Source organism: Bufo bufo, chromosome 5 (genome assembly GCF_905171765.1).
Source record: "Bufo bufo chromosome 5, aBufBuf1.1, whole genome shotgun sequence".
NCBI lineage: Eukaryota > Metazoa > Chordata > Amphibia > Anura > Bufonidae > Bufo > Bufo bufo.
This window is the reverse complement of record NC_053393.1, coordinates 527,465,783-527,609,961: the sequence shown is the minus strand read 5'-3', so window position 1 is coordinate 527,609,961 and position 144,179 is coordinate 527,465,783. Positions and strand designations below refer to the sequence as shown.

General features: G+C 46.7%; 6 protein-coding genes across 11 annotated transcripts; 2 read left to right on the top strand and 4 right to left on the bottom strand.

The window, feature by feature from the left end:
- Window positions 1-13,792: 13,792 nt before the first annotated feature.
- LOC121000626 (E3 ubiquitin-protein ligase UHRF1-like) lies at window positions 13,793-16,863 on the bottom strand. The gene has a single exon (XM_040431190.1). It carries the CDS (start codon window positions 16,794-16,796, stop codon window positions 14,541-14,543), a length of 2,256 nt encoding a protein of 751 aa, XP_040287124.1. The 5' UTR covers window positions 16,797-16,863; the 3' UTR covers window positions 13,793-14,540.
- Window positions 16,864-29,899: 13,036 nt separating this feature from the next.
- On the bottom strand, window positions 29,900-83,883 carry PEX1 (peroxisomal biogenesis factor 1). Of its 4 annotated transcripts, none has more exons than XM_040431180.1 (24): window positions 83,697-83,883; window positions 80,639-80,779; window positions 67,134-67,217; window positions 65,785-65,899; window positions 63,742-64,439; window positions 61,746-61,865; window positions 61,203-61,326; window positions 59,808-59,911; window positions 58,821-58,909; window positions 58,049-58,181; window positions 56,442-56,538; window positions 55,723-55,893; window positions 55,201-55,355; window positions 48,317-48,506; window positions 46,678-46,844; window positions 46,384-46,518; window positions 44,253-44,317; window positions 42,355-42,497; window positions 42,155-42,258; window positions 41,272-41,448; window positions 40,626-40,865; window positions 34,521-34,697; window positions 33,320-33,447; window positions 29,900-30,064 (listed from the first exon to the last, which is right to left on the bottom strand). In XM_040431180.1, exons 1-24 carry the CDS (start codon window positions 83,817-83,819, stop codon window positions 29,989-29,991), a joined length of 3,756 nt encoding a protein of 1,251 aa, XP_040287114.1. In that variant the 5' UTR covers window positions 83,820-83,883; the 3' UTR covers window positions 29,900-29,988. The 4 variants fall into 4 exon arrangements, with proteins under 4 accessions (XP_040287114.1, XP_040287115.1, XP_040287116.1 ...); XM_040431181.1 differs by having other exon boundaries at window positions 40,638-40,865; XM_040431182.1 differs by lacking the exon at window positions 34,521-34,697.
- Window positions 71,995-75,213, top strand: LOC121000623 (E3 ubiquitin-protein ligase UHRF1-like). Its single transcript, XM_040431185.1, has one exon. The coding sequence runs from the start codon at window positions 72,186-72,188 to the stop codon at window positions 74,457-74,459; it is 2,274 nt and encodes a 757-aa protein (XP_040287119.1). The 5' UTR covers window positions 71,995-72,185; the 3' UTR covers window positions 74,460-75,213.
- Window positions 83,884-83,985: 102 nt separating the features above from the next.
- Window positions 83,986-101,748, top strand: RBM48 (RNA binding motif protein 48). Of its 2 annotated transcripts, XM_040431186.1 has the most exons (6): window positions 83,986-84,448; window positions 85,333-85,523; window positions 85,695-85,840; window positions 89,361-89,848; window positions 93,805-93,940; window positions 101,610-101,748. In XM_040431186.1, the coding sequence occupies exons 1-5, from the start codon at window positions 84,344-84,346 to the stop codon at window positions 93,892-93,894; spliced, it is 1,020 nt and encodes a 339-aa protein (XP_040287120.1). In that variant the 5' UTR covers window positions 83,986-84,343; the 3' UTR covers window positions 93,895-93,940; window positions 101,610-101,748. The 2 variants fall into 2 exon arrangements, with proteins under 2 accessions (XP_040287120.1, XP_040287121.1); XM_040431187.1 differs by lacking the exon at window positions 101,610-101,748 and having other exon boundaries at window positions 93,805-93,986.
- EFCAB1 (EF-hand calcium binding domain 1) lies at window positions 94,014-107,317 on the bottom strand. 2 transcript variants are annotated; one of them, XM_040431189.1, is made up of 6 exons: window positions 107,151-107,317; window positions 101,774-101,929; window positions 101,591-101,695; window positions 100,173-100,324; window positions 95,929-96,033; window positions 94,014-94,350 (listed from the first exon to the last, which is right to left on the bottom strand). In XM_040431189.1, exons 1-6 carry the CDS (start codon window positions 107,227-107,229, stop codon window positions 94,300-94,302), a joined length of 648 nt encoding a protein of 215 aa, XP_040287123.1. In that variant the 5' UTR covers window positions 107,230-107,317; the 3' UTR covers window positions 94,014-94,299. The 2 variants fall into 2 exon arrangements, with proteins under 2 accessions (XP_040287123.1, XP_040287122.1); XM_040431188.1 differs by having other exon boundaries at window positions 101,591-101,929.
- A 5,816-nt stretch (window positions 107,318-113,133) lies between these two features.
- On the bottom strand, window positions 113,134-143,874 carry FAM133B (family with sequence similarity 133 member B). The gene is made up of 11 exons (XM_040431179.1): window positions 143,769-143,874; window positions 142,409-142,506; window positions 140,691-140,769; window positions 138,583-138,657; window positions 138,296-138,328; window positions 136,836-136,907; window positions 135,862-135,945; window positions 121,144-121,185; window positions 119,453-119,551; window positions 117,678-117,716; window positions 113,134-113,646 (listed from the first exon to the last, which is right to left on the bottom strand). Exons 1-11 carry the CDS (start codon window positions 143,790-143,792, stop codon window positions 113,560-113,562), a joined length of 732 nt encoding a protein of 243 aa, XP_040287113.1. The 5' UTR covers window positions 143,793-143,874; the 3' UTR covers window positions 113,134-113,559.
- Window positions 143,875-144,179: the final 305 nt, after the last annotated feature.

Sequence of the window (144,179 nt, the reverse complement as noted above, 5' to 3'; positions counted from 1 at the left end):
AGCCACTTGTGTGGGTTGTAGACTCTGTCTCATGCTACCACTAGAGTGAAAGCACCGCCAGCATTCAAAAATGACCAAAACATCAGCCAGGAAGCATAGGAACTGAGAAGTGTCTGTGGTCACCACCTGCAGAACCAATCCTTTATTGGGGGTGTCTTGCTAATTGCCTATAATTTCCACCTGTTGTCTATCCCATTTGCACAACAGCATGTGAAATTGATTGTCACTCAGTGTTGCTTCCTAAGTGGACAGTTTGATTTCACAGAAGTGTGATTGACTTGGAGTTACATTGTGTTGTTTAAGTGTTCCCTTTATTTTTTTTGAGCAGTGTATGTATAAGGCTTCGTTCACATCACAGTTCAGCCTTTCCGTTCTTCTGCTCCGTTCTTCAGCCTTCACTGTACACAATGTTCCCACGTCACAAAAGGGGACAAGATTTACCATCCACTAACTGGCAAAGGGCTCACTGTACGGGTTTTTTTCACGTGTGACTCTTCCAACGTCGTGTATATAATCAAATGTCCCTGTGGTTTAGCGTACGTTGGTGAAACCACACAGACCATTAGAGACAGGATATGCCAACACAAATCCAATATCCGTTGTCAAAACAACCATCTACCTATCCCCGCACACTTTGCAGCTAAGCGACATACCATTGCTCAATTACGTTTCCAGGTGGTGGAACAAGTATCAGTCCCTAGAAAAGGCGGGGATTTATCCCGCATACTCATGAACAGGGAAGCGCTCTGGATCCACCGCCTACAAACCTTGGAACCAAAGGGGCTCAACCGAGAATATGAAGTTGGCAGTTTTCTCTGATTCCAATATAAGCTTACTCTATTGCATGTGACAAACTCTCTATCAATATGGAACGCTATCTTAAAAACTATCTGTTATAGATTACATGCTCATACTGATACTAGATGTGATTTGTAAGCATCTATTTCATAAGAATTATCTATACATTAGGAATTATAACTAACCATGTCCCTATCTTCATTCATTTCAGACCAGATATTGAATATCCCCCCCTGGCTGGAGCCGCATTCTCTATATCCTTTGGTATAAGTATCTACTATCTTTGCACTTTCAATGTTTTATTCTAATTCTCACGCTGTCATCTCCATGCACTCCATTAACTCTCAGGTATTGTGCGCATGCTCCGTGCCTACACAGCAGCTATCTTCTATCATCTTACTGTCCACCCCTACTGCACATGACGACTCCAATCTACGTCATCTGACACCGCCTTCTATGAAGTTACTCTTGCACATGCGCTGCTATCTAGCGCATGCCCACTGCACGCCAGTCACGATCCTATCTCTTGGGTTTTCTTGCGCATGCGCCGTTAAAACATACGCATGCGCCGTATCTACATTCAGTAGCGCCCGCCATCTTTGTTTATCCCATTGCATATGCCTATGACATACCAACCGGGACTACGTCAGCTAGACCCCGCCCCCCAACTTCCTCTTCAGCGTGATCTCTATTTAATGGCGAGATACACCACCACCGATTTGGCGCCCTTTCTTTTAGGCCACTGCCTTATTCTAGCCCACGCCAACCAGGGCCACAGAGCCCCATACTACTGAAGCAAACTGCAACCCACTGTGGGCACTTCAACTCTACGCTTTTTCTTCCATCCATGCGGCTCAACCAGATAAGATTGCTATGTACCTCCCATCTATAGGATGTAGTCTTCACAATATCGTATTTTAGTACGATTATATAGCTTACTGTATATTATACGTATGTATTGTATTATGTATATGAATCTGGGAGCTGATGTATACTACATGATTTCCCATATCATTTGCCCTCCTTAACATCTTTCACCCCATCCTGAGCTTCCACATTACTGCGATTTATGATGCCGACCTCAGGCCTATCATCCCTGCGGATCAACATACCATCCGTGTCCTTCCTTGCAAACCAAACCAAAGTGGGCTTGTCACTGGACCATTAAAGTGTAGGGCAGTTCTGTATTGACTAGACACACCTGCCCACACTGTAACAAGACCACCACCACCGAAGGCTCGTCTGATGACAACAGTGGCTGATACATAGCGCTTGACGTCTCCAGCATTGTTGGCAGCCATCATTTCTGCCCAGTGTGAATAGACTTTCATCAGTAAACAGCACTGAGGCTCAGTGGTGCCTCGTCCAGCGTAGATGCTCCCTGGCCTATGCAAAACAATGATGCCTGTGCCTGGTGGTGTGGTCAGGTACCCTAGCAGGTTATCTAGCATGCAGACCACGCTGATGGAAACGGTTTCGAATGGTCTGACATGACACTTGGGTGCCTCTCACCTCCCTTAAATGTGCCTGGAGTTGTGTGGCATTCATCATCTGATTCCGCAGGGCATTGTTCACAATGAAGCGGTCATCAGTGTGAGATGTGGCCAAAGGAAGTCCACTTCTCCGCCTTTCTGTGACTCTTCCAGTCTCTCTGATACAACTGCGGATGACACTCTGACACTCTAAGCTCAGTGGTCACTTCCGTCTGAGAACATCCTGCTTGAAGCCTCACAATGGCGAGGTACTGCTGATCAATTGTTAGGTGTCGTCTTGGTCTCATGATGTCAAAATGTGAACAGCATGATGAGGAGGACTGTTTAAATACCAATTCTAATTGAACCAGGAATTTATTGGGCGTTTCGTGGATCAAACACCTGTTGTGAATTGTGCCGTTGAGCTGTTTGTCAGAGTTGGACATGTGCATTTAGAAGTTTAGAGAAGGTCACATTATGTTCACCTGTAAAGGTAAGAGAGCATTTTAGGTTCATCCTGAAATTTCACCCACAAGCCAAATAACCCTAACTTTTTGTGAGTTATGTACAGCCATGTCCATAAATATTGGGACATTGACACAATTCTAAGATTTTTGACTCTGTACACCACCGCAATAAATTTGAAATGAAACAAACTAGATATGCTCTAACTGCAGACTGCCAGCTTTAATTTGAGGGTATTTACATCCAAATCAGGTGAACGATGTAGGAATTACAACAGTTTGCATATGTGCCTCCCACTTAAGGGACCAAAAGTAATGGGACAATTGGCTTCTCAGCTGTTCCATGGCCAGGTGTGTGTTATTCCCTCATTATCCCAATTTCAATGAGCAGATAAAAGGTCCAGAGTTCATTTCAAGTGTGCTATTTGCATTTGGAATCTATTGCTGTCAACTCTCAAGATGAGATCCAAAGAGCTGTCACTATCAGTGAAGCAAGCCATCATTAGGCTGAAAATAACAAAATAAACCCATCAGAGAGATAGCAAAAACATTAGGCCTGGCCAAAACAACTGTTTGGAAAATTCTCAAAAAAAAGGAACGCACCGGTGAGCTCAGCAACACCAAAAGACCCGGAAGACCACGGAAAACAACTGTGGTGGATGACCGAAGAATTATTTCCCTGGTGAACAAAACACCCTTCACAACAGTTGGCCAGATCAAGAACACTCTCCAGGAGGTAGGTGTATGTGTGTCAGAGTCAACAATCAAGAAAAGACTTCACCAGAGTGAATACAGAGGGTTCAACACAAGATGTAAACCATTGGTGAGCCTCAAAAACAGGAAGGCCAGATTAGAGTTTGCCAAACGACATCTAAAAAAGCCTTCACAGTTCTGGAACAACATCCTATGGACAGATGAGACCAAGATCAACTTGTACCAGAGTGATGGGAAGAGAAGAGTATGGAGAAGGAAAGGAACTGCTCATGATCCTAAGCATACCACCTCATCAGTGAAGCATGGTGGTGGTAGTGTCATGGCGTGGGCATGTATGGCTGCCAATGGAACTGGTTCTCTTGTATTTATTGATGGTGTGACTGCTGACAAAAGCAGCAGGATGAATTCTGAAGTGCTTCGGGCAATATTATCTGCTCATATTCAGCCAAATGCTTCAGAACTCATTGGACAATGACCCAAAGCATACTGCAAAAGCAACCAAAGAGTTTTTTAAGTGAAAGAAGTGGAATGTTATGCAATGGCCAAGTCAATCACCGGACCTGAATCCGATTGAGCATGCATTCCACTTGCTGAAGACAAAACTGAAGGGAAAATGCCCCAAGAACAAGCAGGAACTGAAGGCAGTTGCAGTAGAGGCCTGGCAGAGCATCACTAGGGATGAAACCCAGTGTCTGGTGATGTCTATGCGTTCCAGACTTCAGGCTGTAATTGACTGCAAAGGATTTGCAACCAAGTATTAAAAAGTGAAAAAGTTTGATTTATGATTATTCTGTCCCATTACTTTTGGTCCCTTAACAAGTGGGAGGCACATATGCAAACTGTGGTAATTCCTACAACGTTCACCTGATTTGGATGTAAATATCCTCAAATTAAAGCTGACAGTCTGCAGTTTAAGCACATCTTGTTCGTTTCATTTCAAATCCATTGTGGTGGTGTATAAAGCCAAAAATGTTAGAATTGTGTTGATGTCCCAATATTTATGGACCTGGCTGTATGTTTAGGTGTGTGGAATGTGTGCGTGTATATATATGGTCATATATGTGGTGACTGTGTGTATAGGCATGTCCATGTTTGTGGTGAGCACATGTTTTAGTGTGTCCATGTATGTGATGAGTGCGTGTATACAGGGAGTGCAGAATTATTAGGCAAGTTGTATTTTTGAGGATTAATTTTATTATTGAATAACAACCATGTTCTCAATGAACCCAAAAAACTCATTAATATCAAAGCTGAATATTTTTGGAAGTAGTTTTTAGTTTGTTTTTAGTTTTAGCTATTTTAGGGGGATATCTGTGTGTGCAGGTGACTATTACTGTGCATAATTATTAGGCAACTTAACAAAAAACAAATATATACCCATTTCAATTATTTATTTTTACCAGTGAAACCAATATAACATCTCAACATTCACAAATATACATTTCTGACATTCAAAAACAAAACAAAAACAAATCAGTGACCAATATAGCCACCTTTCTTTGCAAGGACACTCAAAAGCCTGCCATCCATGGATTCTGTCAGTGTTTTGATCTGTTCACCATCAACATTGCGTGCAGCAGCAACCACAGCCTCCCAGACACTGTTCAGAGAGGTGTACTGTTTTCCCTCCTTGTAAATCTCACATTTGATGATGGACCACAGGTTCTCAATGGGGTTCAGATCAGGTGAACAAGGAGGCCATGTCATTAGATTTTCTTCTTTTATACCCTTTCTTGCCAGCCACGCTGTGGAGTACTTGGACGCGTGTGATGGAGCATTGTCCTGCATGAAAATCATGTTTTTCTTGAAGGATGCAGACTTCTTCCTGTACCACTGCTTGAAGAAGGTGTCTTCCAGAAACTGGCAGTAGGACTGGGAGTTGAGCTTGACTCCATCCTCAACCCGAAAAGGCCCCACAAGCTCATCTTTGATGATACCAGCCCAAACTAGTACTCCACCTCCACCTTGCTGGCATCTGAGTCGGACTGGAGCTCTCTGCCCTTTACCAATCCAGCCACGGGCCCATCCATCTGGCCCATCAAGACTCACTCTCATTTCATCAGTCCATAAAACCTTAGAAAAATCAGTCTTGAGATATTTCTTGGCCCCAGTCTTGACGTTTCAGCTTGTGTGTCTTGTTCAGTGGTGGTCGTCTTTCAGCCTTTCTTACCTTGGCCATGTCTCTGAGTATTGCACACCTTGTGCTTTTGGGCACTCCAGTGATGTTGCAGCTCTGAAATATGGCCAAACTGGTGGCAAGTGGCATCTTGGCAGCTGCACGCTTGACTTTTCTCAGTTCATGGGCAGTTATTTTGCGCCTTGGTTTTTCCACACGCTTCTTGCGACCCTGTTGACTATTTTGAATGAAATGTTTGATTGTTCGATGATCACGCTTCAGAAGCTTTGCAATTTTAAGAGTGCTGCATCCCTCTGCAAGATATCTAACTATTTTTGACTTTTCTGAGCCTGTCAAGTCCTTCTCTTGACCCATTTTGCCAAAGGAAAGGAAGTTGCCTAATAATTATGCACACCTAATATAGGGTGTTGATGTCATTAGACCACACCCCTTCTCATTACAGAGATGCACATCACCTAATATGCTTAATTGGTAGTAGGCTTTCGAGCCTATACAGCTTGGAGTAAGACAACATGCATAAAGAGGATGATGTGGTCAAAATACTCATTTGCCTAATAATTCTGCACGCAGTGTAAGTGCAATTTCCTGAAGTAAAATGATGGCCCTGGCCCCACGGCAGTGAAAAAACGCCACGTGGCAAAATTTTGATGCACAGCCGTAAAAAAAAAGAGAATTTTTTTTTTTTATGTCAAACTGCCAATAGTAAATGCCCCGCAATCACTTTACTGTCTGGGTCAGTATGATTTACAGTGATACCAAATATATATAGACTTTACTATTTTTACACAATAAACCCCCTTGCCCCACCCCAGGGGAAAATTGCCCCACCCCAGGATACTTAACTTTTTTTTTTTTATTTCTACGGAGCGGTGTGAAGGCTTGATTTTTGCGAGATGACTTGTAGTTTTCACTGGTATTATTTTGGAGTACGAACAAGGGGACTTCCATGATACTGTACTGTTAATGTGCTGCACGGAATTATGCTTTCAGTAAGATACTGACAGACAACTTATTAGGCTGTGCCTCTGACACGGCCAAAAAGGCACTTATTAGGCCCCCGATTACTGTGTACAGACATCAGCACCCTACAATCTCATTTGTGAGGGGGTGCCGATAGTTTACAGAGGTATGTCCCCTCCTTCTGAAATCACTTAGATGACGCGGTCTCTAATGACTGCAGCATCTAAGCTGTTAAACTCTTGGGATCTGCGATTCTGCCAATTTGGGCCGTTAGAGCAGAAATCAGGCTGTCACGAGAGAGGTGAGCTCCTGCTCTTTGTTGCATGGGAGTCTTGTGTAGCGCTTAGACTAGGCTGCCGTCACTGCGCTCCATGGTGCTGGATCATGTGATGGACCATGTGATGAGCGCAGTGACGTCACCACATGTCCTTTTCCTCACAGATGAAGACAGAAGAGAAGCCGGGCTGCGCGAACAAGTGGATTAAGGCAAGTTAAATTATTATTTTTTAACCCCTCCAGCCCTATTGTACTAAGCATTCTGTACTAAGAATGCTATTTTCCCTTATAACCATGTTATAAGGGAAAAATAATACAGTCTACACAACACCTAACCCAAACCCGAACTTCTGTGAAGAAGTTCGGGTACCAAACATGCCGATTTTTCTCACGCGCGTGCAAAACGCATTAAAATGTTTTGCACTCGCGTGGAAAAAAAAATCGCACATATTCCTGCGACACACCCACATCTTATCCGGGCTACAAACATGACGCCTGTGTGAAAGAGGCCTTAGATAAAAGTCTCCAGGCCTTCCATCTAATCAGTTCTATTAAGCACTCTGAATAATTTTACTATGCATTCTGTATTCAGAATGCTATTATTTTCCCTTATAACCATGTTATCAGGGAAAATAATACAATCTACACAACCCCGATTCCAAACCCGAACTTCTGTGAAGAAGTTCGAGTTTGGGTACCAAGCATGCCAATTTTTCTCACGCGCGTGCAAAACGCATTATAATGTTTTGCACTCGCGCTGAAAAATCGCGCATGTTCCCGCAACGCACCCTTTCCCTCAACGCCCCTGTGAACCCAGCCTTATGGAGTTTCTACTCTAGGGGTGCATCAGGGGGGCTTCAAATGGGACATGGTGTCAAAAAAACCAGTCTAGCAAAATCTGCCTTCCAAAAACCGTATGGCGTTTCTTTCCTTCTGCGCCCTGCCGTGTGCCCGTACAGCAGTTTACGACCACATATGGGGTGTTTCTGTAACTACAGAATCAGAGCCATAAATAATGAGTTTTGTTTGGCTGTTAACCCTTGCTTTGTAACTGGAAAAAATTTATTAAAATGGAAAATCTGCCAAAAAAGTGAAATTTTGAAATGGTCTCTATTTTCCATTCATTCTTGTGGAACACCTAAAGGGTTAACAAAGTTTGTAAAAATCAGTTTTGAATACCTTGAGGGGTGTAGTTTATAGAATTGGGTCATTTTTGGGTGGTTTCTATTATGTAAGCCTCGCAAAGTGACTTCAGACCTGAACTGGTCCCTAAAAATTGGGTTTTTGAAAATTTCTGAAAAATTTCAAGATTTGCTTCTAAACTTCTAAGCCTTGTAACAGCCCCAAAAAATAAAATATCATTCCCAAAATTATCCAAACATGAAGTAGACATATGGGGAATGTAAAGTAATAACTATTTTTGGAGGTATTACTATGTTTTATAGAAGTAGAGAAATTGAAACTTGGAAATTTGAAATTTTTACACATTTTTGGTAAATTTGGTATTTTTTTTATAAATAAAAATGAATTTTTCTGACTTCATTTTACCAGTGTCATGAAGTACAATATGTGACAAAAAAAACGATCTCAGAATGGCCTGGATAAGTCAAAGTGTTTTAAAGTTATCAGCACTTAAAGTGACACTGGTCAGATTTGCAAAAAACGGCCAAGTCCTTAAAGGGAACCTGTCATTAGTTTTATGGTGTCCTAACTAAGAGCAACATAAATAAGTGACTGATTCTCTTAGCACAATGCTGGGTCACTTTCTTTAATTGACCCAGTCAATCTGCCAACATCTCGTATTGAAAAGCTCCAGCTGATAATGATGAGTCATGAATATTTATGAGCTCATCTGATCCATGTAAATACCTCCTCACCCACCCCTAGGGGAATCCTATTATAGTCACTTACATGAATCCCGAGTGCTTCTGAAACACAGGATGTGTTGATGACTAGCAGAGAACCGGAGATCCTCCAGTACTAGCTTAGATTAGAGAATTTCATATTTTGAAATTCGTTAATGCTTCGTTTGGTGGTAAAAGCAGAACTGCGTTATGCATTCTGTTACCACGGACCATAACGCAATTCTATGACTGAATGCATAACGGAATGCCTTTAGAGGCATTGCGTTATTCATTCCATCATAATAGAAGTCTATTGGCTGCAAAACGTATCCGTCCCCGTTATGCAGGAGAGGACTCCCCTGCCTAACGGAACAGATACGTTTTTCAGCCAATAGACTTCTATTATGACGGAATGAATAACAGAATGCCTCTTAGGGTACTTTCACACTTGCGTTGTTTGATTCCGGCAGGCAGTTCCGTTGCCTGAACTGCCTGCCTGATCAGGCAAACTGTATGCAAATGTATGTCATTTTTTCTGACTAATCAGGCATTTTTTTAGACTGATCAGGATCCTGAGGCATAAAAATGCATTGCAATACCAGATCCGTTTTTTCGGTGTCATCAAGTATTTATTTTACAAATTTTTAGAGGTCTGCGCATGCGCAGACCGGATCCGGCATTCATACATTTTGAATGCCGGATCCGGCACTAATACATTCCTATGGAAAAAAAATGCCGGCATTCAGGCAAGTCTTCAGTTTTTTTCACCGATTTTCTCTTTTGCCTGATCAGTCAAAATGACTGAACTGAAGACATCCTGAACGGATTAGGCCTCTTTCACACTTGCGTTGTCCGGATCCGGCGTGCACTCCACTTGCCGGAATTACACGCTGGATCCGGAAAAACGCAAGTGTACTGAAAGCATTTGAAGACAGAGCAGTCTTCAAAATGCTTTCAGTGTTACTATGGCACCCAGGACGCTATTAAAGTCCTGGTTGCCATAGTAGGAGCGGTATACTTCCAGTCCGTGCGGCTCCCGGGGCGCTCCAGAATGACGTCAGAGCGCCCCATGCGCATGGATGACGTGCCATGCGATCACGTGATCCATGCGCTTGGGGCGCCCTGACGTCACTCTGGAGCGCCCCGGGAGCCGCACGGACGGTAAGTATGCTGCTCCCCCGCTACACTTTACCATGGCTGCCAGGACTTTAGCGTCCCGGCAGCCATGGTAACCATTCAGAAAAAGCTAAACGTCGGATCCGGCAAAGCACCGAAACGACGTTTAGCTTAAGGCCGGATACGGATTAATGCCTTTCAATGGGCATTAATTACGGATCCGGCCTTGCGGCAAGTCTTCAGGATTTTTGGCCGGAGCAAAAAGCGCAGCATGCTGCGGTACTTTCTCCGGCCAAAAACGTTCCGTTCCGGAACTGAAGACATCCTGATGCATCCTGAACGGATTTCTCTCCATTCAGAATGCATTAGGATAAAACTGATCAGGATTCTTCCGGCATAGAGCCCCGACGACGGAACTCTATGCCGGAAGAAAAGAACGCAAGTGTGAAAGAGCCCTTACTCTCCATTCAGAATGCATGGGAATATGCCTGATCAGTTCTTTTCTGGTATAGAGCCCCTAGGACGGATCTCTATGCCGGAAAAGAAAAACGCTAATGTGAAAGTAGCCTAAAGGCATTCCGTTATGCATTCAGTCATAGAATTGCGTTATGGTCCGTGGTAACAGAATGCATAACGCAGTTCTGCTTTTACCACCAAACGAAGTGTGAACAAATTTCAAAATATGAAATTCGCTCATCTCCACTAGTGATTTTGAGGTCATGATTAGGGATGAGTGAATAGACTTCGGATGAAACATACAAAGTCAATTCGCATAAAACTTCGTTCCAATACTGTACAGGGCAGGAGCTCCGTACAGTATTAGAATGTATTGGCTCCGATGAGCCAAAGTTATTGCCTCGCGAAGTCTCGCAAGACTTCGGGTAACAGCTTCATAAATGAATTTGTACTGTAAAAACATATTTCCCGAACTCTGGTTTATTTCTAAGGTACCACTTGGAACCGAACCAGAGTTTGGTAAACGTTTTTTTACAGTACAAATTTATGAAGTTATTACCCGAAGTCGAAGCAGCAACTTCAGCTCATCAGAGCCAATACATTCTAATACTGTGCGGAGCTCCTGTCCTGTACAGTATTGGAACAAAGTTTTATGTGAATCGACTTCAGATGTTTCGTTCGAAGTGTATTCGCTCACCCCTAGTCATCAATATAACAGAATAGACATTAATTTATTAATTTTATAGGAGGTTCTCCATGAGTTTGATATTGAGGTTCGGATAGGTCATCACTATAGATCGGCAGAATTGCCAGGAGTCGGACCCCTGCCAATCAGCTGTTTTAGAGACCACATCAGCCTCTTCCTAGGCCAGTAACGTCACGTTCATCTGTCACATGGCCAAGTGCAACAGCAATAGGCAGTGTCCCTTATCAGCGAATTGGAGGAAGTGCCGGACCTCCACCAACTGGATACTGATGGCCTATCCAGAGGATAAATCATCAATATTAAACATCCCGGAAAACCCCTTTAATCGTGCATGTCAGCATACTTTCCAGCTAGATGTAATGTTAGTGGGAAGACTGCTAAAATTTATTGTACTTTTAAAATCTGCAAGTGAAAGACTTCACAAAGGGTTTTAAAAAAAATTTTTATTGCTTCAATCAGAATTTACAAAAGTGTAAAAGTTATATTAAAAAAAAAACAAAACACACCATTCTATAGAACTTCTGCACATCTCCAATGTGACGTAAAATGATAAAAACTAAATACCTGGGACAGAAATCATGAAACCAAATTTGATAAAACTCAGCCGACATCTCACACACAAGGCAGACAATACAGAAACAAAACCCTTGGAAGACTAAATAAGGGAAACCTTTACTAGTCAGTCTAAGCTACTATTATTGAGCCTTTATGAAACTACAACCCCCAAGCATGTCCTAACAGCTGCAGCCTGTAGTCTTACAACAGTTGAAGAACCACAAGTTCAAGGCCACTAATTTAATAATTTGCTTATCATACATGCCACTAACAGTTTTCCAGTTGCTGTGAGGCCACCTCTCCCATCACGCAGTTATGGCCTTCTGAGGAGTTCTAGTTGAAGATCTAGAACCAGATCAGAACAAGTGAACAGTTAGGCCCCATTCAGATGGTCGTATGGCTGCTGTGTTGCAGACCACAAACACCCAGTCTGCAAAACACAGGCACTGACTTGAAAGGGTCCGGAATTCACGACATAAAGCAGAAGAAAGGACAAGTCCTATCTTTTGCGGTGCGGAGGCATGGACCTGGAAGTCCACAGAAGAGCTTAGTGCTTCCGCACAGCAAAACATATGCCGTATGTTGCATTGGTCAATTCAGCACGGAGTTCACACGGCCGATGCCCGGGTTCTGCAGTCCCACCATATGGTCGTCTCAATCGGGCCTTAGTCTGTGGGATGCAGTTTGCTCTAAGATTGCGGGGGGAACAAACTTGTCATTTTTACCTCTTCCCAATAAGACGGGACCACTTTATAACATGACACTTCCTAGCAATGCAGCCAAATTTGTAACAGATATAAAACAAAAACAGAAGATCACACGGGGACATCAAATTCATCACTTCCCAAAACTGTCACCAATACCTCTGAACCTTCAGTCACACCGGCCTTGAACGATCATCTGCAGCACAAAAGCCAAGACTCTTGTCTTCATTAAAAATCTGCACGCTCTTATATACAGTTCTGGCTCCTATCGGGCCCTAGATGAAAAATATTATAATATAGTTGTCTCGTGAGGCGGACCTTGTCTGATTGAGGTAGATCACATTTCTGCCAAAGTTAAACAAATGACCTAAAGGCTTGAAGGACTGCAAACAAAGGGGTTATCAAAAAAGGCTGATCCCTTGGACTGTGGCAAGGTAATTTAAAGGGGCTTTGGGAGGTTTGAAGACTGGATCTGCTATGTTTTATTCTAGAAACTGCACCACCATTGTCAATGGGTTATGACAGGCATTACAGCTCTAGCACATTTAGTGGCAATTCCAGGCACAACCGGAGCAACAGAGACGCTCTTCAATCCCCTTTGTTTAAACTGATGAAATATCAGAATCTGATCGGCGGGGGTCCGACACCTGGGACCCCCGCTGATCAGCTGTTTGAGAAGTCAGCAGCGCCTCAGCCTTCTCACTGTTTACCACCGGCCCAGTGACGTCACGACTTGTATCAACTTGCCTGGGCGCGGCTAAGCTCTGTTCACTTGAACGGAGCTTAGCCCCATCCAGGCTAGTTGATACTAGTCGTGACGTCACTGGGCCAGCTGTAAACAGTGAGAAAGCTGCGGCGCTACTGCCAGCGCTGCCGACTTCTCAAACAGCTGATCGGCGAGGGTCCCAGGTGTTGGACCCCCGCCGATCAGATGCTGATGATCTATCCAGAGGATAGATCATCAGTTTAAACAAAGTGCAGAACCCCTTTAAGTTAGCCCTGATATAAAAACTGAATGCAGCAGTAATTCTCTTCAGCCTATGGCTCTGTAGCTGTTGTGACACTACAACTCTCAGCAAGACTGAATGGAGCTGTAGTTTTGCAATAGTATAAAAGCCACAAGCTAGGAACAATGCTTTCTGCAGCTGTTACAAAATTACAAATCCCACGATGCCCTTTGCTGTAGAGCTGCAAATCCACTGCGATGAGATTCCCAGAACCACAGCCACTTACCAGCATTACCACGTTCTAGCACTATGCACATAAGTAACCCCTTTAAAGGGAATCCATCACCACCATGGTAAACATTAGGGATGAGCGAATCGACTTTGGATAAAACATTCGCATAATACTTTGTTTAAATACTGTATGGAGCGAGCGCTCCGTACAGTATTAGAATGTATTGGCTCTGATGAGCGGACGTTATTACTCGCGAGACTTCATAAATAAATTTGTACTTTAAAAAAAAAAAAAAAAAACATTTCCCCAAAGTACAAATTTATTATTATTTATGAAGTTATTATGCGAAGTCTCGCGAGTAATAACGTCCGCTCATCAGAGCCAATACATTCTAATACTGTACGGAGCTCCTGCTCCGTACAGCATTTAAACATAGTATTATGCGAATAGACTTTGGATGTTTCATCCGTAGTCGATTCGCTCATCCCTAGTGGACAGCACATAAGGAATCCGTATCACCATTTATTTTTTTCCCATTGCCCCACTGTCAGTCAAAGCTGCGCTGAAATAATATACTGGACTGATGCGCTAATATAGTGGGGAGGACTCACAAATGCATGCACAGCAGTCCTGACACCTTCAGTGCAGCCTAAGGGGTATTCCGGTTATTTAAAGTTATCCCCTATCCTATAAAACTTAAGTCGGTGGGGATCCTACCACTGGGAACCCCACAGCCGCTGCAAACCCCACCTGAAATGAATAGAGCAGCAGGTTGGGCATGCATGCAGACACTCTATTCGTTACTATGGGAGATAACCGAATTTAGCGCTCCGTTATCAGTGCAGCTGTAAGTGATGAACAAAATGCCCCGCAAGGTAAAAGTCATAAAAACAATATAGGATGCATAGATTCTCACTAGGCACTAAAAGAACACTTAAGAGTGCTATGGTGGGAGAGGATACACAGAGGTAGAATACACAGAGCAAGTCTGGAGAGACAGGACAAAAGGCAGTGAACGAGGGATAGGGGGGGGGGGGGGGGTTTGCAGACACAAAAGGATGACGTACTACATTGATAATTTAACCCCGGAACAGATAATGGAATACTAGGAAGAGCATGATTGGCTATACATCCTGGGCAGCATTGTCATTGGGAAGCTCTACCGTCCCCTCTCGTAGCCGGGGAAGAGCTGGCTGAGAAGGGTCTGCAGGGGCTTGTTCACATGCATGTTGTGGTTCTTGCCCAGGTCGTGCCTGCAGGCCGGACAGTTGTACACGGAGGCTTTGAAGGAGCGGTCGAGGCAGCTCTTGCAGATGTTGTGCAGACACTCGGTGGTGATGGGCTCGTACACCACCTCCTGGCAGCAGATACACAGGAAGGTCTCCTCCACTTTGCTGATGAACTTTGGCCCCTCCTTCAGGTAGGACTTCACTTCATTCCACAGTTTTGTGTTCGGCTCATCCTTTTTGATCAGCTCTTTTTGCTCTGGGGTCAGTTTGTAGAGTTCTACTTTAGTTTTCTTCGGGGTCCCAGTTGAGGGAGTCAGAGCTTTGGCATTCTCAGAGTTCCTCTTTCTCTTGCCTTTGCTTGGCGTCTCCTCCATGCCATTACCACCAGCGTTTTCCTTCTCTCTCTCCTTGTTGGCGATGGATTCTAAGTAACCCGCAGGGTACTGCATGCTGAGGCCTAGTTTCTTCATGCGCTCTTTGCCCTCCCTGGTCCATGGTGCTGGCTCGTCGTCATCTCTCTTAAGTAGGTAGCGCCAAACAAGGAAGCCGGATTTGCCCTTTTCAGGCCAGTACTTCACCACCTTGTAGATGCCGTCGTACCGGTTGCCGTCCTCTGGGGCGTATTTGCTGTGTTTCCGCCCCTTGGCATTGCGCACAACACGCACGGGTTTACCCGCTTTCCAGTCCTTGGAGACTGCCCCTTGCTTGTCATTGATGGGGGCATTACAGTTGAGGGCCAGGGCCCGATTCGTGTTGGTGAGCTTCTGGTCACATGACTGCTCTGCAGTCCGCTTGTTCCCCGAGAGGTCACGACCTCCGCTCCCGGTGTAGGTAAACTCAGTCCCATTATCAGCATCATCCTCATAACCTCCCGCCAGCACCAGAGAATAGGAGCCATCGTGGCTTCTTCCGTGGATGCCGGCCACATGAGGCCGGTGCACCCCCGCCTCACTGACCTGCACCCTGAACTTCCACATGGTGCCAACGGGTACGCCGGGTATCGGGCCATAGTGATTGGATGGAACAATTGTGCATTCTCTGGAGCGCCCGACACATGCCATGCCTTTACCCCAGTCTCTCTGAGAGGATGAACTGGCAGACGCCATCTTGGCTTTCTTTTTGCTCTCCTTCAGCTTCTCACCGGCCAGCACCACCTCGCTGGTATCGTTCCTACACTCAGGGCAGTACCAGTCTTCATCGTCTTGGGGCAGAGAAGTAAGAGGAGGGTCAAGACAGTACATATGGAAGGCCATGTCGCACTCGTCACACAGCAGCTGCTTTCCGGGATCCTGTTTGCCCCCGCAGGCGTGGCAGGCGCACATACGGCACTTTACCCTGGGGTTATCCTTGCAGTGCTTACATTCGGGACCATTCTGACGTTTCGGGGGAGGCTCTGAAGACTGGGCGTTGCTGCCGGGCTCCTCAATCTTATAAATTTCATCCACAAATCTGATCCTGCAGTCATCCAGCGAGTCGCCCACCTGCCCCAGTAAGACTTTAGCGTACAGTTCTTTGATGGTCCTGGTGTCCCTCTTGCGGAGGATCTCAGCATCGTACCAGTAGCCCTTCTCCTTGGGGTCATCCGGGTTGTAGTTGACCATGACCACTAGTCCAGCACGCAGGTCCTCCCAGGATAACTTGGTCCTGGCCCGGGGTCTGACATCTTTGCCCGTCAGCTGCACCACCCCCTGATCAGGATAGTCCTCGTACGTTATGTTGTAGATGACGTCATCGGCGGGGGTTCCCTGGGTCACACTGACCACCTCAGCCTCGAACCAGGCGCCCATGTGCAGGTCCCGGGCGTCCACCAGCTCCTTCACCCGGTACAGGCCGCGGGCGGGGGGCTCGGCGGGCGGCTGCTCCTCCTCCTTCGGCCGCAGCTCTTCGGGATCAGTCTCGGACATGTGGGTGTCGTCGGTGTCCTCCGCGGTGACCGGAGCAGGCCCCGGGGGAGGCGGGAGCTGGCGGACCAGCAGCTGCACGATGTCATTGAGGCCAAGGCTGTAATCAAAGAGCGTGTGTCCGTCCTCCATCTGCTTCCCCCGGTAGAAGAGCCGCTGGCGGTCCTGCTCCACCCCGAACACCTCATGGATGCGCTCCCGCAGCTCCTCCACCTTGGTCAGCTTAGACAGGGAGTCAATGCGGTGAGTCTCCCGGCCGTCCATGGTGCGCACCTGGATCCACATGATCGGAGGTGTAGTGATAGCGCGGTGTCGGGTGTCTGTTCAGGCTGCTAGGCTGTGGCCCGGGTTCTCTCGGACTGCTCCCCAACGTGACAGGGCGCTACACAGGCGAAGTGCGTACAGAACTCCCGCGCTCTTTAGTTGGCGCGGTTTATAGTTTGGCGGGAAACTGACCCGTTCGCCGATGATTGGCTGTAGGAGAGACAGCGGGGCGGGGTTATGGGAGATAGCCCGCCCTGTCACAGCTTCCATTCACACACCTTAGCTCCATTTCCGCCTTGCGTTCTGTGAAATTCCTGAATTCTTAACCCCTTAAGGACCAAAGCACTTGTTGTTACGCCGATGTTGCTGTATTTTATGAGGGATAAGGTTTTTTTTGGCAGCGTTTTGAGGAACATGTATTTAACGCAGATAAAAAAAAAACTCGGACACTTGCGTCTTCTGAAGTAAACTGAACTTCTTATACAGCGGAGGCATCCTGGTGTACACAGCATAATGCTTATCAGGCCCCAGTCATCGAAACTGTTGCCCATGGCAACCAACCAGATCTCTGCTCTCACAGAAGCCATCCAGAGCTCAGCTTTCACAGCAGCCAATCAGAGCTCAGCTTCCACAGAAACCAATCAGATCAGAGCTCAGCTTTCACAGCAGCCAACCAGAGCTCAGCGCAGACAACCAGAGCTCAGCTTTCACAGAAACCAATCACAGCTCAGCTTTCACAGCAGCCAATCAGAGCTCAGCTTTCACTTTACCTCAGCAGTGTAAAAAGTAAATGATGCCTATGGTCTCCTTCCCTGCCTGTGGAGTGGTTCTGGTTATGGAAAGCATTAGTGTTGTGTGTGGGTCTGGCGTCGGGCAGGGTCCAGAAGAGAAGAAAAATAAATTTGGAGCCAATAACTTGTCATCTAAACTGTTGCCCATAGCACCCAACCACATCTCTACTTTCACAGCAGCCAATCAGAGCTCAGCTTTCATAGCAACCAACCAGAGCTCAGCTAAAATAGCAGCCAATCAGAGCTCAGCTTTCATTTTACCTCAGCAGTATAAGAAATGAATGAGGCCTATAGTCTCCTACCCTGGCAGTGGAGTGTTTCTTGTTCTGGAGGACAGTATTGTTGTGTGTGTGTCTGGCTTCGGGCTGACCCACCCGAGGATCCTCCAGTGGGGCCAGGCTCTGATGCCATTGTAGGCCCCAAAGGTCCAGAAAAAAAGAAAAACATTTGGAGCCAATAACTTGCCACTAATAATGCTTATAAGGCCTCAGTCATCTAAACTGTTGCCCATAGCAACCAACCAGATCTCTGCTCTCACAGAAGCCAATCAGAGCTCAGCTAAAACTGCAGCCAACTAGAGCTAAGCTTTCACAGCACCCAACCATAGCTCAGCTTTCACAGCAGCCAATCAGAGCTCAGCTTTCATTTTACCTCAGCAGTGTAACAAGTGAATGAGGCCTATGGTCTCCTTCCCTGCCAGTGCAGTGGTTCTCGTTTTGGAGGGCAGTAGTGTTGTGTGTGGCTCTGGCGTCGGACTGACCCACCTGATGATCCTTCAGTGGGGCCAGGGTCTTGTACCATAGTGGACCCCCAAAGGTCAAGAAGAAAAAAAATCATTTGGAGCCACACTTTTTCTTTGAATCAAAATCTTCTTTGAATTAGGGCTCATGCACACGAACGTATTTTCTTTCCGTGTCTGTTCCAATTCTTTTGCGTATATGGAACTATTCATTTCAATAGGTCCGCAAAAAAAGCAGAAGTTACTGTGTGCATTCAGTTTCCGTATTTCCGTTCCTCAAAAAAATAGAACATGGCCTATTATTGTCCGCATTACGGACAAGGATAGCACTGTTTTATTAGGGGCCAGCTGTTCCGTTCCGCAAAATACGGAATGCACACGAACGCCATCCGTATTTTTTGCGGAATGCAAAATGCATACGGTCGTGTGCATGAGGCCTTAGACTGTTGATGATATGGGGTTTGGGCCCCTAAAATTATTTCCTTTGATGGCCCAGGGAACCCCAGTATGATATTTTGTGCGTGTCCATATTGTGAGAGTGGACACCCATTCCCAAGAACACACGATTGGTCAGTTTCCAGATCTAATTGTTCTAATAAAAACGTTATATACTGTTTGGTGTGCAAGAGGCGTAATACAGGAACCAAGTGTTCGGACATCCAGAAGAAGACTGAGGATGAGAGAAGCCGAAAGTAGTCGACACAAATTGATCCTAGCAGGTGCACGTATTGTTGAGTGCTGAAATCACTTCACCTGAAGCCATACGAAGTGTCAGGAGTCTGCTGCGTATTGCTACTGCATACTTACCAACGTTTCGATTGGTAAAATCGGGGCATATAAACCCCACCCCCCAGGAACACCCAGATTTCTGCAGAGAACACCCACTTATGGGCCGAGTTTATGCTAACCCCGCCCATTTTTTGGGCCTAGGACAGTCCCACCAAATTCGGAATAGTTGGCAAGTATGCTACTGTATGTGATTGTGGACGGACATTTAGACCCAACATGACCTATCATGTCCGATGAAGCGCGTTTCCATCTAGCTGCATTGTGTAAATTCACAGAATTAGTCTGGGCACACAGAAAATTGACACAAGTTGCAGCAACAGCCTCTGCACGATCCAAAAAACTGTGTTTCGCGCGCGGCTATGGGTACACAGTAAAAAGACGTCTTCCAGCATTTCGATGCACAATTATCAGATAATGAGCGTGAGTATTGCATATATCACCAAGACGGGACGACTTGCTATATATCGCATGTGTCCCTGTGCCGAGTCTATGCAGCATTCACAGGGGAACTGTCACGAGGGTGTCAAGAACCACGCCTGACTCCGTTATACCCGGGGTCAGGAAGTCGCAGCGGTTGGCTGCGCGCTCTATGTAAGATAGGGCTGTTTCCTTATGGTAGCTTTCTGGGTTTGCTTTGCAACCCTTTTTGGCTCACTCAGGGATCCGTAGCTCCTTCTCCTCAGCTGTTCCTTGTCCAGCACTCCCAACCTCCTTATATTCCCCTCTCACACTTCTCTGGTTGCCAGATATAGAGTTTCCTGCCTGGACTTCTATTCTGACCCTCTGGAGCTGTGTTGCTGCGTTCTCTGGTTGTTGGTCCAGAACGTTACCCTCCGGATCCCTGTTGGACCTTTGTGGTCTGCTGTGGTCGCCCACCTGGGTGTATGTGTTTGTCTGTATTGTCTGTCCTCTCCCTGGTGTTTCCCTCTTAGTGTCAGTGGTGCGGACTAGCGATCCCACCGGCCCGTTCACTATCTAGGGCTCATTTTAGGGAAAGCCAGGGTTTAGGCACGTGATCGCCGCACGGGTGAGGAACCCGTCTAGGGACGTCAGGGCAGTCAGGTGCCAGCCGCAAGGTGAGTCAGGGGTCACCACCTTTCCCTCTCCCTTGGGCAGGGCTTTCCCTTTTCCCTCCCTGTGCGTGACGCCGGTCATTACAGGAACGTGTGGTGAATAAAAGGGTTGTGGCCTCCACGGTCACTAACCCTAAGGGTATGCAACTGTTATCTGTGGGGTGACCTGAAATTTAGGGTTTGTGAAACTAATACCCAGAAAGTCTGTGAAGGTTCTCATTCATCCAGGTAATACGTCAGAGTAACTGGACTTGTATTTTTTCTCCATACCCAGATTCAGACTGGTGGGCCCCAAAGTCCCAGAAGAAAAATCACATGTGGAGCCTCTTTGAAGCTAATCACTTGCCCCAATAGTCTGTTGTTTTTTTTTTTTGTTCTTTTTTTATTCAAAACGTATTCAAGTTTATCAATGATATGGGGGTTGGGCCCTAGAAATAATTTCCATCTGGTGGGCCCAAGTAACCCTAGTCCGACACTGTCCATTACCCACCAGAGAAAGAAGATCTCAACTTACATAGAGGCTAAGACAAAGGAATTCAAACACCTGAGAGGGGCCCTTAAAACTTGTGGGTATTCAGACGGGGCCTTTGTTAAAAGAGGAAAAAATTACAAGATTGACGTGAAGGTAAAGGTGCGGATCAGGGCAGATGGAAGAACTTGCTGTGTTTGAAAAACATTACATCCCTGTCTGCTTGAAACCCGGCAACAAATGGTTCACCCAAAAGACCCAACACAAGAAAAGCAATATTGTGTATGTAGTCCAGTGCGGTGAGGAGTGCCAAGAATTGTACATTGGGGAAACCACACCTACACCAACACTTGGCCTAGCATAGAAGAGCCAACACCTGTGGTCAGGTCTCAGCCATATGGTTAAAAATTGTATATAGTGGCTCACCAAACGGCACTACCTACAGGTATGGTGCTCACTCACAGGGCTACCCCCTCAGCCCCAAAAATACTAGAGCAAGAACAGGAGAAGAAAATGGAGGGCACACAAAATATCTAGATGACATAGGGAATATTCAGATGGCAATATAAAAGATTTTTAATCCTAAAACAACTGGTATATAAAAAACATGTATAAAAACCTATATAAAAAGCTTACAGATAATTAATACAAATAGTCGCATCAATATACGTAGCACTATGCACTCAATGTATATAAAATCTACATCACCTTAAAGCATGGGAAGTATGTGGATTAATCAATAATGCATTCCAAATATTTAAAATGTTCAAAATATTTAACTGAATGGTGTGGATTTCCCCCCCCCCCCCCCCTTCAATTTAGCATAATTATATATACAGTACAGACCAAAAGTTTGGACACATCTTCTCATTCAAAGAGTTTTCTTTATTTTCATGACTATGAAGGCATCAAAACTATGAATTAACACATGTGGAATTATATACATAACAAACAAGTGTGAAACAACTGAAAATATGTCATATTCTAGGTTCTTCAAAGTAGCCACCTTTTGCTTTGATTACTGCTTTGCACACTCTTGGCATTCTCTTGATGAGCTTCAAGAGGTAGTCCCCTGAAATGGTCTTCCAACAGTCTTGAAGGAGTTCCCAGAGATGCTTAGCACTTGTTGGCCCTTTTGCCTTCACTCTGCGGTCCAGCTCACCCCAAACCATCTCGATTGGGTTCAGGTCCGGTGACTGTGGAGGCCAGGTCATCTGGCGCAGCACCCCATCACTCTCCTTCATGGTCAAATAGCCCTTTACTTTCAAAGTTTTCGGCTGACTGACTGACCTTCATTTCTTAAAGTACTGATGGCCACTCGTTTTTCTTTACTTAGCTGCTTTTTTCTTGCCATAATACAAATTCTAACAGTATATTCAGTAGGACTTTCAGCTGTGTATCCACCTGACTTCTCCTCAACGCAACTAATGGTCCCAACCCCATTTATAAGGCAAGAAATCCCACTTATTAAACCTGACAGGGCACACCTGTGAAGTGAAAACCATTTCAGGGGACTACCTCTTGAAGCTCATCAAGAGAATGCCAAGAGTGTGCAAAGCAGTAATTAAAGAAAAAGGTGGCTACTTTAAAGAACCTAGAATATGACATATTTTCAGTTGTTTCACACTTGTTTGCTATGTACAGTCGTGGCCAAAAGTTTTGAGAATTACATTAATATTGGAAATTGGAAAAGTTGCTGCTTAAGTTTTTATAATAGCAATTTGCATATACTCCAGAATGTTATGAAGAGTGATCAGATGAATTGCATAGTCCTTCTTTGCCATGAAAATTAACTTAATCCCCAAAAAACCTTTCCACTGCATTTCATTGCTGTCATTAAAGGACCTGCTGAGATAATTTCAGTAATCGTCTTGTTAACTCAGTGTCAGGCTGATTGGGTTAAAATGGCAGACTTGACATGTTAAAAGGACGGTGATGCTTAAAATCATTGTTCTTCCATTGTTAACCATGGTGCCCTGCAAAGAAACGCTTGCAGCCATCATTGCGTTGCATAAAAATGGCTTCACAGGCAAGGATATTGTGGCTACTAAGATTGCACCTCAATCAACAATTTATAGGATCATCAAGAACTTCAAGGAAAGAGGTTCAATTCTTGTTAAGAAGGCTTCAGGGCATCCAAGAAAGTCCAGCAAGCGCCAGGATCGTCTCCTAAAGAGGATTCAGCTGCAGGATCGGAGTGCCACCAGTGCAGAGCTTGCTCAGGAATGGCAGCAGGCAGGTGTGAGCGCATCTGCACGCACAATGAGGCAAAGACTTTTGGAAGATGGCCTGGTGTCAAGAAGGGCAGCAAAGAAGCCACTTCTCTCCAAAAAACATCAGGGACAGATTAATCTTCTGCAGAAAGTATGGTGAATGAACTACTGAGGACTGGGGCAAAGTCATATTCTCCGATGAAGCCTCTTTCCGATTGTTTGGGGCATCTGGAAAAAGGCTTGTCCGGAGAAGAAAAGGTGAGCGCTACCATCAGTCCTGTGCCATGCCAACAGTAAAGCATCCTGAGACCATTCATGTGTGGGGTTGCTTCTCATCCAAGGGAGTGGGCTCACTCACAATTTTGCCCAAAAACACAGCCATGAAAACAGTTTGGTGAAGAACAATGAGTTTTCCAGCACGATGGAGCACCGTGCCATAAGGCAAAAGTGATAACTAAGTGGCTCAGGGACCAAAACGTTAACATTTTGTGTCCATGGGATGGAAATTCCACAGATCTTAATCCCATTGAGACCTTGTGGTCAATCCTCAAGAGGGGGGTGGACAAACAAAAACCCACTCATTCTGACAAACTCCAAGAAGTGAATATGGAAGAATGGGTTGCTATTAGTCAGGAATTGGCCCAGAAGTTGATTGAGAGCATGCCCAGTCGGATTGCAGAGGTCCTGAAAAAGAAGGGCCAACACTGCAAATACTGACTCTTTGCATAAATGTCATGTAATTGTCGATAAAAGCCTTTGAAACGTATGAAGTGCGTGTAATTATATTTCACTACATCACAGAAACAACTGAAACAAAGATCTAAAAGCAGTTTAGCAGCAAACTTTGTGAAAACTAATATTTGTGTCATTCTCAAAACTTTTGGCCACGACTGTATATAATTCCACATGTGTTAATTCATAGTTTTGATGCCTTCAGTGTGAATCTACAATTTTCATAGTCATGAAAATAAAGAAAACTCTTTGAATGAGAAGGTGTGTCCAAACTTTTGGTCTGTACTGTATATATATCACGCTCCTTGTTTGTTCACAGATATATCAATGCTGAACCCACAATTTGCCCTTAAAGTATAACTGTCATATATATTTTTTTTTTTGGAGTATTGGATTGTGGTGATTAATATCACCTTGGTGGCCCTATTTCAACTTTTCACTGTGTATTCAATTACCCCTTAATTCCACATTTTTGTTCCCTGTACTGCCTACTTTTACCTGTGCTTAAAATAGGGTTGCCAGGCATGGTCCATCTATCTGTTGAAGGACAGAGGACGCAGAAGCACACAGCGTGCAAGGTCAGATTACTGACAGCCAGGGACTGTAAGTAAAGGATTAAAGCCAGGTCCTCCCCAGCAGCTGATAACAGTGCCTGGGCTGTGTGCACTTCTCCCTGTCCCTGCGCTTGGCAGACGCTCCCTCACTCAGCAGAGCTGGAGAAGGCAGAGTTGAACCAGCGCACAACAGGGAAGGGAGATCTGCCATCTGCTCAGTGTATAAATGAAAGCAACATGTGGTAAGAGGACCCCTTTGTGCTGCAGGAGATTAACCCTTTAGGGGGAGGGCTCTGGTTACTGACACTTTTGGGGGGCTATTGTTACTGGCTAGTGAGGGGAGACAGGATTAGCCTCAGGGTGAGGGCAGTGGCGGCCATCTTAACTGAATAGTGAGATTGCAGTTTTATGCAGACTGGGGTAAGTCAGTCTAATAGTAACTGATTCTGGAATATCATGTTATTAGTAACTACATATATGAAAATTGAAATTAGGGTCTAAATGTGACAGTTATCCTTTAAATGGCCGCAAATCCTAAACCCAATATTGGTCTGCAAGTAAGTTTCTATTTACGCTGCTTCTCCATCCAAAGCCGCGGTCTTTCGATAGTTGCGCTAAGCCGGCGTCCCACGTGGTTATGTGTTCTTCGGTATATCCTGCGCTTGGAGGTAATCAGCTGTTAATGATAGCGCTCCCGTTGCTCAATACAATAATTTCATCGGAACTTGTCCGGGTACACTGACCCCAATATGCAGTCCTTATGTTTTGTCACCAAACGCGTTTCAGGGCTTACTGCTCCTTCATCAGTGGTGGACTGTATATTGCACCTTCGCTCCCTATATAGGAAGGTGTCACTTAAGGGAGGTACGGGTTCGGTGAAAAGTAATATATGGTCAGGATCAGATGTTTTAAATCTCTATCCTTATCTATATATATACCGTATATATAAGGAGCGAAGGTGCAATATACAGTCCACCACTGATGGAGCAGTAAGCCCCGAAACGCGTTTGGTGACAAAACATAAGGACTGCATATTGGGGTCAGTGTACCCTTAAATAACCCCAAGGACAAGTTCCGATGAAATTATTGTATTGAGCAACGGGAGCGCTATCATTAACAGCTCATTACCTCCAAGCGCAGGATATACCGGAGAACACATAACCACGCGGGATGCCACGTGGAACGCCGCCTTAGCGCAACTATCGAAAGACCGCGGCTAGTTATCCATCTGTCACGGCTACCTGCATCGCTGATACAGCGCATCTGAGGACAGCGGTAATACATCTACCCGCATAATTTGGCCAAAACGTACCATCATAGCATTAATATACAAAGACAGCCACGATACATCTATATACCTTCTACGGTATTCGGGGTCAACGGATGGGTAAGGTAACCTACAATCCATGCACTTTCTAACATAAATGGAGAAGCGGCGTAAATAGAAACTTACCTGCAGACCAATATTGGGTTTAGGATTTACGGCCATTTAAGGGCAAATTGTGGGTTCAGCATTGATATACCTGTGAACAAACAAGGAGCGTGATATATACACTGAACAAAAATATAACCGCAACACTTTCGGTTTTGCTCCCATTTTGCATGAGCTGAACTCAAAGATCTGAAACATTTTCTACATACACAAAAGACCCATTACTCTCAAATATTGTTCACAAATCTGTCTAAATCTGTGTTAGTGAGCGCTTCTCCTTTGCCGAGATAATCCATCCCACCTCACAGGTGTGGCATATCAAGGTGCTGATTAGACAGCATGAATATTGCAGAGGTGTGCCTTAGACTGCCCACAATGAAAGTCCACTCTGAAATAAGCAGTTTGATCACACAGCACAACGACACAGATGTCGCAGCGTGCAATTGGCATGCTGACTGCAGGAATGTCTACCAGAGCTGTTGCCGATGCAATAAATGTTCATTTCTCTACCATAAGCCGTCTCCAAAGGCTTTTCAGAGAATTTGGCAGTACATCCAACCGGCCTCACAACCGCAGACCATGTGTAACCACAACAGCCCAGGACCTCCACATCCAGCATGTTTACCTCCATGATCGTCTGAGACCAGCCACCCGGACAGCTGCAGCAACAATCGGTTTGCATAACCAAAGAATTTCTGCACAAACTGTCAGAAACCGTCTCAGGGAAGCTCATCTGCATGCTCGTCGTCCTCATCGGGGTCTGGACCTGACTGCAGTTCGTCGTCGTAACCGACCTGAGTGGGCAAATGCTCACATTCAATGGCGTCTGGCACGTTGGAGAGGCGTTCTGTTCACGGATGAGTCCCGGTTTTCATGGTTCAGGGCAGATGGCAGACAGCGTGTGTGGCGTTGTGTGGGTGAGCAGTTTGCAGACGTCAACGTTGTGGATAGAGTGGCCCATGGTGGCGGTGGAGTTATGGTATGGGCAGGCGTATGTTATGGACAACGAACACAGGTGCATTATATTGATGGCATTTTGAATGCACAGAGATACCGTGACGAGATCCTGAGGCCCATTGTGCCATTCAACGACCATCACCTCATGTTGCAGCATGATAATGCACGGCCCCATATTGCAAGGATCTGTACACAATTCCTGGAAGCTGAAGACATCCCAGTTCTTGCATGTCCAGCATACTCACCGGACATGTCACCCATTGAGTATGTTTGGGATGCTCTGGATCGGCGTATACGACAGCGTGTTCCAGTTCCTGCCAATATTCTGCAACTTTGCACAGATATTGTAGAGGAGTGGAGTGGCCTTTTATTGTGGGCAGTCTAAGCCACACCTGTGCAATATTCATGCTGTCTAATCAGCACCTTGATATGCCACACCTGTGAGGTGGGATGGATTATCTCGGCAAAGGAGAAGTGCTCACTAACACAGATTTAGACAGATTTGTGAACAATATTTGAGAGTAATGGGTCTTTTGTGTCTGTAGTAAATGTTTCAGATCTTTGAGTTCAGCTCATGCAAAATGGGAGCAAAACCAAAAGTGTTGCGGTTATATCTTTGTTCAGTCTATATAATTATGCAAAATTGAAGGGGGAAAAAAACCCTCCACACCATTCAGTTAAATATTTGGAATATTTGGAAAGCATTATTGATTAATCCACATACTCCCCATGCTTTAAGGTGATGTAGATTTTATATAAATTAAGTGCATAGTGCTACGTATATTGATGCAACTATTTGTATTAATTATCTGTAAGTTTTTATACTTTTTTTTATATACCAGTTGTTTTAGGATTAAAAATCTTTTATATTGCCATCTGAATATTCCCTGTGTCATCCAGATATTTTGTGTGTCCTCCATTTTCTTCCCCAGGTCTCAGCCATATACCTACATCTTAAGGACAAAGGACATTCGTTGGATGACAGCGAGGTTTGTGCAGCGTACTCAAGTTGTGTGTAGAAATGTGTTCCTGGGTGTAGTAGTGCAATAGACACTAACCTGAGACGGCTGACTCTCTGCATAGGCAGGTGATGGTAGGAAAATGTTCGTGACGCCAGTGCCAATTAAACGGTGGCACGCCGTTTGCTGATAGCAGGAATAACTGAGGAACCACGTGATGTTAAAACAAAACTCCAACTTTAGTAGTTTCCATATAGAGACATTAATGGAAGCACAGTTCCTTTGCATACAGTTGATTTTTCAATACGGTCGATGCAGGCAATACAGATTAAGCAAGGTGACTTCAGAGTGTGAAACACACAGGACTTGCAGTACAGGAGCTTGCACTCTATTCCTGACTGATCCTGGGACATAGAAAATCTTCTCCAAGGCCCAATACCTTAACTCTGGCGTATATCCTTGGTTCTCTCTTTATAAAGTACCTCCTCTGTTATCTTGAGTACCTCTTGCTTTCCATGACATGCCTCTGTCTCTCCCTCAGCTTCCTCAGCCTCTAGAAACTTCAGCACACTCTAGAAACTTCTGAACTCTAGACTAGACTGACTTTTTCTTCCCTGACTGGGCCTTATATAAACTAGGGCTCTCTAGCTCCCTCTAGTGACTAGAAGCTGGAATGACACCCCTAGCAGGCCTGTACATGCAAGTGTCACAGTAACAGGGAAATACATAACATTACATTACACGACAATTTATAAAGATGACATATACCAACTTCCCCATAAATAAGGGGGGACGACAGCACACCAAGTGACACTTTTGTAGTGACGGGCATTACAGTCCCCGTACACTACATTTGCATCTTCAGACACAGAGGAAGACTGGTTCAAAAGAGGTGTGAAATAAGCTATTTATGTGAAATTGGAGAAACCAAGCTTGAATAGGGGTGGAGGGGTGCAACATCATTTATCTGCCACTTACAGTGCTACTCTAACACCTCATTGCAATAACCATCTTATTCCTGTGAGATTCTTGACCCCATGTTGATTATGATAAACAGATTATGCTGACTGAAGCATGAGCCACCAGTATTTAATGCCAGAGATTTCTTGTATAAGTCATTCTAATTGACAAAGCCAGTTGAATGACCAGCGAAATGCTTTAAAAAAATAAAAATAAATACAAGGTCCAGTGACTCTGACTTATTACTACTAATAATACCCAGAAAGTGCGCGGACTGAACCAATAAATTGAATTTTATATTCATGGAATATGGAACGTGTGCGGAAGGTGTTGCTGAATGTGATAAGGTGAGCAGATCTTGGCATAGCCGCTGGTGGAAACCACCAGCACCTTCTGAAGGGGTTAAGTACATGATTCTTCCATTATCCTGTACAACCCACCTTCACCAGGGGGAAACTGGTTTCTGTTTTTTTATGGGCCACCCGATCCTCTGTTCTCAATTAAATAAGTTGCTGCCACTGGGGTCTCCCTATTAAAAACACATGGTCACTTGGCCAAGTGTAGCATGCATGTAAAGGAGGACTAGCTGTCAACTGAGCAAGTGGGTTATTCCCCTCTCCCCAACGAGAACACATGCGCACTCGCTGAGCTCCGGACACAGGTATTGAGGAGGGAGGGGGAATGGCCGTTAATCAAGGACTCATTTGATAGTCATTTACATACTACCTTTAGAATGACCCTTCTGTGTTCTGGTGTTCCTATCCCGCTTCATTGTTTTAGGTTTAGTTAAAACTCTGGAAGGTGGAGCTGGTTTGCAGAGGGGTGAAGAACCTGCGGGTTTTCATCCAGTGATTGTTGGGTCTCCTATAAGGTGCACCATTAAGCCCCATGGTACGCTCAGCATTTACAAACTACCACCGTGTGTAGATCCATTCTGCACAAGGGGCTTTCAAATGCTAAAAGGGCGAAGAAGGAGCGACCTCATGTCTCACGAACTACTCCACTTTAAGGGTCCATTCACATGTCCGCATGTATGGATCCACATTTTTTTCGCAATTTTGCGGAACGGGTGTGGACCCGTTTATTTCAATGTGGCTTCAAAAGATGTCCGCATCCGTAGTTCCATTCGGCGGCCCCACAAAAAAGATAGAGCATGTCCTATTCTTATCTGCAGCCTCGGACAAGAATAGGCATCTCTATCACAGGGCCGGCCATGTGCAGTCCGCAAAATGCGGAACGCACATGGCCGCCATCCGTGTTTTGCGGATCCGCAATTTACAGACCACAAAACACTTGCGGATGTGTGAATGGACCATAATACGAAGCCTTATTAACCTGTTCACATGTTTTTGAAAGGTAGGAGAAGACACAACCCCAGTGCACCAGGACGACCACTGAGCCTCTGGTTTTATTCATATCAAATTCCCTTTATACGTAAAATAAGAATTGACTCATGAAAAATAAAACACATTTATTAATTCCAATTATACACATGACGTGGCTTATTACAGCGGTCTGCGTTATAAATTATTAGTATTGCATTAATTAGGCTAATGTCACTTTCTGTCCTCTTCCGTGCGTCTGTCCACTTGAGCTCTTCGGATTTTGGAATTTTTCATAGCTGGAAATACAAGTTTGAGTGAACTGTTATAAAACTGTCTGAATCGTTGCATGTTTATTAGGTACAAAACTGCTGACAGCTGCCCTTTAAACCCTGTAATCTCCAGCTGCAACCTGCAAATGCTACTTCTGCACTCCCTTGTAGCTGGCGGAACAACACCTCAGATCTACAAGATCATGATAGCACTCACAGCCGTCCAATAACTTAAAGGGGTATTTCCATATTCTAAAGTGAAGGCATCACTATGATCGTAGGGGGCGTGACACTTGTGACCCCCACCAATCTAGAGAATAAATCAGCGCTATGGCCTAGACACAGTTTTAGGGTCCATTCACACGTCCGCAACTGTTTTGCGGTCCGCAAATCACGGACACCGGCCATGTGTGTTCCGCATTTTGCGGACCGTACGTGGCCGGCACTATGATAGAAATGCCTATTCTTGTCTGTGGCTGCGGACAAGAATAGGACATGTTCTATTTTTTTGCGGGGCCGCGGAACGGAAGTGCGGATGCGGACGCCCCTGGCCACCCAACTGTGCAGGGAACAGTGAATGGAGCTGTGCTTCAAATCCCCTGCACTGTGGGTAGCCAGATCTAACAGGCTCCTTCATTCTTCAATCTTGGGGCCCCCAAAGGTCGCACCCCCACAATCATAACAAGTGACATAAAGGTATGGCATATTCTAGCATTATCTCAACAATTTAAAAGGCAGGTGTACCTCTCTAAAGGGGATGTCCCATTATAGCAACTTATCCCCTATCCACAGGGTAAGGAATAAGTGTCTGATTGACGGGGGTCCGATTGCTGGGGCCCCTGCTGATCACGAGAAGTAGTGGCCCGTGTTCCCTCGTCCTAATGGCGCAGCAGGCGTGCGTATGCACCGACGCTCCATTCAGCTCTATGAGCCCTTTGTATTCAGCTATATCCATCAGTCCCATAGACTTGAATTGAACTGCAGACATACATGCATGTCTATCACTCCATTCAAACAGGTGAACACGAGCCCCCAGCAGTTGGACACCCACCCATCATACACTCCTGTGCATAAGGTATACGTTATAATGGGACAAACATTATAAAAAAGACACTCCAGTGCAAATGTTTTTCACAGTGAAGGTGGATTTACACTGCATGAATATCGGGCAGATTATCAGGAATGAACGTTTCTGCGAATGTTCGTCGACAATCTGCCTGAGTAAATGTGCTGCCGATCGAACGAGCAATGTGGTGGTCACCTCACCAGAGAAGAAGAAGTGCACCCTTGTGCCTACAGAATGTTTAACGCACAGATAACACTGCCTTCCTGTGTGTTTGGGGGGGGGGGGGGGGGGGGGGTCAGGTTGCAACCGGCCATTCATTCACAAAGGACTAAATACAGCTAAACAATGAAAGCAAAAACTTCCCCGGTAGAAATAACATGGCTGCTGGGCTAAGAAAGCAAAAGTGAAATAGTTCAGGATGTAACTGTTAAAGGCTCTTTCCATCTTGCAGACGTGGCACATCCTCAGGATATGCTGTAAATGCCTGATATGTTGGGATCCCACCAATGTGACCCTCAATTAGCTGCAATACCGGGACCCTGTGATCCCCCATTCACCGCGGCAAGTTTTACCCTTCTAAATCAATAAAGAGGTGTCTCAGGCGTATTCTGTGGCTCTGCCATAAATGTGTATGGGCCGAGACACTGGGAAAAGACTGGGAACAGACCATTCATTCCTGATCATTGCCCACTTGTTTACATGCAGCAATCATACCCTCTGTATGGGGGGGGATGAATGATTTCTACTGTGATCGTTCATCCCCATACAGATTCATGGTTTGTTGGCAGCATATCCATGTTCACACAGTGAGATGTGCTGCTGACAACTGACGAATGAGCGATCGATGGCGCATTTACACAGGCCAATTATCGGGAATAAGCATTCATAGGATAACTGCCCTGATCCTCGGCCCATGTGAATACCTATTTAGCTAGCAGAATTATAGGTGAGTGCTGAAGTGTTTCTTTAAAAGGGTTATCCAAGTTTATATTGAAAGTCCCAAAATGCTATTAAACGCTATCTTAAAATAACTGTATTTTTCAGACTATAAGACACTCAAAAGTGAGGGAAAAGTGGCAGTGCATCTTATAGTACGAATGCCAATGGCCGCTTCCATTATTAAAACAGTCATCGCTTTGCGGGAGCAGTGAGGGAAGCGCTGTGCTGGCTCTACTCACCATCCCTGGTCTTATTCTGGACTCTTACAGCATCAGGATGTAGTGCATGTAAATGCACACTATCACCTGACGCTGTGCGACGTCAGGTCACAGTGCAGCGCGGGTCGGAAAAAAGCCATGGAGGGCGAGTGGATCTGCAGAGTGACAGCGCTGTCCGGAGCAGGAGAGGTAAGTTTATTTATTTTTATGTCTGATCTGAGGTCAGATAGGGGTTTGAGCAGAGGCCGATGGGGGTCTGAGCCGAGGCCGGTGGGGGTCTGAGCCGAGGCCGGTGGGGGTCTGAGCCGAGGCCGGTGGGGGTCTGAGCCGAGGCCGGTGGGGGTCTGAGCCGAGGCCGGTGGGGGTCTGGGCCGAGGCCGGTGGGGGTCTGAGCCGAGGCCGGTGGGGGTCTGAGCCGAGGCCGGTGGGGGTCTGAGCCGAGGCCGGTGGGGGTCTGAGCCGAGGCCGGTGGGGGTCTGAGCCGAGGCCGGTGGGGGTCTGAGCCGAGGCCGGTGGGGGTCTGAGCCGAGGATGATGTAGGTTGGGGAGGTCTGATCTGAGGCTCATGGAGCTTAGGGTTCTGATCTGAGGTCTAATGAAGAATGGGGGACTAATTTGGGAGTCTCATCTGATGTCTGATCTATGGTATAATATAAAAATATATTTTCCTTATTTTCCTCCTCTAAATCCTGGGTGCGTCTCATAGTCCAGTGTGTCTTATAGTCTGAAAAATATGGTACTTTGCACTGTTTCCAGCAAAGTATCTTTTTTATCTCTTTCTTTTTGTCCCCCCCCCCCATGCACCACTGCTAATCTGTGTTATTATAGGCAGCCTGCTGGGCAGCGTCACATAACCCATTTCTCTGTTTTCTGCCTGCAACTCTCAAAGCCTCTTGCATGCACTCTATATGTCTATTACATCCCCTGCTCCACCAGTAAGTCTCCTTCCCCCTCTGGTAGCTGTAAGTATAGTTCCTCATTCAGTCTCTTTCCCACTCTAGCAATCTGATTTGGACTGAAAGCATTATATATATATATATTATATTAGTTATTCCTTACAGATGGTTGAAGAACCTCCAGTCTTCTGCACTTATAGACGGTCTGGTAGTGGCAAGTGCTGCCAGAAGGTGCTTTTGGCCAACGCACATTTTCTTCTTTGATTCCATCTGGCAGTGAGGCGGCTCCTCCTGATTGATCAAATATAAACAGATATTTTTTTATAAAAAAAAAAAATAATCTAAAATAACATACATTTTTGGAGTTATTATTAAGTAAACTATGAGATGCTTGTAGATGATGTACTATGGACAACTCAGAAGAGGTTAGTAGTTTATTCATAATTACTGCCATATACTAGGTAACGCTGTGTATGGGCACATTGTATAGATCAGGGGTGCACAACCTTTCACCCGACGCTGATCTGCTGGGCAGCCAATTATCAGGACAAGGACAGGCTTGCAATGTAGTAGTCTGCAAAGCTACAGGTTGAATGCAGCCTTTTTTAGTGGTGACCAAAATGATCTTTTTGATCAGCCTGGACTAATGCTACCACCACTGATCTCCTTGGGAAGGAGCCCAGCAAAATGTGACCCAACTCCTGTAGTCTATTTAGTCTCCCTAAAAGACATTAGCGTGCCTATTGAAGTCTTTAGTCCTTATTACCACACCTAAGATGCCTTTAATCATCAATGTATCGGCCCCTCTGAGCTTAAAGGGGGTGTCTGGTTTAGTTATGCTGTATTACAGGCACAGACTTCACTTCTGGGGTCCTCTGTTCAGGTAGCTTATGCAATAATGAAGCAAGAGCTGAGACAACTCATGTCCATATGGCCTGTAAGGGCACAGAGATGTCATAGAGGGTGATCCTACCCACCCAAGATCCCCCTCTATTACCATTGAGAGCGGCACCCGCTCTGGCAGACTCGAGCAGCCCCCACATTACATGGAAATAATCTCAATGGCCTCCATGGGATACCACGTTTGACCTGCAGCAGCCATGGCCGAGGAAATGCCTGGTTGCCCATGTCTTCTGCCAGCAAAATCAGTGGTTGTCGGAGGGTTATTTGTGGTGTCTGCATTTTAAAAGGGGTTGTCTCTTCTGAGACAATCCCTTTACCAAGTTGTACCAATGCTCTGTCAGCTATAAATGTTGCTTGCACTATGGGTGGTATATCTCAAAACCTTCTGCGTCCACTACATCGTCTAATTGAGCTGCATCTATAGATGAAGGGCTAGATAGCTATTGGTGAGGTGGTTATACCAAGTTCTTGTAGTTGGTAAGAGCGGTCTCGGCACGGGCATTCTGGCAGTGCTCCTGGAGATCTTCTTGTGCGGAGGAAGTTAGGAACACTAGAGGTTGGGAAGACACCAATTCTCCTACAGACAAGCCAGTGAAATCATATGTAATGGAATTGCTTCCAGATAAGCTGTGGCAGGTCTGTAAAGACAATTGAAGGAAGACATGTTACCTGTGATGGCCGCAATATCGCTGTGATTATGCACCGACGCCTGCAGTTAAAGGAGTTCTTTGGCGTTTTGTTCATACGTCACAGATTACTGCATTAATTTCCTAGCATGGTCTGTGTTCTAAGTCGGTCGCATCACTGAAGCCGGGATTGTCCGTTCACATTCGGCAAACCTCTTTTTGTATTGTAATGACTTTTCCGATGACACACATTTACATGTTGGTGTATTAAGGGGTTAACAGTCCCTAGGATAAGGAGTTGTGCAGCAAATTTTAAAAAGGGTTTTTCCAGGATTTTCACTTCAATGGGACTGAGCTGCACCTAGGCCATATGATGAATAATCAGGGGCAGATTGGCCATAGACCCTTCAGGGACATTTCCTGATGTGCCAATGCCTAGGAGGTCCACCCAAGCTGCCAGACAGATTCATCATGATCCGATTCTCTCTTATGCACCTGGTCAGCAGCCACAGGTGCCCTCCTGAATTCAACTATATCAGTGTCCTCAGGACAGCGATACAGTTGAATCCTCTGGCGCTGGTTTCAGTATTTTCTGCTGCATTGTGATATTTGGTTCAGTTGGGGCGGTATATTGCCCTGCACTAATGTATTGCTGGCCCTGCCTACATATGTTGGCCCTGCCTACTTCTGTCCTGCCTTCTGCCAATTTGGACCCTCCTACAACATGGGGCCACTTCTACCTTTTTTTCCAGGGCCGCTTTTAGTCCCCTGTCCGACCCTGCCAATAATCGTGACGTCACTGGCCTAAGAGCTTGCGGCTCCTCCGAACAGCTGATCCCCGCCGACCTCATACTGATGACCTATCCGGAGGATATGCCAACAATATGAAATTCTCAGAAAATGCCTTTAAGTGCAAAGTGTCCCATGAAGATGGTGTGGTGATCAATCGATCACTGAAGGTTCAGCTTCTCCACTTCTCAATGACATGTTATTGGGTGTGTGTGGGGGGAGCCGAGGATACCCGTACGCATTAGTATATGTTAACCATTTAAATATTTAAATGTTTTGGACGGGCTGGGTCTGTCAGAGCAGCAATCTGTTCTGGCACATAGAAGTGGATCCTGGGCGCAGTACCCTCCATGATGGTGCTCATAAGCCCTAATGATGCAAGTGGACAGGGGCCGACATGGTGAGAAATGCATTGGCTGCACTAGATATGGAATACTTGGAAGTTCAAAGGAACACTCCAGGCAACATTTCTACATGGTTTGAGCCTGAAGGAGCGATGCATGACAGTGTCAAGTCCTAACCACTTCAGGCCTTGCACAAGGCATAACACAGAGCTTTGCCTGATGATGTCCTACTAGCTAGATGTCCTACTAAACTGGTGCCCATGGGTGCACCCACTCGACAGCTCCCCCTAAGGTGTGCACTGTATGCTAATCAATGCACCTATCTTTGCCGACTGCCGTGCAGTTATCATACTGACTCTTTTCATGTACAGGTTCTTCTCAAAAAATTTGCATATTGTGATAAAGTTCATTATTTTCTGTAATGTACTGATAAACATTAGACTTTCATATATTTTAGATTCATTACACACAACTGAAGTAGTTCAAGCCTTTTCTTGTTTTAATATTGATGATTTTGGCATACAGCTCATGAAAACCCAAAATTCCTATCTCAAAAAATTAGCATATTTCATCCGACCAATAAAAGAAAAGTGTTTTTAATACAAAAAAAGTCAACCTTCAAATAATTAAGTTCAGTTATGCACTCAATACTTGGTCGGGAATCCTTGTGCAGAAATGACTGCTTCAATGCGGCGTGGCATGGAGGCAATCAGCCTGTGGCACTGCTGAGGTGTTATGGAGGCCCAGGATGCTTCGATAGCGGCCTTAAGCTCAGTGTTGGGTCTTGCGTCTCTCAACTTTCTCTTCCCAATATCCCACAGATTCTCTATGGGGTTCAGGTCAGGAGAGTTGGCAGGCCAATTGAGCACAGTAATACCATGGTCAGTAAACCATTTACCAGTGGTTTTGGCACTGTGAGCAGGTGCCAGGTCGTGCTGAAAAATGAAATCTTCATCTCCATAAAGCTTTTCAGCAGATGGAAGCATGAAGTGCTCCAAAATCTCCTGATAGCTAGCTGCATTGACCCTGCCCTTGATAAAACACAGTGGACCAACACCAGCAGCTGACATGGCACCCCAGACCATCACTGACTGTGGGTACTTGACACTGGACTTCAGGCATTTTGGCATTTCCCTCTCCCCAGTCTTCCTCCAGACTCTGGCACCTTGATTTCCGAATGACATGCAAAATTTGCTTTCATCCGAAAAAAGTACTTTGGACCACTGAGCAACAGTCCAGTGCTGCTTCTCTGTAGCCCAGGTCAGGCGCTTCTGCCGCTGTTTCTGGTTCAAAAGTGGCTTGACCTGGGGAATGCGGCACCTGTAGCCCATTTCCTGCACACGCCTGTACACGGTGGCTCTGGATGTTTCTACTCCAGACTCAGTCCACTGCTTCCGCAGGTCCCCCAAGGTCTGGAATCGGTCCTTCTCCACAATCTTCCTCAGGGTCAGGTCACCTCTTCTCATTGTGCAGCGTTTTCTGCCACACTTTTTCCTTCCCACAGACTTCCCACTGAGGTGCCTTGATACAGCACTCTGGGAACAGCCTATTCGTTCAGAAATTTCTTTCTGTGTCTTACCCTCTTGCTTGAGGGTGTCAATGATGGCCTTCTGGACAGCAGTCAGGTCGGCAGTCTTACCCATGATTGCGGTTTTGAGTAATGAACCAGGCTGGGAGTTTTTAAAAGCCTCAGGAATCTTTTGCAGGTGTTTAGAGTTAATTAGTTGATTCAGATGATTAGGTTAATAGCTCGTTTAGAGAACCTTTTCATGATATGCTAATTTTTTTAGATAGGAATTTGGGGTTTTCATCAATATTAAAACAAGAAAAGGCTTGAACTACTTCAGTTGTGTGTAATGAATCTAAAATATATGAACGTCTAATGTTTATCAGTACATTACAGAAAATAATGAACTTTATCACAATATGCAAATTTTTGGAGAAGAACCTGTATATGTCTTGGGGTGTTAGGAACATGGTTCTTCTAGGACAGTCAGCTTGGGAGGAAGGGGGGAAGGTTGTGGTTTTTTATACTGTGCGAGGATAATGAGGGGACTGCAATGCTGGAAGGAAGGTAGATATCAGAATTTCTGAAAGGTTTGTTTCTAGATCTGAAAGGATCTAGATATATATGCTAGCTGGTGCCCCGATATTCACCGGAACAGATGTGCTGTGGATATGACAATTATTTGATGAATGGATTAGTGGTCAATGACGCAAACAGCAATAGGTAAGAGTAATACAAAGAACCACAGCATACAGCGATGATCTTATGGACGCCAGATTGAAGGAAGAACGTAACCGCTCGTTACAGAATCCATGAATATTACACATGTACACTGATAAGCCATAACATTAAAATGGGTGATGTGAATAATATCTTGTGACAATGACCCCGGAAATCAGGATGGGCAATATTAGGCAACATGTCAGTTCTTGTAGTTGATGTATTGGAAGCAGGAAAAATGGGCAAGCGTAAGGATCTCAGCAACTCCGAAAAGTGCCAAATTGTGATGGCTAGAAGATTGGGTCACAACATATCCGAAACGACAGGTCCTGCAGGGAGTTCCTGGTAGGTAGTGGTTAGTACCTACCAAAAGTGGTCCAAGCTTGGAGAGTCAGTGACTGGTGACAGGGTCATGAGCGACCACGGCTCATAGGTGCATGAGGGGAGTGAAGGCTGATCCATATGGTCCGATTTCACAGAGAAGCTACTGGAGCAAAAACTGCTGAAAATATTCCTGCTGTCAATGATAGAAAGGAGTCAGGACATGGCAGCTTGCTGTGTATGAGGCTGTGGACCTGCAGAGCAGTCAGAGTGCCCCTGCTGAACCCTGTCCGCAGCTGAAAACGCCTACAGTGAGCATCAAAACTGGACCACGGAGCAATGGAAGAAGGTGGCTTGGTCTGATGAACCATTATATCATGTGAAAGGCTAGATGCATGTGTGGGAAAGACAGGGCACCAGCTAATGGAAGAAGACAAGCTGGAGGAGACTGTATGATGCTCTGGACAATGTTCTCCTGAGAAACCTTAGGCCCTGGCATAAAGTGGATGTGTACAGGGCAGTCTTTAACGCGGGGCAAAAGGGGCAGCTGCCCCGGGCCCAGTTGCTCCTGGGGGGCCCAAGCAGCACTCCAGATGGCGACCAACAGGACTTTTTAGCCTTGTCGTCATTTGTGACAGGGCTGCCGCACTGTAGCCGAATATTGCGGCGGGGCATGGGAGCTGCGCACTGCGCGTCCCAGCGGCCGCCCCCCATCCGGCGCTTTCCCTCAATATGATTGCAGAAGCGCGACCGAAAGTCACGTGACTGTTGAGGCTTCAGGTGTGCGGAGCAACGGCTCTCAGCTACAAGAGAAGGAAGATGGTGTCAGCGGTGGCCAAGCAGATAGCGGCGGAGCAGGTGCCTCATCCCGTGTACATATAGATATATATACTGTATGGAGACCAACCCCACCGCCCGCTCATGTCCCGGGGCTCCGCCCTCTAGACAGTTTGTGTGTGTCAGGCACATGTCTAATGTCTCACCCTGCATTTATAATCTCCTGTGTCATACAAAAGAACGAACTGTAATCTGTAACGTCATATAGGGGGGTGACGTCAGTGCTGTAATTAGCCTCTTATATGTGGAGAGCGGTGATGTCACTGATGTAATATATCACTTATAAGGAATATACTACATCAGTGACATCACCGCTGTCCACATATAAGTAATATATTACATCAGTGACATCACCGCTCTCCACATATGTGGACAGCGATGATGACACTGATGTAATATATTACTTATATGTGGACAGCGGTGATGTCACTGATGTAACATATCACTTATATGTGGAGAGCGGTGATGTCACTGATGTAACATATCACTTATATGTGGAGAGCGGTGATGTCACTGATGTAATATATCACTTATATGTGGAGAGCGGTGATGTCACTGATGTAACATATCACTTATATGTGGAGAGCGGTGATGTCACTGATGTAATATATCACTTATATGTGGAGAGCGGTGATGTCACTGATGTAACATATAATTATATGTGGAGAGTGGTCGCCACTGCGCCTTAAAATTTGCAGATGGCGACAAGACTTGTCATAGGCTACAGGCCTGAGGTCTATTTGGTAGTGAAATCCCAGCGCAGGCAGGCGTGATGATGTCATCATGCCCGCCTGTGCCAGGACGCACAGCAGTGAGGTGTGCGCATCTGCGTTGCACCATCCCGGGCCGTTCCAGCAGCTAGTGAGCGCCAGCGAAAGGACACAGATGAGTATAAGATTTTAGCTTTTTTTTTAGGGTGTGGGAAGGCAGGATCCAGGGGGCCCAAGTAAATTCTTGCCCAGGGTCCAATCAATGTTAAAGACGGCCCTGGATGTGTACCATGTACCACCTACCTAAACATTGTGCCCTTCATGGCAGTGGTGACCCTGAATGGTAGTGGCCTCCTTCAGCAGGATAATGCCCGAACCACACTGAAAAAATTGCTCAGGAATGGGGAACATGACAAAGGGTGCAAGGTGATGACTTGTCTCCAAATTCATGAGATCTCATTCCAATTGTCATCTGTGCTGGAAAAACACTGAACCGGAACTCCCAAATTGTACCTTACAGGACAATACTACCCAAGCAGTTTTAATGTCATGGCTAAAATATACAGTATATATATATATATATATATATATATATATATATATATATATATAATATATTTGTTTTTTTTATTGGAGATGAAGAAATGTGATAAATGGACCATAAACACTTTCACCTGCATGTGTGGACATGCAATAGTGCTCCCAATCTTACCAAGGCTAGTACCTGATCTGAACTGCCATTCCCCAAGTCAGAGTCATTGGAGCTGCCAAAATAAAGCCGCCATATATTGGACTTTGAATCATCCGGAGGAATTTTCACCATATCCAGGGAGGTAAAGGACTGTTCCAGGGCACTGTCTGGTTCTCCTGAAGATTCATCTGATGCACTGCTGTGGTTCAGGAAAATCATTGAAGATAAGCTGGCGTCACTGTCGGATCCAGACCCGCTGTCCTAAAACAGGTAAGTTAATGTCTCATTGGCAAACACACACAAAAGAGGAAGCAGTCGATGTAATGCATGGATGGGCCGCATCCGACACAGCATTCCCGCTCATAAAGGGGGCCCTGAGTGGGGGATTTGTTCTGTGACATTCATATGCCATTACACAGCATACAGACAAGGACTGTTCTCATGAGAAAACTCCTTTAAAGGGGTTGTCCCATGTTGACATTTATAGCATATCACTAGGATATACCATAATTGTCTGATAGTTGTGGGTGCCACCTCTGGGACACGCTCCTATCTGGAGAACAAGGCCCCGCAGCAAATGCAGAGAGCACCACGCACAGCATCCTCTCCATTCACTGGTATGGGATTTTCTAAAAGAGCGAGATAGTGAAATGGGGGGTGCTCATACCTGGGGTGCACTGGGTGCTAGGCTTGAATGGATGGCCTCCAGCTGAGCATTATATAACAAGGCCTTCAGATCCGCTCCTGTAAAGTTTTCTGTCCGACTAGCAATGTACTGAAAATCCACATCGCGGTCTAACATCATGGAGCAGCTGAGACCTTTCAGGATTTCATACCGAGACACCTGTATAAAAAATAAACAGCAAGTAGAGATGCAGTATAAATCATGAGGGACACAGCAGCAGCCTGAGCCAAGGAGATAACAGGAGATGGGAGTGCTGAGAAGTCTGAAAGCCATTAGGTAGTGATGTGGAGGTGATGTGTGGCAAGGTTTATTTTAGTGGTTCTGAAGTAAATGTACTGCTATAAACTTTCTAGGCATGTAAGAAAGAGTTCCATTGAGGACATCATCAGGGTAAGATGTGTCTTGCTATTACTACCTCTCTTTGTATCATACGGACATCAGCCAGATCCCATGTTGGGAACTGGTTGAGGGGGAGCTTCACTCATTTCTTCACAGCTTTGGTGACTGTTACTTAGTTTTCTCTGGATGTTATTTTTTGTATGTATATTTATTATTAGTTTAGTAAACTTTTTATGCACCTAAGCATTGTTGAGCCTATCTTATTCCCAGATCTGAGAATTCATGATAAAACAGGTGAGTAGGTCAGTACAACCCAGAAACACAGGGGTAAAGTATATGCAATACTATTAATGATCTAATAGTGGGCCCTTTGCATGGACGTGGCAGCGGAGTCTGAGACACCTCGCTCAAAAGTATTCTGTTTTGACGTGCATCGAGTCAGAATGAGTCCATAGATGTGTTCAGCTTATAGAACAGAACCACGATATGCACATAGCCGAACATACTCCAAACATGGCTGACTGACCTGGTCTGGAGGCGGACAGTACAAACATTCATCCAGGCGGCCAGGTCGAAGTAGGGCAGGATCAATCAAATCTGGGCGACTGGTGGCTGCCAGAACATAAACTCCTAACAGAATAATCAAAGGCAGAATGGGTTAGACCATTTATAAAAAGTCCAGCCGCTCCATACAGTTTAGGTGGCCCTTTATGATAAAGATTTTACCTTGTAACCCCTCCACCCCATCCAGTTCCGTCAGCATCTGATTGACCACTCTGTCAGTGACTCCTGTATTATCGTGTCCTCTTTGTGGCGCAATGGAGTCAAACTCGTCAAAGAACAAGATGCAGGGCCTGGCAGCCTGGGCTCTGTAAGCACACGACATCCATAGATGAAGGCTAAACTGGGGAACTGCTATCTACGCAATCACTAACAGACTACATTGCTTTAGTTCAAACTGCTAAGGCAGGGCACACCGAAGAAACATGGGCACTGCTCGTGTTATATGGTGGCCTCTGTCCTATGCAGTCACATAAGCATGGTCGCTTGGACTGTGCTGAAGGCAAGTGAACCCCTATGAGTTATTACTACCTGAATCAGGGCTGCTTTAGTCATAGAGCAAAAGTGATCGGGCAAAGGGGGCAAGGTTACTGGGTGAAGCCTAAAAGGGGGCACTATGAATTTGGGTTCATGTAATACAAGGGCAGAATGAGGCACTCCTCTGTGTTACGTTTATATGCCCTAACCGGACAACCCCTATAACCCGCTTTGTCCAAATACCCTCCCTTAGACCACCCCTTTAATCCCACCCTTTCCCTTTATCCTGTTTTGTTTCATATTACTATTAAAAATATGTCCCAAGAGGTCAGCCACCCCCTGCTCCTCCTCACTGTCCTGTATGTGGCTGCAGCAGGAGCCTCCCCCCCACAATGACGACTAAGCACCACCACTTGGCTAAGACCTGTCCCTCAGCCGCTCACCAGCGAAAAATGGAAGATTATGAGGGAGATTTATCAAAACTGGTGTAAAGGAAAACTGGCTTAGTCGTCCATAGCAACCAATCGGATTCCACCTTTCAATTCTGATAAATGAAAGGTGGAATCTGATTGGTTGCAATGGGCTACTAAGCCAGTTTTCCTTTACACCAGTTTTGTTAAATCTCCCCCTATGTGTTTTAGGCTACATTCACACGACCGTATGATTTTTGCGGAACGTGTACGGACCAAATCATTTCAATGGGGCTGCAAAAGATGCGGACAGCACACCGTGCGTGGTCTGCATCCGTAGTTCCGTGGCCCCGCAAAAGAAATAGAGCATGTCCTATTCTGGTCTGCAATTGCAGACAAGAATAAGCATTATCTATGGTAGCGGTGGCCTTGTACGGTCTGCAAATTGCGGAAAGCACACGAGCCGGTATCTGTGTTTTGCGGATATGTAAAACACTATGGTCATGTGAATGTGGCCTTAGGAACATGCAGAAAATCTTGGAAACACACAAACAGTGCGGGCGAGATTATCTCCTGTTTACAAATTTTGGTCATTTCTAGGCTTAGTGTCCCTTTAAGGGCTCGTTCACACGAACGGGCACCTTCCGTGGGACAGGCGCATGGGGATCGCAGACCCGTTCACTTGAGTGTGTCCGCGATCCCTCCGTTCCGCAAAAAGATAGAGCATGTTCTATGTTTTTGCGGTGCGGAGGCACGGAACGGAACCCCAGAAAGCACTCCGTAGTTTTCCGTTCCGCATTTCCGGACCCATTAAAATGAATGGGTCCGCATCCGTGATGTGGAATGACAATGGAACGGTGCCCGTGTGTTGCGGATCCGCAAATGCAGTCCGCAATACGGGAACGGGACACCGACGTTCGTGTGAACGAGCCCTAAGATGGGTCCTCATGGATAAGCTGATCACAGAGGCCTTGATGCTGGGACCCCCTTTCCCCCCAGGAGTCATCTGTAATATAGGAGAGGATCTACTAGTATAAAGGGGCTGCAGTGCTTGCCATAACTCTCTGACTCCCATCAGCCTCTCTTGCCTTCACTCATGGAATACGATGACAGGCATTAGACTGTATTATAGTCTATGGGCTATCTTCATCTCTTACCAGTGAAGCTAAGTGTTACCTGGTAAAGACATCCCGCACGGCCTGCTCACTGGCTCCAATATATTTGCTGAGAAGCTCAGGACCCTAGAGGACACAGATAAACAAACCATTGTTTTCAATGACCCAAACAGGTTGTCTAACATTTTTTTTTAGTATATCGTTTTTCCTGTTTCTTTCTCACATTCTGACATACTTTGTGTATCAGTTTCTGACCATAAGATCTCTGCTTGCTGAAGCAGCTGGAAACATTTTTGATGATTCAAAGGCTGTAAGTTTGTATAGACCTCTTCAGCTGTGGACTGATATGAGCCATTGCAGCATTTGCTGTGTTAGGTGGGCAGCATGTCGACCAGGATAGATCATCGATTTCAGATCATGGGGGTCCGATACCTGGCACCCCCAACGATCAGCTGTTTATCTGCAGCTTCTGGCACTGGAAATAACACAGTGGACGGAGCTGGAAGCAAAATGCTCAGTCCTCTGTGTAATGGCCGTGCCGGTGTACTGCAGCTCAGCTCCCATTCAACTGAATGGCTGCTTAGAATTGCTGACTGTGGGGATGTCTGGTATCGGACCCCCATTGTTTTGATACTGATGACCTATCCTGAGGGTAGGGCATCGGTATCTAGAGCCCAGATAACCAAGCACTGGACCGCACAGGGGGTATCAGCCTTGTAGTTCTCAGTTCAATCAATAAAACCTACAGATCATCCCGCAAACAAAAAAAATTAGCCCTCACACAGCTCCATAGACGTAAATATAAAAAAAGTTAAGGGGGTCAGAATATGGCGATGCAAACAAAAATTATTATTTTTTTTGTTATTTTTTTTTATGCATTAAAACACAAGAAAAATTATATAAAATGTGGCATCGCTGTAATCATGCTGACCCGGAAAATAATCCGTTTTACTAAATAAGGAACACCGTAAAATCGCAGAATTTCATTTTTCCAATTCCACACTAGTTAGATTTTTTTTCCAGCTTCCCACTACATCATATGTAATATTAATTAGTGCTATTAGAAAGCACAACTTGTCCTGTAAAAAACAAGCCCCATATGGCTACGTCAACAGAAAAGTAAAAAAAATTATAGCTCCGAGAAGGCAGAGGGTAAAAAATGGAAAATGCAGAAATGGAAAATTGTTTCCTCTTTAAAGGGGTTGTCCAGGAATTTTATATTGATGACCTATCCTCAGGAAAGGTCATCAATATCAGATCGGTAGGGCTCCGACACCCCCGCTGATCAGCTGGTTGTGTGAGCGCATTCCTTCACCTCATTGTTTACCTGGTCGCCGTGAACATCGCAGCGGCGAGCAGTGTAATTACAAGAAGCCGTCCCATTCACTTCTATAGGACGGCTCTGTAGTATACGCTTGAAATAAGAAGAAGCGCGGTCTTCTCTTCAAACAACTGATCGGCGGAGGTGCCGGGTGTCGGACCACCGCTGATCTGATATTGATGACCTATTCTGAGGATAGGTCATCAATATTAAAATCCTGGAAAACCAAACCCCTTTAAGAGGTAAAGGGGTTGAACCACGAAAAATATTCCACAGTTTTCAAACCAGCACCTGGATCTGAATACTTTTGTAATTGCATGTAATAAAAAAATTTGCATAGCCACTGAGTTATTGAGTAAAATGTATGTTTATAGTGCCACTTCATTTCTTATTTCTTTGTCCTGCTCACTGAGAAGGCCGCACATGCTCAGTTTCATCCTTCAACTGCCTCCTGAGCTGTGATAGGTAAAGCATGGACACGCCCCCTGAGCTGTGATAGGTAAAGCATGGACACGCCCCCTGAGCTGCAGCAGAGAAGACCCTCCCCTGAGCTGCCAGCTTGATATAAATCTAGCAGAGCAATGAATGGGGAGATCTCTGGATCCATGTGAGGTACAGGGCTGGTATTTATCGTTTAAATCTACGTCTTTGCAGAAAAAAAACTGATATGAAAAAGATATAATAAGAAATTAAACATCAAAGATTTTTTTTTACCTTTTTATATAAGAGAAAACAGTGTTAAAAAGGTGGACATTTACTTTATGCCCCTCATGTAATTCTGATTGGTGTAAAATCCCTTCATGATATGTGACATTATTAGTACTGAATGCACATGGTGTTTGCATGCGTTACCAAAAAACACGGTTATCACCTTAATACTGATGAAATTCATCCCGCTTTCATGAGCAATAACACCAGCCAACAAAGTCTTCCCGGTGCCCGGGGCCCCATACAGCAGCACACCAGATCTGTGCCGGATTGGGAGGTTTGCAAATAACTCTGGATACTAAAAAATAATAATAAAAAAAAAAAAACATGAACCATCTTCATTTAAATATTTAATTTTCTCTCTATATAGTTTTCTTCTTCACATCATATATATGAGAAATAAATAACAGCCATGATGTAATGTAAGAAAAGACATGTTAGATTTCTGAGACTGCACCTTGGCCGGTAACTCAATGGTGTCCTTCAGAACCTGCCGTACAGAGTGCAGTCCTCCCACCACAGTCCAGCCCTGGTCCTTCGGCTTGTGTAAATTGGCGTTCTTCAGGGACATGGGGGTGAAACCTTTAAGGGCTTTCTGTAAGTCTGATGTCGACAAAACTAAATCTAAAAAATAAAATAAAAACGAATGCGAAAAAATTTACAAATATGGGAGGTGTGTAAGTTCCCTTTAGGTTATATAAGAAATATCTTAATCAGGGCCAAGTGGATGAAGGAGGAAGAAATAAGTGAGCGGAAAAAAATCCTAGTAACCCCTGGTTGAAGGGTTGAAGGCAATGGACACCTTCAGGGGACTGCATTTTACTAATTTTGGGCTAAAAAATATTTTTTTTTCAATTGGTCTTTATTAAAACCGTTCAGCCATTTCTGAGATACAAGGGTTAAAAATCAGTCTGTTTGCAAGCTGTCACAGTCTTTGAATTTCGTCCGTCTGACCGCCCACGTGTGGTTCTTATCTCTGTTCTCCTGAAATAGTGTTGAGCGAAGCAACAAATCGAATTTCCTTGCGCTGCATGGCAACAAATCCGTTTTTCCTAAAATGGTGGCTGCACGTGTTACAAAATGAAAGTAAGAAGCCCCGAAACGCGAGATCGCCCGTAATGCCGTTCAGCCAGTCTGGTTTCCGTTATGTAGGACAGAAAACAAAACCCTCTCGACATAACGGAAACCATGTTATAACGGAAAACAATAACGGAATTCATAACTGAAAATGCAAATGTGATCGCACACTACATCCAGCACTCTGCCCTCCATGCTGGACGAGACATTGGTTTATATTTTGGCCAAAGCATAGTAAGCCACTCACCGCGTCAAGGTTGTCTCATGAGTGGTCCCTTGTATAGAACCTACCATTAGCCATCTGGCTCCAGGAGAAGTATATGGTGGGTTCAGCATGCATGTTGGTACTTGCATCCCTGGATCCGATGAAAGCTGTAATGGCACCGGACGGGGTTACAAGCAAAGTGTACTTGGCTTGCATGCTGACCTGCATTCCCTGGATTTTATGTGGCTGTCATGGCCCATGAACAGGTAGGAACAAGAGTTAGGGACCACTCATGAGACAACCTTGACGCGTGCTGGATGTAGTGTGCGATCACATTTGCATTTTCCGTTTGTATATGTATTCCGCCATAGTGATGTGCACCTGCAGGCAGGTTGTGCTGACCCAACCCCTTATTTTTTTCTTTGGAATTCATAACTGTTATGTGAACATGCCCTAAGGGCTCATGCACATGACTATTTCGTATCCGTGTCCGATCCGCATTTTTTGCACATTAATTTCTATGGATCCGCAAAAAACGGACATGTCAATGGATGTCATCCGTGTGCTGTCTGCATCCATGTGTCTGTTACGCGAATTACAGAACATGTCCTGTTCTTGTCCATATTACAGACAAGAATAGTAATTTCTAGTAATGAGAAAAATGTGCACTGCATACGGAAGGTGTTCATGTTTTGCGGACCGCAATATGGACACGGTCGTGTGCATGAGGCCTAAGGAAACCGTCCATCATGAAGAGACTTTCTCCTGCAGGGCGCCCCTACACACCAACCCAGAAGACTTGAGAACACATTACCTCGCTTACTGTAGATCTTCCTTGTAGCCACACTGGACTCTATGGCTCGTTCCGCAAGCATGACAAAATCTTTGGCTACAAAACCTTCCGTTTCCTTTGCCAGCTGAGGGAGATCAAGGTCGCCAAATCGAGCAATGTCACATGAAAGTCTGTTTTCTACAATGCAGCGTAACAGCTCTGATCGCTCTTTCTGCGGAATAGACACAACATTTGAGGATTGAAGGATTTAAAATTTTTTTTGCATAAATTAGAAGGTGTATAATACTAAATCCGATACAATGTACCCAGCCAACTCAATACTGGTACCTAGTCTGTCAATTAAATCATTTTGCTTAGCTGCTCCCAGTAGGCACTGTATAATATCTTTTGGCTCTTTCGCTACCAGCGCCATACATGTATGGTGCTGGAGCGATGTGTAAACATGGCGCCTGCTCGTGTGTGCAGTGGCCGCCATGGCCGGCGGGTCTCTGCTGTTTCAAATAGCACAGGCCCGCGGCTAATCACCGCGACCGGCAATAATGCTGATCGCGGTCATTACACCCTTTAGATGCCGTGATGATCAAGTGTGATCACAGCATCTAAAGAGTGAAAAACCCGGAAGCGCGCACTTCCAGGTAATACTGGCATCCCTGCGAGGATGCTGGTAATGCACTCTAAGGCTACTTTCACACTAGAGTTTCTATTTTCCGGTATTGAGATCCGTCATAGGGTCTCAATACCAGAAAAAAACCGCTTCCATTTTGTCCCCATTCACTGTCAATGGGGACAAAACGTAACTGAACAGAACGGAGTGCTCCAAAATGCATTCCGTTCCGTTCTCATACCGGAGAGCAAACTGCAGCTGTTTTCTTTCAGTCATGGGATGCGGAGAAAACGGATCCGTCATGACCCACAATGCAAGTCAATGGGGACGGATCAGTTTTCTCTGACACAATAGAAAACTGATCCGTCTTGGGTATGACTTTCAATGGAGTTAATGACGGATCCGTCTTGGCCATGTTAAAGATAATACAGCCGGATCCATTCATAACGGATGCAGACGGTTGTATTATCAGTAACGGAAGCGTTTTTGCTGAGCCCTGCCGGATCCAGCAAAAACGCTAATGTGAAAATAGCCTAACAGCCTGGATCTCTCTAAAGCAGTGGTTCTCAACCTAGGGGTCGCGACCCCTTTGGGGGTCAATCGGCCCTTTCCGGGGGGTCGCCTAAGGCTTCCTATTGTGGGTCGCCCGCACAACGGCAGCGGCCCCTTATCCTCGCGCACAGGAAGTGATGTCCTATCACTGCCTGTGCTTGAAGGAGCCTGACGTCTGGACGGGTAAGTCGGGCCGCCTGTCTGCTGAGGTCCGAGTTTTTTCGTTAATGACACCGCCGCTGAGCACCACTGCCACCAATGATTTAATTGAGCCTGGCTGAGCCTGGCTAATTTTATTTTAATTATTTGGCTGAGCAAGGCTTAATTTATTTGGGGGGACATGAAGCACCGCTGATTTATTTGGGGGACCCTGAGCACTTCTGATTTATTTATTTGGGGGACCCTGAGCACCATTGATTTATTTATTTGGGGGAAACCTGATGCACCACTGATTTATTTATTTGGGGGTACCCTGAGCACCGCTGATTTTTTTGGGGGAGACCTGAAGCCCCGCTGATTTATTTATTTGGGGGACCCTGAGCACTTCTGATTTATTTATTTGGGGGACCCTGAGCACTTCTGATTTATTTATTTGGGGGGGGGACTTGAAGCACCACTGATTTATACACCATGCTTCAATACAAAATTTCATTTATTTGTAATTAGAAATAAATTTTTGACAATATATAACATTTTGTCTTTGTGATTAATTACTCTGCTTTAATTATGTTCAATTTGTAGCAATAAAAATACATGCTGCGTATCAGATATTTACATTACAATTCATAACAGTAGCAAAATTAGTTATGATGTAGCAAGGAAAAAAATGTAAAGGTTGGGGGTCACCACAACATGAGGAACTGTATTAAGGGGTCACGGCTTTAGAAAGGTTGAGAACCACTGCTCTAAAGAGACCCAGAGTATTGGAGCTGCAATTCCTATGTTGGCCAGCAGATGGCAGGCCAACATAAGAAATCAGCAATTCACATATTACTATGCTCCAATTTTAGTACGGTAATATTGAATAAAAAAAAAAGTTGTGAACTTGGCTACAAAAACATAGTTAAAAGTACAAAAAGTAAAAAAAAAAAAAAAGTATATAATTTTTTTTTTTTTTTTAAATTACTAATTTTAAATCACCCCCTTTCCTTCGATTAAAAATATAAATACATAAATAATAAAAAATAAGTATATAAAAAAATATATATACATAAAAATATTTTTCTAATACGGTGAATGGCGTAACGGAAAAAGTATCAAAATAATCAAAAAGTCTCAATAAAAACTACAGAAGGTCCTGCAAAAAATGAGCCCCCCCCCCCCCCAAGCTCAGTAGAGTTATGGGTCAGAATATGGTGATGTAAAAAAAAATTTTTTTTCAAAGTTTTAATTTATTTGTACAGTATTTAAACATATAAAACCTATACATATGTGGTATCTTTGTAATTTTACTGACCCAGAGAATGAAGGGCACAGGTCATTTTTGTCGCAAAGAGAACGCTGTAGAGACAAAACCCGTAAAACTGGAAGAACTGCGTTTTTTTTTCAATTCCACCCCATTTGAAATTTTTTTCCTGCTTCCCACTACATAGTATGCCATATTAAATGGTGGCATTAGAAAGTACAACTTGTCACATATATGGATATGTGAATAGAAAAATAAAAAAGTTATGGCTCCAGGAAGCCAGGAAAGAAAAATGAAAACGCAAAAATGAAAAAACCTCCTGTATCCAAAGGGTTAAAGGGGCTGCCCAGTTTATTAAACCCACTGAATGAATAGATGAGGGTCCTCATCTCCTGGCCAGAGTGGAGATTGGTTACAAAGAGGGTCTCTCGCTCTGCAGCACCCGTCTTGTCCTGCAATACACAGGCATCCCCTTGATGTGAATGGACACTGTGCAATGCCTTATTTCGCCTGTGGAGGTGCTGCAGAGAAACTGAACACTTACTCCCAGGTTTACAGCTGATTGGTGAGGATTCCAACAGCGGGACAAGTAATCAGCATATTGTTAAGGGACCTGTCAGGCTTCAGTGTGGGAGGGAAACTCCACACCGAGCATAGAAGAGAAGGAGGGAACAGGGAATCAGGCCTGAGAACTAGGGAAGGAAGATGGACACCTCCTAGTAAAACCCTAACCAAAATCCTGACTGACTACCAGTATGAACAGACCCCAGAGGTAGGCGAGTTCATACGCAGGAATACCTAGAGTCCTATCTAGCCCTATAGCAGTGGCGTCGCCAGGGGGGGGGGCCAGAGGGGGCCACGGCCCCCCCCTACATCATGCTGTGCCCCCCCAACTAAAATGCCCCCCCCCCCCCACCTAAGTGAAGTGAGCCGCCAGCGTCTTCACACAGCGTCCGGCTGCAGAGCAGAGTGAGGAGGGGAGAGGGGGCGGGGCATGCACAGCAGTTCCCGATAGGCTCCGCCCACCTTCCAGGCAGGAAAGGCAGTGAGTGCAGAGCCAGTAGCCGGAGCATGAATGAAGATGCAGAACTGAAGTCCAGACTCCAGGCAGAGAGTGATTCAAGCGACCCAGAGTGAGTGACAGTCCCTGAGTGCAGAGTCCCACCCTGTGTAATTAGGTGAGAGGAGGGGAGAGGCGGCCATTATATTAATAACAAAGAGGGGGACTTAATAATAAATAGGGGGCCAATACATTAGTATTAATGTAATGGCCCCCTCTTTATTATTAATGTAATGGCCCCCTCTTTATTATTAATATAATGGCCCCCTCTTTATTATTAATATAATGGCCCCCTCTTTATTATTAATATAATGGCCGCCTCTTTAATAACAAAGAGGGGGACATTATATTAATAATAAAGCGGGGCCATTACATTAATAATAAAGCGGGGCCATTACATTAATAATAAAGAGGGGGCCATTACATTAATAATAAAGAGGGGGCCATTACATTAATAACAAAGAGGGGGCTATTATATTAATAATAAAGAGGGGGCTATTGTATTATTAACAAAGAGGGGGACATTACAATATACAGGGGAAATAATATTATGAGGAAAGGGGGACTATCTGTCTGGCTCTAGCCCAGTATTGGGGGGCAGCAGGAGGAGTTGTTGAGACACCAGGAAGGAGAGGATGAGAGTAAAGTGAGGAACCTAAAAAAAATTCTGTGAAACTCTGCAGAGACGAGAAGCGGCTGAAAGAAAGTATCATGGCGGTCTTATCTCTGAATGAAGACGTCGAGGAGAGTCTACATCACAGGAGACGTCACTGGATGTAACAGGTATGGGGCGGCATTATACTGTAATAATAATGTCCATGCACATATCTGTTTCACAGTAGGGTTGGGGGAGGAGATTGAGAATATGGCCCACCCTGCCGCATTCGGCCCCAGACTTCAGGTCACACTGTGCGTGTTCTGAATTCTGGGGCCTCACACCCATCTACTACATTATCTGTACTCAGAGTTATCACTGTGTTATCTGTGGTGTTACATAGGACTGCAGGTGATCTACTACAGTATCTGTTAAAAGGGGCGTGCCTGGGGTAAGGGGGGGGGGGGGGGGGGCAATTTTTGGCTTGCCCCGGGTGCTGGCAACCCACGCTACGCCACTGGGGGAGGGAGAGGCGTGTCCCTTCCCCTTCCTCTGATAGGCTGCCGGCCTAGTGTCTGCAGCCTATCAGAGGCCGGCGCAGGCGGCGCGATGACGTCATCGCGCCGCCTGAGCCTTACAGCTCGGGACACAGAAAGAGTCTGCATCGCATCGCTGACACTGAGGTAAGTATAAGTGGTTTTTTTTTGTTTGTTTTTTTACAATAGTGTTACTGGCACATTATGGGGGCTTATTACAATGGGGGGGGGGGACTTAATACTGGCACATGATGGGGGGGCTTATTACTGGCACATTGGGGGGCTTATTACTGGCACGTGATGGGGGGCTCATTACTGGCACGTGATGGGGGGCTCATTACTGGCACGTGATGGGGGGCTTATTACTGGCACGTGATGGGGGGCTTATTACTGGCACGTGATGGGGGGCTTATTACTGGCACGTGATGGGGGGCTTATTACTGGCACGTGATGGGGCTCTTGTTACTGGCACGTGATGGGGGCTTATTACTGGCAGTGGCACGTTATTGGTGGGCACTATAGCGGCATCTACTGAGGCCACAAAGAAGGGGTGTTTTATATGGGGGGCTCTGTACAGTAGCATTTTATACTGGGACACATTATGGTGGGTACTATGGGGAAGGGGAGACAGGAGTACTATGGAGTCATCTACGGGGGGCACTAAGAAGGGGTATTTTATACTTGTAAATTATGGGGGACACTGAGGGCATCTACTGGGGCACGATATATGGGGCATTTTATACTGGTACATTATGGGGGGCACTAGCAGGAAGGGGGGAGAGGAGCACTATGGAGGCATTTACTGGGGCACTATATAGTTTTTTTTTATACTGGCACATTATGGGGGACATTAGCTCAACTGGGGGCATTACAAGGGGGTATGTTTTGCACATTATAAGGAGAATTATTTCTACTGGGGGGGCATTATGGTGGGTTTTATTACTCCCCCATGGTATGACCCCCTAGTAGCAGCACCAGCCTCTCCCTGCTCTGCTATCCCTCTGCCCCTTCTCCAAATCCTTATTATGAAATCTTTCTCATTAGGATAAAACACAACATCAGCTCCGCCGAGCCCCCGGCCAAAGTGTTGAAGTGGTGTCCGAGATCCCCAAGGGCCAAGCCAAGTAACTGTAAGTGTTCATGTGAAATATGTTTATGTTATATATGTACACTCCTGTGAGAGGCGGGAAGGGAGATCTGTGGATGACACTGTTATGGAGGGGGAAATGGGGATGACACTGTCATGGGGTGGATCTGTGGATGACACATATAGCATAAGATGCTATATACGGTACGTGGCATCCACAGATCCCCCCCATAGCAGTGTCATCCACAGATCCCCCTCTCTATTAAAGTGTCATCCACAGACAGCTGGACTTTTCTTCCCTGTTGCGGTTTTAGGTATTGGGTAAAGTATTGCAGCATTTCTAAGCATACTTGTGTAAATGTATCGTTGTTATAGCTGCCCCCCCCCTACTTTTGTCCTGGCCCCCAGTGTGCCCCCCCAAAATTTGAAAGCTAGAGACGCCACTGCCCTATAGGACCCTGGTACTAATGGCAGGGACAAGACTACCTGTTCCTCCAAAAGGAAGGACGAACAGGAGTCTTCTTCAGGCCTAATACAAACAATAGGGAAATGCAACACACAGAGCCCAAACAAAATACAAAAGGGAAAGGGAAAACTTAAAGAGGACCTTTCACCTGGATATCCTTAATCTAATTATTATCCTACCTTATAGTGCGGCCCCCACTGATGTCTTGGCACTTTTTTTTTCTCTAAAGAACCTCCCATTCGTCCGCTGTGGTCCCCGTGTCTTTTGGCGCCTCATATGCTAATGCGGCGACTCGTTTATACTAGGCGTGGCCTTGTATTTCTCCTGGGTGCGGTTATCTTCTCCCTGGCTGCGAGCGCATCCATTAAGAGCGCTCCGCTCTTAGCCAGGGAGAAGGAGCTGCGATTCTCGCGAGAACTTAATTATCGGCATCACATGATCAAGCATCTTTCATTCTAAATGAAGATGCAAATCAGCCGAAAAATGTGACCCCCGCCTGCGAAAACAACAAGACGGATCTCCGTGTCTCCTGAGGATGCAAGAAGGGCCCCAATGGCAACAAGAATCAGGCTTAGGTTCCTCACTGACAGACTTGGTTACCTGTGCTGGAGGGTGGATGGCTTTAAGGCACTGGAAGAGATGAACTCCTTGTGATGAAATAAGGATGGGATTCAAGGAATGCTCGGACTGGCTGGTGGCGATGACCGCGATCTGGGTCTCCATCCTAATTATTTCCTTCATTAAATCTTTCAGAACTGAAATACACAAATCATCAACCACGTTGTCAGCTCCTACCATTCAGCATAACCTCATCAGAAGGCTGGTGGCACTGATTGTACACACATCATTCCCTGTATTCCTGTAACACGCACAAGGGCCAGAGACATTTAAAGGGCAAGTCTGGCGGGACTCATCTCAGGTTAGTTTGCATATGTATCACATGGTTTTTATACACAATAAAAGCACACAGAGCTATGGGGACTGGGTATTGCGGATGTGCTAGCGGCCATCTAGCAACCCATGTCCTCAGCTCTGTACACAAAATCCTGATGACAGGTTCCCTTTAAGCCAAGCAGATATATTTAGTGACTAAATGACTTGTGTTTTTAGTATAGGACTTACCATGTGAAACTTGCTTGCTGTGCATGGCCTCCGGGCTCTGCTCTTGTTCTGGTGTCGCCGGCACTCCAGCAATCTGATCCAGGTCATCCAGTAAAAGGACGGCCGGCTGCCTCCACGCTGCCTCAGCAAATCCTTCTTCCAGAGTCTGGCATAAGCTTTCTAGAGTCTTTCCTGAAAAATCACCATATTCAAGAGTTCGCAGGAGTTCATTGTTTTCCAGGCACGGCACCGCACACTTTGTAGGTAATATCAGACAGAGCCTCCACTAAAAGTACAGCCCCCCCCCTCCCCCCCACACCATTTCAGCCGGAACAGCTGTCTAATGTGTATGGGGGTCTCCACCCGCCAGCAGATGTCAGAAGAATGATCTGACATGTTGAATTTAACATCCCTGATCCTTTGCTCAGGCCACAGGCCCTCACATGTATGCTCCGTTGAGCTGAGATGACAGAGGTTAGGAGGAATAGAATGAAGAAATTCAGCACCTCCCCGATTAAGAATATTGTAAAAAATAAAAAAAAGCATTAAAAAAAATGTATCCTGCTGCTTTCTCGAAAAAAAACAAGCATAAAAAAAAAAAAAAATGTAAAACATATGACAGGTGTGTAGTAGAAAATGCACTGGTTCCTTTAGTGATGAGATGGAGGAGGGCGGCAGGGCCCCCTGAGATGTTCATGCTGGCGCACAGCTACAGATATAGGTAACTCATCATCCAATACCTTTTAACAATTTACAGTTGATTTCTTCCACGTAAGCCTCCATGCCGTCAAACGCCTCCGTACATAACGCCTTCGCTACAGCAGACTTTCCACAGCCCTGTGAAAACGAGCAGTGAATGGACACCGATCACTATGACTGAGCGCTGCTCACACGGATAAGGCCACTTTCACACTTGCGTTTGTTGTTTTCCGGTGGATCCGGCGGAGGATCTCAATACGTTTCCGTTTAGTCCTCATGCATTCCGAATGGAAAAAGATCCGTTCAGGATGGATGCATCAGGACGTCTTCCGTTCCGTCAGTATTGCGCTTTGTGATTGGACACAAAACCGCTGCAAGCTGCAGTTTTGTGTCCGGTCATAAAAAACGGGGAAAAAAAAAAAAAAAACAGATCCGTCACTAAAAACAATGTAAGTCAAGGAGCCTAAAAAAAATCTTTTTTTTTTTTCGTTTTTTAATTTCATACAACCGTATCCTAACGGAACAGATGCATCCTGATGTGCAAAATTTAAACGGATCCGTTTAATTCCGGTAATGAGATCCTCTGCCGGATCTCAGTACCGGAATTAACAACGCAAGTGGGAAACAGGCCTAACTTAGGAATATCACCGCACAATATCTGTCAGTGCCTTGACACGATGGCTGATTCTGCAATCACATCCAAAGTTACATGCAATACCCGTGTAAGGCCCCATTCACATGTAGTGTATGTGCTGAGAAACTGCAGAGTTAGGGCTCATTCAGACAACTGTAGTGTTTTGCGGATATGCAAAACTCAGATGCCGGCCCGTGTGTGGACCGCACGTGGCCGGCACTATCGTAGAAACGGTGTGCTGATCGCATCTTTTGCGGCCCCATTAAAATGAATGGGTCCGCACCCGTCCTGCAAAACTGTGGAAAGGGTGTGGAGCCGTTCATACGGCCGTGTGACTGGGCCCTTACCAAAAGTCAAACCCCCACTGACCAGACACTGACAGCATTTTTATATCAATGTGCAATCTGTTCATGGTAGGAACCCCACCCCCACCCTTTCACCGGTCCTGACATTACAATATAAGTACCTGGCAGTGTAGGGCATGTTCAGGAGATGTCCTCACAATTTTTTTTCCCTATGGGTTGCTACGTTCCCCCCGCTGTGCCCCCCGTTCTGGTTTCCCACCCTGTATTGTAATCCATACCATCGGCACAGGGAGGAGGCGACGGACATCTTTCTCAGGGGGCGTCCCCTTCTCCCTGGCTGTGAGCTGTCCAATCGCAGCAGAGCGTGTCACTGCCAGAGAGAAGGAGACGCCCCCTGAGAAACATGTCCGTCTCCTCCTCCCTGTACCGATGGTATGGATTAGAATACAGGGAGGGAAACCAGAACAGGGGGCACAGTGGGGGTAATGGAGCAGCCCATTGGAAAGAAAAAAAAAAGATCGAAGACATCTCCTGAACATGCCCTACAGTGCCAGGTACTTATATTGTAATGTCAGGACCGGTGAAAGGTTCTCTTTAAATTGTTAAATGCGATAAACGTTAATCATTCACCTTAGTAGGTGACGTCTATTGCATTCCTTATGTAAGAGTTTCACTTTAATAGAAGCCAGTGGCAAACCGGCAATAATACCTTTGGTCCAGAAAGGAGGACGGCTCCGCTGCGGAGTCCAGAGGCTGTGGAGACAAACTGTCTGGACAATGGACGTCCCATTAGACAGTGAACAATGTGCTCGTAGCAGGCTGTCAGTAAGCCATCCACACCACTGTAATAGAAAATACATGATTTTGTACTGGGGTGCACACAGTTGCAGGAACGCCTTAGTAAATTTGTATGCAAGGAGCTCCCTCTAGTGGCTGCTGCAGACAGAAAAAAAATGTACCATTAAGGCTACTTTCACACTCACGTTTGGTGCGGATCAGTCATGGATCTTCAAAAACGCTTCCGTTACAATAATACAACCGCATGCATCCGTCATGAACGGATCCGGTTGTATTATGTTTCTATAGCCATGACGGATCCGTCTTGAACATCATTGAAAGTCAATGGGGGCTGGATCCGTTTTCTATTGTGCCAGGTTGTGTCATAGAAAACGGATCCGTCCCCATTGACTTACATTGTGTGCCAGGACGGATCCGTGGACTGATCGGAGGCAAACTGATGCATTCTGAGCGGATCCTTTTCCATTCAGAATGCATTAGGGCAAAACTGATCAGTTTTGGACCGCTTGTGAGAACCCGGAACGGATCTCACAAACGGAAAGCCAAAATGCGAGTGTGAAAGTAGCCTTACCTCTACAGAGTGAAACCTTGCTGCATCTGCAATGTATGTCATTACATTCATGGGTCAGAATATTCTGAATAAATTCCAAAAATAATAAAAGGAAAGGGACTTTTTTGCATACCCCAATCTGTTCATCTGCAGGTAAGTGAGGTTTTGGTCAGGCTGAGGAAGAGTTGGAGCATTTTCAGGGGGAGTAAATTCTAAATTCACCTGCACAAGATAAAAGAGTCTTTAGCGGTACATATAACAGAGACCTTTAAAATATATTACCGTATATACCGGTAGATCTTAGAAGTAATTTCTAACATGGCCGCCCCTTTCTGATTCACCCGAATCTGTAAACTTAGCCAACGAAACTCATACAGCCTAAAGTTACTCAGGGCACACTTTCTTAAAGGGGTTGGTCTATCTCACACATTGATGGCATATTGCTAGGACATGCCATCAATGTCAGATAGGTGCGGGTCTCATCTCTAGGACCCAGCTCCGATCTCCAGAATGGCGCCCCCTGCAATGAAAAAAGGGCACACCGGTGTGCTTGCCATTCACTGCTATGGGAGTTCCAAAAATGGCAGCACGAGCACCGTGGCCATAAGTGGGGCCCGGCATGTATCTGACATGACATAAATGACTGACATGGGAATACCCCTTTAATGATTGGAACAGATATGTTTTTAAAGGGGTTGTCCCACCATAACACAGGATAGGTGATAGGTATGTGATCAGTAGGAGTCTGACCACTGAGAACCCCATTGATCGGGGTGAATTCATCGAAGGTCATGCATGCACACTGCCGAACCATTGAACTGGGACTGCCGAAGAGAAGCCGAATACAGTGTCCTACAGAGATGGATGGAGTGGCAGCGTGCATACAGGACCACCACTGCATTTACTAGGGGACCTCAGTTCTTGGGATAGGTGGGGTTCCCAGCAGTCGGACCCCCCACTGATCAGATGCCTGCGAATAGGTGAGAAGTTGTTATGGTCGGACGACCTCTTTACAGCTGATCTAATCTGGCGGATGACGCCCCTCATGCTATCCAGCGGCCCCCCACTGACAGCACAGGGTGGAACTTTGCGCTAATAAATGATCTTACTTGATATTTACATGAATTTTAGTCTTCTGCAGAGAGTCCTGACATAACAGGAAGATTTCGTCCTGGTTTGTCGGTTCGGAAGAATCATCTAGACTTAATGTGAATTCTGCAATTTCTGTAAAAAGACAACATATTCCTTCAGTGGCGCAACTCAGGGGAGGAATGAAGCGGGAGTCAAAAGAAGCTACCCTGGGGTCTCAACCATGAGCACTGTGCCAAAACATGGCTCTTAAAGGGTTGTTTCACTAAGTCAGGGCAGGGGTCCTGCAGTGGCTGCAGCTGGTTTCAGTAGTCAGATCCAATGGTGCGACGCGACAACCACTTTGAAGCAGAGCACTTGGGGGGGGGGGGGGGGGTTCTCAAGTAGTTTGCACAGTGGGGAATAGGATTTTAATAGAGAATGGGATTCGTTTTTTGAACTCCTTCCTGCCGGTGCTGAGCACCTAACAAACCCGTCACTTTTATAACACAACTGTATGGCACAGCTATTTGGACACTGTATGGCGGCATTATTTAGGCACTCTGATGGCATGATTTGGATAGTGTATACTGGTATTAGTATTATTTGGACATTTTATATAGGTATTATTTAAACATTGTATGGTGGTGTTATGTGGACACCGTATGTCGGCATTATTTGAGCACTGTATGCAATATTATTTGGACACTGTATGGAGGTAATATTTAGGCAAACTGTGGTAATTGTATTTGGATACTCTATACTGCTATTATTTGGACACTGTATGGAGGCATTATTTAGGCAGTATATGCAGTATTATTTGGGCACTGTGGGTTTTAGTTGAGCATTTTATGATGGTATTATTTGGGCACTGTACTGCAGTATTATTTGACCAATGTATGGTGGCATTATTTGGGCACTGTATGTTGTATTATTTAGGCACACTCCAACGATATTTTGCGCACTGTATGGCAGTATTATTGGAACATTGTAATCCTGTCATAATTGTGCACTGCTTAGCAGTATTATCTGGGAATTGTGTGAAGGTATTAACCCCTTAGTGACCACACACATTTTTTTTTAAAAAAAATTGCATTCCAAGAGCTATAACTTTTTTGTTTATTCGTCAATGTCCTTGTATGAGGTCTTATTTTTTGCAGGACAACTTATAGTTTTTAGTACATGTAATGATTGATTAAAGCAAGCTGTTTAGCTAAAACCCCCCTTTGTTTATGTCAGCAAAAAGGCGTATTAGTGGTCACTAAGGGGTTAAATGGCACCGCATGCCCTGGAGAAAGGGGCCCCCAAAAATGTTTTGCAGAGGAGCCTTCTCTGACCCTTACATGGGCCCAAGAAATGACAATAATCAATTATCAAAGGTCTCATGACACCGAACAGAAAGTTACAAGTATTTATGTCAGTAGAGACACGTCCTCCCATCACTTACCTTCACCCAGAGAAAGTTGTGCGGTATCCGTTTTCCCTGAAATCCAAGGCGAGGAGGAGGTACTGTGCGACTGCAGCCACGCTCCGAACGCAGCCTTTACATCCTCCGCTGCAACGTCCTTGTCCTTCAGAGAAAAGCAAGAGCGGATTTCAGTCTGTGTAATGAAGCGTTATACAATTTTCCAATTTACTTTCAGAATCGATTCCTCGCAGTACTCAAGATCTCTGCTTGCCGTTATTCCATAGCAACCTGTAGTGCTCGCTTCTAGCGGATAAAAATCTGTCCAGGTCATGTGATAACTGCGCTGTAACAAGCCATGTAACCGCGCGTCCATCACATGACCCGGAAGAGAACAATAAAAGGTTCTCATTGAATGACAGCAACCAGAGATCTTGAAAACAATGAGGAAGTGATACAAAGAGTATATTTTAAAATTCCATAATTGTTTTTTTATCATATCAATAATAACCTGACTTTGGCCCATCAAAAACGGTGAGAAGCGTGCACTTCATTTCTATGTACAGATATGCTCCAGTCACTCACCAAGCGCTGCTTCGGTTGCAGCACGATCGATGACGGGATTTTGGGCTGTGCTTCTAATGACTGTATCCTGACAGCTGAAGAAATGTTAATATTCAAGCTCTTTCTTAACCTCTCTGGAATCTGCATAAAGATAATATTCAGGAAAATGATATAATGATCAAGCAGACAGTGGTGACATAATATGACAGGAGAGCGGACACAAGACCGATAATCGATCACTCAGTCTGAAATCCACATCTGTTCTCATCCCCGCTGCTCTCTCCTTCCCCCATACTGTACCCTGCAGCTCTGCTTGCTTATGTTAGTATGTTAGCTTTTGAGAAAATCCACCAAGAGGGTCTCTCTAAAAATGCATGTAGGGTCTAGACATCTCTTTGTCAGCAGATTTGTACCTATGAAACCTGTTACATGTGCACTTGGCAGCTGAAGGCATCTGTGTGGGTCCCATGTTCATATGTGGCCGTATTACTGACAAGAAATTATGTTTTTAAGAAATGCAAATGAGTCTCTAGGAGCAACTGAGGCGTGGCCATTACACCTAGAGGCTCAGCTCTCTCTGCAACTGCTGCGCCGTCTGCACTTTGATTGACAGGGCAGGTGTGATGACGTTTTGCAATGCCTGACTGTCAATAAAAATGCAGACGGCGCAGCAGTTGCAGAGAGAGCTGAGCCTCTAGGTGTAACAGTAACGCCCCTGTTGCTCCTAGAGGCTCATTTGCATATATTATAACATCATGCGGGCACATATGAACATGGCACCAACACAGATGCCTTCAGCTGCCAAGCAAACATGCAACAGGTCAGCCAGTGTCATAGGTGCAAAACCCCCCTTAAACCCTTCACTGCCAGCACCGTACATGTACGGCGCTGGAGCAATAGGCAAACATGGCGCCCGCTCGCATGTGCAGCGGGCATCATGGCTGGCAGGTCTCTGCTGCTTCAAACAGCAGAGACCCACGGCTAATTATCGCAACCGGCAATAATGCCGATTGCGGTAATTAAAGCCTTTAGATGCCGTGAGATCAAGGCATCTAAAGGGTCAAAAACTCACAATTCCAGGCTTGTTACCGGCATCCTCTGTGACCAATGAGGATGCTTGAAAATGACTTAAATGCGCTCAGCCTCGCTGAAGAGGCCGAGGGCATTCAAGCTGCAATTCTTATTTTGGCCACCACGTGGCAGGCCAACATAGGAGATGAGCAATAGTCAGTAATAAATGAATTTTAAAAATCCATGATTGTTCAAAATTAAAAATTTAAAAATAGATTTTGTACTCTCAAATACGAGCTTCAAAATCATTACAAAAAAAATAAAAAATGTTCAATATATAAAAAATATAAACATTTAAAATCACCTCCCTTTCTGTATAATAAAAAAATAATTACCTAAATAACAAAAAATAAACATCATGGGTATCACCGTGATCGAAAAAAACACCTGTACTTTTAAAATATAAAAATATTTTTTCAATTCGGCGAATGATGTAGGTCAAATATGAAAACACCTCCGGTATCCTAAGGGTTAGATGAGTTATCTGATATCTAAAATATCCCCAGTAATGCCCGGGCCCCTTGTATGGATTATACTTACCTGCTCCCCAACACCCGTGTCGCTTCGGTTCCCTGCACGGCTGCATCTCCCTGTCGCTCGGATCAAAACATCCGGCGATGGGGGGGGAGCAGCCAACAGCAGGCCGAGACGGTAACCAGCTTCGAGGGGACTCGTCCCGGTTGTAGCCTGCTATTGGCTGCTCCCCCAGATTGCGAGATGTTTTGATCTGAGCAACGGCGACATACAGCGGCAGCCATGCAGCAATTGGAAGCGACGAGAGTGGCGGGGAGCAGGTAAGCAAAATGTATACAAGGGGCCCAGGCATTGCTGGGGATATTTTAGATATTGGATAACCTCTAATTCTATAGGGAATTGCCAAGTAAGCAGCCAATCAATCAGCTACACAATTATATACGATTATCGGACAATCGATATACTCACTGACCCAAACTTTTGCAATATGAGTGTTCCCGTTTCTGGTGTCGTACTCAATGACATCTTTGATATCTTCAAACCCGTGCCACACAATCTTCACCACGGCTTCGTGTATCCCAGCGGCCGCATCAGCTGATTCCTTCTTCCCCTCCGATCCTTCTGCGCTCGCCTTGCTATTCTTTTTCCGTCTCTTCGGTGAAGGGATTTCTACAATTGTTCCATAGGACACGACTACGTCTGGAATTAAACCTGGGGGCTCGGGGTACCACAGAAACACCTGGACCGTGTTATCATTTGTATGGTCTAGGAAGGCTTGGCTATTACTTATAATAGGGGGAACGCGGCGGGACACTCGAAAAATCGCTTCGAGACTGACGCTTTTCAGCAAAGTCCTTCCAAACACGTCCCTATCGCTGGCACCGGGAGTCTGTGAGGGGTTCTTCCCTAGAGCCCATGAAAAGAGATCTACTATTGAGTCCCATACACTGGAGGCCTGGGGAGTGTGAATTTCGGAGATGTCTCTGAGCGACGAGGTATCGCTGCTACTTGTGGTTCCCTGAGTCGTTCTTCTGGACCCAAGGTCACAGTCTGCACTTTTGAAAGGGGGCAAATGTGACGGCACGTTCTCGGACGTTCTGCTCTTCGGAGTCACAATTAACTCTGTCAGGGGCTCCAGTCGGCCATAACTTGCAGCTGGTGTCAGTGCTCCTGAACATAAAAAAAATAAGAATTTTCACATTGCTAGGATGTCAGATAGCAGTGGGTCCCAGAGGCGAGAGCCGCACCTATATCTAGAACAGGCATGCATGACCGCCCTCCGTTCGCTGCTATGGGAGTCCAGAAATAGCCAAGCACTGGCTCTCCTATTTCTGCAGCCCCATAGGGTGAATGGAAAGGTGGCCGTGGATGCGAAGTGTTCTCTCCTTCACTTCAGGGGTCCCCATTCTGAAGATAGGAACAGGTCCCTGAGGACCCACACCTATCTGACATCCTAGCGATATGCCATGAGGAATACCCCTTTAAGGCTACTTTCACATCTGCGGTTTCCCTTTCCGCTATTGAGATCCGTCATGGGATCTCAATACCGGCGGATAAAGCTTCAGTTTTGTCCCAATTCATTGTCAATGGTGACAAAACTAAACGGAACGAAACAGAGTGCACCAGAATGCATTCCGCTCCCTTTAGGGTCCATGTACACGTCCGTATGCGTTTTGTGGATCCGCAAATTGCGGATCTGCAAAACACGGACACCGGCAATGTGCGTTCCGCATTTTGCAGACCGCACATCGCCGGCACTCTCATAGAAAATGCCTTTTCTTGTCCGCAATTGCGGACAAGAATAGGATATGTTCTATTTTTTGCGGAACGGAAGTGCGAATCTGCAAATCACATTCCGGCCCTATTGAAAATGAATGGGTCCGCAACTGTTCCGCAAAACTGCGGATGCGGACGTGTGAATAGACCCTTAGTTGTGTTCCCATGCAGGACAGATCCGTTTTCTCGGACACAAAAGAAAACAGATCCGGCGCCCATTGACTTACAATGGTTTTGGTGCCGGATCCGTCCTGGCTATTTTAGAAATAATACAACCGGATCCGTTCATAACGGATGCAGCCGCTTGTATTATCCTATCAGAAGCGTTTTTTGCTGATCCATGACGGATCCAGCAAAAACGTAGATGTGAAAGTAGCCTAAGAAAGTAGCGCTCTTCATCTATTCACTCTACAGCACGTACTTGCCCATACACCAAATGTACATGCCAAACGTGTCCATAGGATATAAAAGACCCCAAAGTGGGTCACGTTTTGGAATACGACTGGCTGGCACATTGGTGTACTTTTCTTGCCCTCTCTAGAAAAGCACAGTTGACCCGCAAAGAACCGTATACAGGGCGAGAGTCTATGAGCAATGTACGCCATGTACGCATAGATTCTGCATCCATGCAGCCGTATATATTAGGCTTGTACATTGGGCGCATAGGACTCTTCAGTTGCATTAGAGATAAATCCGTGGAGACCCTCACAGTGAACCTACCGTTACCAGAAGTACTCACCTATCTGAATGTATATACAGGTGTGCAGGTCCACCCACACGGGGAACACCGCTTTCGGGTAAACTATTCGGATCTGGTCCAGGAGATGCATTTCAAGGGCAGCGGCGTGCAGCTCCTGGGAATACACAGAAGGTTGTCACCAGCCTATGGGGATATAATACATCTGACCTGACTCAATGACTTTGCACTTGCGGTTGTCAGAGTGATGGGGAGGCTATTAATCTCCTGCGTCACCGAGATAAATATAGGCGCCGGCAGGAACTCGGCGGCCGCACTCACCGGTGATAGAGCCAGAGAGCTGCCGCAGTCTGTATTTATTCTTCCTGCATGTTATATTTAAAGGGGGGCTGGACTGGAAATTAAGACTGGGAGCGAGTTTGGAATGGACACTCAAAACTAAAACCTGCCTCATCGCAAGCTGAGGATCTGTCCCATCTCCTGACATGTTTGAGTAACCACTTGCATTCCCAGGTAGTAACAATTCAGGAGCTTCTGTTCTTATGACTCTTTGCTGTGCCATGCCTCTATTATTCCTGCTAGAAGTTTACAAACAAATTGCCAGCAGTCTGCAGTAAAGGTACTGCTGGGTGTTACCACTAGCTGGTGAGTCTGACTCTGTGCAATCACTGCTGCGGGTGTCAGACTGTACAAGGACACACCCCCAACTGGGAACACCCATCTGTACCTTTACTGCAGACTGCTGACAATTCATTCATAACTAGAAATAACAGGAACGGCACAACAAGTAGTAATAAGAGTAGATGCTCCAGGATTATTATTATTACATGGAGGATGCAAGTAGTTACTACAGCAGACAGTGTGACAGGTCCTCTTTAAAAGGGCTTTCCAAGATTTTAATACTGATGACCTATCCTCTGGATCAGTACCTGATCGGTGGGGGCCCTACACTCGGGACCCCCACTGATCAGCTGTTTGAGAAAGCACCCGGGCTCCTGTGAGCGCCACGGCCTTTTAGCAGCCTACAAAGCACAGCGCCGTACATCATATAGTGGCTGTGCTTGGTATTGCGCTCAGAACCAATGGGGCTGAGCTGCGCCTAGCCATGTGACAGATGAACGTGACTTCACTTGGCCTAGGGAAATCTGTGAGAAGGCCGCAGTACTGCGAGCACCGCTGCCTTCTCAAACAGCTGATCGGCAGGGGTCCTGGGTGTCAGACCCCCACTGTTCAGACAATGGTGACCTAGATATATAAATATATATAAAATCCCAGCACAGCTGACTATGTATTTATTTTCCTCCCATTGACCTCAATAGGATCTTTATAAAAATGTAGGCAGTGAGCTCCCCCTAGTGGCAGATGCTGTAAAAATAAAACCAGCATTTTACCAGTATTTCCCAGTCATCAGCAGACAGCGGTTCAACTGTCACTTCCTTACAAGATGGGACCATGCTGCACGGCTTGAGGATAACCTGGAGAGAAGAAAAACCAAATGTGATATGTTAGTACAGCAATCACACCTATAACTACATCTGGGACTCCCCTTGATACTTAGAGGGACTGTTCCCAGTTCTAGGTGGAAAAATGACCACCCATCCGTGGTCTATCTCCATTACAATATATAGGAATTACAGAAACCCCTAAAGTCAGTTGTCTCTAACCTGTGACTCCTGAAGGCTACTTTAACACTAGCGTTTTTTGAGGATCCGTCATGGATCTGAAAAAAAACGCTTCCGTTAGAATAATACAACCGCATGCATCCGTCATGAACGGATCCAGTTGTATTAGGTCTTCTATAGCCATGACGGATCCGTCTTGAACACCATTGAAAGTCAATGGGGGACGGATCCGTTTTCTCTTGTGTCAGAGAACAGCAAAACGCTGTAGACAGCATTTTGTTGTCCGCCTCCAGAGCGGAATGGTGACTGAACGGAGGCAAACTGGTGCATTCTGAATGGAAAAGGATCCGTCCGCTCAGAATGCATTAGGGCTAAACTGATCCGTTTTGGACCGCTTGTGAGAGCCCTGAACGGATCTCAGAAACGGAAAGCCAAAACGCCAGTGTGAAAGAAGCCTTAGCTGTTGCAAAACTACAACTCCTAGCATGCCTTGACTGTTGTAGGAGTAGTTTTGCAACAGGTGGACAGCCATAAACTATGGTCCACCGGAAGCCTCTGACCGCTCTGCTATTCACGTGCCCTATGGTGTCCTACATTGGCTTATTTTTGCAAAAATTCCACTTTAAGCACCACTCTCGACATATGCAAATGAGCTGTTTGGAGTCAAGGAGGTGGAGACGTTGAGAACTGAAGTCAAGCTCGCTGGCCTTAGAAATCCTGCTCCATCACTTCTGATTGACGTCCCTAAGGACACTCGCGATACCTATTCTTGGCACATGCGCAGAGAAGCCGGGTTTAGGCTACTTTCACGCTGGCGTTTTGGTTTCCCTTTTGTGAGATCTCACAAGCGGTCCAAAACGGATCAGTTTTGCCCTAATGCATTCTGAATGGATGAGGATCCGCTCAGAATGCATCAGTTTGCCTCCGTTCAGTCACCATTCTGCTCTGGAGGCGGACACCAAAACGCCGCTTGTAAGTCAATGGGGACGGATCCGTTTTCTCTGACACAATATGGCACAATAGAAAACGGATCCGTTGCCCATTGACTTTCAATGGTGTTCAAGACGGATCCGTTTTGGCAATGTTACAGATAATACAAACGGATCCGTTCTGAACGCATGCATGCGGTTGTATTATCTGAACGGATGCGTTTGTGCAGATCCATGACGGATCCGCACCAAACGTGAGTGTGAAAGTAGCCTTACTTGCCTGCGCATGTGCAATACGCCCCTCTTCACTGCAGATAGGACACAATGACACATGTCTGAGATCTGGGGGATGATGTTCTCGGTCCTCAGGGATGGTAATCAAAACTGATGTGGCGGGATTTGGGACCTCTCCCATCAGTATCAGACCTGGTGATGGAGGTTTTTTTTGGGTGCAGGTTTCAGTGCGGACTCGGTGGCAGAAAACCTGTCTGAATCTGCGCTGAAACTGCCTCCCATTGTTTTCCATGGAAGACTGTGCCGCAGCTCATGCAGAGATTTCCAGACCGCGCCAGTGGACATCTCGCAGGTCAGCAGCCTGTCTGCGGTTTAGCTCCACGCAGCGGATTTTAGGGCACCTTCACACTCCTCCGATTTTGTTGTAAAAAATGTCTGCGACTGAAAATCTGTTCCATTCACCTGAATGATGCTTAGAGAAATCCATGTGCTTTCCCTCAAATTAACCCGATTCAGAGGAATGGGACTGAGTGTTAAAGGGAACCCGTCATCACCTTTATGGTGCCCATACTAACGGCAGCATAAAGTAGAGACAGGTGAGTAGATTTCAGAGGTCTGTCATTTATAAGTTAAAAGTAAGTGGTTGCCGAGAGCCAACATCACAATCATTGCAGACTGGGCCTGGAAAAGAGTCACGGCCACCTGAGAAGAGTCCTGGTTATTCAGGAATTCCTGCTCTCCTGCTGATGACTGACCGTCTAATACCTCGTTTTCTCCCTTTCTCTCTAGCAGAGAACTGCCAACCATCAGCAGACGGGCGAGAGTGCAGGAGATTAGGAATAACCAGGACTCTTCTCAGGTAGATTTGACTCTTCTCAAGGCCTGGGCTGCAATGATTATGATGCTGGTTCTCGGGAACTACTGACTTTTAGCTCAGGAATGACACAGCGCTGAGATCTGCATTTCTGTCACTATTTTATGCTGCTCTCAGTGAGGTCACCATAAAGTTGATGACGGGTTCCCTTTAAGTCATAGAAAATCTGCCGCGTTTAAAGGTGACCTTACTGTGATTGCTCACCTCAAGGTGGACATTTACTCCTGGTGTGAGGTCAGAAACGTTAAAGGGGTTCTCCGGGCTTTCAATATTGATGACCTTTTCTCAATGGGCAATTTGTGGTTTAGGCCTCAATGTAAAGCAATGAGGGAGATTTATCAAATCTGGTGTAAAGTAGAAAACTGGCTTATAGCAACCAAATCAGATTCCGCCTTTCATTTTCCAAAGGAGTTCTGAAAAATAAAAGGTGATCTAGCCCCTGGGGTGGACCATGCGTCCTATTTTTTGGACCTAAAAAAAAAAAAAAAAAAAGATTCAGATTCCAGATAGGCACGAATACTAATAAGCCCTTCCATTGTGGAGCACTCATTAGTACAGCCTTTACCCCCCTCCGATTCTGCTAGGCGGGGAGTGAGTGACCGAAAGCAGCAGGACCTGCAAAATGTCATCATGCTGGAGCGCAGGTCCTGTCCTGTGCATCCAGTCATCAGCGCCATCAAATAGAGGAGGCACAAGCAGAATGGGAAGGAAGGGGGGCATTATTAATACTGGAGGCCGCTAATGGGGGCATTATTAATACTGGAGGCCGCTAATGGGGGCATTATTAATACTGGAGGCCGCTAATGGGGGCATTATTAATACTGGAGGCCGCTAATGGGGGCATTATTAATACTGGAGGCCGCTAATGGGGGCATTATTAATACTGGAGGCCGCTAATGGGGGCATTATTAATACTGGAGGCCGCTAATGGGGGCATTATTAATACTGGAGGCTGCTAATGGTGGCATTGTTAATACTGGGGGCCACTACCTGAGCCAGAGTAATACTAGGGGACACTAATGGAGGCAGAATAATACTGGGGGGGGGGCGCCCGTGACGCCACGGAGGCTGGTCACCGTCAGGGCCTGCTATTGGCTGCTCGCCCCATCGCCGAATGCTTTGATCCAGCAGCAGCTGTGCAGGGATCCTGAGGGACGCAGGCGCTGGGGAGCAGATAGGTATGCTCTAGAGGAAGGGCGTTGGGGTGCCATTTCAATTTTTTCCTCAGGCAGAAGGAAGGCTATGTGCTCCCCGGCCACAAACCACTGAGAAAAGGGGACCCAAGGTGAACTCTTGCACCAGGACCCATGAGCCTTTAGCTACGCCCTTGTAATATTGAGACCGTATAATATCCGTGTATTCCTTTATTATGAATATGTCATGAGGATAACACAAGCGGCGAATGTACCGGGACGCGGCCCGTGGATTATACTGAGAGGTACATGTACTGACGATGCTGAAGTTGGTCTCTTATTCACATCATTTGTATTTTTAGTATTTTTTTTTAGAATTTAGAGAAAACCTTATCAACAGTAACAGAAAAAGTTGCAGTGTCCGTGCTTAACGTACATCAGTTGACATTAAAATACAAAAGATGGGCAAAAAAAAAAGTGTGATTTAAGGAATTAAGGCTAGTTTCACACTAGCGGCGGAATTGCCGGATCCGTGCACGCGTGCCGCTGGAGGTGCGCTCCGGCCCCATTACTACATGTCGTAGTTTTATTCCTGCCACCTTCGGCATGCTTGCCGGGCTGCCCCCCAGAACTCCAGCCCTCCCCATTATAGTCAATGGGGCCGGAGCGGACCTCTGGCGGCACGCGTGCCCTAGCGGCAGCACGGATCCAGCAGGCTGTTCACCCGCCGGAACAGCCCACTGCTAGTGTGAAAGTAACCTAAATGAATTCAGTCCAGTGATCTCGCACTGCCAACATACAGAGGGTGATGCCCCACATCATATACAATGGAGTTCAGCCTGGCATGAACAGGTTCTGGGCATGAAAACTGGCAAAGTGGGCAGACCAGTTTTTATGCCCAGAACCTGTTTGGGCCAGGCTGAACTCCACTATATCTGATGCGGGGCATCACCCTGTGTATGTTGGCAGTGCGAGATCAGTGGCCCGAAATCATTTAACCCCTTAAAAACATCACTTATTCAAATCAGTGAAAATTGCATGTTTGCCCACTTTGATGCCAGTTTTCAGGACCTGTTTAGGCCAGGCTGACCTCAATTGTATGTGATGTGAGGCGTCACAAACTGTATGTTGGCAGTGCGAGATCACTGGCCCGAATTCATTTAATTCCTTAAATCACACTTTTTTTTTTCTTGCCCACTTTGTGCCCATCTTTTGTATTTTAATGTAGCTTTCAACTGATGTACGTTTAGCACAGACACTGCAACTTTTTCTGTTACTGTTGATAAGGTTTCCTCAAAATTATTTAAAAGAAAATTAAAATTAAAATACAAATGATGTGAATTAAAAACCAACTTCAGCCTCGTCATGTTTCTGACAGAGACCTGGCGCTGCCATATTTATACTGAGCAACGTACCCATGGCAACAGTGACAGAGGGCGGGAAGCGCGCGACAGTGAGAAGGGGGCGGAGTTGCGTATAGTAAGGCCCTCCCCGCTGTCTGTTCTCTAACCAATCGGCTCTAGGCGGGTCAAACTCCCGCCAATGTATAAACCGCGCAGTCTGAGGAGAGCGGGAGTTCGGTGCACGCTTCCACCGTCAAGGCGCGTTTGTCACACAGAAAAACCGGAACCGCCACAGAACAGCCGCCATCATGTGGATCCAGGTGCGCACCATGGACGGCCGGGAGACTCACCGCATTGACTCCCTGTCTAAGCTGACCAAGGTGGAGGAGCTGCGGGAGCGCATCCATGAGGTGTTCGGGGTGGAGCAGGACCGCCAGCGGCTCTTCTACCGGGGGAAGCAGATGGAGGACGGACACACGCTCTTTGATTACAGCCTTGGCCTCAATGACATCGTGCAGCTGCTGGTCCGCCAGCTCCCGCCTCCCCCGGGGCCTGCTCCGGTCACCGCGGAGGACACCGACGACACCCACATGTCCGAGACTGATCCCGAAGAGCTGCGGCCGGAGGAGGAGCAGCCGCCCGCCGAGCCCCCCGCCCGCGGCCTGTACCGGGTGAAGGAGCTGGTGGACGCCCGGGACCTGCACATGGGCGCCTGGTTCGAGGCTGAGGTGGTCAGTGTGACCCAGGGAACCCCCGCCGATGACGTCATCTACCACATAACGTACGAGGACTATCCTGATCAGGGGGTGGTGCAGCTGACGGGCAAAGATGTCAGACCCCGGGCCAGGACCAAGTTATCCTGGGAGGACCTGCGTGCTGGACTAGTGGTCATGGTCAACTACAACCCGGATGACCACAAGGAGAGGGGCTACTGGTACGACGCCGAGATCCTCCGAAAAGAAGAGGGCAAAGCCTGCAAAGAGCTGTACGCCAAGCTGTTACTGGAGGGCACAGGGGGCGCCACAGATGAATGCAAAATCCTGTTCGTGGATGAGGTGTTTAAAATCGAGTTGCCCGGTACCCCAGTCCCTGCTGAGACCCTGCCCCCGAAGGAGTCTCCCCAAAAGCCCAAGACTGGTCCACAGTGCAAGCTCTGCAAGGATGACCCCAAAACAAAGTGCCGCATGTGCGCCTGCCACGTCTGCGGGGGCAAACAGGACCCTGAGAAGCAGCTGCTGTGTGACGAGTGCAACATGGCCTTCCACATCTACTGTCTTCACCCTCCACTGTCCGCCCTGCCCGATGTTGATGACTGGTACTGCTCGAACTGTAGGAACGATACCAGCGAGGTGGTGCTGGCCGGTGAGAAGCTGAAGGAGAGCAAGAAGAAAGCCAAGATGGCATCTGCCAGTTCATCCTCTCAGAGAGACTGGGGTAAAGGCATGGCATGTGTCGGGCGCTCCAGAGAATGCACAATTGTTCCGTCCAATCACTATGGCCCGATACCCGGCGTACCCGTTGGCACCATGTGGAAGTTCAGGGTGCAGGTCAGCGAGGCGGGGGTGCACCGGCCTCATGTGGCCGGCATCCACGGAAGAAGCAATGATGGCTCCTATTCTTTGGTGCTGGCGGGAGGTTATGAGGATGATGCCGACGATGGGACTGAGTTTACCTACACTGGGAGCGGAGGTCGTGACCTCTCGGGGAACAAGCGGACGGCGGAGCAGTCATGTGACCAGAAGCTCACCAACACGAATCGGGCCCTGGCCCTCAACTGCAGTGCCCCCATCAATGACAAGCAAGGGGCTGAAGCTAAAGACTGGAAAGCGGGTAAACCCGTGCGTGTTGTGCGCAATGCCAAGGGGCGGAAACACAGCAAATACGCCCCAGAGGACGGCAACCGGTACGACGGCATCTACAAGGTGGTGAAGTACTGGCCTGAGCAGGGCAAATCCGGCTTCCTCATTTGGCGCTACCTGCTGAGGAGAGATGATGAAGAGCCGGCACCATGGACCAAGGAGGGTAAAGAGCGCACAAAGAAACTAGGCCTCACCATGAAGTACCCTGCGGGTTACTTAGAATCCGTTGCCAACAAGGAGAGAGAGAAGGAAAACATAGATTCGGATGAACTGGAAACTCCGGTCAAAGGAAAGAGAAAAAGGAAATCGGTCATTGAGGATGATGATGATGATAAAGAGGACGACGAGGGAACGCCTAAGAAGACTAAAACCGAACTGGAGTACGACCTGACCCCGGAGCAGAAGGAGCTGATTGAAAAAGACGAGATGAATGTCAAGTTGTGGAATGAAGTGATGACGCACCTCCAGGAGGGTGCAATATTCATCAATAAGGTGGAGGAGACCTTCCTGTGTATCTGCTGCCAGGAGGTGGTGTACGAGCCCATCACCACCGAGTGTCTGCACAACATCTGCAAGAGCTGCCTCGACCGCTCCTTCAAAGCCTCCGTGTACAACTGTCCGGCCTGCAGGCACGACCTGGGCAAAAACCACAACATGCATGTGAACAAGCCCCTGCAGACCCTTCTCAGCCAGCTCTTCCCCGGCTACGAGAGGGGACGGTAATTCCTGCTCAGTCACTGTGTCTTACTTTCCCTTCTTTGAGCAGATAACGCTCTGTCCTTTTACGACCCTATAAGAGATCAGAGGCCACAATGGACGCTCCATTCATCTCAGGAACTCTGAAATGACAACCTACTAGCATGCCCCTGTGTCTACCTGTATGTGGGTGTGAGGCTACGCTCTCCATGTGCGGTTCTCTAATCCTGGGATAGACATCAAATCTGCATCTTGAAGACATGGACATCTGAGACCAAGTCCCATATTACAGGGGTATTCCTATCTCATATTGCTGGGATATGCCATCACGATGGGGGGTGACCTCTGGGACTTCCAATCATCTTGAAAACAAAGACAGCAGAGCTGGTTTAATGCTACGTCCCAGTCTGTTGTACCCCCGCCATCCGGGGACCTGCAGCCAGCTTAGATGCCACACTGCTACAGGGCTCTGCACAGGAGCACTGCTGTCCACGGGAGCAATTAAAGGTGTAGAGCTCCTGCCCCTTCATTTTCAGTCAGTGGGTTCCTAGAGGTTGACATGTTAATATTCCAGTTAGAATCAGGGGGGTGAATACTTCCAGTGCTGCTGTTAAAAGAGAACCTGTGTCTGATAGAGGAGCGACGTAGAAATACAGGTTTGTGTGAAAAGATTCATTATAACTAGAGATGAGCGAATGTCATATTTTGACATTTGTTCACGCTTTGTTTGTTGAAGGTGAATTGCGTTATGGATTCCGTCACCACTGACCATAACGCAATTCTATGACAATGCCTTTAGAGGCCTTCAGTCATAATAGAAGTCTATGGGATGCAAAACGTATCCTTCTGTTATGCAGGGGAGTCCTCTGCATAACGGGACGGATCCATTTTGCAGCCCATAGGCTTCTATTATGACTGAAGGCCTCTAAAGGCATTCAGTCATAGAATTGCGTTATGGTCTGTGGTGACTGAATCCATAACGCATTCACCTTCAACAAACGAAGTGTGAACTAATTTCATAAGCAGAAATTTGCTCATCTTTAGTCATAGCTTGAAGTCCCTGTCCGTTTTTTTTTTGGGGGGGGGGGGGGGGTCCAGTTGGTCGTACTTACTGACTGGCGGCAATGTCCTGGGGTACGAGGTTGTGACGCAGTCAGCTCTATTTAACTAATGATGACTTAGCTTTAGTATTTAGTCATTCTGCATTACTAATGGTGGCGCGGCCCCCTTGAACACCACACAGGCATTAACAACGCAGACTGACTAAACGGTGCCGTCTTCATTGGTGAATAAGAGCCATCTCCGGCCGTGTCACAACCGTGCTGTATGGACGTAGCCTCAGGGAAAGCTAGTGGTCGCTGAATGAGACTAAGCCCAGAATGAACACTGATGAATAAAACGTGCTGCAGATCAGACGGCATTTTCACTGACCGTTTTGCTTACATGATATCTATATTGCTGGGAGAAAACATGTATTACTGTTTGTGCTGCCCTCTGCTGGGTTTGCAGACCTTTCCTGTCTCCGTTGTATTTATGCAAGGTTGTGCTATTTAGGCCTTTATGGGTCTGCAGAAGTGTTAAATGCATTGAAATCAGATCCTCCAGAGGTAATTGTACAATGGCAGATTATTATTTTTTATTATTATTAAGGGTACAGCCACATGGTCAGGTTGCCGATATAGTTTCTAAAACCAGGACGGAGTCCAGAAACTGTAGTATCAGTCCTTTATACCTTCTCTCCTTTTATTATCCAGTCATGGTCTTCCAAAACTGCATCAGGAAATCTGACCAAACCCTAAAAGTTGTGTACCTAAGCATTCTCATAAGACCACATGTTATGTGCAAGTATTACAGGCTGCTAAGCACCAGGTACAATTACATCATCTGCTAGTAATGGTGCCCTGAGGACTGCACTATAGGTCCAAACTAGATGGCAGAACCCATCACTGTGTACACCTTGTGCTTCATGTGCTGCAATCTACAATGTGCAAGTCTTCAGTCTTAAAGGGGTTTTCCAAGACTTTTATACTGTCCATTCTGGACATGGTCACACAGAATACCATGGTATGATTATCATCCTAGTGCCAGCCATCACTGATCTCTCAAACCTATCCCCAGGATAGGTCATCAGTATCTGATCGGCGGGGTTCCGACACTCGGCTGTTTGAGAAGGCATCGGGGCTCCGTGACCTTCCCTCAGCTCACCAATCACAGCGCCGTACATTGCATAGTGACCGTGCTTGGTATTGCGCTCAACCCCATTCACTTCAATGAGGCTGAGCCGTGCCTAGGTCATGTGACCGATGAACGTGATGTCACATGACCTACGGAAAGCTGAGAGAAGGCTGTGGCGCTACTGCTAGAGCCAATGCCTTCTCAAATAGCTGATCAGCAGGGGGTCCCCGGGTCTCGGACCCCCACCAATCAGATACTGATGACCGATCCAGAGGATAGGTCATTGATATGAAAGTTTCAGAAAACCCCCTTTAAATAAACATTCAGGATAAGCTATTCTAGTATGGGGGCAGCTAGGCTAAATAACTGCTGGTACATTGAGTCCCGCAGCCAGCTTACACTTGGGGCTCTTTCACACAAGCGGATCCGCTGCGTGAAAGACAGCCAAGCCCCGCTCCGGACAGCATAGACACGGAGCATTAACATGATTGATAATGCTCCGTGCCGCTCTGTGACCTTTTTACTACAAAATCACAGTGAGATAAAGTTGTCACTGCGATTTTGTAGCAAAAAGATCGAGAGGCACGGAGCATTATCAATCATGTTACTGCTCCGTGTCTCTGCTGTCCGGAGCGGGGCTTGGCTCTCATTCACGCAGCGGATTACACGCACGGCATCCGCTCGTGTGAAAGAGCCCTTACTCCTGACACTGCAGTCCTTCTCCTTGCCTTCCTCTCATATCCAATGTTTTGTAAGTTATATAAACTGTAATGACCATTTCCAGTTATGATTTAATCATTGGCAGTTTCGGGCACGGTTCTCCTGTTTCTGCCACACTAAATACAATGGTATAATTATAATCCCGGTGCCAGTCGTCACTGATCTCTCAATCAGGTTGGACACTTATTTCTTAGTTTTGTTGATTCTTTAGCTCTGTCTGTACACTTCTATATATTTTGGTTCTTTTGCGATAAATACACTCTCTTGCATTCATGACGTTGTAATTTATCTTCCTTTTATGCGAGATACAAAACAGTTCATGTTCTCTATGGAAGTGTGAAGGATTACTACTGTGTGGTGGGGCGTCTGTGGGTGACTACACATTTCTGTCTTCATACAGTAGTGGTGGGAGTCTAAGGGCTCATTCACACCACCGTATAAATGGGTCCACAATTTTGCAGAACGGGTGCGGACCCATTCATTTCAATAGGGCCAAAAAAGATGCGGAAAGCACACAGTGTACTGTCCGCACCTGTAGTTCCGTTCTGCAGCCCCGCAAGATCGATAGAGCATGTCCTATTCTTGTCCACAATTGCAAACAAGAGTAGGCATTTTCTATGATGGCAAATTGCAGAACGCACACGGGGCGTTATCGGTGCAAAACACTGGTCGTGTGAATGTAGCCTAATGGCGCATCTACATGCGCTGGAGAAGGAGATGGGAGTTGCACTTACAATCACCTCCACTACATTGGGATGAGCGATGGCTGCTGCTGATGCTTCTGGGCAACAGATCTCTGTTCACACAGCACAATCTGTTATTTCACCTGATGAATGAGTGTTTACGCTTTCAGTGGGTGACTGGTAGCACCTTTATATGGGCCAATGATGGGGAATGTGTACCATTAGTGCTCAGACTTAAGCTGCTTTATCAGTGTGGGACCCAGGCACAAAGGGACGACTACCGTATATATATATATATATATTTTTTTTTTCTAACAATTATGGGGGTCTCCACACTCCAATAACTATCATTTGCCATGCCCTCTTATGAGACCTAAGGCTGCCTGCACACAGTGCAGATTACTCACAGCTTTTCCATTTGGATTCTCATGTGAAAAAACCTGCAGCGTAATACAGTATCTGCAAAGTTTGAGATTAGATAAATCTCATGTAGGCTTTTTTTTTTTTTTTTTTCATCCGTGTAAATGTTGCAATCTGCAGCATATGAATTTTTGGTGTGGATTTCAGCCTTTTCATCTGCAGCAAAATTGCATCAAATCCACAAGTAACACATGCAGATTTTTGTTTGGAATTTCTGCAAGTCTAACCGTGCCTCTGTGCAGGTAGCCTAAGGCCCCTTTCAGAAGAGCGAGTGTCACGCTGCAGAGTCGCCCCAACATCCAGCACTGCCGGAGTCACATAGCATTATTATATCAGTGTTATCCAGTACTGTAGGGGTTACAGGGGTGCTACGTTGCGAGTCCAAAGCGTGACACTCGCTCGTCTAAAAGGGGCCTTAAAGTATAACTGTTTTTTTTTTTTTGGGGGATTATTGGATTGTGGTGATTAATATCACCTTGGTAACTCTTCAAACTTTTCACTGTGTATTCAATTACCCCTTAATTCCACATTTTTGTTCCCTGTACTGCCTACTTTTACCTGTGCTTAAAATAGGGTTTCTAGGCATGGTCCGTCTATCTGTTGAAGGACGCAGAAGCACTCAGCGTGCAAGGTCAGATTACTGACAGCCAGGGACTGTAAGTAAATGATTAAAGCCAGGTCCTCCCCAGCAGCTGATAACAGTGCCTGGGCTGTGTGCACTTCTCCCTGTCCCTGCGCTTGGCAGACGCTCCCTTACTCAGCAGAGCTGGAGAAGGCAGAGTTGGAGCAGAGCAGGGAAGGGAGATCTGCCATCTGCTCAGTGTATATTTGAAAGCAACATGTAGTAAGAGGACCCCTTTGTGCTGCAGGAGATTAACCCTTTCGGGGGGGGGGGCGGCTCTGGTTACTGACACTTTTGGGGGGCTATTGTTACTGGCTAGTGAGGGCAGGTGGGATTAGCCTCAGGGTGAGGGCAGTGGCAGCCATCTTAACTGAATAGTGAAATTGCAGTTTTATGCAGACTGGTTGCTAAGGGCTGAATCTTATTAAAGAGGACCTTTCACCGATCCTGACATTGTGAACTAAGTATACAGACATATACAGCGGCGCCCGGAGATCTCACTGCACTTACTATTATCCCCGGGCGCCGCTCCGTTCTCCCGCTATGCCCTCCGGTATCTTCGGTCACTAAGTTATGGTAGGTGGAGATTCCAGTCCCTAAGTTATGGTAGGCGGAGTCTGCCCTTGTTCTGCTGTAGCGCTGGCCAATCGCAGCGCAGAGCTCACAGCCTGGGAGAAAAGAACCTCCCAGGCTGTGAGCTCTGCGCTGCGATTGGCCAGCGCTACAGCAGAACAAGGGCAGACTCCGCCTACCATAACTTAGTGACCGGAGGGCACAGCGGGAGAACGGAGCGGCGCCCGGGGATAATAGTAAGTGCAGTGAGATCCCCGGGCGCCGCTCTCCATGTCTGTATACTTAGTTCACAATGTCAGGATCGGTGAAAGGTCCTCCTTAAATATGGGGTAAGTCAGTCTAATAGTAACTGATTCCGGAATATCATGTTATTAGTAACTACATATATGAAAATTGAAATTAGGGTCTAAATGTGACAGTTATCCTTTAAAGGGAGTCTGTCACCAGCATTTCACTTTTTTAACCCTTCCCACAGCTCCCTAGCATGCTTACAGTTAATAAAAACATTACCTCTGGCATCAATCCTGGACCTATAGAACCCTCAAAAACGATCTTTATAAGTCCAGGATTGATGCCAGAGGTAACGTTTTTATTAACTGTAAGCATGCTAGGGAGCTGTGGGAAGGGTTAAAAAAGTGAAATGCTGGGAACGGTTATCCTTTATGGTGTTTTGGATGTAGTTGTATTCCAATGTGCAGGGGATTCCTGCTGGAGGAAACGGATGGTCAGGGGTCAGTTCTTTTTGGCTTGTTTGCAGCATAAACATTTTAAATGCGCCAAATTACACCAGAATTCAGTAGCAGCCACGATAAATTTGGGCCATAGAGTATTGTAACGACGAACATACACCCCCCCCCCCCAGAGCACTAGTTCACAACCTGTGGCTCTCCATGTGTTGTAAAAACTATAACTCCCAGCATGCCCTCATACACCGTGCATGCTGAGGGTTGTAGTTACGACAACACGTGAAGAGCCACAGGTTGGAGACCAGCTCTGGACTACACGGCGACTACCTGCTGTCCGTCCACAAGGCCCAGTTTCTCTGCCATTTGTCTGCTGAGTTCCACCGCCGTGTAGTCTGCATTTCTGCTGCGGCTCTCCATCCAGCCGAGGTAAACCGGCTGCTCGTCCCATGTCACTTCCACCGCGCAGCCCTGGAAGAGAGATTACAATGAATAGAGATGGCTAGCAAAATGTGACCTGCTGTGGTGGAAGCAGGGGTGCAAACCTGAAAATCCCTGGGAAGCCCAAAAACCTGCGCCGATTTATTTCTAGTTTTAAAAACGTAATTCACCTCCTCTGAACTTTACTGGAGTTGTCTGCCGTAAAGGCAGGGTACTGCCGAGAGGTGGGTACAATGGAAGCCAGGTCAGACAATCCTCAGTCCGGGCACATGAAGACTGAAATCTACAGCAAGTACAAGGAATGCTGCAGGCGATCAGACTGGAACAGTTTCAATGGAGTCCAGGAGAAATGGGACTACTTAAGAGTGGCACTATTGAAGGCAACAGATAATTACATTACGCTTGTCAGTAGCAAAAAAAAGGAAGAGACCACTATGGTACTCAGAAGTGGCCAAAATCATTAAAAACGAAAAGATAGCATTTAGTAATTATAAAAACAAAACGAGGATGACAGGCAAATTTATAAGATTAGGCAGAGAGGCCAAGCAAGTTATAAGAGCTTCTAAAGCACAGGCAGAAGAGAAATTGGCTCAGTCAGGGAAAAAAGGCGATGAGACATTCTTCAGATACATAAATGAAAAAAGGAAACTAAAACAAGGAATTACCAAATTAAAAACAAAAGACAGAAGGTATATGGAAGAAGATAAAGAACTAGCTGACTGCCTCAGGCGCTGCTTTAAAAGCTGCAGAATATTTTGCGTGGGACAACCCCTTTAAGCTCATCCGTCGGCACAGCACACACCCGTCTCGATATCACCTACCCCTTATAAACCGAGGGGTGGGCCCTAATCCCTCTGCCTTCTCAGCTTTCCTCTCACTGCACTGATTTGCATGAAGAAGAATAAAAAAAAAAGAAATATTCTCGGGAGAGTCGCAACTGCGCCATGTTGCCGATGAACGTAATGTGACTGGCGTAGGAAGAGACCTTGGTGCTCACGGAGCTCCGCAGCCTCTTCATAGAGCTGATCGGCCGGTGCGCCCCCCACTGATAGGATATTGATGACCTAGCCTGAGGATAAGCCATCAGTATGAAAATCGGGGTAAACCCCCTTAAGGGCTTATGCACACTGCCATAGCCGGTTTTGCTGTCTGCAAATTGCGGATCCGCAAAACATGGTACTGGCCATGTGCATTCCGCATTTTACAAAACGTCCTTCCCTCTATAGAACTGTCTTATCCTTGTCCATAAAAGAGACACAAATAGGACATATTGAACGGACGCACAGATGCGGACATCCCCCAGATCACAGCGACATACACCGTATCAGCTTTGGTTTCCCTAGGGGTATAGGTGCAGGACCCTCCCCCAGTCTGGACGCCTCTGAACGCCATTACTCATTAACATCACTGTGTTCTCCAGGAGCAAAGGTTCTATTATCGTGTGGAGTTACACCACGGAGCTCACGTACCGGGGGGGGGGGGGGGGGCATCGCTGCTGCAATGAAATGGAGACAAAAACATTTTGACCCAGCTTTATCGCTCACACACAAGGTGGCGGAGAACACTGCAGATTCAGACTGAAAGGGGAAACGCAATAAAAAAAAAGGCTCTGTGCACAGTCACTGCAGAAAGTTCTCCGATAACCCAGAAGCAGTGAGCAGTGCCTCGGATCATTATGGCTGGATTTCCCCTTTGGTTGTACAAAGACCCACACTCATCACCGATACTATCCACCAATGGGACTCGTGCGTGTGTGCCCCGTGCCCGTATTGCGGACCACAAACAGCGGGTCTGCAATATACAGGCACCGGCACATATCTTGTGGTATTCAAGTCAATGTGTACACATCCGTGATACGGAACGCACAATGGCCATTATTGATTCCGCTACCACGGACCACAACGGAATTCGGAATCCATATCGGGATCCTCCGCTAACCGGAAGCCGAACTTTAGACGCCGAACTTAAAACAGAAGTTCGCTCATCTCTACACACGACCGGTGCCTGTATGTTGCAGACCGGCTGTTTGTGTGCACGTCCCACCTCAGCGGCCACCGCCGCTTCCGTTCACTTCTATGGGGCTCAGTGATCGGCTATTTTCGGCACTCTGAGGAATGAATGGAGGGTGGCCGCGCATGCGCACCTATCAGACATTGTGGGCACATGCCAATGTCCAAGATGGGGAACACCACCTCGTGTGTTTCCGTCAGTCCCATAGACAAAGCACGAATGAACAACTACGGCTTCATTCATACACAAGACCCCTGTTATCAGGATCGATGAGGGCCCCCATGGTTGGACAGGGGAAAAAGCATTGATCTTGGGTAGTGTTGAGCGAACTTGTGTTTTAAGTTCGGCGTCTAAAGTTCGGGTTATCGAACAATCGCGTTATGGATTCCGCTACCACGGACCATAACGCGATTCTTCGATAACCCGAACTTTAGATGCCAAACTTAAAACACAAGTTCGCTCAACACTAATCTTGGGTTAACCCCTTTGATGGGTATTCCAACTGTTTTAAATGATCCCCTATCTGCAGCACAGGGGATAACTATTAGACTGGTGGGGGTCCTACCGCTGAGAACCCCACCAGTCAGACATGCGTGCTGCCAATCCATTCCTTTCTATGGGAGTTCCAGAGATAGCGGAGCGCTGTTCCGCTCATTTTGGGGGGGCTCCACGGGATACGGAGGACCCAGCGGCAGGATTCCCACCCAAAAAAATAACCGATGACTTCAAACAACCGGAACACCCCTTTAAGTGCTCATTTGCAGTCATTTTATCAATTAGTCACAAACCCTAGATCTACAGCTATTGCAAAACTACAACCCCCAGCAGGTCCTGACAGCAGGATGCTGGGTGTTGTCATACTGCAACAGTTGGAAACCAGAAACACCTGGATATAAAGATGTACGTGTGGCCCCTCCATACACGGCGGATGTCTCACCTGTTCCAGGCGCAGCTGTGCCCTGAGCTCGGGGGCCAGGCGCAGAAACGCATCCTTAGCGCCGGTTAAGGTCAGGGTGACAGCAGCAGCAGCGGCAGCCCCCGTGATCCCCCCTCCCAGCATTCCCCGCAGCGGCTCCGGATCACAACATCATTCCAAGTGTGCAGGGGAACACACCGCTACTGGGACACCGCATTCTATCGAGAAGGGGGGGGGGGGATAGCAGCTTACAGGTGTCAGTCACGGGTTCTAACAGCAAATCCCGGCTGACGTCAGCCTCAATTCACTTTATTTTTAATAAGGGAATGAGACAAAATATCGCCTTGTCGTGAAATACTACTTTATTTAAATCAGTTACAACGAAAACTGGCTCCCCCCGCGATGTTCTGAATGGTGGTTCCTTCCTGTCCAATCAAATTCGTAGTTCCTATATCCGGGTTCCTAGAGAGTGACTCGCATGTGACAGGAGATGTCCCCGCCTCCAAACACCACGGCGGCCATCTTTCCGAAGGCTGATAGTTTTACCACCTAAGCAAATTAGCTTCGGTAAAATGGTTCCTCGCAGACGCCACAGCGATGCTGTCCTATGTGCCGGTAGTCGGATGTAGTAGTAGTAGGGAAAACGGCCTCGAGTCGTCTGAAAAGCGATGGATCCTCGTTCTCAACTAGAGGTGCATCCACACCACGAGCAGCGGAAGATCTGCGCCTCACGGGCCAAGTACCGCGATGGACGGAAGCCGAGAGCAGTCAAAGTGCGTGGAGTTATTATGAGAGCGCTAACTCTGCCACTGGTGGAAATACAATCCCCAGCATGTGGGACAGGATGAGACTTGTAGTCCTGGCAGTCATATAGTTGGACGTTGTGTGAGTCAGTGACATACAATAAGTTAGGGATATTTGACTTTCAGGTGAAATTTATGGAAAATATAAAAAGTTTCGGCTCCAGTGATATTATATGATGAAAGTCGGGCATTTAAGTAGAAGCAGCCATGGTGATTTCCTCATCTCCGACCCCAGTGCTGGGTATACCGCCACAAAAATGTCAGTGTCTCAGTAACTTGTCATGTGGCCTTGTCATCAATTACAGCTTGACAACGAAGCAGGATGTAACTCGGGATCAGTACAGGATAAGTAATGTAATGTATGTACACAGTGACTCCACCAGCAGAATAGTGAGTGCAGCTCTGGAGTATAATGCAGGATGTAACTCAGGATCAGTACAGGATAAGTGATGTAATGTCTGTACACAGTGACTGCACCAGCAGAATAGTGAGTGCAGCTCTGCAGTATAATACAGGATGTAACTCAGGATCAGTACAGGATAAGTAATGTAATGTATGTACACAGTGACTGCCCCAGCAGAATAGTGAGTGCAGCTCTGGAGTATAATACAGGATGTAACTCAGGATCAGTACAGGATAAGTAATGTATGTACACAGTGACTCCACCAGCAGAATAGTGAGTACAGCTCTGGAGTATAATATAGGATCAGTAAAGATAAATAAAGTATGCACCCAAATGAATTTATAAGAAGATTGTTCTGTAATTATATAGACGGTGAGATGGTGACTATTGGGTTAGGTGCTGCAGCGCATGGACCAGTGTTTAGTAACTTGCTGTGACCTCTTGTCTTTAGGTTTACACCATTAATCTGGAGTCTCGGTACTTGCTGGTGCAGGGGGTCCCGGCCATCGGGGTTATGAAGGAACTGATTGAGCATTTTGCTCTCTATGGAGCAATAGAAGAATACAATCCCCTGGATGAGTACCCGGCCGAGCAGTTCACAGAGGTCTATCTCATCAAATTCCAGAGGGTGCAGAGCGCACGGTGAGATTCACAGCGGCTGCGCTTGGGATCGTGTGATCCATGTCCCTGGTAGAGAACTCCTCTCTACAGAGCGCTGTGAGCAGCGGAGGTCCTTCCTCCTCCTCGTCTGCTGTATGTCCCTCTGATCCCTTTGTATATTATTTCCTTGTTATTTCTCTCCTTACTTGGCAGAGTCGCAAAACGGAAATTAGATGAATGCAGTTTCTTCGGAGGTGTCCTTCATGTTTGCTATGCCCCAGAGTTCGAGAGCGTACAAGAGACCAGAGAAAAACTTCAAGACAGAAGGCGGTATGTGGCGCGAGCAACGGCTGATAGAGGTCAGTCCTGTCCTAGCTTATTGAGGAGGTTGTCCTGGAATTAAAAAAACCTGAGAAAAACGGTAGGCAGTGATATAAAATACAGGAATAACGTATACTGACCCATTCAGTCCCATACCGCTACAGCACTTCTACTCCTGTCCTGGCTGCATCGGTCATGTAAAAGATGTACATGATGCATCGCTGCAGGACGGGGCCACATTTTAGAACATTCCAAACAATCCCTTTAACGTATAAGCATAAAGGACTTGTATTGTAGTTGTATTCGTGTACATAACAGCAGTATTATAGTAGTTATATTCTTGTACATACAGGGAGTGCAGAATTATTAGGCAAGTTGTATTTTTGAGGATTAATCTTATTATTGAACAACAACCATGTTCTCAATGAACCCAAAAAACTCATTAATATCAAAGCTGAATATTTTTGGAAGTAGTTTTTAGTTTGTTTTTAGTTTTAGCTATTTTAGGGGGATATCTGTGTGTGCAGGTGACTATTACTGTGCATAATTATTAGGCAACTTAACAAAAAACAAATATATACCCATTTCAATTATTTATTTTTACCAGTGAAACCAATATAACATCTCAACATTCACAAATATACATTTCTGACATTCAAAAACAAAACAAAAACAAATCAGTGACCAATATAGCCACCTTTCTTTGCAAGGACACTCAAAAGCCTGCCATCCATGGATTCTGTCAGTGTTTTGATCTGTTCACCATCAACATTGCGTGCAGCAGCAACCACAGCCTCCAGACACTGTTCAGAGAGGTGTACTGTTTTCCCTCCTTGTAAATCTCACATTTGATGATGGACCACAGGTTCTCAATGGGGTTCAGATCAGGTGAACAAGGAGGCCATGTCATTAGATTTCTTCTTTTATACCCTTTCTTGCCAGCCACGCTGTGGAGTACTTGGACGCGTGTGATGGAGCATTGTCCTGCATGAAAATCATGTTTTTCTTGAAGGATGCAGACTTCTTCCTGTACCACTGCTTGAAGAAGGTGTCTTCCAGAAACTGGGAGTAGGACTGGGAGTTGAGCTTGACTCCATCCTCAACCCCGAAAAGGCCCCACAAGCTCATCTTTGATGATACCAGCCAAACCAGTACTCCACCTCCACCTTGCTGGCGTCTGAGTCGGACTGGAGCTCTCTGCCCTTTACCAATCCAGCCACGGGCCCATCAAGACTCACTCTCATTTCATCAGTCATAAAACCTTAGAAAAATCAGTCTTGAGATATTTCTTGGCCCATCTTGACGTTTCAGCTTGTGTGTCTTGTTCAGTGGTGGTCGTCTTTCAGCCTTTCTTACCTTGGCCATGTCTCTGAGTATTGCACACCTTGTGCTTTTGGGCACTCCAGTGATGTTGCAGCTCTGAAATATGGCCAAACTGGTGGCAAGTGGCATCTTGGCAGCTGCACGCTTGACTTTTCTCAGTTCATGGGCAGTTATTTGCGCCTTGGTTTTTCCACACGCTTCTTGCGACCCTGTTGACTATTTTGAATGAAACGCTTGATTGTTCGATGATCACGCTTCAGAAGCTTTGCAATTTAGAGAGTGCTGCATCCCTCTGCAAGATATCTCACTATTTTTGACTTTTCTGAGCCTGTCAAGTCCTTCTTTTGACCCATTTTACCAAAGGAAAGGAAGTTGTCTAATAATTATGCACACCTAATATAGGGTGTTGATGTCATTAGACCACACCCCTTCTCATTACAGAGATGCACATCACCTAATATGCTTAATTGGTAGTAGGCTTTCGAGCCTATACAGCTTGGAGTAAGACAACATGCATAAAGAGGATGATGTGGTCAAAATACTCATTTGCCTAATAATTCTGCAAGTTATATTCTTGTACATAGGAGGCAGTATTATAGTAGTTATATTCTTGTACATAGCAGCAGTATTATAGTAGTAATATTCTTGTACATAGGAGGCAGTATTATAGTAGTTATATTCTTGTACATAGGAGGCAGTATTATAGTAGTTATATTCCTGTACATAGGAGCAGTATTATAGTAGTTATATTCTTTTACATAGGAGGCAGTATTATAGTAGTTATATTCTTGTACATAGGAGCAGTATTATAGTAGTTATATTCTTTTACATAGGAGGCAGTATTATAGTAGTTATATTCTTGTACATAGGAGCAGTATTATAGTAGTTATATTCTTGTACATAGCAGCAGTATTATAGTAGTTATATTCTTGTACATAGGAGGCAGTATTATAGTAGTTATATTCTTGTACATAGGAGGCAGTATTATAGTAGTTATATTCTTGTATATAGGAGCAGTATTATAGTAGTTATATTCTTTTACATAGCAGCAGTATTATAGTAGTTATATTCTTGTACATAGGAGGCAGTATTATAGTAGTTATATTCTTGTACATAGGAGGCAGTATCATAGGAGTTATATTCTTGTACATAGGAGGCAGTATTATAGTTATATTCTTGTACATAGGAGCAGTATTATAGAAGTTATATTCTTGTACATAGGAGCAGTATTATAGTAGTTATATTCTTGTACATAGGAGCAGTATTATAGTAGTTATATTCTTGTACATAGGAGCAGTATTATAGTAGTTATATTCTGGTACATAGGAGCAGTATTATAGTAGTTGTATTCTTGTACATAGGAGCAGTATTATAGTAGTTATATTCTTGTACATAGGAGCAGTATTTATAGTAGTTATATTCTTGTACATAGGAGCAGTATTATAGTAGTTATATTCTTGTCATAGAGCAGTATTATAGTAGTGTGTATCTTGTACATAGGAGCAGTATTATAGTAGTTATATTCTTGTACATAGGAGGCAGTATTATAGTAGTTATATTCTTGTACATAGGAGCAGTATTATAGTAGTTATATTCTTTTACATAGGAGCAGTATTATAGTAGTTATATTCTTGTACATAGGAGCAGTATTACAGTAGTCATATTCTTATACTTAGGAGCAGTATTATAGTAGTTATATTCTTGTACATAGGAGGCAGTATTATAGTAGTTATATTCTTGTATATAGGAGCAGTATTATAGTAGTTATATTCTTGTACATAGGGGCAGTATTATAGTAGTTATATTCTTGTACATAGGAGGCAGTATTATAGTAGTTATATTCTTGTACATAGGAGCAGTATTATAGCAGTTATATTCTTGTACATGAGAGCAGTATTATAGCAGTTATATTCTTGTACATAGGAGCAGTATTATAGTAGTTATATTCTTGTACATAGGAGCAGTATTATAGTAGTTATTCTTGTACATAGGAGCAGTATTATAGTAGTTATATTCTTGTACATAGGAGCAGTATTATAGTAGTTATATTCTTGTACATAGGAGCAGTATTATAGTAGTTATATTCTTGTACATAGGAGGCAGTATTATAGTAGTTATATTCTTACCTATTCCAGTATGAGAATTGTTAAGGACAAACATTACTTGTCTCCCATGTTAGTTGTATGTTGCGCTGTGACATCTCTAGACCCTAACATGCACATATTTTTATTAAAGACGGTCAAAGTGCAGAACGGAGAAAGGTCGTGCCTGAGAAGTCCCATTTATTGTCTGCATCTGTGGAATCGAGCTCTGCGGGCACTTCCACATGGGGCCCCTCTCCGCAGCCTGATGACTTTTCACCCATGCTGCCGTCCATGCCCCCTGAACCTTACCAGGAATACAGATCGACTTCTCCCTCAAGCTCTTATTCCAGAAACCTGCCTTCCGGGGGCAGTGTGCACCCCCCACCCTGCAGCGGACCAGAGAGAACAGGCAGTCCAGCGCACAACATTTTGAGGAGTAACCCGACCAGGTTTATGCCAAGGACTACGCAGCTGCAAGAGAGACAAAAGAGACGGGAGGCAAGCCTGGCACTTTCACTATCTCTAGCCGACTCTCCAGAGGTTGTAATAGGACCAAAATTGCCTGAACTGCCAAAATTAGACCTGGAGGATGATTCTCTGAACACATCTGCTAAATTAATAAGAGGAAAACTAAACCAGGTGCGTACCTACAGGCGTTCCTGGACTGAGCATGTGATCATGTGTGTTATAAGGAAATGCCAGAGATATTCATTAGGTACTGAAAGGGATTATTACAAGATAAAAAAAAAACATGGCTGCTTTCTACCAGTAACAGCGCCACACCTGTCCATGGATTATGTGTGGCATTGAAGCTCCGCTCCACTGAAGTAAATAGAGCTGGGCTGCAATACCAGAGACAACCTATGGTCTGGCGTGGCACTGTTTTTGGAAGAAAGCCTAGCATATTTTGCTAACTTAGTTTAAGCCCTTTATTTAATTTCTGATTTTATCAGACCTCTAATCTTCATCGGACCTCAGATCAGACCAAAAAATAATACAACTTACCACCACACGAGAGACCACTCTTCCACGGTGACCTGACATCACACATAGTGCGCACTACATCCTGACGCTGTACTCTTTGAGCGCCTGGAGAAGACCAGGGAGTGGTGAGTAAAGCCAAGAACGCTACACTCACTGCTCCCTGGTCCTACTGCACTAATGGGCGCTTAGTATTCGCTTTATAAGACGCACTGTCATTTTCTTTTCCCACCACTTTGGGGGGGGGGGGGGTGCTACTTATGAAAAATACAGTATTTCATACACACTTTTTTGCCTCTTGAGCCAGATTGGATGTAGATATTGGTGAAGATGGTGAATTGGATCAAGACTGGCGTTCCCGTAGGCCACTCTTGATCTGTGCGCTGGAGACAGATGTGCCTAATATATTATAGTAAGAGGTGCATCTCTTTCACTCTCTGCACCAGAGACTCAAATCTATTGGTGCAGTAACTTACACCAGTTTCTGGCACAAGTTATAGTAAATCCAGAATGCTGCACTGAGCCCCAAACCTCCCGCTGAGCACCTTTTTCTCCACTTTAGAAAATTGCAAATTATGATGCAAATATGGGGTACGCCATAGTGTGTGACATTTTAACGCCACAATAGTTTATAAATGTCCCCCAGTCATATGTTGTCTTCGGAATCTCTCCAGCAGTACAGTCTCAGGCTTAAGGCCTTCAGATCTCGGCGTTTATCTCAAGTCTTAAAGGGAGCCTGTCACCATGATTTTGTGCAAAGAGCTGGGGACATGGGCTGCTAGATGGCCGCTAGCACATCTGCAATACCCAGTCCCCATAGCTCTGTGTGCTTTTATTGTGTTAAAAAACCGTTTGGATCCATATGCAAATGAACCTGATATGTGTCCGGAGATGAGTCCAGCGGAAAGGAGCCCAGCACCGCCCCGCGTCCTCCGAATCTCCTCTTTGCTGGCTGACGTCACAGAGCTGGAGCGCCGAAATCTCGCGATGCGCGAGCTAGCGCATGCGTAGTTCGTTCCCTGTGCTGATGCCAGCACAGGGAATGAACATGATGCCGACACTGCGCATGCGCTAGCTCGCGCATCGCGAGATTTCGGCGCTCCAGCTCTGTGACGTCAGCCAGCAAGGAAGGGATTCGGAGGACGCGGGGCGGTGCTGGGCTCCTTTCCGCTGGACTCATCTCCGGACACATATCAGGTTCATTTGCATATGGATCAAAACGGTTTTTTAACACAATAAAAGCACACAGAGCTATGGGGACTGGGTATTGCAGATGTGCTAGCGGCCATCTAGCAGCCCATGTCCCCAGCTCTATGCACAAAACTATGCACAGGTTTCCTTTAAGTCTAAAGGCGGTTTTAGGAATCTGTTCTGGAAGGTCTCTGTCAAATCCTAATACGATCATTAGCAAACCATAACTAAGGCTACTTTCACACTCGCGTTTGGTGCGGATCCGTCATGGATCTGCACAGACGGATCCGCACCGATAACACAACCGCATTCATCTGTTCAGAACGGATCCGTTTGTATTCTCTTTAACATTGCCAAAACGGATCCGTCTTGAACACCATTGAAAGTCAATGGGGGACGGATCCGTTTTCTATTGTGCCATATTGTGTCAGTGAAAACGGATCCGTCCCCATTGACTTATATTTAGTGTTGAGCGAACTTCTGTTTTAAGTTCAGCGTCTAAAGTTCGGCTTCCGGTTAGCGTAGAATCCCGATATGGATTCCGAATTCCGTTGTGGTCCGTGGTAGCGGAATCAATAATCGGCCATTATTGATTCCGCTACCACGGACCACAACGGAATTCGGAATCCATATCGGGATTCTCCGCTAACCGGAAGCTGAACTTTAGACGCTGAACTTAAAACAGAAGTTCGTTCAACACTACTTATATTGTGTGTCAGGACGGATCTGTTTGCCTCCGCATCGTCAGGCGGACACCAAAACGCTGCAAGTGGTGCTGCCTCCAGAGCGGAACGAAGGCAAACTGATGAATTTTGAGCTGATCCTTTTCCATTCAGAATGCATTAGGGCCAAACTGATCCGTTTTGGACCGCTTGTGAGAGCCCTTAAACGGATCTCGCAAACGGAAACCAAAACGCCAGTGTTAAAGTAGCCTAATATAATTATCGCTAATCAGTGTTGCCAGTAGTAGCTAAGAAGGGTGTGTGCACATCTGTCATGCAATGGAGCATGTACCCTCTTTTTTTTTTTTTTTATATCGTAGAAAGTGGATTTTACGGTATGTACAAAAATGCAATTTTTAGTGATTGGTGGGGGGGCTCAGCCATTTGACCCTAAGTGATCGTAAATTTATCACCTATGATTGGAAACGCCCCGTACCAGTGGATTTTGTATAGATACAGGTCCTTCTAAAAAAATTAGCATATTGTGATGATAAAGTTCATTATTTTCTGTAATGTACTGATAAACATTAGACTTTCATATATTTTAGATTCATTACACACAACTGAAGTAGTTCAAGCCTTTTCTTGTTTTAATAACTGCTTCAATGCGGCGTGGCATGGAGGCAATCAGCCTGTGGCACTGCTGAGGTGTTATGGAGGCCCAGGATGCTTCGATAGCGGCCTTAAGCTCATCCAGAGTGTTGGGTCTTGCGTCTCTCAACTTTCTCTTCCCAATATCCCACAGATTCTCTATGGGGTTCAGGTCAGGAGAGTTGGCAGGCCAATTGAGCACAGTAATACCATGGTCAGTAAACCATTTACCAGTGGTTTTGGCACTGTGAGCAGGTGCCAGGTCGTGCTGAAAAATGAATTCTTTATCTCCATAAAGCTTTTCAGCAGATGGAAGCATGAAGTGCTCCAAAATCTCCTGATAGCTAGCTGCATTGTCCCTGCCCTTGATAAAACACAGTGGACCAACACCAGCAGCTGACATGGCACCCCAGACCATTACTGACTGTGGGTACTTGACACTGGACTTCAGGCATTTTGGCATTTCCCTCTCCCCAGTCTTCCTCCAGACTCAGTCCACTGCTTCCTCAGGTCCCCCAAGGTCTGGAATCGGTCCTTCTCCACAATCTTCCTCAGGGTCCGTCACCTCTTCTCGTTGTGGCAGCGTTTCTGCCACACTTTTTCTTCCCACAGACTTCCCACTGAGGTGCCTTGATACAGCACTCTGGAACAGCCTATTCGTTCAGAAATTTCTTTCTGTGTCTTACCCTCTTTGCTTGAGGGTGTCAATGATGGCCTTCTGGACAGCAGTCAGGTCGGCAGTCTTAACCCATGATTGTGGTTTTGAGTAATGAACAGGCTGGGAGTTTTTAAAAGCCTCAGGAATCTTTTGCAGGTGTTTAGAGTTAATTAGTTGATTCAGATGATTAGGTTAATAGCTCGTTTAGAGAACCTTTTCATGATATGCTAATTTTTTGAGATAGGAATTTTGGGTTTTCATGAGCTGTATGCCAAAATCATCAATATTAAAACAAGAAAAGGCTTGAACTACTTCAGTTGTGTGTAATGAATCTAAAATATATGAAAGTCTAATGTTTAGCAGTACATTACAGAAAATAATGAACTTTATCACAATATGCTAATTTTTTGAGAAGGACCTGTAATTGATTTTATTTATATTTTTATCTACAGGTTTCTAAATTCTCTCCACTAACCGCACCAGAGGACAAGTCTGTGGACACTCAATCTGCACCTCCAGTAAAACAGAGAAGAAGAATATGACCCTTGGAGGGGAGAACGTGGGGGAAAAAAACTTTTGTATATTTGAGTAAGCGAACAGTCAAGAATAAATCATTTTATGGTAGATTATAGGACATGTGGTGCCTGGGTTGTTGTATTCATGTTGTGCAGGGTTCAGTGTCACCAGCCACAGACATGAACATGGACTGGTTGGTCCTTTCAACCACAGAGTCCGGTGTAGACCTTTATACCCAGCCTTGTGTAGCTGATGTCAGCAGAAAAGCTATAGTGGGGTATATATACTGTAGTACTCGCTCTGTCGTATTATGCAGACTGGGAACCCCCACTCTCCCCGATTTTGCAGATTATATTCTCATTAAAATCCTGTTTCTTGCTTTAGTCTTGAAGCAAATCCAAATCCCTCTCCTGCCTGTGCAATGTTCATGCCTATAGGTCATTGGGGTCTGAAAATGCTTGACTTTCGAATGCCATGATGCTCTGCGAAAAGAAAATACAGGTTATTACTTACAGTATGGCAACAATCTGCATACTAACCTGCAAACACCAGATTATTGCAGAGGATTAAAGGGTTATCTAAGTGATGATAATCAATATATGAGACAATAAAATCTAACCCAAGAGAGGGTCATGAGAACCACCCCATAAATGCACATCCGACAATAGGTCAGTATCAAAAATATATAAAGTTTATTAGACACACCAACAGACACATTAAAAAACTGTATACAATTAGAACAAAGTGCGGTATGCAGTCAATATTATATAACCAGCACAAACAGGTCCACTGAGTTGCCCCACCATAGGCACATACAATAAAAACCAGCGTATAACAATATCAATGTGGAACATAAGGAAAATGTAACATAAGGTTAGACCTCTGAAAATACAAACAGACCTGAATAGGGTCAAAATGAAAGAGCCAAACCTACATGAGCAGCTGGTACAGTGGACCTGGAAAAGTGAGAAAGCACCCAACGCGCATCGCCGGAAGCCGAATTGCTCCGGCGATGCGCGTTGGGTGCTTTCTCACTTTTCCAGGTCCACTGTACCAGCTGCTCATGTAGGTTTGGCTCTTTCATTTTGACCCTATTCAGGTCTGTTTGTATTTTCAGAGGTCTAACCTTATGTTACATTTTCCTTATGTTCCACATTGATATTGTTATACGCTGGTTTTTATTGTATGTGCCTATGGTGGGGCAACTCAGTGGACCTGTTTGTGCTGGTTATATAATATTGACTGCATACCGCACTTTGTTCTAATTGTATACAATTTTTTAATGTGTCTGTTGGTGTGTCTTATAAACTTTATATATTTTTGATACTGACCTATTGTCGGATGTGCATTTATGGGGTGGTTCTCATGACCCTCTCTTGGGTTAGATTTTATTGTCTCATGCTTGTTTTCACCGCCCCCTGCACTCCGTATATTATTTGGTGTGCCCCCTAAACTTGTTACTCCACTATAATCAATATATGTTATATGTTCCCTAAAAAATGCAATTTGCTCCTCAAAAAAACAAGCCCTCATAGGGTTACAGCGATAGTCGTACTTAAAGGGGTTATCTGAGTATTACTATAGATGACCTATCCTCTAGATAGGTCATTATTATTAGATCGGTGGGGGTTACAACAACCGAAACCCCCACCGATCCGCTGTTAGTCTGGTGCTCCGTGAGCGGCACGTCCTCTTCTTAGGCCATGTGACATCACCGTACATTGGTCACATGGCCGGGCTCAGCTGCAATACCAAACACAGCCACTATACAATGTACGGCGCTGTCCTTGGAAGGCGGCTGCTCTCACCAAAGCTTCGGTAGGCACAGTGGCTCCCTGAAACGGCTGATCGGCGGGTGCGCTGGAGGATAGGTCATAATTATCAAAAAAAAAAAAAATCTATTTTTTGAGGGGGGCAAAATTGCCCAGCCCTACAATGTACCATGCTTTTCTATTGCGCAAGTTTTAGAAAACTGTCCCCCAATGTATAAAACATTACGATCATACGCTCAGGTGCATGGGGCTGGAGTCTAGCTGAAAACATATCGTGCACCTTCTCACCTTACTGTCTGGCAAACAAGGGCCAAATGCCTCCAGTAAGAGGTTTTCTTCTCTGACCGCTTTCTCAAAATCCAAAAAGGACAGCTTGCTGTCATGGTCATGATCCTGTGGAGGAAAGCAGAGCACACGCGTGTTATGTACTTGACTACATGGTCAGAACATGAGAAATGCTCCAGGGCTGGAATTCCGTGCTCTATGTTCACACACATTCCCACTGCACGGCCATCAGTGGTCGGTGGAGGGCCAGAAATACAGAACCCCCAACAATCCTAAAGAAATTCACGATACAAAATCGTACAAGTGAAGACTACCCATTCGGGCATAAAGAGCTGATAGAAGCGATCTGCCTGTGTGAGCCTCAACAGAAATCTCCTACCATCACACTGACAGATTTGAGCCATCTTTGTGCTACATGGATGTACAGTCATCTGAATGGTGCCATGTAATACTATATTTCCACTGCTGTCTATCTGCAGCTTCCCATGGCAAAATTTAAAGGGATTGTGTCCCTTCAGCAAGTGGCATTTATCATGTAGAGAAAGTTACGGTAATACAAGGCACTTACTAATGTATTGTGATTGTCCATATTGCCTCCTTTGCTGGCTGGATTCATTTTTTCATCACATTATACACGGCTCGTTTCCATGGTTACGACAAGGGATGAGCGAATCGACTTCAGATGAAACATCTGAAGTCGATTTGCATAATACTTTGTTTGAATACTGTATGGAGCAGAAGCTCCGTACAGTATTAGAATGTATTGGCTCCGAAGTTATTACTTTGCGAAGTCTCGCGAAACTTCGCATAATAACTTCATAAATGAATTACTACTGTAAAAAACAATTTCCTGAACTCAGTTTCTGTTCCAAGTGGTACCTTGGAACCGAACCAGAGTTCGGGAAATTCTTTTGACAGTAGTAATTAATTTATGAAGTTATTATGCGAAGTGATAACTTCGGCTCATCAGAGCCAATACATTCTAATACTGTACAGAGCGCTCTTTCCGTACAGTATTCAAACAAAGTATTAGGCAAATCGACTTTGGATGTTTTCATCTGGAGTCTATTTGCTCATCCCTAGTTACGACCACCCTGCAATCGATCAATGGTGGTCGTGCTTGCACAGTATAGGAAAAAGCACTAGCCTATGCGCGCTCCCGGCCACCCGTTTAACTTTGCTAGGATTGAGATTTTGGCTGAGCAGCTGGGGCCATATTCTGAAGAGTCAACCCTTTTAATAGCACAATGGATTTAGCAAAAGTAGGAAAGTTGAGGGGTATGTGATTTGCATTAAGGGGTTGTATGGAGCAGGTTCATGTGCTGAGCTCGCTGCATTATAGAGCGGACACCTGCCAGCAGTGACTGGGAACGGAGATGACTCTGATCCTGGTCATGTAACCACACTGTCAATAGCAAGCACGGCATCTGTAGCGTTATACCGAGGGAGGGTGCTCTGCAGAGCTCTAATTTATTACTATGGCAGCCTGGGGCCTTGTGAAAGCTCCCAGTGCTGTCATCATGAGCTGCCTGAAAAGCCGTGCCCATGGCCTGGTCTGACAGGCAGCTTGTAAAAATCCCACAAACTGCAATAGAATTCTATTGCAGCCTAAGGTATTACCGATCAGAAGATTGCTTATTCAAGTCCCCTAATGTGACAAAAAAAGTCACAGTGAAAAAAGTATTTAAAAATAAATAAAAAAAACAGAAGTATTAATTCAAATTCCCAATTTTATATATATATATATATATAATTAGGAATCGCTGTGTTGAAAAATGTTCAAACTATTAAAATACAAATATTTATCATGCGCAGTGAACTCCATACCGTAAAAAAATTAAATAACCAATTTGCTGTTTTTGGTCATGTTGCCATAGTCCTAAGTACCTCAAAATGGTACCTGCATGAACTACAGCTTGCCCCATTAAAAGTGAGACCTCACAAAGCTCTGTAGATTGAAGAATAAAAAAAGTTATGGCAGAAAGATTTTTACTTTTCATTTTTATTTTTATTTTAAAGTAATAAAACATAATAGGAACTGTAATTGTACCAGGTTGTTTCACCCCACAAATTATTTTTTCCCCGTTTTCCAATACAAGCTATGGTAAATTAAATTGTTCCAGTAAAAAAAATACAACTTATCCTGCAACTAGTCCTCATATGCCTATGTGAACGGAAAATGTAAAATGTTATGGCTCTTTGAAGGCACAAAGGAAAAATGAAAACGCAAAGACAAAAATGTGCCCTGTTCTTAACAGTTTACACTATATTTGACCCTTCTCATCTACAGACCCTGCTGCTATATTTCTACACGATCCTAGAGGCATAACACATACTTTTTATGTTTACACTATATATTGGTGAGTGTTCCTGGCAGGCAGCTCAGCCATGATGGCATATCGTGGGCACGATCGCATCATTACCAACTGTTATAGGGCAGTGTAGCAAGAGCCCACTCCCCTAGGCATCTTTGCAATTGAAGGCAACAGTCCTGCTCATATCTAGGACAGGTTACTGGCAGCCATTGTAAATACAGTCAGGTCCATAAATATTGGGACATCGACACAATTCTAACATTTGTGGCTCTATACACCACCACAATGGATTTGAAATGAAACGAACAAGATGTGCTTTACCTGCAGACTGTCAGCTTTAATTTGAGGGAATTTACATCCAAATCAGGTGAACGGTGCAGGAATTACAACAGTTTGCATATGTGCCTCCCACTTGTTAAGGGAGCAAAAGTAATGGGACAGAATAATAATCATAAATCAAACTTTCACTTTTTAATACTTGGTTGCAAATCCTTCGCAGTCAATTACAGCCTGAAGTCTGGAACGCATAGACATCACCAGACGCTGGGTTTCATCCCTGGTGATGCTCTGCCAGGCCTCTACTGCCACTGTCTTCAGTTCCTGCTTGTTCTTGGGGCATTTTCCCTTCAGTTTTGTCTTCAGCAAGTGACATGCATGCTCAATAGGATTCAGGTCCGGTGATTGACTTGGCCATTGCATAACATTCCACTTCTTTCCCTTAAAAAACTCTTTGGTTGCTTTTGCAGTATGCTTTGGGTCATTGTCCATCTGCACTGTGAAGCGCCATCCAATGAGTTCTGAAGCATTTGGCTGAATATGAGCAGATAATATTGCCCGAAACACTTCAGAATTCATCCTGCTGCTTTTGTCAGCAGTCACATCATCAATAAATACAAGAGAACCAGTTCCACTGGCAGCCATACAAGCCCACGCCATGACACTACCACCACCATGCTTCACTGATGAGGTGGTATGCTTAGGATCATGAGCAGTTCCTTTCCTTCTCCATACTCTTCTCTTCCCATCACTCTGTTACAAGTTGATCTTGGTCTCATCTGTCCATAGGATGTTGTTCCAGAACTGTGAAGGCTTTTTTAGATGTCGTTTGGCAAACTCTAATCTGGCCTTCCTGTTTTTGAGGCTCACCAATGGTTTACATCTTGTGGTGAACCCTCTGTATTTACTCTGGTGAAGTCTTCTCTTGATTGTTGACTTTGACACACATACACCTACCTCCTGGAGAGTGTTCTTGACCTGGTCAACTGTTGTGAAGGGTGTTTTCTTCACCAGTGAAAGAATTCTTCGGTCATCTACCACAGTTGTTTTCCGTGATGTTCCGGGTCTTTTGGTGTTGCTGAGCTCACCGGTGCGTTCCTTCTTTTTAAGAATGTTACAAACAGTTGTTTTGGCCGCGCCTAATGTTTTTGCTATCTCTCTGATGGGTTTGTTGTGTTTTTTCAGCCTAATGATGGCTTGCTTCACTGATAGTGACAGCTCTTTGGATCTCATCTTGAGAGTTGACAGCAACAGATTCCAAAGGCAAATTGCACACTGGAAATGACCTCTGGACCTTTTATTTGTAATTGGGATAATGAGGGAATAACACACACACCTGGCCATGGAACAGCTGAGAAGACAATTGTCCCATTACTTTTGGTTCCTTAACAAGTGGGAGGCACATATGCAAACTGTTGTAATTCCTGCACCGTTCACCTGATTTGGATGTAAATACCCTCAAATTACAGCTGACAGTCTGCAGGTAAAGCACATCTTGTTCGTTTCATTTCAAATCCATTGTGGTGATGTATAGAGCCAGAAATGTTAGAATTGTGTCCATGTCCCAATATTTATGGACCTGACTGTAATTCCCAGGTTAGTAAAGATAGACAGGCAGAACTGTAATCAAGACTGAAGCATATAAAACTTCCATACCATCTTCTTCAGTGTAATTTCTACCAGGTCCTTTATGCCCTCATCTGGGTCTTCCTCTGTCGGCTGCTTGAGTAGACTGTTCTTCAACATGTGGAACATCTCTTCTCTGGAGATGAAGCCGTCGCTGTTCAGATCATAGACCTCGAAGCAATCTGCAGCAAAAAATAATGGGGGGGGGGGGGAGAATTTATCAAACTGTTGTAAAGTAGAACTGGCTTATTTGCCCCTAGCAACCAATCAGATTCTACCTTTCATTTTTCTCAGCTCTATTGGAAAATGAAAGGCGGAATCTGATTGGTAGTTATGGGCAACTAAGCCAGTTCTACTTTACACCAGTTTGATAAATCTCCCCCTATGTTCAGGCGAGATGAGCGCACACGATTATACAGAAGGGTTTGTGAGATCAGAAATGAAATGGCTCCGCTCTCACTCTGCAGTGTGTCTGGTGTTCAAGGATACGGGGCTGAGCTGCAATACCATACACAGGCTGCGGATGGCGCTGCTTCTGCTCCTGTACATCCCGAGCAAACAACGTCATCTGACAGATGGAGGGGATGTTTGAAGGACTGCTAACGTCCACTGAATGAAATCGGTGAACGCTGAAGGGAAATGGAAAACTTGCTCAGCTGCAGGATTGTCTAGACTGGATGCAAGTGTAGCAAAACCCCAGCTGTGTTGAAGTATCAGATCTGTATATATCACAAAAATGTTTCCATTCACTGACCGTAAGCACAGCACACAGGAATTACATTATGATCAAGTATGGCTGTTTCCCGCAGTCCCAAAAAGTTTGATTGGAGTGGCAGCGGTCATGCTCGGTTGGGTTCCTGGAGGTGGAGGTGATGTACTGGGGTCCCTCAATCTATCAATGACTGAAGGTCTGTTGGACCCCAACCTGATATTTATCACCTATCCAAGTGGATAGGTGATAAATGTTTTTGGCTGGAGCACCCCTTTAAATACGGGTACAGTGAATCAATGAGGAAAGCTGGGTGACAGCTTCATAGGGCTTGTATTGCAGCTTAACCCCTTCACTTGAATGGGGCTGGCCTGCAATACCAGACACAGCCCACCGATACGAGGGATGCCGTTTCTGGAAAAGGAAAAAGCCTGGGATTTTTTCCTCCAATTTCAGACAATCCCTTTAATGGCAACTTAGAAAAACAGGTAAGTTCTCCTTTAAAGGGGATGTCAGTGATAAGACAAAAGGTCTGATGTGTTTTGGAAACAGCGCCACCCTTACCCGGGGCCGTGTGTGGTATTGCAGCCCAGCCCTTCTTATCTGAATGAGGAAGACCGGCCATAACGGACGCAACCTATGAAACAGGAGTGGCGCTGTTTCTGGGAAACGGGAAAACTTTTTTCTAATCTTAGACATTCCCTTTAAATTCTCGTACAGTTTTATACCGGCCACTTACATTTAATCTTTTCATCCAGAGTTCCACGGAGAAATACGGACAAGCCTTCGATCCACTCGCTCACGCTGATGTAGCTGTCGTTGTCCTTGTCGAATCCGCGGAAGACTGGTGATAGAAGCACAGGGGTTACTATGCAGAGCGCCACGTGCGTGCCCATAGTGCTGCTGACCGAGGCGCACTCACCCCTGTCCATGATCATGTCGTCCGTCATGGTGAAGGTGTTATGCAGGATGTTCCTGAACGTGTTCCTGTCGATGCCTCCTCTGGTGTTTGGATCTATAGGACGCCCGACTATCGTGTTGTACAGCCGTATGAGACATTCCACTTCATGCTTAGTGACTGCAAGAATCGCATCACAACTCCTGATTAAACTTAGAAATAAAGCTTAAAGGGGTTGTCCCACGAAAAATATTCTACAGTTTTGATACCAGCCCCTGGATGTGAATACGTTTGTAATTGTATGTCATTAAAAATGTAGCACAGCAGCAACTGAGCTATTAAATAAAATGTATCTGTACAGCGCCACCTGCTGTTTTTTATTATTTTTTATTTCTTTGACCTGCTCACTGAGATGGCCGCATATGCTCAGTTTCATACTTCAACTGCCCCCTGAGCTGTGATAGGTAGAGCATGGACATGCCTCCTGAACTGTGATAGGTAGAGCATGGACACGCCCCCTGAGCTGTGATAGGAAGCGCATGGATGCGCCCCCCTGAGCTGTGATAGGAAGTGCATGGACACGCCCCCTGAGCTGTGATAGGAAGCGCATGGATGCGCCCCCCTGAGCTGTGATAGGAAGCGCATGGACACGCCCCCTGAGCTGTGATAGGAAGAGCATGGACATGCCCCCTGAGCTGTGATAGGAAGCACATGAACACGCCCCCTGAGCTGTGATAGGAAGAGCATGGACACGCCCCCTGAGCTGTGATAGGAAGCACATGAACACGCCCCCTGAGCTGTGATAGGAAGCGCATGGACACGCCCCCTGAGCTGTGATAGGAAGAGCATGGACACGCCCCCTGAGCTGTGATAGGAAGCGCATGGATGCGCCCCCCTGAGCTGTGATAGGAAGAGCATGGACACGCCCCCTGAGCTGTGATAGGAAGCACATGAACACGCCCCCTGAGCTGTGATAGGAAGCGCATGGACACGCCCCCTGAGCTGTGATAGGAAGAGCATGGACATGCCCCCTGAGCTGTGATAGGAAGAGCATGGACATGCCCCCTGAGCTGTGATAGGAAGCGCATGGACACGCCCCCTGAGCTGTGATAGGAAGAGCATGGACACGCCCCCCCGCATATGCTCAGTTTCATACTTCAACTGCCTTCTGAACTGTGATAGGTAGAGCATGGACATGCCCCCTGAGCTGTGATAGGAAGAGCATGGACACGCCCCCTGAGCTGTGATAGGAAGAGCATGGACACGCCCCCTGAGCTGTGATAGGAAGCGCATGGATGCGCCCCCCTGAGCTGTGATAGGAAGAGCATGGACACGCCCCCTGAGCTGTGATAGGAAGCACATGAACACGCCCCCTGAGCTGTGATAGGAAGCACATGAACACGCCCCCTGAGCTGTGATAGGAAGAGCATGGACACGCCCCCTGAGCTGTGATAGGAAGCACATGAACACGCCCCCTGAGCTGTGATAGGAAGCGCATGGACACGCCCCCTGAGCTGTGATAGGAAGAGCATGGACATGCCCCCTGAGCTGTGATAGGAAGAGCATGGACATGCCCCCTGAGCTGTGATAGGAAGCGCATGGACACGCCCCCTGAGCTGTGATAGGAAGAGCATGGACACGCCCCCTGAGCTGTGATAGGAAGCACATGGACACGCCCCCTGAGCTGTGATAGGAAGCGCATGGACACGCCCCCTGAGCTGTGATAGGAAGAGCATGGACACGCTCCCTGAGCTGTGATAGGTAGAGCATGGACACGCCCCCTGAGCTGTGATAGGAAGCGCATGGACACGCCCCCTGAGCTGTGATAGGAAGAGCATGTACACGCCCCCTGAGCTGCAGCAGAAAAGACACTCCCCTTGAGCTGCCAGCTCGATATAAATCTAGCAGAGCAATGAATGGGGAGATCTCTGGATCCATGTGAGGTACAGGGCTGGTTCTAGCTTTGTTAGAAAGAGATTATTCGGTATTATATGATGTCTGATTTTAGTTTTTTACATTAGTCATGGGATAAGCCTGTTAAAAAAAAGTGACGTTAAAGGGGTTTCCAGGCTCCTGATATTGACCTATACTTAGAATACGTCATCAGTATCAGAAAACTATACAACCCCTTTAACTGGGAAGGGAACAGAACGTTTACCAGGTGCCTTCCTTTCCATCTTTTCAGCTGCAGATCCGCCAATTCCTCAGCTCCTCTTCTCCCATCCAAGATGGCCGCACTGCTACTCAGACTACCAGGTGAACACTGTGCATCATTTCCTGCTGACAAAGCCTTGCCCTTGCAAAATCCGAGAGCAGCAGGAAGTGTCCTAAACTACCAAATTCACAGTGTACGCCGGGTAGTCTGAGAAGCGGTGCGGCCATCTTGGATGGGAGAAGAGGAGCTGAGGAATCGGCAGATCTGCAGCTGAAAAGGGGGGCGCCAGGAAAGTGTTCTTGTTCGTTCGGCAGTTAACTGGAGGAACAACCCCTGTCCACTGCAGGATCCTTACGGCTGTTTCACACGAGCGTGTGCAGTGCGGGAATCGCGTTCAAGGTGTGAGCGTGATTCTCCATTCTGAACGCTGTTCATCTTGCAGGAGCGCACGGCATTACACTGATTTATAATGCTGTGTGTCTCTGCTTGGCCTTCCTTCTACAGAATCATAGTGACAGCTTTACGTCAGTATGATTCTGTAGCAGTAAGGTCATGCAGAGACACACAGCATTATAAATCTGTATAATGCCGTGCGCTCCTGCAAGTCCAAAACGCAGGCTCATGCTCACACGCGGAACATGATTCCCGCACTGCCCACGCTCCTGTGAAACAGCCCTTAGAAGAAGAAGACGGAAGAGGTTTATCGCTGCGTCTGTCTTCTGTTCTGCAGGGTACACAGTGGTCAATGATGGCAGAGGAAGAAGAAATGCAGCTGCTGCAACTGGACCTGATAAACATGATGAGTATGGACTGGGTGCTGTCTGGCCTAGCAGAGCTGCTGGATCTTAGCACACCCAAATCAGCTCTGCTATTATCTGTCCCCAGTTCTCAGCTGGTGGCTCCTACTGCTACATTACAATGGAAAAAAGCGAAATAAAATAAATATATAAAGGGTGAATGTGATGTAATATATACTGCACACAAATATAAGTAAACAGTAATATACAAATGAAAAAACACAACCAAAACAATTCAGCACAATAGGTCCCCCCCCCCCCCCACCTGAGACTGCGCAGATTATGCATAAAAAAAAAATAGGTAACCGACTGTAATGTTTTACTTTTGCAAGTATAAAAAAAAAACACAAATATAAATGGTAAACAGCAAAAAATTATTTTGGTTGCCTAGAACATATTTATAAACATAACATAACATATTTATAAACTGACTGCGTGGGGGGGGCTTTCGCTGCTGGGACCCCTAGTGACCAGCTGGAGCCTGTGGGGGAACCAGGCATTAAGTGTTCATTGAGACCAATGGACTGTCAGTGTAATGTCCCCGATCCTTCACAAGAGGGATGTTTTTAGCTGCTCTCACTGCCAGATGAGGGTCCTGAGCTTGGAATGCCCCTTCTTTTAAAGGGCGTCTGTCAGCAGTTTTGTCCCTATGACACTGGCTGACCTGTTACATGTGCGCTTGGCAGCTGAAGGCATCTGTGTTGGTCCCATGTTCATATGTGCCCGCATTGCTGAGAAAAATGATGTTTTATTATATGCAAATGAGCCTCTAGGAGCAACGGGGGCGTTACCATTACACCTAGAGGCTCTGCTCAGCCCTGTGCACTTTGATTGACGAAAATGTCATCAGTAGGGATGAGCGAATCGACTTCGGATGAAACATCCGAAGTCGATTCGACATAAAACTTTGTTCTAATACTGTACGGAGCAGGAGCTGGAGCTCCGTACAGTATTAGAATGTATTGGCTCCGATGAGCCAAAGTTATTTCCCATTCTTTTGCAGTACAAATTAACTTATGAAGTTATTGCGCGAAGTCTCGCAAGGCGTTTGCGAAGCAATAACTTCAGCTCATCTGAGCCAATACATTCTGATACTGTACGGAGCTCCTGCTCTGTACAGTATTAGAAGGAAGTTTTATGCTAAATCGATTCGCTCATCCCCTAGTCATCACTGTCTGGTCCTGTCAATCAAAGGGCAAGGGGTGCAGAGCAGAGCCTTTAGGTCTAAGGGCTCATGCACACGACCGTATGTATTTTGCGATCTGCAAAAAAAACATGGACGTCACACAGATGTCATGTTACATCTGTATTTTTTTCTGCATACAGGACGCAAAAAAAAAAACAGAACAGACACAGACAAAAAATACATTCGTGTACATGAGCCCTAACGGTAACGCCCCCGTTGCTCCTAGAGGCTCATTTGCATATAATAAAACATCATCTTTCTCAGCAATGCGGGGGGCACATATGAATGTGGGACCAATACAGATGTCTTCAGCTGCCAAGTGCACATGTAGCAGGTCAGCCAGTGTCATAGGTACAAAACTGCTGACAGATGCCCTGTAACTAGAATTCCCTAACATCCAGACGGCTAATCCCGACCTACGGGTGTACTCCGGCTACGAATATTTCTGATTTCTGCGGCAGATCTGCTCATGGATTAGCCCCCTTGGGCCATGTTCACATGGAGTTTACTCAACATGGATTCTGGCTCTGATTCCGCACACAAAAAATGCCCCATTAATACAATTTGTCTCCTCTGAGTTAAATGGAAGAACGTCTAGTTAATTCATATTTCACTTCTTTTTTTTCTGCCGTGAAGAGAAGAAGTTCTGTGTCCATTCTTCATCCACAGTTTATTTCAATAGGGGCAGGATGAACGCCCATGTCAAAACTGCATCGAAAACACGTGAAAAACGCACTGCAATAAAAACCGCGTCCTAAACAACCACCAGGAATCCTGAAGCAGATTCTGCATCAGGATTGTTTCCGTATGGAAAACACTCTTGTGTGAATATACCCATTCAGTGGGGCTAATCCGTAACCCGCCGCAGTTTCCGTTTCTTTAAGGACGCGTTTACGCAACATCCGCGTCACACAGGCCGTTTTTACTGCAGATTCACTGGCATTTTGGGCAAAATCAGGTGGATTTTTTGTGAACCTACCCCTTATACTTCTCAAAGCTGAGAGTTCGCTACAGTTGTATCCACTCAATCCTGTGAGAGCTGTGCTGCTCCTGTACCGAGCTCAGGACTGTATACAATGAACACAACTGCAGCGAACCCTCAGCTGTGGGGGTCCACAGACAGCAGGACTGGAAAGGCACTCCGGCCTGATGAACTACAACTCTCAGCATGCTAGATCTACTAAAGTATACCTGCTGCTGAGGAACTACAACTCTCAGCATTTGTGCCTTTCCCCTACAGTACTTCTACCGTGGAATACCTACAGTGTCGGGCGCTCTTGCTCAGCGTCTCGGCCAGCTTCTGCAGGTTCTTGCGGTTCATGGCAGCCACCTGCTGGGACATGGTGCGGTCTGCTGGGTCTTGTAGTCCGTGGTCCTTTCAATCACTCGGGACTCCTCAGCAACACTTCACGCACCACAACAAGCGTAACCATGGTTACAACCCGAGCCAATCGGCTTCTGCGTTTTGGTAACGTCATCACACCTGAGCCGCTTACCTCATTGGTCGCTCCTGCTGTAGTATGGGTACCACGTGACTATATATAAAGCTCTTGCCAGCTGCAGAATTATTCAAATCTACCCGTATGCACGGACAGATACTACCAATAGGGTTTATAATGAGAGGATGTATCAATGACCAGCTACAGCTAGTGACCCCCCCCCCCCCCCCATAACACCGCCAGCTACAGCTAGTGACCCCCATAACACCGCCAGCTACAGCTAGTGTCCCCCATAACACCGCCAGCTACAGCTAGTGACCCCCATAACACCGCCAGTTACAGCTAGTGTCCACCATAACACTGCCAGCTACAGCTAGTGACCCCCATAACACCGCCAGCTACAGCTAGTGTCCCCATAACACTGCCAGCTACAGCTAGTGACCCCCATAACACCGCCAGTTACAGCTAGTGTCCACCATAACACAGCCAGCTACAGCTAGTGTCCACCATAACACCGCCAGCTACAGCTAGTGTCCCCATAACACTGCCAGCTACAGCTAGTGACCCCCATAACACCGCCAGTTACAGCTAGTGTACCGCCAGTTACAGCTAGTGTCCACCATAACACCGCCAGCTACACATGCTAGTGTCCCACATAACACCGCCAGTTACAGCTAGTGACCCCCATAACACTACCAGCTACACATGCTAGTGACACCCATAACACTACCAGCTACACATGCTAGTGACCCCCATAACACTACCAGCTACACATGCTAGTGACCCCCATAACACTACCAGCTACACATGCTAGTGACCCCCATAACACCGCCAGCTACACATGCTAGTGTCCCACATAACACCGCCAGCTACAGCTAGTGACCCCCATAACACTGCCAGCTACAGCTAGTGACCCCCATAACGCTGCCTGCTACAGTCAGTGTCCCGCCGGCCCCATAACACTGCCAGCTACAGCTATTGACCCCCATAACGCTGCCAGCTACAGCCAGTGTCCCCCATAACGCTGCCTGCTACAGCTATTGACCCCCATAACGCTGCCAGCTACAGCCAGTGTCCCCCATAACGCTGCCTGCTACAGCCAGTGTCCCCCATAACGCTGCCAGCTACAGCCAGTGTCCCCCATAACGCTGCCAGCTACAGCCAGTGTCCCCCATAACACTGCCAGCTACAGCCAGTGTCCCCCATAACACTGCCAGCTACAGCCAGTGTCCCCCATAACGCTGCCTGCTACAGCTATTGACCCCCATAACACAGCCAGCTACAGCCAGTGTCCCCCATAACGCTGCCAGCTACAGCCCGTGTCCCCCATAATGCTGCCTGCTACAGCCAGTGTCCCCCATAACGCTGCCTGCTACAGCCAGTGTCCCCCATAATGCTGCCTGCTACAGCCAGTGTCCCCCATAATGCTGCCTGCTACAGCCAGTGTCCCCCATAACGCTGCCTGCTACAGCCAGTGTCCCCCATAATGCTGCCAGCTACAGCCAGTGTCCCCCATAACACTGCCAGCTACAGCTAGTGTCCCCCATAATGCTGCCTGCTACAGCCAGTGTCCATCTTACCAAGATGACTGCCAGGTAGCTTCATAACATTATGAAACAGCGCAATCGCACACTGACCTCTCCTCCATGAGCGGCAATGTTTTCCGTTGCCAGGGGTCAGCACAGTTGTAAGTACAGAAATGCTGAGTTGACCGCCCCCGGCAGGACAGCGTGGTATCCCAGGTCTGAGTCTTACTTGATTGGTCAGTTTTGGGAGGTACGATGGCGACAAGAGAAGATCTAGAAGACTCCTCTGAAGTTTTATTCCACATTTTTAGTCACCTCTGTGCAGGAGAGCACGTCAAGAACCGCCATTCCTGCACACGGGACAACACGTCCAGGAAGCACGTGGGTTACAAATCCGCAGCATATCCATGTACTGCGGGTGTTCACTGTGGATTGCACCCTTTGCAACGCAGAGGGTAAAATCTGCAAAAAAACGCAGCATGCATTCAGCAACAATGTGTGAACCACAGGTTAGGTGATCAATGTCTGAACGGACTCTTTGGTTGAGCGCAGACATCACGTCCATTAGCCACATGGCCTTTGTGCAGCTCAGTCCCATTCAAGTGTATGGACCGGGGCTGCAGTACCAAGCACAGCCACTATACAATGTACGGCGCTGTGCTTGGTGTACAATGAAGTGGCCAAAGCACCAATTCGAGCGCTGTGACACCCCTTCAAATAGCGGATTGGCGCTGGTTTCAGGAGTCAGACCCCCACTGATCAAAATGTGATGACCGATCCTGCGGATTGGTCATCATTGTTTAATTCCCTTTAAGTGGAGTATTTTTTTCTGAAGTGCTCTGTAAAGAAAAATATATATAAAACTATGAAATGAATACTTGATGACAACAGTAAAACGCAATCATTATAAGATGTTTTATTTCAATTCATAATTCACTTTCATAAAACAGGACAAGTTCTGAACGCGTCTGGTACCAAAATCTAAGTAGCTGAGCTTCAATATGAAGCCGGTAAAATATTAATATATATATAAAAAAATACAAAACAAATGCAACTTTATACAAGCTGACGAATTCAGTAACGAGTCCACAGAGGTCAACTAGACCGATCTGCACTACTGATAGCGGTCGCTGCGCACTTGTAAGACATGCAAAAAAATCTGTGTGGGGACCGTCTGACCTCCCTTGGGGACGTGATGGCCATAAATACGCATTACGGTGACATCACGCCACCACTATCTATGTGTAGCTTCGAGCAGTGTCCAAGAAATTGTCAAACAAATTCACCATGTTCTGAAGAACTGCATGTTCCCTGCATCGCCTCAACTTGCTGGGGTGGGTTACAAATCCGCAGCATATCAATGTACTGCGGGGGTTCACTGTGGATTTCACCCTGAAACTGTGCGTAGCAAAGGAGAAAAAACTAATTTTGATAGTTTTGGTTAAAAAGAACACGAGTGTGTTTTCCAACAATTTTTCACTTTTTTTTTTTTTTTTTTACTGAAAAAATGCCTATGAATATAGCGACACTCAATCAAAATGACAGAAAAACGGACCTAGTTGCCCATAGCAACCAATCAGATCTTAGCCGTCATCAGCTTTGGAAAAATGAAAGCTAATCACCGACTGGTTTCTATGGGTGGCAAGTTTTGATAAATGAGCCCCATCAACCTGCAGCTTACACCCTTTCCAATCCTGTGCAACCCCTCTAATCCTAGTCTGGGTTGGTATTTGCAAGCATAAAAACTCCACCGAACCTTGTGCATGCCCCGCTTAGGGCTGTTTCACACGAGGGGATGCCTCCGGGGATGCCTCCGGACAGCAGAGACACGGAGCAGTAACATGATTGATAATGCGATCTTTGTACTACGAAATCAGGGTGACTTTATCTCACTGATCACAGAGAGGCACGGAGCGTTATCAATCATGTTACTGCTCCGAGTCTCTGCTGTCCGGAGCGGGGCTTGGCTCGCTTTCACGCAGCGGATTACCCGCACGGCATCCCCCTCGTGTGAAACAGCCCTTAGGCTGATCTGTGAGAGGATCCAGACCACGCTGTGATTTTTTTTTTAGCTTCATTACCAGCTATGGGGTCCTGCATTTTTCTCTAGTGCAAGGTCCAAAACTGGAGCATGATCCAGACTCTGCCATAGAATGTCCTTTGAAAGTGACATTTATCAGGAGAGAGACTGCGTGCGGTCTCTAGTGATGATAAGCTTGGTTCAAAGAAAGTAAAAAAAAAAAAACAACTATCCTTCCAGGTAGTTATCAGAGGGCCACTTGATCTCACCATGGAAGGTAACCTCTAAATGCAGTCCTGCTGGGCCTTGTACCAATGGACAGAGTCTGAGCCCTTCCCAATGGAAAACCCTCATTATTGCAGTACAAATCATCTGACAGATCCTGGGCGGTGCGATGAGTAACTACCTACAAACACACTTACCTCACCCTAGAGCTCATCTGCACTATGTTCAAAATGGTGTGTGTGCATAACCTACAAGTACGTCTCCTGCCAGAAGTGTGGAGTGAAGGTGCAAAAGTACAATGCAGCGAGCCTCGCCAGTAGAGGAACCCTGCAGAAGAGGCGTTTACGGTCGTGTAGTTGCCTAAGTAATCGGACAACTCATGCTCTCGCTGTTGTCCAAGATTAGAAAAGCAAGGTTGCTTTCTTCCAAACACAGCACCACCCCTGTTCACAGGCCGTGTGCGGTACTGCAGCTCTGCTTCATTAACTCGAAATGGAACAGAGTTGCGATACCAGACAAAACGCATGGACGGGGGCAAGGATGTTCTTGGAAGAGAGCAGCTATATGTTTTGCTAATCCTGGACAAGCCCTTTAAGGGTATGATCACACAGGGAGGAAATACTTATGCATTTCTCCTTATGCAGTAAATAGACATGCTGAGGATTTAAAAACCCGCACTGCAGGTCAACTTACATGTAGATTTTTTTTATTTTTTATGCAGGGTGTGGATGAGGTTACTTAAAAGCTCTTCCATTTTTGACGATACCGCAAAGCGCTGAGGACTAGGGATCGACCGATTATCGGTTTTACCGATATTATCGGCCGATATTGAGGATTTTGAACGTTATCGGCATCTATTTTGCCGATATACCGATAACGTATTGGGAACAGAATGCGCTGCTCTCAGCGTTCTCTGTGTTCCCTCCGCAGCACAGGGGAGAAGGAAGCCGTGTCTCCTCCCCCTGTGCTGCTGCCGCCAATGGCAGGAGAGGAGACAAGAGGAGGGGAGGGGCTGTGGCCGCTGCACCACCAATGAAGATGAGTCTTTCATTAATTCATATACAGGAGGCGGGAGCTGGCTGCAGAATCACATAGCCGGCTCCCGACCTCTATAAACGGCAGCTGCGGTCCGCGGTAGTTAACCCCCTTAGGTGCCGCGGATCGCAGCTACCGCTCATAGAGGTCAGGAGCCGGCTATGTGATTCTGCAGCCAGCTCCCGCCTCCTGTATGTGAAAGAGAGGTATCATTGGTGGCGCAGTGCGCCCCCCACCCCCATCCCAATAGTAAAAACATTGGTGGCGCAGTGCGCCCCCCCCCAGTATTAATCGTTGGTGGCAGTGGCCACAGTATCCCCTCTCCCCTGCTCCTCCGATCGGAGCCCCAGCAGTGTAAGCCTGGGGCTCCGATCGGTTACCATGGCAGCCAGGACGCTACTGAAGCCCTGGCTGCCATGTTCAGCTCCATGCTGCTGTGTGCCCTCCTCCGTTGCACAGCTTGCAGGGGGACTCCACATCCTGAATGTCTCTTTCAAGCAGTGCTCTGCAGAGCCTCCATTCTGTAACAGGCTTCTGCACACTGGAGAATGCACAGAATCAGAATGAGGTGCATATCAGAAATTAGGGTGTAAATCATAAACGTTGCCTTTTTAAGGTGCAGAAACACTTCACCCTTGTGCCTCGCTGTTAGCACCAGTCTGTGGCAGGGCCATATGTCCTGCACCCCTCAGCATGGTTAGTCTACTATTACACTCACGTTTTGGCTTTCAGTTTGTGAGATCCGTTCAGGGATCTAAAAAGCGGTCCAAAACGGATCAGTTTGCATTCTAATGCATTCTGAATGGAAAAGGATCCGCTTTGGAGACGGACACCAAAACGCTGCTTGCAGCCTTTTGGTGTCCGTCTGATGAAACTGAGCCAAATGGATCCGTCTTGACACACAATGCAAGTCAATGGGGACGGATCCGTTTTCACTGACACAATCTGGCACAATAGAAAAAGGATCCGTCCTCCATTGACTTGCATTGTGTGTCAAGACGGATCAGTCTTGGCTATGTTACAGATAATACAAACGGATCCGTTCTGAACGGATGCAGACGGTTGTATTATATGAACGCATCCATCCATGAGGGATCCGCACAAAACGCGAGTGTGAAAGTAGCCTTAGGATAAATAGGATATTGAGGTAATATTGCTTTATATATGTGGTACCAGTTATTGTGCTACCCCTTCCTAGAACAAAAGGAAGAACTCAGCCGCTCCCCTTCCCTATAATACAATTACTACCAAAAAAAAAAAAAAAAAAAAAAAATTCACTGGTGGCATAAAGAAGCTGACGTGATGCCACTGTGCAGCGGGGTGTCTCCTATGACATGCCTGGTCCTCTATGACAGATCTAATTACAGCTACGTGGATGAATTTCCGCTGTCACAGTCATTGCACATGTTCGGGGGGTTCTTGGAGGGTCACTCAGAATCCGATCTGGAGGCGTGAGATTTCTTTTTCTTCTTCTTACTATGTTTCTTGTGCTTCTTCTTTTTCTTACTTTTATACTGTCACACAGGGAACAACAGGTTAGTAAGTTTACATGGCACCCAAAGGAAGGGGCATCATCTGCAGTTACATCTGTTATACCAGTAGTACTACCTATTAGGGCTGCAACGATTAATCGAAGTTATCGATAATATTCGATAACGAGATTCGTTGTCAATGAATCCAGTTATCGAATAATCAGCCGATTCATTGCTATGCGGGCGAGAGCGGGTGGTCAGGCGCTATTGCCTGCGGGTCCTTAACCGGCAGTAACTTTTACTTGAACTTTAAATCAGCGCATCTTTATTACCTTACAATGAAGCTCCGTCAACAGGCAGAGCGGGGGGGGCGGCGGCGTATGGTCACTTAATCACGTGACGCGCCTGCTTCATTCATAAAGTAGGCGGAGCAGGCGCGTCACGTGAGTGACGTAACGCTGCCGCCCGCTCTGCCTGTTACTGGAGCTTCATTGTATTTGTAAGGTAATAAAGATTATAGTGCTGATTTAAAGTTCAAGTAAAAGTTACTGCCGGTTAAGGAATACTCTTTAGATATTATACTGCTGTAAGCGGCGGGGCCGGTGTATTGGGAGACACTGTTATGAGGGAGATCTGTGGATGACACCTATAGCATAATATGCTATATAGTGCCATCCACAGATCCCCCCCATAAGTGTGCCATCCACAGATCCCCCCCATAAGTGTGCCATCCACAGATCCCCCCCCATAAGTGTGCCATCCACAGATCCCCCCCCATAAGTGTGCCATCCACAGATCCCCCCCCATAAGTGTGCCATCCACAGATCCCCCCCCATAAGTGTGCCATCCACAGATCCCCCCCCATAAGTGTGCCATCCACAGATCCCCCCCCATAAGTGTGCCATCCACAGATCCCCCCCCATAAGTGTGCCATCCACAGATCCCCCCCCATAAGTGTGCCATCCACAGATCCCCCCCCATAAGTGTGCCATCCACAGATCCCCCCCCATAAGTGTGCCATCCACAGATCCCCCCCCATAAGTGTGCCATCCACAGATCCCCCCCCATAAGTGTGCCATCCACAGATCCCCCCCCATAAGTGTGCCATCCACAGATCCCCCCCCATAAGTGTGCCATCCACAGATCCCCCCCCATAAGTGTGCCATCCACAGATCCCCCCCCATAAGTGTGCCATCCACAGATCCCCCCCCATAAGTGTGCCATCCACAGATCCCCCCCCATAAGTGTGCCATCCACAGACCCCCCCCCATAAGTGTGCCATCCACAGATCCCCCCCCATAAGTGTGCCATCCACAGATCCCCCCCCATAAGTGTGCCATCCACAGATCCCCCCCCATAAGTGTGCCATCCACAGATCCCCCCCCATAAGTGTGCCATCCACAGATCCCCCCCCATAAGTGTGCCATCCACAGATCCCCCCCCATAAGTGTGCCATCCACAGATCCCCCCCCATAAGTGTGCCATCCACAGATCCCCCCCCATAAGTGTGCCATCCACAGATCCCCCCCCATAAGTGTGCCATCCACAGACCCCCCCCCATAAGTGTGCCATCCACAGATCCCCCCCCATAAGTGTGCCATCCACAGATCCCCCCCCATAAGTGTGCCATCCACAGATCCCCCCCCATAAGTGTGCCATCCACAGATCCCCCCCATAAGTGTGCCATCCACAGATCCCCCCCCATAAGTGTGCCATCCACAGATCCCCCCCCATAAGTGTGCCATCCACAGATCCCCCCCATAAGTGTGCCATCCACAGATCCCCCCCATAAGTGTGCCATCCACAGATCCCCCCCATAAGTGTGCCATCCACAGATCCCCCCCATAAGTGTGCCATCCACAGATCCCCCCCATAAGTGTGCCATCCACAGATCCCCCCCATAAGTGTGCCATCCACAGATCCCCCCCATAAGTGTGCCATCCACAGATCCCCCCCATAAGTGTGCCATCCACAGATCCCCCCCATAAGTGTGCCATCCACAGATCCCCCCCATAAGTGTGCCATCCACAGATCCCCCCCATAAGTGTGCCATCCACAGATCCCCCCCATAAGTGTGCCATCCACAGATCCCCCCCATAAGTGTGCCATCCACAGATCCCCCCCATAAGTGTGCCATCCACAGATCCCCCCCATAAGTGTGCCATCCACAGATCCCCCCCATAAGTGTGCCATCCACAGATCCCCCCCATAAGTGTGCCATCCACAGATCCCCCCCATAAGTGTGCCATCCACAGATCCCCCCCATAAGTGTGCCATCCACAGATCCCCCCCATAAGTGTGCCATCCACAGATCCCCCCCATAAGTGTGCCATCCACAGATCCCCCCCATAAGTGTGCCATCCACAGATCCCCCCCATAAGTGTGCCATCCACAGATCCCCCCCATAAGTGTGCCATCCACAGATCCCCCCCATAAGTGTGCCATCCACAGATCCCCCCCATAAGTGTGCCATCCACAGATCCCCCCCATAAGTGTGCCATCCACAGCCCCCCCCCATAAGTGTGCCATCCACAGATCCCCCCCATAAGTGTGCCATCCACAGATCCCCCCCATAAGTGTGCCATCCACAGATCCCCCCCATAACAGTGTGCCATCCACAGATCCCCCCCATAAGTGTGCCATCCACAGATCCCCCCCATAAGTGTGCCATCCACAGATCCCCCCCATAAGTGTGCCATCCACAGATCCCCCCCATAAGTGTGCCATCCACAGATCCCCCCCATAAGTGTGCCATCCACAGATCCCCCCCATAAGTGTGCCATCCACAGATCCCCCCCATAAGTGTGCCATCCACAGATCCCCCCCATAAGTGTGCCATCCACAGATCCCCCCCATAACAGTGTGCCATCCACAGATCCCCCCCATAACAGTGTGCCATCCACAGATCCCCCCCATAACAGTGTGCCATCCACAGATCCCCCCATAACAGTGTGCCATCCACAGATCCCCCCATAACAGTGTGCCATCCACAGATCCCCCCCATAACAGTGTGCCATCCACAGATCCCCCCCATAACAGTGTGCCATCCACAGATCCCCCCCCATAACAGTGTGCCATCCACAGATCCCCCCATAACAGTGTGCCATCCACAGATCCCCCCCATAACAGTGTGCCATCCACAGATCCCCCCCATAACAGTGTGCCATCCACAGATCCCCCCCATAACAGTGTGCCATCCACAGATCCCCCCCCCATAACAGTGTGCCATCCACAGATCCCCCCATAACAGTGTGTCATCCACAGATCCCCCCCATAACAGTGTGTCATCCACAGATCCCCTATCCTCAGTCCTGACCATGTGGACATGTTGTCTTTTTTACATTGTAATGCAAAATTTTTATAATTATGTAACTCCTAAATTTGTTTTAATATGGCCTTTGAACATAATTTTTTAACTAAAATCATATAAACCCTTTTTTTTGTCAATTTGGTGTTTTTTCCCGATTAATCGATGAAATTATCGACAACTAATCGATTATTCAAATAAGTTAGCTGCAGCCCTACTACCTATATAACAGCAGCTGTAGACACATACTGTAGGACAAACCTATGCTGCTGTGGAATAACGCCATGCACAGATGTAATGTGCCACCCTAGGGACCCGAGGCTTCCCCCTGCATTAGTGTGCATTTAGTGCCAAGCTTTTTACAAAAAAAAACTACATGCTGCAGATGCAAACTGTCCTCAAGCACCAGTGCCGTCTCATCGGGATAGGACACACAAGTCCATAAGAACAGTACGGACCATTGTACTGACACGGAAGAGCCAGGGACTGCCCAATTAACAGGGCTCAAAGTAACTACAGTCCGAAGCAATTTGAAAGCAAATGTATTAAAACAGTTGTCTCATGCCGACCATTAGGGGGACATATCGACGTAAAGGGGGGGGGGGGGGGGGGGGGGCGGCGGGGATATTATTTTACAGCTAAATATCTGATTGCAGAGTTTAGGTAACAGCACTATGTCTACTGACCTACCCCACTGAATACCGCCATCTGTGTAACATTCACATTCAGATAACGGCCTTCACAAACAGACACCTCGGATACTTACCGCTTTCTCTTCACTGCTTCTTCTCCTTTTCCCATAGGCCTGAGGAAGTAGAGAACACGTCAGCATGTATAATAACAATGATATATCGCACTGATGATGAGACATCATACATAAAAGTATACTATTACTCTTCCACTAACCAATACCACACTTTTGGGGCAGTGATATTTAGTCTTCTACTTATTATGAATTACCATTTCAGTTTTAGGTACAAAATTCTGTGCACTCTCTGATTCATGTCATAGTGCACCGTCATCCTTCACACAGCAGGACCTGCAGCTGGTGGCAGGGTCAGGTCGCAGCATCAAGAATCAAGGCGACTGGATGAAAGTGCAAGTGCTGCCGTGTAAAGGGAGACCAAATGGATCTGCAACCCCCACTAAAATCGAATCAATGGCGTCCGTATCTGCTGTATGACAGATCCATCACCACATTGTGGTTTCCATTATAAACAGAGATCACAGCACAGGTGAGAACAGAGCGAACAGGAGGTGATGAGGGAATCGATTTGTCTCAATATCAAAAGTTCTTCACCTCTGAAGGGGTTGTCCCCACAGATAAAGAAGCACCCACCTGCCGTTTGACTGACAAGGGTGGACATTCCCTAGAACAGAGCCTTCTACATATATATATATATAAACACTCAAATATTTAAGGGGGTGGGCACTTTACACATAATGACCACTGATGGGGTGGCATGCAATGGGACCATTGCCGCCTTCCATTGAAAAATATATCGAATGTGCTACTTTCCTGAAGTTTTGGGGATGGGGGGTGAGGTGGATGAAGGGGTCACATCACATGCCATTCGGTCCAATTTTAAGACAAGTGTCTCATGTGACCAGCATAGATTTGGCTAACAAAGGGGTTGTGGCCTAAGGCACTGTCAAAATGGAGCAGAGCATATAATAACTATATTCACATTTCAAACACATCTGACTAGATTACATGTAAAAGGGGACCTTTCACCTCTCCTGACATGTCTGTTTTAATAGCTTCATGCATTCCCCCTGTAATAACAATTCTGGAGCATCTGTTCTTATGTCTGTATGTTGTGCCGTTCCTTTATTATTTCTACTAGAAGTTATGAATGAATTGCTAGCAGTCTGCAGTAAGGGTACAGAGGGGAGGTAACCAGTTGGGGGCGTGTACCTGCACAGACTGACTCTATCCAATCAGTGCTGCCATTGTCAGTCTGTGCAGGTACACGCCCCCAACTGGTTACCTCCCCTCTGTAGCATTACTGCAGACTGCTAGCAATTCATTCATAACTTCTAGTAGAAATAATAAAGGAACGGCACAACATACAGACATAAGAATAGATGCTCCAGAATTGTTATTACATGGGGAATGCATGAAGCTGTTAAAACAGACAAGTCAGGAGTGGGGAGAGGTCCTCTTTAAGTGGTCATCCCCTTGAAGTCTGGCGCTGTTGACACTTGTGTTTGTTCTTTTCAGTTAGGCTTCAAGTATATCTTGATGGAAAGAATAGCACGCAGCAGAAATCACACGTAGTGGAAACCTGACTGGCCCTGTCAAACCGCGCAGACCCCAACAGACTCCTAAATCATTGGTTTCCTTCAGGCACCAGGGGTATCATTTATAAAAATGGATCCGGCAGAGCGTTGTAGCCTCTGTTATAACTAAAAGACACTGCGCTAGTGTGGACAAGGGCGCCAAAGTTTTCCAGTTTATTCAATTTCTTGAATACAGACTGCAGAGGATCATCCGGACTAGATCATAACCCTGAAGACCATACCCTAAAACCCACTAACCTCTCCTTCTGATTCTGAGCCAGACGAAGACTCGGAAGAGGAGTATCTTTGACCATCGTCTTCTGGACGTCGTCTCTTCCTGCTCACACTCTTCCCATCCTTAAGTTGAAAGGTTGAATTATTAAAAAAAAAAAAAAAAATATATATATATATATATATATATATATATATATATATATATATATATATTTTTTTTTTTTTTTTTAATCAAGCTAAGGATTGTCATTAGTAGTCTGATTTCAGGGGCTTTCAATGTAAATGACTACCTGGTTACATATATGATATGATATATTTGGTATAGTTATTAGGGGGGACTCCTACTGTACACCTAGTGGTTTTCATTGCACCCCTGGTTCTTGTAAAGGGCCCTTAGCCTGAAACGTTGGTGCTCCAATTACAATATCCTGCTATTTATCTGACATGGTCAAACTAAAAGAAAAAATATATAAAAAAAAAAAAAAATACTGGTCCTATGGACCACTAAATGGTACTAGGAAAAAAAATATATACAGCTAATCCTCCAAAAAACAAGCCCTCACAGAGTTCTGTTAAAAAAATGAAAAAAAAAATATATAAAAAAAGTATGGGTGTCAGAATATGACGACACACAGCATTTTTTCTTAAATTGTAAAACACAAGAACAGTAGGCTGTAACTATACTGAACCGAAAAATAAGGGTCTGTAATTTTACGGAATAGTGAATGCAGTAAAAAGAAAATCTAAGAAACAATGGTAGAAAAGAAATCCTTTTTTCCTACTCAACACTATATACATAGAACAAGTGCTATTACCAACTTAGAAAAGAAAAAAAAAAAGTTTCAGCTTTTCCCTGAGCACGCCATTGTTTATTTTGTGCCTAAAACACCTATTCTTGTCTTGAAGAAGGGCTCAATACCACAGCCCGAAACGCGTCACAATCTATCCGTGTCTCTCCATGTGATTTGTGTCGGATTTTATACTACAAGCTGAATAAAGAAAACTTTTATACGCTGAAGCTGGAATCAACCTTTTCTTTTGCCCTTGGACTTATCAAGTGTGGCTAGGTTCAAGCCACTTCTTTTCCGCGCTTCACACAGGTGACCAAAGGTGAGAGCTGCTAAAACTCTTTCTCTTATTATATGACCTATTCTTGGGATATATGACCCAAACCTATGGTGCTGGACATGGCTGAAAATAGTATACAGCGTGGTCTCGCATGATGACGCTCCAGCCGGCCACGATGACTGGACAGCATCAAAGCGGGGAAGAAACATTCCCTTGGAAAGTGGCAGCCACCTCCATGCATATCAGCAGCCATAGGTTCAGGGGGCGCAGGCAGATAGAATAAACAATGCCATGCTCAGGAATGCAGTGCTTTCGAGCCCATATAAAATGCTCACATTTTTTAATATAGTGACAGGTCCTCTTTCAATAATGCAACTCGCCTTGCAAAAAAACAAGTCCTCATCCGGCTATGTAGATGGAAATAAAAAAATTACAGCTTTTAGAAAGCAAGGAGGAGATGTAGTTGCCAAAATTGGCTTGGTCCTGAAGGGGTTAAAAAAAAAACAAAAAAACAGGACCTATATTTCAGACGATGAGAAGTCTTTTCCTTCAGATAAATTGTTTGTATTGTGACAAAGAGCGTCCAAATACTGGAAGCTATGGGGGACACTTGTCAGACCGGACAAGGGATCTTCACGGTCACTCACCTTCTCTTTCTCATCCCTGAATTTTTTCTTCTTCACAGAATCCTGCAACAGAATAAGAACAGTTTATTCACTGCAGCCTTTTATACATAGGACAAGCAGAGAGGTTCAAGCCCGTGCAAATTAAGTCCAGCCCATGTGGGTCTCAAAATGATCTCAGCATCCTCAAGCAATAAGTGCATGTCAAGAGGTTAACCCGTAGGATACTAGCGCCATACATGTACGGCACTGGAAACAGGGTTACAAAACCCAGCGCCGTACAGCTACGGCGCTCTGATCGGGCGGGCACAGCTACGGCTCTCTGATAGCCGGACCCCTGCTGTATGCGACAGCATCGGTGAAAACACCGATGCCGGCGCATTAACACTTGCACTGCGGAGGTCAGCGCTGACGGCGGCACGTGCGGTATACTGCCGGGTGCGGGGTGTCCATCAGGTCCCCGCGATCCTGTGACGGGGACCCGATGGCAGGGAAGGCAGCCCGATGCCTTCCTTTGGCATCGTGGCTGCCATCCGTGTCAGCCTGTGAGATCCAGCCCCCTGGATCTCACAGGCAGGAAGGCTGCAAGTGTATTTCAATGAGTAATACACTTACAGCCAATGCATTACAATAAAAAAGTATTGTCATGCATTGTAAAGGGGATCAGACCCCCAAAAGTTGAAGTACCAGAGTGGGACAAAAATGAAGTTAAAAAAGAATAAAAAGAAAGTTTTACCCAAAAAATTTAAAACGTTAAAAAGTGTCCTTTTCCCAAAATAAAGTAAAAAATAAAAATAAAAATAAAAAGGGAAAAACAGAAAAGTAGACATATTAGGTATGACTGCGTCCTTATCGACCGGCTCTATAAAAATATCACATGATCCACCTCGCCAGGTGAACACCGTAAAAAAAATAAATAAAATTTTAATAAAATGATAGACATATTAGGTATCGCCGCGTCCGTAACAACCTGCTCTATAAAAAACATCACATTATATGCCCCCTCAGGTGAATGCTGTAAACCAAAAAAATTTTTTTTATATATATTGCCTCACAAAGAGTAAGCGATCAAAAAGTTTTATGTACCCCAAAATGGTACCAATGGAAACATCACCTCATCCGGCAAAAAATGAGCCCCCACATAAGACAATCACTTAAAAAATAAAACCAAATGGCACCCGTAAACCAATCCATCAAAATATGCGCTGCAAAAGCCATATGGCGCTTCTTCCTTTCTGAGTCCTGCCATGTGCCCCCACAGCAGTTTACCACCACATATGGGGTGTTGCCGTATTCAGGAGAAAATGGGGAACAAATTATGGGGTGCTTTTTCTCCTGTTACCCCTTGAGAAAATGAAAAATTTGGGGCTAAAGCAACATTTTCTTGGAAGAAATGAAACTTTTCATTTTCACAGCCAAGTGTTTCCAAATCCTGTAAAACGCTTAGGGGATCAAAGTGCTCAGTACACCCCTTAATATATTCTTTAAGGGGTGTAGTTTCCAAAATGGGGTCTTTTTGAGGGTTTCCACTGTCGGGGGTACATCAGGGTCTCTTCAAATACAAAATGGTGCCTAAAAAACATTCTAGCGAAATCTGCCTACAAAATCCATAATGCGCTCCTTTCCTTCTGACAACTGCCACGTGCCCATAGAGCAGTTTACCGCCACATATTTGGTATTTCTGTAAACTGCAGAATCAGAGTAATGTATATTGAGGTTTATTTTGCTGTTAACCCTTGCTGTGTTGCAAGAAAAAAATTGATTATCATAATAAAATCTACCAAAGAAGTGACATTTTTAAATTTCACCTCCATTTTCCTTTAATTCTTGTGGAACACCTCAAGGGTTAACAAAATTTGAGACATCAGTTTTGAATAATTTGAGGGGTGTAGTTTCTAAAATGTGGTCATTTATGGGTGGTTTCCATCACGTAAGCCCCTCAAAATCACTTTATAACTGAATTGATGCTTAAAAAAATGGTTTTGGAAATTTTGGTAAAAATTTGAAAAATGGCTTCTAAACTTCTAAGCCTTCTAACGTCCTAAAAAAATAAAATTACATTTACAAAATGATGTCAACATAAATCAGACATATGGGGAATGTTGACTGATAACCGTTTTATGAGGAATTACGGTTTTAAAAGTAGAAAAATTCAAATGTAGAAAAAGGAGACTTTTGTATTACTTACCAGTAAAGTCTCTTTCTCGCTCTTCCTTGGGGGACACAGGAAACCATGGGTATAGCTCTGCTCCCTAGGAGGCGTGACACTAAGCGAAAGCTGTAAGCCCCTCCTCCATCAGCTATACCCTTCAGCCTGGAGAAGAGACTGCCAGTTGCGTGTCCAAGTAGTGAAAGATAACCACCAACCGGAAAAAGAACTGTCGAGCCCCAACGGGGGCAACCAAGCCGGAACCACAACTGTAACCCAATGAAGGGCGGGTGCTGTGTCCCCCAAGGAAGAGCGAGAAAGAGACTTTACTGGTAAGTAATACAAAAGTCTCCTTTTCTCGCCCATATTCCTTGGGGGACACAGGAAACCATGGGACGTTCCAGAGCAGTCCCAGAAGGGAGGGACCAGAACAAACTCAACCAACACCAGAGGCATCAATCAACTGCCGCCTGCAACACCAGACGGCCTAAAGCAGCGTCAGCCGACGCATGAGTATGCACCCTGTAGAACTTGGTGAAGGTGTGCAAGGAGGACCAAGTGGCCGCCTTGCAAATCTGCTCCGAAGAAGCCCGATTTCTCTGAGCCCAGGAAGCCCCGACCGCTCTAGTGGAGTGAGCGGTAACACCAAGGGGAGGAACCCTGCCCTTGGCGAGATAAGCCTCAGTAACAGCCATCTTGACAAAACGAGCGATAGCAACTTTGGATGCCGCCATCCCTCTGCGCGACCCTTCCGGGACCACAAAGAGCGAGTCAGTATGCCTGAAAGAGCTGGTTACTTCCAGGTAAATCTTGAGCGCCCTGACAACGTCCAGGCGATGAAGCTTCCTCTCCCGCGGATGGGAAGGGGAAGAACACAAAGAGGGGAGAACGATGTCCTCGTTCAGATGAAAGGCGGAGACCACCTTAGGAAGGAAGGAAGGGACCGGACGAAGAACCACCTTGTCCTGGTGGAACACTAGGAAAGGTTCCAGACAGGAGAGTGCAGCCAATTCGGACACCCTCCGAAGAGAGGTGATGGCTACAAGGAAAATAACCTTGCAGGACAGAAGTCGCAAGGAAACCGTCCGCAGAGGCTCGAAAGGAGAAGCCTGGAGCGCTGAGAGAACCAGGTTCAGGTCCCAGGGCGGTACCGGAGGGCGATACGGGGGAACCGCGTGAGCCACGCCCTGAAGGAAGGTCTTGACAGGGCCAAGGGGGGCCAGTGGGCGCTGAAACAAAATGGACAGCGCAGATACCTGACCCTTCAAAGAACTAAGGCCTAGACCTTGGGCCAGTCCGCTCTGCAGGAAGGACAAAACGGTGGGGAGAGAAAAGCGGAGCGGAGGAATCCCCAGCTCGGCACAGAACCCCAAAAAAGTCCTCCAGGTCCTATAATAGATCCTAGAAGAGGACGGCTTACGGGCGCGGATCATGGTGCGGACGACGTCCGCAGAAAAGCCCCTACGTGTCAGGACGGTGGTCTCAACAACCACGCCGTCAAACGTAGGGACCCTAAACGCGGGTGGAAGATCGGTCCCTGAGAGAGAAGATCTTCCCTGGCGGGCAGTGGCCAGGGCGCGTCTGCCAGGAGCAGCATGAGGTCGGCATACCAAGACCGGCGGGGCCAGTCCGGAGCGACCAGAATCACCGAGACGCCTTCCGCCGCGATCTTCCGAAGGACCTTGGGCAGGAGAGGGATGGGAGGGAATATGTATGGGCGCGCGAAGCCTCGCCAAGGAAGAACGAGGGCGTCGGCTCCGCAAGCTCCCGGATCCCTGGCCCTGGACAGATAGGCGGGGACCTTGTGATTGAATTTTGAGGCCATGAGGTCCACGTCCGGAATGCCCCAACGAAGGCAAATGGCCTCGAATACCTCCGGGTGAAGAGACCACTCGCCGGGGTCGACGGTGGTGCGACTGAGGAAGTCCGCCGCCCAATTGTCCACCCCTGGAATAAAAATTGCAGATAGGGCCGGGACGTGGGCTTCCGCCCAACGGAGAATGCTGGTGACCTCTCGCATCGCTGCAGCGCTGCGAGTGCCCCCCTTGGTGGTTTATGTACGCCACGGCTGTGGCGTTGTCTGATTGTACACGAACTGGATGACCCTTCAGCAGATGAGTCCAGTGTCGTAGAGACAGAAGGGCCGCTCTCAGTTCCAGGACATTGATCGAGAGTTTGGACTCCGATGGAGACCAAATGCCCTGGACGGATCGGGGAGGAAACACGCCTCCCCAGCCCGAGAGACTGGCATCGGTTGTAACCACCAACCAGTTGAGTGGCAGAAAGGACCTGCCCAGAAGAGGGGACTGTAACCACCAGCGGAGAGATGACCGCACCGGAGGCGAAAGATGGAAGGGATGATCCAGAGACTGCGGCGATTTGTCCCAGGAGGAGAGGATCGCCCGTTGGAGAGGGCGGGAGTGAAACTGCGCAAATGGGATCGCCTCGAAGCAGGCAACCATCTGCCCCAATACCCGCATGCAGAAGCGGAAGGACGGTCGACGGTGGAGAAGGAGACCCCGAACCGCCCCACGGAGGATCAGACGTTTTTCCGAGGGAAGACGTACCTCCGCCGCTCCCGTGTCTAAAAGCATTCCCAGGAAGACGAGTTGTCTGGAGGGGGGAAGAGAGGACTTGGGGAAGTTGATGACCCAACCGAACCTCGCCAGAGTCTCTAGAGTGAGATCCACGCTGGCAACCGCTTGAGAAAGGGACGGAGCCTTGATGAGGATATCGTCCAAGTACGGTAGCAGAAAAACACCCCTGGAACGGAGTAAGGCTAAAACCGGGGCCAGGACCTTGGTGAACACCCGGGGGGCTGTTGCCAGTCCAAAGGGAAGGGCGACAAATTGGAAGTGGAGGTCCCCCACGGCGAATCGAAGGAAGCGATGGTGACACTGGGCTACCGGAACATGGAGGTAGGCATCCTGTATATCGATGGAAGACATGAAATCTCCCTGCTCCAGGGAAGCCACCGCGGAGCGGAGGGACTCCATCCGAAACCGTCGAAGGAGGAGAAAACGGTTGAGCTTTTTGAGGTCCAAAATGGGCCGCACCGAACCTCCCTTCTTGGGAACTACAAAGAGGTTCGAGTAGAACCCTTGGAATCTTTCCTCTAGAGGAACGGGGGTAATCACCCCCCTGTCCAGTAAGGCTTGAACGGCCGCGGAGAACGCAGCCGCGTCTTTCGGGTCTCGCGTGGGGCGGGAGCGAAAGAACCGATCCGGAGGGAAGGATGCAAATTCGATTTTGTATCCGGAGGACACAATTTCGAGGGCCCAGGCGTCGGAGACGTGAGCCATCCAGACGTCCTTGAAAAGGAGGAGCCGGCCCCCCACCCGGGTGGGTGGGGGCGCGCCTTCAGGCAGAGGACTGTTTTGCTGCGGGTGTGCGGGCAGCCTGCGGCTTGCGCCAGGAGGGCTGCGCCCGAAAAAACGGCTTCCTACGCTTGTCCTGGGGAGGAGCCGAAGCGGCAGCTGTGGTGGGAGCCCCAGAGGCCCTGCGGGAGGACCGAAAACGAGACGCACCAGGGCGTCCGCGGGGGGCGCCCCTGGCTTGGGGTTGAGGAAGATGGGTGCTTTTACCACCCGTGGCCTCTGAAATAAGTTCGTCTAAGCGGACCCCGAAAAGGCGGGAACCCGCAAACGGTAGCCCCGCCAAGGAACGTTTGGAGGCAGCGTCCGCTTTCCAGACCTTCAGCCAGAGCTCCCTCCTGACGGCAACTGCCAGGGCGGAGGAGCGTGCAATAAGGGCTCCCGCATCAAGGGAGGCCTCACAGACAAAATTCCCGGCCCGAATAATAAGCTGGGCCAAGGAACGTAGGTCCTGGATGGGGATGTCCGAGTCCAACTCCTGTTCCAGCTGCGTACCCCAAACAGAGATTGCTTTCCCTGCCCAAGCAGAGGCAAAAACCGGTCTGAGGGCAGAACCGGAGGCAGCAAAAATGCCCTTGGACAGGGTCTCCATGCGACGGTCCTCCGCTGACTGAAGAGAGGACCCGTCGGGAACAGGGATGGCCGTGTTCTTTGACAGCCGGGCCACAGGGGGGTCCACCTTGGGTGGGGAAGACCAGGTGGCCACGACATCGGCTGGAAAAGGATAGCAAATGTCCAGCTTCTTTGGGTTGACAAAACGGGCGTCCGGGCGAGCCCAAGCCTTAGACACCACGGAGGAGAAATCAGAGTGGATTGGAAAGACTTTTGAGGCCTGCCTGGGTCTGATAAAGGAGACGCTAGCTGCGTCCGAGCTAGGGGGGTCATCCTGCACCTTAAAGGTGTCACGTATATCAGAGATGAGTTGACCCATCGCTGAGGCTAGCTTGGACGGCAGGGCCGAGTCCATTTCCAAATCTGAAGCCGCCAATTCACCTTCAGAGAGCGAATCCTTTGGAGAGGAGAGGCTCGTCTGGGTGCGCACGCGTGGCGGGGAGAGGGAGGCATCCGAGGAGGAGGCTCGCTCTACTCTAATACGCTTCTGAGAGTGCCTAGCTCGGGAGGGGTCACTAGGAGAGGGTGAACCCGCTGCAGCGGCAGAAGCAGTGGACCCGGAGGGCGCGACAGTCAGAGTGGCGTCCTGCGGGGTAGGTGGCCTGTCTATTAGGCGGCCCACGACATGAGTGAGGCTTTCCACGGCCTGGGACAGGGATCTAGCCCAGTCAGGCGGGTCAGAGGAAGCAGGGAGCGACACAGCGGGCGACTGAGGCTGCGGTGGAGCTCGGCATGCAGTACAGTGCGGATCAGACTGCCCCCGGGGAAAGGGTTCCCTACAAGCAGTACAGGCATGGTACCATGGCTTGGCGGCTGCAGAAGGGTCTGACATGGTGGAAAGCTGTTGCACTTAAAAGTGAGAACCAAGCAACAGTACTGTGGCACGGAGGGGGTTAAACAGTCCTACCAGACCCGGAGATACAAGCGGCAGCTGTAAGGGGAACAGACTGAGGAGGCTGTGGAGGAGAGGCAGCAGCACGGAGCTGAATGGCTTCAGGATCGCACGGCAGAGAGATGAACCCGGAAGTAGCGGAGCGCAGCAGCACGGAGCTGAATGTGTAAGGAAGCTCCGCCCCCCCTCTGCCGCGCTGAAGCCGAAGCAGAGCCGCGCGCCGCAAAATGATTTTAACCCCCAAGGATGTTGAAGTGCCGGCCATGACATGGCGCCGTTTATGCCAGGAAAAACGGCTCCCACCGCGCCTAGATGTAGCAGACGGCTTGCATGTCTGCAGCCGTCCCTGTAAGGCAGCGTTCTAGGACTGCCCTCCAACTAAGCCCGGTAACGTCCCGATATTCCGTGGCGGGGGGCGGGGGGGGGGGGGCGGCAGGGCCGAGTTGTCCGGGATTGTAGCAGTGGCCATGTAACAGTGGCCATGTTGGTAGCAGCGGTGGGAGGGAGGAAGGGGAGGCTGGAGCAGCCACTCTCACCATACGCTGTCTTCGCCCTCAGTCCATCCAGCGGGGGTCGCCCCTTCAGCTCCTGGCACCGCGGTGGCAGGAAGCCGGGGGAGGGACTTGGCGTGCGGGCGACCCTGAGCTGGCGGGACGCAGGGGAGCGAGGCTGCCCTGGTCCACCTTGTCTTCTGTGGGGGAGGCGGCAGTGCGGAATTACCGGCACTGGCGCAACTCAACCCCGGGAGAAACAGAGGGGTCTAATGCGCCTCTGTTGTCCCTGTAGGTAGAAAAAAACCGAGTTAAAAACAATAAATACGTAAAAATAAAAATCATAGGATAACAACCCTGCATAAGCAGGGGGTGTCTTGCCTCCTTGGACACTAAGCAAAAACTGGCAGTCTCTTCTCCAGGCTGAAGGGTATAGCTGATGGAGGAGGGGCTTACAGCTTTCACTTAGTGTCACGCCTCCTAGGGAGCAGAGCTATACCCATGGTTTCCTGTGTCCCCCAAGGAATATGGGCGAGAAATTGTGAATTTTTCTAAATTTTTGGTAAATTTTTGATTATTTTATAAATGAAGGTGAAATATATCGACTCAAATTTACCGCTGTCATGAAGTACAATGTGTCATGAGAAAACAATCTCAGAATAGGTTGGATAAGTAAAAGCATTCCAAAGTTATTACTAGGGATCGACTGATTATCGGCGTTACCAATATATCAATGATTTTCAAAGTTATCGGTATCGGCATCTAACCTTGCCGATAATGCGCGCCATGTTCCCTCAGCAGCACAAGGGAGAAGGAGTCACTCTCCCCTTCCCCCTGTGCCACGCTGCCAATGAGGAGAGACGGGAGGAGGAGGGGCGGGCGCACCGCACCACCAACGAAAGTTAACGTCTAATACAAATACAGCCTACATGACAGGAAGCAGTTAACCCCTCAGGTGCCGCACCCCCTTTCCCAATTTTACATATAAAATTTACAAACAATAAATAAATAAACATATCAAATATTGTCATGTCCAAAAATATATATAAAAATCTCCTATGTGGTGAACGCCGTAACAGAATTTTTTTTCAAAAAAGAAAATGCACAGAATATAGATATAAAGTTATCGGCCTGAAAGTTCACAGGTTATGAATCAATATGGGTCGTTCCCTAGTTATTACCACATAAAGGGACATGTCAGATCGGCCTGGGATTTAAGGTAAAAAGTGTCTCGGTACTGAAGGGGTTTAACAGATGGTATGAAAGTTCTCTCCATAGTCAGCCATTAATACAGGAATGTGTCAGTCTCAGCAACCGTCCTGCAGGTGACTGAGTGCGCACAGCGGCCGTTACCCATCAGAACATAAACCAAATGCAGTGTGAATAGGCACTAAGGGGGAGATTTATCAAGACTGGCGTTTCCTGCTCCTGTCTTGATATCCCCTGCTCTGCCAGAGTGTGCACCTAATTTATGACAATGCGCACGCCTCATCATAAATTAGGTGCATCCTCCTGCAGTCCGTGCACCTAACCAGAAATCTATGACAGATCAGAGCGGCCATAGATGTCTGGCTTTATTTACACCAGAAAAGTGATGTAAATGAAGATAAATTGGTCGTAGCCGCTGGCAACTCCCCTCTTTAGAAATGTGCCAAGGACGGGCACATTTAGGGGAGATGCAACAATTTTTAAAAAGCACAGTTAAAAAGTTGCACCTGCGACTTTTTAAAGCTACTTTTCAGACGCACAGGGAATTATAAATCTCCCCCTAAGTGCCTGTTTCCATCTTGTTTTGGCGCAAGGTGAACATGTGCCTTGACAGGTCCCAACATATAAGCTGAACGTATCCCCACTAACCCGGTGTATGCTGACATATGACAGGCTAGTATGCTTCCCCCCCCTTCCAGTATGGAATAGCATAAACTATACTATTCCATACAAGGTTATATACCGTATTTTTGCTTTATAAGACGCACTTTTCCCCAAAAAAAGTGAGGGGAAAATTGCTGTGCGTCTTGTAAAGCAAATACTAGTGAGCGCTTCCATTATGGAAGCGCTCACTAGTATGAATTAGGTCCGCGAGCGGGGAAGAAGCACTGCTTTTCTTTGATGGGGCCGGCGCTGCACTGTCCTGACCCAGTACCACGTCAGGACATAGTGCGCGCACTATGACCTGACGCTAAATGCTGTCAGGTGACAGTGCAGAGCCGGCTGGAGGAGACAGGGGAGCACGAATGCTGCCGGAGAGGAAGAGGAGCCGCGGCGCAGGAGAGGTAAGAGGAGTCTTTTTATTTGGTCTGATGGGGGTATATCATTAAGGGCTGATCTGAGGTCTGACAGAGGGCTGATGGGGTTCTGACATGGAGGGCTGAAATGGGGGTCTGATATGATGTTCTGATATTTATGGGGGTCCGATCTGAGGATCTGATATGAGGTCTGATGAAAAATATTTTTTTCTTATTTTCCTCCTCTAAAATATGGGGTGCGACTTATCATTGGGTGCTTCTTATAAAGCGAAAAATACGTTAAGGGAAAAAAAATATTCCCTAACAATGGGAGAATATTAGTCTATACCAGTGGTGGGCAACCTTTTTTTTCAACTGAGCCAAATCTCGCCAAAACCACGATTGAAATTTATTTTGAGAGCCACATTTTTAAAACCGAAAATACATAGGATGGTACACTGTTTTTAGTTTCAATAAGTTTTTATTGAGAATATTGTGCATGCAAGTATCCACATAGGTCGGGTACTGTGGGACTCTTTGCACCGGCCCTGTCACGTGGACGTGACCAGAGCCTGTGCAAGGATTTTTTGGCAACACAAGCGAAGCTACATCTCGGTGACCCCCTTCTCCCACCGCCCCGCCCGCAGCTCACCTGGTCCTGGTTCTGTCTGCAGCAGCTGGCTTCTCCTCTGTGTGGTCCTGATATCTTCGATCTGGTTTGAGGACTGTACTTTTCGCCCTATAAGATGCACATAGGTTTTAGAGGAGTATAATCAGAAACAATATTTTCCATTATACCTCAGGTCAGACCACCAATCAGACCCCCAATGTTAATCATACCTCAGATCAGCCCCCTATATCAGCAGTCAGCACCCCATCCATCATGCCCATGTCAGCCCCCATCCATCATGCCCCCATGTCAGCCGTCATGCCCCTATGTCAGCCGTCAGCCCCCCATGTCAGCACCCCATCTATCATGCCCATGTCAGCCGTCAGCACCCCATCCATCATGCCCATGTCAGCCGTCAGCACCCCATCCATCATGCCCATGTCAGCCGTCAGCACCCCATCCATCATGCCCATGTCAGCCGTCAGCACCCCATCATGCCCATGTCAGCCCCCATCCATCATTACCCCCCATGTCAGCCATCAGCCCCCCATGTCAGCCATCATGCCCCCCATGTCAGCCGTCAGCACCCCATCCATCATGCCCATGTCAGCTGTCAGCCCCCATCCATCATGCCCCCCATGTCAGCCGTCATGCCCCTATGTCAGCCGTCAGCACCCCATGTCAGCCGTCAGCCATCAGCCCCCCATGTCAGCACTCCATCCATCATGTCCATGTCAGCCGTCAGCCCCCATCCATCATGCCCCCCATGTCAGCCATCATGACCTTATGTCAGCCGTCAGCACCCAATGTCAGCACCCCATCCATCATGCCCATGTCAGCCGTCAGCACCCCATCTATCATGCCCATGTCAGCCATCAGCACCCCATCATGCCCATGTCAGCCCCCATCCATCATTACCCCCCATGTCAGCCATCAGCCCCCCATGTCAGCCATCATGCCCCCCATGTCAGCCGTCAGCACCCCATCCATCATGCCCATGTCAGCTGTCAGCCCCCATCCATCATGCCCCCCATGTCAGCCGTCATGCCCCTATGTCAGCCGTCAGCACCCCATGTCAGCCGTCAGCCATCAGCCCCCCATGTCAGCACTCCATCCATCATGTCCATGTCAGCCGTCAGCCCCCATCCATCATGCCCCCCATGTCAGCCATCATGACCTTATGTCAGCCGTCAGCCCCCCATGTCAGCACCCCATCCATCATGCCCATGTCAGCCGTCAGCACCCCATCCATCATGCCCATGTCAGCCGTCAGCACCCATCCATCATTACTCCCATGTCAGCCATCATGCCCCCCATGACAGCCGTCAGCCCCCATCCATTATGCTCCCTAATGGGGGACAATGTTGGAGTCTGCACCATCGGGGGGGTGACATGATGAGGGACAATGTTGAAGTCGGTACCTGATATATCACTGGGGTCTGGCTGGAGTGGGGTCGGTCTGGTCCTGGCTCCAATCTCAGCTGGCTCTGCCTTAAGGTGTCTTCTCCAGAGTCCAGACTAGAGTCCAGCAGGGTCGGCCAAGTTCCAACAAGTCGTGCCTCAGTGTTACTCTGTGACTGTGTTCTTCTGCTGCCAGCCTGGAGGGGCAGCTTTTACAGGTCATAGCAGACAGAGCAGCTCCGCCTCCTCGCCTCCCTCCGCCGCGGCCCCACTGACAGTCAGTGACGCCTCCTTTGGCCTGAGCGCCGCACGGCACACATGTAGGCAGGACAGCCGCAGGCTGCCGCCCCCGAGAGGAGGGAGGGGAGCGGGCGCCGGGCACACAGAACAGTGCTCCAGACTAAAAAAAAATTCCAAGTAGCCATTGGCTCCTGAACTGAAAAATTTAGGAGCCAAATCAAATTTTTAGTTGCCAAATCGAAACTGAATCAAAATTTTGGTATCGTGACAACGCTACGCCGATCAGATCGGCGTAGGGTTGTTTTGAAACCAAAATTTTGATTCGCTTTCGTCACCATAAAAAAGTATTGTGATACTCAATACCGTGCAAAAAAAAAAAAAACAACAAAAAAAGCTGTGTGCATTTCGCATTTTATGAAACATTCGGCCCATAATAGAACAGTCCTATGCTATTTTTTGGGGTGACAAGGTGACTAAAAAGGCTATGTAATATGTTTATTTATTTATTGTTTATATATTTTATATGTAAAATTGGGAAAGGGGGGATTTAAACTTAATATTTTAAAGTACTTTCACATTAGCGTTTTTCATTTCCGGCACTGAGTTCCGTCACAGGGGCTCTATACCGGAAAATAACTGATCAGTTTTATCCCCATGCATTCTGAATGGAGAGTAATCCGTTCAGGATGCATCAGGATGTCTTCAGTTCAGTCATTTTGACTGATCAGGCAAAAGATAAAACCGTAGCATGCTACGGTTTTATCTCCGGCGAAAAAAAATGAAGATTTGCCTGAATGCCGGCTCCGGCATTTTTCCCCATAGGAATGTATTAGTGCTGGATCCGGCATTCAAAATACCGGAATGCACCCGCACTAAATCCGGACCCATTCACTTCTATGGGGCTGTGCACATGAGCGGTGATTTTCACACATCACTTGTGCGTTGCGTGAAAATCGCAGCATGCTCTGTTGTGCGTTTTTCGCGCAACGCAGGCCCCATAGAAGTTAATGGGGCTGTGTGAAAATCGCAAGCAAGTGCGATTTTCACGCATGGTTCCTAGGATGAAAGTCTATTCACTGTATTATTTTCCCTTATAACATGGTTATAAGGGAAAATAATAGCATTCTGAATACAGAATGCTTAGTACAAGGTCAATATAATAAACATTGGTGGCGCAGTGCGCCCCCCCATCACCCCAATATAATAAACATTGGTGGTGCAGTGCGCCCCCCTCAATATAATAAACATTGGTGGCGCAGTGCGCCCCCCCCCATCACCCCAATATAATAAACATTGGTGGCGCAGTGCGCCCCCCCAACACCCCAGTATAATAAACATTGGTGGCGCAGTGCGCCCCCCCCATCACCCCAATATAATAAACATTGGTGGCGCAGTGCGCCCCCCCTCAATATAATAAACATTGGTGGCGCAGTGGGCAGTGCCAATGAGGGTTAAAAAATAAAAAAATAATTAACTCACCTCCTCCAATTGATCGTCTCCTGTTCTTACTTCTTTCTAGTTTCTTCAGGACGCAGGACCTGTGGTGACATCACTGTGCTCATCACATGATCCATCACCATGGTAATGGGCCATGTGATGAGCTCAGTGACGTCACCACAGGTCCTGAAGAAACTAGAAAGAAGTAAGAACAGGAGACCGGCAGCTACCTGATCAACTGGAGGAGGTGAGTTAATTTTCTTTTATTATTTTTAACCCTCATTGGCACTTCCCACTGTGCCACCAACGTTTATTATACTGGGGGAGGGGGGGCGCACTGTGCCACCAACGTTTATTATACTGGGGGGGGGGGGGGCGCACTGTGCCACCAACGTTTATTATACTGGGGGGGGGGGGGGTGGCGCACTGTGCCACCAACGTTTATTATACTGGGGGGGGGGGGCACTGTGCCACCAACGTTTATTATACTGGGGGGGGGGGGCACTGTGCCACCAACGTTTCTTATACAAATACAGGAGGCGGGTGCCGGAATCAAATAGCCGGCACCCGACCTCTGTGACAGGGAGCTGCGATCAGCGGCAGTTAACCCCTCAGGTACCGCACCTGAAGGGTTAACTCAACTGCAGCGGATCGCAGCTCCCTGTCACAGAGGTCGGGTGCCGGCTATTTGATTCCGGCACCCGCCTCCTGTATTTGTATTAACAGGTCAGTTTTCTTCATTGGTGGCGCAGTGGCCACAGCCCCTCCCCTCCTCCTCCTGCCTCTTCTTATTGGCAGCGGCGGGGACAGCAGCAGCACAGGGGGGAGGGAGAGACTCCTCCTGCGCTGCTGAGAACGATCATCTCCTGTGCCCGCCGCTGTATTGAGCAGAGCTGCGGCGGCGGGTCTAGTCGCTAATGGCATCTGGAGCCCTGCAGAAGAGCCGCATTAAAGTGTGTAAAGAGCCGCATGTGGCTCGCGAGCCGCGGCTTGCCGACCACTGGTCTATACAATGGGACACATTGCAACCTTCTGTCAAAATCTCCTTGTGATGTATACGTCCAACAAAAAGTGGATGTGAACAGAGCCTTAAATGTACATTACACAGCAGAGAAGGGGCTAAACTGCTGACAGCATCAATGAAATAATGAAACCAACACCTTTTTTTTTATTTTTTAAGTTTTAAAACTGCACAGAAACCCAGCATGTCTGACTTTTCTGCTAGCTTATTGAACAAGACTGTTCAATGTCATGCCAAAAGCGCAGTTTCATGTAACAATGATACTTACCAAAGTATATTCTGGGTCATACCTTACTCTCAGAGTCGTAGCTGCTGTCGGAGGTCCTGCGTGAGTGCTTTTTCTTCTTTTTTCTTTTTGACGTTTTTTTCTTGGTCTTCGAAATAAGAAAATAGGATGAAACTCTCCATATCACAAAATGCCTCTTTTTTTTTCAAGGTGATAGTAGGGGGAGCATACATTTACATGTTTTTGCCATGGTCTTGAGTTGTAAAAAAGTCTCATGAATTTTCTAATTTACCATAACAAAAAAAAACAAAAAAAAAAAACACATTTTAATATCTACCATCATTAGATCAGAGATATTAAAGCTGTGACGCTCCAACTCCTGTGAAGCTACAACTGCCAACATGCAGCCACATCATGAAAGTTGCAGATTTTTCGACAGAGCCAGACAGTGACAAGTTGGAGATCACAATCTCAAAACGAATATAAAAAGGTTGACAAAACCAGGTAAGGCTACTTTCACACTAGCGTTCGGAGCGGGTCCGTCTGATGTTTCATCAGACGGATCCGCTCCGATAATGCAGACGTTTGCATCCGTTCAGAACGGATCCGTCTGCATTATAACTTAGAAAAATTTCTAAAGTGTGAAAGTAGCCTGAGCGGATCCGTCCAGACTTTACATTAAAAGTCAATGGGGGACGGATCCGCTTGAAGATTGAGCCATATGGTGTCATCTTCAAACGGATCCGTCCCCATTGACTTCCATTATAAGTCTGGACGGATCCGCTCGCCTCCGCACGGCCAGGCGGACACCCGAACTCTGCAAGCAGCGTTCAGGTGTCCGCTCACTGAGCGGAGCGGAGGCTGAGCGCTGGCAGGCGGATGCATTCTCAGTGGATCCGCCTCCACTGAGAATGCATTAGAGCCGGACGGCTGCGTTCAGGACCGCTCGTGAGCCCCTTCAAACGGAGCGCACGAGCGGACACCTGAACGCAGGTGTGAAAGTAGCCTAACACTGTAAAGCTTGCTGCGTCCACTCACCTCGTTATCAGATACGTCAGAACTGCTGGAAGAAGCAGAACGCGATGATGTAGAGGAAGATGATGAAGATAACTTGACCACAGACAACAACAAAAAAGTGAAACTTGTGAGACGCACGTTAAACATAATCCAGCCCAAACACGCAGAATTATCTAAGCAAAAATAAATCAGATGCAGACAAAACACAGGCCTCTATGATGCCCGAGTGTCAGCTCCTGGACTCAATCTAAAAAAATAATGTGCTCTTAAAGGGAACCTGTCACCGGGATTTTGTGTATAGAGCTGAGGACATGGGCTGCTAGATGGCCGCTAGCACATCCACAATACCCAGTCCCCATAGCTCTGTGTGCTTTTATTGTGTAAAAAAAACGATTTGATACATATGCAAATTAACCTGAGATGAGTCAAATACAGGACTCATCTCAGGTTAATTTGCATATGTATCAAATCGTTTTGTTTTTTACACAATAAAAGCACACAGAGCTATGGGGACTGGGTATTGCGGATGTGCTAGCGGCCATCTAGCAGCCCATGTCCTCAGCTCTATACACAAAATCCAGGCGACAGGTTCCCTTTAAAGAAAGGGGCTTCAAGGATTAGAGAAACATGGAGGCTTTTTTCTAAAGCAGTGTTCACATCTCCAGAAATCAGGTACCAATACAGACTGTCAGCCAGACCAAAAAAAATGTTGCATGCAACGGTTTTTGTCCGGATGAAACCCGGTATTCATGCCAGAAATTGTCTGGATCACCGCCAGACCTCACTATAGTCAATGGGAATCCAGCAGTGAAGATCAGGATACAGAAACGCTGGATCACTTCAGGAGATCTGGCAGGCTGCTCTGTGCCGCAACAGCTTGCCGGATCTCAGTCTAAATGTGCCTAAAAACAGCACCATAGCTGTCCACAGTTTGTGTCTGGTACTACAGCTTAAAACAAGTGAATAGAGCTGCGCTGCAATCCCGCATACAACCTGGCGTGGCGCTGTTTTTTTTACATAAAGCAGACACGATTTTCTGATCGTAGACAACCACATTGAAGGGGTTTGATGCCCAGCCAGCACAGAGTTCCTGTCTCTGCAGCTTCCAGTCCCCTGTGGACCGGAAGTGTGACGTCCCATCAACACGCACATCACCGCTGCAGGAAAATGAATGGCCTCAGCGGTCAGGTGCCATTCCTGAAGCATCGCTGCTTAGACCATTGATTAGCCCCCAGCAGAGATGTGCATGTTCATGGGACGTCACACTTCTGGACCAGCTGGGACTGGCCGTGGCGGAGATGGGAGCTCTGCCTGGATCATTTTTCCCGGTTTTCCCCCCCCATTTCACACTGTGGTCGGCCACTTGGAAATTAGTTCTGAATCTCAGACAATCCCTTCAACTTCAAATATTCAATCCATTCAGCACCTGAATTTGTAATCACAATAATAGTGAAGATGTGAGAGATGAAAACTGTTCTCACCCCACCGGATTTCTTCTTTTCCTTTTTACGTTTCTACAGAGACAAAAGGGAAAGTGAAAGTATATGAGATTCAGACAGAAGGATATAATCAGGTTATTTCCATTTAATTTGATTGATCCTTTCATTCCTCTTATATTACAAATCAAGAATTATTTCAATACCAAACTTGCATTAAAAAAAATAAAAAAACAGAACAGTCCGTACACGGCCTCTGCAGTGTAATGGACACTTCTCCGCATACGGACGCGAGCCAGAATTCACTAGCGATTTCTTCGCACACAACTTACCTCTTTCTTCTTCGAGGAGCTGTCGCCACCACTGATGATTTTCTCTCTGTGGTTTTTGAGTTCTTTCCTCCAACTCTAAAAGTAAAATATATCAAACAAAAAGTTTATATGAAATTCGAACTGCATACAGGAGCCCCAAACAATCCAACCCTTCTGGGGACGTGAAGCTTTTAAAAGCTGCAAACGACAAATAGTCACCGACTCACATATTACTATGATTATTAACTCCTTCAGATAAGTCATCAATATCAGATCAGCGGGGGTCTGCGCACCCCCACCAATCAGCTGTTTTTGGCAGCCACGTTGTAGTGGATGTGCTGGTTTGCCATGAGCTGAGCTTCAATTCCCCGACACAGCCACTAAGACACTGTGCGTAAAAAAGTTCCATTCGAAGTGTTCGCTCCAGCGCCGGAGGGCGCAGCCGATCGGTGGTGCCGGGGTGTCTGATCCCCACTAATCTGATATTGAGGACCCATCTGCGCTGCTTAGGTAGCGGCAACAGAGTCTCTGTATTTGGGCCGCTACAGCGCAGGCAGAAGATTGACAGGGTCAGGCAAGATGTCTGGCTCCGTCAATCTAGGAGAGGGGGGGGGGGCTCTTGGACAGAAGGTCCACCCCCTCACTGCTCAAGGAGTCTGATTATTGAACAAATTTGATTCATACGAATCGATTCACAAATCTCTAATCATCAATAACATTATTCTGGAAATCCCCTTTAAGTAAGCTTTGTGTGTTTGTTTGTTTTTTGTCCGACTATAGAACCAGACCATTTGATCTCCAGACAGAATATGCTGGTTGTCAGTGATAAACAGGCAAAGTTTACATGCCAGACACAGGGCCTGCCCAGCTCATTGGCACCCCGTATTCAGCAGTGAGCTCCCTCCCCCTAACTAATCTTTAGATGGCCTGGTCGCTATTGACTGCAGCATCTGAGGGGGGGGGGGGGTCGAACTGTTGGGATTGGAGTCATCCCAAGTTACAGCAGGATGCTAAAATGATGGTGTGGGCACAGCTGACGTACTATTATGTCATGGAACATTAACACGGGTCCGGTCCAAGACGTAATAGTATATCATGGGGCAGAGTTAAAGGGACACTGACAGGCCCTATAAACATATTTCGTTATTCCTATGCAGTCATAGATCTATTAAAGTGTATTCCAATGATATAAGAGTGCCCCCTGTCCGCATTGTAAACCATGTAAAAACAACTTTATATGATATGTCAATCACATTTCTTTATGCCCAAGGGGCGTTTTTTCTCATACCTTTGTGCCCAGCCGCGCCTCAACTGTCGCTTCCTAGCGCCGCCCAGCTCATTATTATTCAGTGCGCTGGGCGGCTCTTACATTCCCCGATCCTGTCAGTTGCGGCGCATGCCCGATAGATACTTATGGGCATCGGCCTCAATCGGACCATCTGCGCATGCGCTGGCACCCTCCCAAGCCTGTAATTGAATCCAGCGCCCGAGAGAAGAGCGCTGGATTCAATTACAGGCTTGGGAGGGTGCCAGCGCATGCGCAGATGGTCCGATGCCCATAAGTATCTATCGGGCATGTGCGGCAACTGACAGGATCTGGGAATGTAAGAGCCGCCCAGCGCAGTGAATAATAATGAGCTGGGCGGCGCTAGGAAGCGACAGTTGGGGCGCGGCTGGGCATAAAGAAATGTGAAAAAACGCCCCTTGGGCACAAAGAAATGGGATTGACAGATCAATATAAAGGTGTTTTTACATGGTTTACAATGCGGACAGGGGGCACTCATATCATTGGAATACACTTTAATAGATCTATGACTGCATAGGAATATCTAAATATGTTTATAGGGCCTGTCAGTGTCCCTTTAAATAACCTTTTTCAAAACAAAAGGTCAATTTGTTTTGCCGCTTTTCTTTTTCAAAACAGAGGTCAACGATACAATGGATGAGAAATGAGGAGATACGACAAGGACTATCGTCGGTTCTTGTCATCTGCTGCCCTATTCACCTCTAAGTGCCTTAAAAATGGATAAAAATGACAGAAATGTAAATCTTTACATGATTAATCTATGAAGTTGTGAAAACTTCACCGAGATATGAATAGGTTTATCGGACTAGCAACCAGTGAGTACCTCATTCATCTTTTCTTCAAACTCTGCCAGGGCCCGGGAACCTTTCTTCTTCTTCTCCAGCTGCTCCTTCACTTCTTCCCTGCAGAAAACAAGTAAGGAAATGAAAGGCTTCCACTACCAGGCATTCTTATTATGCAAATTTTCATTAAAGGGGTTCCCTGGGTTTTTAAATACCCTTAGAAAATAAACAATGGGGAGATCAGGGCGCTCATCTACGAGCTTCTCTCTTTCTGGAGGTTTCAGAACATATATGCATTACATAGGACAGTCTACTGATTAGAAACAATGTAGTGCTTCATTTTCCCTGTGGGGGCACTGCAGCAGAACTGAACACTTGGAGACTGACTTAGGCCTCTTGCACACAAACGTAAGGGCCCCGTGCCCGTGCTGCGGGCTGCATACGGCGGTTCCGCAATACACATTTTACCAGCCGTGTGCATTCCGCATCACGGATGCGGACCCATTCACTTGAATGGGTCCGCAAAACCGGAGATGCGATGCGGTGCAGAACGGAATGGAACCCCACGGAAGCACTACGGAGAGCTTCTGTGGTGTTCCGTTCCATATGTCTATCATTTTGCGGAAGGACAGATCTCGGACCCCATTCAAGTGAATGGGTCTGCGATCCACATGCGGCTGCCCTGCGGTCGGTGCCCGTGCATTGCGGACCTCAATTTGCGGCCCGCAGCACGGGCACGGAACCCTTACGTTCGCGTGCAAGGGGCCTTAGGGAGAGTTCAAATCTGTGTTTCATTTTCAGTTCTTCTGATGCTTTAGAAGAACAGAAAAAAACCCAACAAAACAGGATCCCATAAGAAAACTACTGCAAGAACCAATGTAATTAAGCCAGTGCTGGAGTCAGGGTCTCTGTGACTGCTTTATTCTGCCCTCAACATAAACCTGGTGACACAATCCCTTTAAAGGGAGTCCGCCATCATGGAATTCAGTGATAAACCAGGCACCATGCCTTGTAGGACTAGCTCAGCTGAACGTAAAGATACTTTTCACTCAGTGACCTGTTGTTCTATGCTGGAGAAAAAGTACTTTTAAACCATACGCAAATGAGCATAAGTGCAAAGAGGGTGGGGCTAATCCACTCGGTGCATCCTTGCTTGTCAATCAAGGAGAATGAGGCGCTGGGAGAGCAAGAGAGCACAGTGGCTTGGAGCTGCCTTCGGTGCACTTAAAGGGGTTGTCCACTTTTTACAATTGATCACCTATCCTCAGGATAGGTCATCAATATCAGATCGGTGGGGGTCCGACACCCCCGCTGATCAGCTGTTTGAAGAGAAAGCCGCGCTCACGCAAGTGCTGCCTTCTCTGCATTGCTTACTAGCTCGCTGCAGCAATTGCAGTGGTGAGCGGATGTAATTACAAATATGACGTCCCATAGAAATGAATGGGGACACCATACTTGTAATTACACTGCTCGTATGAAGAGAAGGCAGCAATCAAACAGCTGATCAGTGGGGGCGCAGGGAGTCGGACGCCCACTGATCTGATATTGATGAAATATCTTGAGGATAGGTCATCAATTGTGAGAAGCAGACAACCCCTTTAACTGCTCATTTGCATATGGATTAAAAGTGCATTGTCGCTGAATGAGAGATATCATTACATTCAGCTGAGCTAGCCCCACGAGGCAGTGTGCCAGGATTACCAATGACTTTTCTGGCAACAGACTCCCTTTAAGTGAAGCACCTCTCACATCAACTCACCAGGTAGGTCTTGGTCTGCTTAGATAATCCTGTATGGTTGGACCTCCGGAAGATGTGGCGCCCCTGGATCGGGCCATTGCAATAGGGTTCATATAGGGCTACAAGGGGAAAAAAAAGGAAGGTCTGGTTTAGAAATGTATTTTTCAAATATCATATTAAAGAGGTTTGGCCCATCTCACACATTGGCGGCATATCGCTAGGATGTACCACCAATCTCTAGAACGGGGCCCCCCAAAGCAAAGAAGAGCACTGTGTAATGCTTCATTTTCCCTCTGGTGGCGCTGCAGAGGGGCTGAACACTTGTATGGTTCGCCATACTGAAGCTGATCTCTGGGGGTCCCAGAAGCAGGACACTCATCATAAAGGGGGTCCCTATGAACCACCATAGCTCCCACTCTAGAGGACCTGGTCACCCATTCATTTGAATGACCAGCATGTAATACCCCAATTCTTCAGGAGACCCCTCCCCCCCCCCCCCCCCCCAGACCCATCAGGTGATTGCTGAGGGCTATTTCCCTGGGTGACAACCCCTTTAACACGTTATACCGTTCCTGCGCCCGCAATATGATTATACAATGACAGGGATCTCAAGTCTCCCGGACGTTCAGGGAGTCCCCCGCTATTAGATAGCGGCTCCCTGACGCCCGCATGTGAAACAATATATCCCGGAAAGGTTTACCCGCAGTAAAGCTTTCCGGCAACCTGTAGCAGTGCCCCCTTCTCGGCGCGTGCGCACAGTGCAAGAAGAAGCCGATGCCAGCAGTCCGCAACGGCGCATCAGGCTGAGCCTGTGCCCACGGGCGGGATCTCAGAGGGAGAGGCGGCACTGAGGAGTAGAAGGCGGCGCGTGCGGCCGGGCACCATGCATCAACAGCCTGCACCATGGGCACCTTAATAAAATGATTGACAGGTTAGTAAAACCTGTTTTTCGGCAGATAAAAGCCACAAATAGCTTTTATAAGGCTGGGGCAGGGTAATGAGCCCCGTCCTCCACACCATAGAGCAAAGTGTTTGGAAAATGTAATAAAAAGTTTGTGAAAGAAAAAAAAAAAAAAAAACCTCCCTGAAATGAGGTTTTGCAGGTTGGGATGTCTGCAATGAGGCCCATGCCAAAGGTCCGACTCCGACAGGTTTATGATCAGCTCTGGTTGTCAGACATTCACAATGCACTGCACAAAACGGCCACAGAGGGCGCCATTCCTGAGAAACAATGCTAGTGATAAGCTTTCTATTACCCCAAGGAGTAAACAACTATCTGCAGCGGTAAAGACAGTATACAGCACACACAGGCGGCCAGCCATTATATAACAGGCATGGAGACCCTATCCCGGCTGTGTGCAGTGCAGACCCTGGTACCTACCACCCGGTTATCCCGCTTCCCCATGCTGCTCTGAGCTCCCGGTGAGGCTCCCGGTGCTGAGACGTCTCTCCGTGCCCGAGGCCTCCCAAACTGAACAAACCATAGAGAGCTGAGCCCTGGAGAGAGGAAGAGGTGGCGGGACGAGACAGCGACACCTAGAGGAGCGGAGAGTATTACACCCTGAGGAGTCTGGGGAAACTAGTATAATCTATTATCTGTCTAACCAGCTTATCTCTCTCTCTCATATCTATCTATCTATCTATCTATCTATCTATCTATCTATCTATCTATCTATCTATCTATCTATCTATCTATTTAATATCTATCTATATTTGTGCCTACCTACCTGTCTGTCTGTATCATCTCATATCCCTCTTGGACCTGCCCCTATGCCTAGAATTGGGCACTCAA

Excerpts from the sequence above, each read along its gene's own strand:
- LOC121000623 (XM_040431185.1), top strand. The coding sequence starts at position 72,186 with ATGTGGATCCAGGTGCGCACCATGGACGGCCGGGAGACTCACCGCATT.
- RBM48 (XM_040431186.1), top strand. The coding sequence starts at position 84,344 with ATGGATCCTCGTTCTCAACTAGAGGTGCATCCACACCACGAGCAGCGG. Across the intron at positions 84,449-85,332 it reads GGAAGCCGAGAGCAGTCAAA|GTTTACACCATTAATCTGGA; the intron begins GTGCGTGGAGTT and ends TCTTGTCTTTAG. Across the intron at positions 85,524-85,694 it reads CAGAGGGTGCAGAGCGCACG|AGTCGCAAAACGGAAATTAG; the intron begins GTGAGATTCACA and ends CTTACTTGGCAG.
- FAM133B (XM_040431179.1), bottom strand. The coding sequence starts at position 143,792 with ATGGGGAAGCGGGATAACCGGGTG. Across the intron at positions 142,507-143,768 it reads GGAAGCGGGATAACCGGGTG|CCCTATATGAACCCTATTGC; the intron begins GTAGGTACCAGG and ends TTCCCCTTGTAG. Across the intron at positions 113,647-117,677 it reads GAAGCAGTGAAGAGAAAGCG|TATAAAAGTAAGAAAAAGAA; the intron begins GTAAGTATCCGA and ends CCTGTGTGACAG.
- EFCAB1 (XM_040431188.1), bottom strand. The coding sequence starts at position 107,229 with ATGTCCCAGCAGGTGGCTGCCATGAACCGCAAGAACCTGCAGAAGCTG. Across the intron at positions 96,034-100,172 it reads AAATTACACTGAAGAAGATG|GATCATGACCATGACAGCAA; the intron begins GTATGGAAGTTT and ends TTTCCTCCACAG. Across the intron at positions 94,351-95,928 it reads CTTGTTTGCCAGACAGTAAG|AGCATCATGGCATTCGAAAG; the intron begins GTGAGAAGGTGC and ends TTCTTTTCGCAG.
- PEX1 (XM_040431180.1), bottom strand. The coding sequence starts at position 83,819 with ATGCTGGGAGGGGGGATCACGGGGGCTGCCGCTGCTGCTGCTGTCACC. Across the intron at positions 55,894-56,441 it reads CAACTGTAAATTGTTAAAAG|GAAAGACTCTAGAAAGCTTA; the intron begins GTATTGGATGAT and ends GTGATTTTTCAG. Across the intron at positions 44,318-46,383 it reads TGAATTTCATCAGTATTAAG|GGTCCTGAGCTTCTCAGCAA; the intron begins GTGATAACCGTG and ends TGTGTCCTCTAG.
- LOC121000626 (XM_040431190.1), bottom strand. The coding sequence starts at position 16,796 with ATGTGGATCCAGGTGCGCACCATGGACGGCCGGGAGACTCACCGCATT.